The sequence below is a fragment of the Podarcis pityusensis genome (assembly GCF_964106645.2).
Source record: "Podarcis pityusensis genome assembly, chromosome: 13".
Lineage (NCBI taxonomy): Eukaryota > Metazoa > Chordata > Lepidosauria > Squamata > Lacertidae > Podarcis > Podarcis pityusensis.
The window spans coordinates 1550427-1676304 of record NC_138038.1 but is presented as its reverse complement, the minus strand read 5'-3'; the positions used below and the strand labels follow the sequence as shown (position 1 = coordinate 1676304).

The 125878-nt window shown below is 50.6% G+C and overlaps 1 protein-coding gene across 1 annotated transcript; it reads right to left on the bottom strand.

The window, feature by feature from the left end:
- Positions 1-16122: 16122 nt before the first annotated feature.
- Positions 16123-105446, bottom strand: FAM222A (family with sequence similarity 222 member A). Its single transcript, XM_080979223.1, has 3 exons — positions 105299-105446; positions 57603-57730; positions 16123-19357 (listed from the first exon to the last, which is right to left on the bottom strand). Exons 2-3 carry the CDS (start codon positions 57682-57684, stop codon positions 18066-18068), a joined length of 1374 nt encoding a protein of 457 aa, XP_080835349.1. The 5' UTR covers positions 57685-57730; positions 105299-105446; the 3' UTR covers positions 16123-18065.
- Positions 105447-125878: the final 20432 nt, after the last annotated feature.

Here is a 125878-nt window from a genome sequence, read left to right as displayed (position 1 = left end):
TGCACCGCCCTGGTCCAGCTGATGGGGTGGTGGGGCTCAGCTGCCTGCTGCCATTCCCAGAATCAGAATACTAGAATCAGATAATGGTGGTGTTAGAAGGGCCCCAGGGGTCATCTAGTCCAACTCCCTGCAATACAGGACATCACAGCTAAAGAATCCCTGACAGACAGCCATCAAACATCTGCTTAAAAACCTCCAAGGAAGGAGAGTCCTCCACCTTCCCAGGGAGTCTGTTCCACTCTTGAACAGCTCTTACTCTCCTTAATGCTTAGTCAGAATCTCCTTTCTTGTAAGTGGATTCCATTGGTTTGGATCCTCCCCTCCAGAGCAGGGGAAAACAAGCTTGCACCCCCTTCCATGTGGCAGCTATGCAGATGGTTGAAGGTGGCCCCCTTCTCCAGGCTGAACATGCCCGACTCCCTCAACCGTTGGCAAAATTATTTGGCAAAACTGTAGTTTTAGTTTTGTCACAGGATTTGCAGGCGGAGGTGTCTCTCCTAGGTTCAGCCTGCATAGCAGCTTTAGTTAAAGGGCAACAAATGGGCAGGAAAAAATAACCCCACATCCAAGTGGGGGGGCAGTCTGGCATCCGTGGTGTACAGTGAAGTTTTAAAATCACATCTAGGGCAGAAGAAGACATTACCCTTAGCAGCTCACAGCAAAGCCTCTGCATTGCTGTGGAGCGGGGGGGGGGGGGTTGCTGCCTATTAGAATGGTTAATAAATGTTGCTTAATAATATATTAACCGTTGAAATAAATACTTGAGTAATAGCTCACAGCCTTGGACAGGAGCACACAGTGTCAGCCTGCAACTGTAACTCTGAGCCACAAGGGGGCAGTGCAGCCCCGGGTACAGTCTCTGCTGGGATCCATTTAAAGAGAGAGCAGTTCTGCTGGTGCTTCCTCAGCTTGTGGCAGGCGGGCATCCAACAGGTATGGCATTCCCATGACTGCTTGGAGCTGACACCTGTTAAAGCAGGGCTAGGGAGTCAAGGCTTTGGACTGCCTCTCCCATTGCCCCCTCCGCGCTGGCCAAGCTGTCTGGGGCTTCAGTCCCAACAACATTTGGAGGGACCACGGGTTCCCCACCCCTGCCAGGGAAGAGAGATGGTCCCTCTGAGCATGTGCAGAGTGCCTTTCCCAACCAGCAAGCAGCTTTCTTTGAGAGTTGCTCTAGGGCATCACTGGGGGCATTTCCATCACAAGCACAGAAGTGCCATTCTGCAGAAAGGAATCCCACCACAGCTCCCCCATAAGCCCCCCCGCCCCCCCTGGGTTTGAGTCCTGATGGTTTGGCAATGGGGGAGGAAGAGGCGTGAGACGGACGTGGGGATCCAAGGGCTGAGGAGGCAGCATCTTAAGCCAACGAAAGTCAATTACTGCTGGGGGTCACAATGGCACTTTGTCACGTTGAAGCATGACAGGCGCCTGGCCGATGACGGAGCGCAGCATAAATCGCCCGCGTCAGGGGAGTCTGCCGGCAATGGACTAAGCAAGTGATGTGAAATTGCAGAGTAAATATTCCAAGGAAGGCTCCCTCCCTCTCTCTCTCCTCGGTAAGCAGTTGACTAGCCCAAAGCGCAGTAGAGGAAAACTCCGAATTGCATCTTTACAGCTCCAGCGTTAATCTCATTTTTGACACTGATGAGGATTTTCTCAGTTGCTCTCTTAAAGGAGACCTGGGAAGAGGCTGACAGCCTGCTTCTAACAAGGCTCGGGGTTGATGTGTGGGAACACGTGTTGATTTCTGAAGGGAGCGCTGGCTCTTGGAAGAGTTCTAAAACAGAGATCTATCTGGGGCTTAACAGCTTGGCCCGCTGAACAATGCAGTGAGACGCAAAAGGCTGCACATTATTCCGCCAGCCAAACTGCTGCAATAAAAATAAATACATAGGTGATGCATTAGTACAGTATTGGACACATTTGACTCTGGTCAGAGCAACACCCCCCACCCCAGCAGCTGAGCAGCCACTTTTACCACCCTGCACTCAGAATCCTGAAAATGTAAAATAAAACTGCTTCAGGGGGTACCTGAGATTAGAATCCTAGAATTGGAAGGGACCTCAGATTCCATTGGTTTGGATCCTCTCCTCCAGAGCAGGGGAAAACAAGCTTGCACCCCCTTCCATGTGGCAGCCATGCAGATGGTTGAAGATGGCCACCTTCTCCAGGCTGAACATGCCCAACTCCCTCAACCGTTGGCAAATTTATTTGGCAAAACTGTAGTTTTAGTTTTTAGTTTCAGTCCATTCTGCTGCAACGCAGGAACAGATTGTAGGGGATTCATTAACAAGCCTGATTGCCTCTCCTGGAATTTGATGGCCTCTGCAGCTACTGCTTCTGCTGCCCAAACAAGTTGTCTCCAGTTTGGTTATGCGTGGCCTAATTGCCCAGTAACTGAGAACACCGGGGCTTCCAGAGGACGTGAAGCAGGTCTTTCTTCGTCCCCCAACCCAGGCAGGCCTCAGCCCAACAATCACTTGGGGGAAAGAGCAAGACATGGGGAAACGATGTATTTGATTTCTAGGATAGAGAGAAAGATGCCAGGGAGATTTATTGCCCGCAGTCACAAGTGCCCAGAGCGCAACAGGTCCCTCCTGCTAATGAAGGCCACGGACCAGATCATTTTGCAAGAGAAGCTTTTCTCCCTCATCACACTAGACCTTGAGGACGTCCAACGAAAGCGAATGTTGGAAGACTGAGGACAGATGAAAGAAAGGACTTCTTCATGTTCCACATAGAGAACGGCACTCGCTGCCGCAGCAGAAGAGGACTGGACCAGTTCCGAGAGGAGAGGGCTATCGATGACTCTGGGCTCTGCCTCCCCCAGGGCCTCTTGCGCTCTCCTTGAGGCACCTGGGGGGCCACTGCGGGGACCGGAGGCTGGACCACATGCCCCCCCGCCTCATCCAGCAGCCTCTTCTTGTAAAAGTTGAGAGAAAGGGGGGTGGGGACAGCGGTGAAGAGAGCAGGGAGCAGCTTGGTTTCTGAAGCTGCTTTTCATTTTTCAAGAAATGGATTCTCCAGCATTCATTGCAAGACAATAAAAACAGCTGACAATAAGCGCTGCAGTAATGAACGCTTCAGGAGCGGAGGTAATTGTTCAATTAAGATTAACACATTACCAAAGACCCATATTCTCTCCCCGCCCCCCCCCCAGCTCTTTATTCTCCTATTGTAATTTAAGAACGCCAAGAAGGGATTTAAAAGCCCCTCGTGTCAATGCAACACACAATCGTTTTTATTAACATCGGATCCCTCCCATTTCCCCTCCCCTGGCATAACAAAGCGAGACAGACTGATGGGGGGAGGCAGGAACATCAGAGGGAAGAAAGGGGTGCTTAATGCAGGAGCCAAAGACAGAGGGAGAGAAGGGGGGGGCAGAGAAGTTGCTGCCGTCCACATTCTCACTTCTGCAAAACTCTGAAGGGGAAGGGAGGGGGTCCTCCCCTGATTTTGCTTCCCCAACTTAAATTAGGGCTGCCGTGTTAAATTGGTTCATTGGCTCCACTGATGCACACAACTTTTTGACAAAAAGCCCCCCCCCCATAAAATGGTCAGATTTGTTTCTTTGTTTTTAAGTGTTTTTTTATAAGAATCATCTCTCTCTTAGGCTTAAAACCAGCTCAAAACACAACTAGGTCGTTCTTTTTCTCAATCAAAGCCAGTTTTGGGGAAAAGGCATTGAAATGCAGCTATTTCATAGGCAACAAAAGGATGGACAACAGATAGATATGAATCGGGGCCAACATTGTGTGTCCACTCCTTTCCAAGCCAGCGGATGCGGAGTAAACGGGAGTGTGTTCATATAGAGTAAAATCCAAAAAAGTACTTTTTTGCTTCAGAACTGTTGACTTACTCATGCGTAGATTTACGCAGATGTAGATTAGTCAGTCAACTGAAACTCCTAATTAAGGGACTTGGGGCCCACCTGCAACCTCTGTTTAACGCAGTATCATACCACTTTAATCAGAAACAAGGAATCCCAGGCACTGTAGTTTGTTCAGGGGGCTGAGTTGTGAGGCGGCACCCCCCCTCCCCTCGCCCCTCCCAGAGCTACAATTCCCAGAGTTCTCTAGGGGAAGATGGCATGTTCAACCAATTTGAAAATTGTAACTCTGAAAGGGGAATAAGCTACTGTGACTGCTTTAAAGGTGTGGGGCAGATGGGGCCCAAGTCCCTTAATTAGGAGTTTCAGTTGACTTGGGGGGGGGGCAAGATTTATTTACTGGAGCAACAGCCTTAACCCTTGCAATGCTTTTGCACTGGGGAGCCCACGGGGTGTGTGTGTGTGAAGAGCACCCGCTGTGTCAGGTTGTGAGATAAAGCCTTCATGGGACACAAGTCTGAGCCTCTAAGAGCCTGTGAAAACAGGTCTGGGGGCTCAATGTAGTGAACCCTGATGCCTAGGAAACACCACAAAGCTTCTGGGACTGCAGTGGGGGTTTATTTTGGCCAGTTCTGGCCAGTTCCTGGGATTTGTGGGCAGCACCACACCTGGCAGGTGAAAGGTGTTGCCCTGGGGATGTTTCCTGGGCCTCAGGCCTGGCTCCCCTCCCCCTTGGCCTGGGCCAAGCGCGGCTCCCAGGAGGAGGTCACGAAGCACATTCCAGGCCACAATCAATATGATGTCTACTGCCCCAAAGCCACAAAAATGGCGGTGCATTAACAGTCCTGGGTAATAAACAAGTATCGACATCTTCTATAGTCAATGCAGGAGTGAACTGACCTTTGCAGCCCATGCTAAATTGACACACAGCAAAAGCCAACACAACCCCCCCACCCCCCAGCAGCAGAGAGAGCAAGGGGACGGGAGACTTTAACGGGAATATAGAAGAGTGGTTTTTTTAATGCAGACTCTGCTTGTTATGAGAAAGTACTTGAATACTGAATGATGACATCACCCCATGGATTGAAAGCACTGCGATGACACTTTAAATGTCACGGCTTCCGTCAAGGAATTCTGGGAGGTGAGAATTATTAGGGGGCACCTGTTTTCCTCCCAGAGTTACAATTCCCAGGGTGGTCTAACACTCAATTCCTCTTCCAAGGGAACGCTGGGAATTGTAGCTCTTTGAAGGTAACAGGCACCTCCGAACGGCTCTCAGCACCCTTAACAAACTACAGCTCCCAGGTTTCTTTGGGCGAAGTCGTGCCTGTCTAAAATAGTATCATAGCGCTTCAGATACATGGCCTAATGCACAAGATCACACGATGTTGCCTTAAACCAAGTCAACCCATCTTCCCCCACCTGGCACACCACCCATGTTTTGGATTACAACTCCGCCCCCCCCGAAACCCCCAGTTCAAAAGACCTGCAGCCGCCAGCCAGCCCTGACAGACCTGCTCACCCCAAACAAAGGAGGAGTCAGAGACAGCGTGCAGTTGAGCAAATGCCAAGCACAGCGGCAAATTTATTTTTAGATAAATTTGAAGGTTAATTTTGGAAACGAACATTCAGTCAAAGTGAGAGATGAACGGAGGCTCCCCCCTCCCCGTTTAAATTATTTTCTGAGCTGTGCAGTTTTACAGTAGCTGCCTCCTGAGACCTGCTTTATCAGATGCTTCCCTTGAAATTATTTTTATCCTCCTGACTGTATTTTGATCAGGCCAGGTCTGCAGGGGGAAAATGCTGCTATCCCCTGGCACGTTATAAAGCCTCGCAACTCTTGGCTTGGCAAGAGAGAGTTGGATGCTTGGGAGGTAAATGAGAAATGTCCCCGAGATACATCAGCCTTCTGGGCTACTTCCTGCCGAGCGTATTTTGGAGCCTCGATGCAGCTTCCGCCTGCCTTGACACCATCAACACTTCTGCTTATTTTGCTAAGTTTCTAAACCTCTGGAGGTTTCTAAACAGAGGCTGGGTGGCCACCTGCCAGGGATTCTTTAGCATTGTGATTCCTGCATTGCAGGGGGCTGGACTAGATGACCCTTGGTAGTCCCTTCCAACTTTACGGTTCTGTTAATCCTCTCTGGGAGGGAATGTGGGTGTTTTGTCCCTCAGTGGCACTGAGTGTTGTGCCCCTCACCAATGCCCCTCCGCTGGCCCTTGCAGCTTGCGACCCCCTCCCCTTAGATCTCCTCCCAGTCTCCCTGGTGGAGAAGCTGCCATGGTGTGGCTATGCTCCTTGTCAGCGCAGGAGGCAGCCTGGCCTGCTTGGCGTTGGTGCCAGCAAAGGCGGGCAGCGGGTGGCAGAGCTCAGGGGCCAGTGTGGGGGAAAGCGAGATGTGCCTTCCATTTTCCAAAGGAGGGAACTTTTTAAACACAGCCAGCAAACTCACATGCATTTTCCAGAGCTGTGCCATATGTGGGAGCTGCTCTGAGGATTCTCATTGGTTGCTCCCCACTTCAAAGGGGCAGATTAATGGAGGAAGAGACTCTGAGATGAAACAGTCAGCTGGGGCTGGAGACTGGGGAGAGATCAAAGAGAATTGACATTAGACACACGGGCAGGGGGAGTCAAGTCAGCCCAAGCTCAGGGGCTCCTCCGGCACCCAACTCCTTCCAGGCACCCTGGCTGCAATATCTGGTCCTACCTTTCAGGCCAGGGATGCATTTGAATGGGGCTGCTGTGTAGAAAGCGCTTGTAGCCCTGACCTGGCAGGAACCAGGCTGCCCTTCCCACTGCCAGCCAGCCTGGAATGGTGCACATGGCAGAGCCCTGGGAAGTCACCTGCTGACTTTCCACCTGTTACTGCAAAGATAAGGCCAAACGATTTTGATTTTTGGTCAAAATAAATATACATAATAGGAGTCTCAGGAGCTGACCCACTGGCCCATCTATCTCAATATTGTCCACACTGAGTGGAGCAGCTTTCCAGGGCTCCCAGTCGCTCCCAGCCCTCCCTGGAGATGCCAGCGGGCCCTTCTGCATGCCAAGCAGGTGCTCTGCTGCTGAGCTACAGCCCTCCCCAATAAAGCTATAACCTGCAAACCAGGGAACAGCAGCCGTGTTCCTGATGCAGAGCCTCAGACGCGGCCAGTGGGGGCACAATCCTCACCCCGCCCCCACCAGAGCGGCTCTGAGATATAGGCCAGCAGCTCTGCAAAGTTCAAAGGAGTCTGTAAAGCCAGCTTGCTTACGGCTTTCCTGCCAGTAACTCTCCTAATGCAGGTAATGAGATTTCTGCGTATGCAATGCAGCCTAAAGGCCGCAGCTCTGGCAGGGGAGTCGAGTCCCATCTGTGGGGCCAAGGGCAAGGAGGGAGGGCAGCCACCCCACCCGCTGCCTTTGCCCCTGGGTGTGCCAGAGGAGAGCACCAGCTTCTCACGAGTGCCAGGGAACGTCATGCCAGCACAGACACACCAGACACACTTCTCCACTGGCAACGGACAAGCATTTGCCTTGGGTTGGCTGGCTGGCAAGCGGAAGAGGTAGGGCGAGTTTCAGGGCTTGGGCTGAAATGCCCCCTGAGCACCAGGCACCTAAGCGGGGTGACGTTAGTTTAACAGGATTTGCAGCATAATGTGCTTAGGAAGGAGGGCAAGTGTGCGCAGCTCGGGGGAATAAATAACCCATTTTGACGGCTGTCGAATGTCATCAGAAAGCTGCCTGGAAAGGTGGGGAAGGAGGCCATGGCAGCAGGGGTGGGAGAGGCAGAAAGCAGAGGGCATCTCACCCACTCTGCCGAAAGACCAGCTTCATCCAGGCCCGGAACTGCCTCCATAACAAGTCCACAAGCAGGACCCAAGCACAACGGGGCACACAGGTATCCAGAGGACGACAGCATGTTTTGCATCATCAAAACATTGGGGGTGGGTGGTTTTAGAACATGTGAATTTGCGTAAAATTTGCATATGGCAATTTACATGCCTCCTTTTCTCCAGGGTTCATTATTGGGCTGGACAGCCCTTCAAATGCAGGGCTGCCCTCTGATGGCCTTTCAAAAAGAGGAGCGTCCCCTGCAGAGGAGGCCCCAGCAGCCACTGTGCGGCTGGACAAGGCAAGGGGGAGTGAATGTTGGGGTGCCTCTTGGGATGAGTGCCAAAGCGGAACCCAGCCCACAATAACACGCCTTCCAACATTCCTCAGGTAAAAATAGGGACATTGCTCACTCCCCCGCAACCGACCCTCCTCGAACCCCCATTTTCGCCCCCCCGGCATTTCCTATCAGAAGAAGGGCGAGTGTCCCCACCACGACACCAATGGGACACAGCACACCTGCTCTCCACCATCCTGAGAAAACACCTTAATTCTGATTTTATGTTATCCTTTGGTAGATTAGCAAAAATAAAAACACTCCAATAAATGCATTTTATAAAGGGATAAGATTAGATGTGGATGCACAAAGCTTTTTTCTGTTTTAAAAACCAAGCCTCCTTGCTCTCCGCTGTTCTTCCCGTCCAGGGCAGCTCTGCCCTCTGCCTGCACCTCACATCCTGCAGGGCTGGGCTTGGCAGCGGCAGCCTCCTCCTCCTCCTCGCTTGCTCTCCATTGGCCGCTATCAGCTGCCCAAGGAAGGCGGCTGGCCAGGGCGACCGTGGAGAGGCACCAGGGTGCACTGCTGAAGACCAGCTCACCCTCCACAGCACTGGCAGGGGAAACAGGGACATTCCAGGATCAATTCAGAATCTGGGATGGCTTCTGTAATTGCTGGACTGTCCCTGGGAAATAGGGACACTTGGAGGGTATGCCATCAAGTTGGTTAAGGTGCCACAGCAGGACTCTGCTGCTTCTGCTGCACGGGAACAATGCTGTCCCCTTCTGGAAGTTGTTAGCATGCAAACAAGTTGCTCAGCCTGTTCCTTTGATTGCTAGCCCTGTGCATGACCAGCGCAATTCAAAAAGATACCCAAAGGTTGGGTTTTTGTTTGATTATTTTTATTTTATTTTATTGCATTTACACCCTACCTTTTCCTCCAAGGAGCTCAAGGTGGCACATGTGGCTCCCCCCCCCCCCATCTCATTTAATCCCCACAACAACCCTGTGCAGCAAGTCAGGGCGATAGGCAGTGAGTGGCACGCAAGGTCACCCAGGGAGCTTCATGGCCAAGGGAGGATTTGAACCCTTGCCAGGGTCCCTGCCAGGTTCTAGCCTGACACTACTAACCGCTACACTGCACTGGCTCATGTGTTTGCAGACTGTGGTGAGGAGGCAGGGGAGCAGGAAAGAGAGGCTGATCTGTGCGGGGGGGGGGGGGGAACTCTGCTCTTGTAGATTAATTAACGTAAAAGCCCAAGGCTAAGACCTTGTACATGCAGCATTAACCTGGATCCAGACAGGCCTGCTCACCTTCCTTCCTTCCCTCCCTCCCTCCCTCCTTCATTCTTTAGTTTTTCTTGCCAGAAGGCTGAAACGCAGTGCCTGGCAGAATTTACAGGGTCAGAGGACAGCTTCATCATACCTGGTTGCCTCTTCTAGGAGATTCATTACAGGCGTGTTCTCCCGTCCCCAGGGCCCCCTCCAGAAGGGAGACCCAAGGCAGCAAAGGAACTGACCCAGCTCAGAGGCTGATCCCACAGTAAATCAGATGTCATTCTGCAAATGTAACTGGAGAAAAGTGTTCTCCGTCTTCTTTTCTGTAGGATCAGAAAAGCCCAGTCTTTCCATTGCAGGGACAGACCTGCTTTCCTGCTTGAGAAAGAGAAAAAGCCTTTCATTCGCAGAGCTGGGCTGGCTGAACCCTTAAGAGCCCAGAGCCTTAGAGACTTGCTGCTGCTTCCCCCTGTCTCAGAACCAGATAAACATCACCTGTTTCTATCAGCCACAGAAGGAAGGGCCCCTTGCAAAATCCTTTTTCTCTTAGTGTGACAGGTGGGTGTACTGAGCCTGTTCCTTTCTTGGTTTGCACCATGCAGCTTCACCGAAGAGAGCATTTTCTTGCACCCTGTGGAGTCAATAGGGGATAGTGCTTTGCTAGCACCCTGCTGACTGGAGGAACGGTGTAATTCTGCTGCCTGTATGAGGCAAAATTGGAAGCCCATCCTCTGCACTTGGCCATCTGTTGGGAATCTGTGGGAAGAAGCATTTAGCAAGATGGGGCGGGGGGGGAGCACATTGCTAGCACCAGATATTGTTCAGAAATGTATGTATAAGGATACAAGTTATTTTTCAACAAATTAAATAATGAAACAGCCACCCAGAGTGGCTGGGGTAACCCAGTCAGATAGGTGGAGTACAAGTAATAAATTAATATATTGTTGTTGCTGTTGTTGTTGTTAAACAGCCTCAAAAGAAAAATGAAAAGCCGTTTTCATTTGCTGAATCCGCAGAGGAGATAGTGCTTTGCTTGCACCTGTTGCTTGAGTGTTCTATGACGCTACAGGGCATCAGGAGTTTGGGAGCAACGTGACGCCAGGATGCTGATGTTGAGGCACAGCTTTGCTTGTCCAGAACATCTGAATCAGGAGAGGCTGTAAAACTTTCCTATTCCTCCGATGCAGACTGTTAAGAATACATTCCCCACAAGGTCTACTGAAGTTTGCTTTTAACTTCTTTTGGTTTTCAACTTCTTTTTAACTTTTTGCGATTTATTGTTTGGTTTTATGCTTTTATACTGTTGCAAATCGCTCTGATATACTTTTATGATAGAGGTATATAAATATTTCCATTTAAAAAATGAAATTGGGAAGTTCATAGAACAGAATTGTAGAGTTGGAAGGGATCTCAAGGGTCATCTAGTCCAACCTCCTGCAATGCACCCTGGTCCGTGTGGCTCAGTATTGCCTACACTGACTGGTAGCGGCTCTCCAGGACTGCAGACGGGGGTCAACCCGGGGACCTTCTGCATGCCAAGCAGCTGCTCCCCAAAAGGAGTTGCCTTATTCCGGTGCAGCTCTGCAGTGTCTTCACGGACTGGCAGCGGCTCTCCAGGACTGCAGACAAAGAGCCTTTCCCAGCCCTGCTTGGAGACACCTGGGGCTGAAGGGGGTGGAGGGCTCTTTGCATGCCCAGCAGCTGCTCCCAGTGGCGTAGCGTGGGTTGTCAGCACCCGGGGCAAGGCAAGTAATTTGCGCCCCCTAACCCGTGGATTTTAGCAGGGGGCAGAGAGCTGCGAGTGCCAGCGCCCCCCCCCCAGATGTTGCGCCCGGTGCGGCCGACCCCCCCTGCACCCCCCACGCTACGCCACTGGCTGCTCCCCCCCCAGCTGTTCTTACTGCCCAGCTTGGGCCAAGCGAGCGCGGCTTTGGCTCACAGCGCTTGATGTGGCAACACTGAACCGAGTGGCTGTCTCTGGCCGTGAGAAACTCCTCCAGCCTCCATTTCCCCCGTTTCCTCCGCAGAATGCAGCACCTCCAGTGTCTTTTATTCGCCTCTCTCCCCCGACATTTTTTTAAAAAAAAAAGATCTAAGCAAATATTTTTCCTGAAGACAATTTAATTTGAACATGCCACAAGGCAGTCAGATCTCTTGCGCTGATTTCTCTCCCCCAGCCCCCCCCCCGTAGCATGAGCCTCAGTGAAATTCCCCCCTTTGTGCCAATCCTTCTTTGTTCCCTTGATTGGCTGTCATGGTGGCTACAGTGCCACTGAGCGAGCGCTTCCTTCCCAGCTTGCCATAAATATCCAGAGAAACACCGGGAGCCGGAGTTACAGGAGGCGCGCGGGGGGAGGCCACAATCCCTCTGTCTCCTGCGTCCTCCAGAAGGGCTAGCCTGGGTCCCACACCTCCTCCTCTCCTCACCTGGGGAACATTCCCTCCTGCTGGGTCTCCTGAACACGGAGCAGAGCAGAGACATTCAAAGTAGAGCTGGAAGGAACCTCAAGGGTCATCTGGTCCAGCCCCCTGCAAGGCAGGAATCACAGCGAATAAGAAAGTAAAAGAAGCTGGGGAATTGAATGCAGAGATGTGGGAAAGTCATGTGCAAATTCTCCACTTCCCCACAAGCAAAGTCAGAGCACGCGTGATATCAGCATGTTGCATGGCGTGTGCACATGGCATGCCCACGTCGCCTGGCAGCGCCCCCCACAATTGCGGGGGCAAGCTGGTGTGCTTGCTTCATTGGATGTCCTTTGCTGGATGTCCATGGTGCTTCTCAACTCAGCCACCACAGCAGGAACAAACCTTTTCGTGGCACAACTCTTGGCCTGGCATCCAAGTGCAGCAGTTAAAGGGCTGCCCTTTCTTCCATGTTTAGGCTGCAAGAGTGGGACTGGAAGGGGTCCTGTGTCTTCCTAGTGTGAGGGAGGAAGCCTTTGGCCCCTCTATGGGCTGCATGAAAAGCAACTGCTGAAATGAGAGACTTCCCCATTGCACCCCTGCTGGTGAGATCCGCAGGCCCTCCAAGGCTTGGCCATTTCCCCCCAGCTGCCCTTGAAATGTTCCTGCTTGGTAAGGCGGAGGAGGAAGTGGGTTGCTTGATGCATCTGGGAGGAACAAGGGTAGGAAGAGAATCAGATTTCCCTGCTGAGAGATTGTCCTTGGAGGGGACCTCTTCTAGAGGATAAGAAGTCTGCCCAAATTGCAGCCATGGGATCCAGGGACATTTCCCATAGTGGAGGCAAGGGTTAATCACGGCAATGGAAACCCTTCCCTTGACCCTGGGATCAGAGGTGGATTTAGCAGAGTTCAGTCCGCTGGGCACAGAGCCTCGGGGGTTCTGCAAGGGGTGACGCAGCCAGGATGTAAAGGCAAGAGGCGGTGGAATTTGAGACCCTAAGGTCTGCCACTGCTGGGATGGTGTGCATGTGGACTGTACTGAATGAAGACAAAGCACTCTGCATGCACCTAAGAGCAAGTGTCACATCAGGCTTCTGGCATGCATTGTGTGTGTTCTACATGCCCAAACCACACAGAGAGGGTAAGACAAATTCACGGAGGGTAGGCTACCAATGACAATGAGCCGTGATGGCTCTATATACATCAGCCTCTGAATGCCTGTCACTGGACATCATGATAAGACTACTGCCCTTCTGTCCTGCTTCTCGACAGAGACCATTAAGCGAACAAAACCTCTCTGCGCTTTACATAAAAAAATATAAAATATACATAAAAAACAGATATAAGATTTATCAAAATAGAGTTGAAAAATCTGGTTGGCCACTGTGAAAAAGATCACGTGGGACGATCAGCCTGTCTCAACCTTGGGTCGCCAGATGTTCTCGAACTACAGCTCGCATCATCCCTGGCCAATGGCTATGCCGGGTAAGAAGGATGGGAGCTGTAGTCCAACCACGTCTGGCGAAGGTTGCGAAAGGCTGAACTAGATAGAGCTTTGGCCTGAACCACTGCTAACTGGTACTTTCAGCACCCATCCTTTGTATAGTTGGCAAGGGCCACACGGCTCAGTGGGTACATCATCTGCTCTGCATGCAGAAGGTCCGTCTCCACCCCCTGCAGCATCTCCAGGCAGGGCTTCCTAAAACCAGGTTCCACAGAGCCAGGGTCCGACTTGGTGCAAGGCACCTTCCTGTGTTCCTCCTGCCGTTACCTCTGCCATCTCCAGTGGGGAAGTTGGCAATGGCCAAGGCAGATTATCCTGGTGGGAGAGACATGCCGTCCTGTGTGACTGTTGAAATGGACATCTCTCTGCTGCTTGATCCCCCCCCCCTCATCTTTTACATTTATAGCCCACCTTCCTTCTGTCATGGAACCCGAAGCAGTTCCCACCCAGGCACTGACCAGACCCAGACACAAGTACACATGATGCTCTTACAGCATCTAACTAGATGCCTTTGAAAAGCTGCCTTGCCAGCTCCGACTGCAGCCAAGTGGTGGCCATACGCATGTGCTGTTTTCCTGGGCCATGCTCTGACCCTCTTTCCAAGAAGTCTGAAGCCGTTTTCTGCCAGCAGAGGGACACCCAGACTCTACGTTTCTCAGGATTCCTGGCTCATCTGCCTTCCCCTCTCCATGCAGAGCATGAAATTTGAAGACAGGTTGTTATGTGTGCAAGGAAAGACAAATGGAGGCAATTTTGAGGAGCATCCCACAGGCGCAGCCGTTGCCCAGATATAGAATAACCTTTGTGTGAGCAGTCAAACCGACAGCAGCACCACCCCTCTTCCAAGAAAGGGGAGCGCTTGGGAATTGGGAGGCTCATGTGGGGAGAGGAGAAGACATCACACAAAGCCTACTTCTCCTGGTAGCAAGCACATATTTTCATCCATGCCAGTCTCTCCCCTTCAAGGCCACGGCATAAAAACAAGTAAACAGAAATGAAGAGAGCGCACCAGACTCCCTCCTCTCAGGATCAGCCACGGAAGCCCCGATTCAACAAAATTACCTCTGGGGCTTTTGCGCATCATTTCAGCCAAGGGCCCATTTTTCAGCTTAAAAGCCCATGAAGCGCCCCCCCCCAGGTGCTGCCACATTTCCATCTGAGGTCTTTATTTGGAAGAGGTGCCGCTTTCTTCCTCTGGACGAAAAAGCGAGAGGCAGTATGGGAAAGTCTCGCCCTCAAAGCGAGAGTCCTGCCTGCCTCCCAAGCGCAAAAGCTTTTCTGCGAGGCCAGAGGCCCACATAATGGCGCACCATATGCCACATCAGGGGGAAGACAAGGGCGTGAGTGATAGCAGCCCTGCGCCGAAACCTCTTTGGCATTTAATACTATTGTCCCCAATGCAAGGAGCTCATTGTTTGGGGCAGTAATCTGCCCCCTCGCCCACAGCGGATGGGGTCATGGCAGGGAGAAGGCGCTGTTTCAGCTGCCTGGGAACCCCAGAGGACAGACCCTGCAGGGAGCGAGAAGGAAGGAGCCTGCTGGCCAATCCCCCCCCCCCCAAGACAAAAAAATAACATTCCTCCATCACAGCTTTTCCTGACAGGAGATAAATTCACCTCAGAGAGAAAGTGTCTTGGGGTGTGGGGAGGATGCTTGTGGTCTTAAGAAAAGGAGCACAAGGGTTTTTTTAAGAGGACGACATGGCTGTGTGTCTTGGGGGGGGGGGGCATATCCAGACCACCAGCTGGATCTGAAAACCCACTTCCAAGAGCCAGCATAGAGAGTCCTGCTGTTTGGCAAAAAGCTCCACTTCTTATGCATCATATAAATTATCTATTGACCTTTGCGGTTGCCAAGGAAATGCCCTGGACTCTTAATCCTTTCAGAAGATAAATAAAAGCCGCCCTATGTCCCAAAGTCAACGGAAAAAGGGGTTTGGGGGATCATTTTCTACAGGGAAATAACACCACAAGGCGGGAGAGAAAACTGTTTTGTAATGATTCACCATTACAAAATTTTCCTTGGTGTGGTAAAACTGTGGTAGACGGACCTCTATCATTGAAGAATTCGCCATCTATTTTCTGTTTTTTCATCAAAACAATGAACAGGGGTGGCAGCACTAGCAGAGGTAGCTCAGCATTCAGTGTTGACACTTTCCTCTAATTTACACATTATTCTGAGGAGTACAATGCAAGCTTATCTGGAGCAAAACATGAGGGAAATCAGTGTTTTAATTATGGGGTCAATGCTGAATCAAGCAAGGCACAGCTAAGAGAAGCAAAATCTCACAAAGAAAGAGAAGGGGATTAGGAAATGTTGAAGAAAACATGGCTTCCAAATTGTGTGGTAATATTTTGCATGACTAGAGAGAGGGAGCACATGAGGGGAACAGCAAAACTAAAAAATGAGGGGTGACGTCTTATGCCATACGAATCTTCAGAATGTCAATAAATCAAGTTATAGAAAAACCCTCCCTGCAAAAGTTCAACACTTCCTTATGAAGACTCATTTCCAAATAAAATGACACACTGGGGGAAATCTGACACACCAGAAGTTTGACAGAGGATCCATCCTCAGCCCCCTTCCTTGGGGTGATCTGGCTCTCCCCTGCGGTAAGGGCAGAAGCGGTCTGCTCCCCATCTGGGGACCCACATGTGCTTTGGTGAGGCTGTGGGGCTCCCCAATGCTTCCCTCAAGCCCCAAGTGCGTCTAGGAAGACCCAGGCAGGCCTGCTTCTTCTGCTGAAATGGGTGGGAAACTTCCTTTGTGGACAGAGGAACTCCATGTGGCCAAGGGCGCTCCCACCAGGGGGGCCAAGGGGGTCCCCCCCCTCCGTGTGACTTGCCCTGCTTCCTCCCCCCACCCACTGAAGAACAGGAAGGGAGAGCAAAAGGTATACAAGCAAATTCCAGAACCAGACAGCCAGTGAAAGCCCAGGTTTAATTTTCTTTTTGGTGGTGGTGGGGGTGGTGGGTAGGGGGGGGGTAGAGAAAAAAGAAAGACAACATCCAGAGACATCGTTTGCTGTTTTTTTTTCCAACTTTTTGTTTTCTCTCATTTTTAAAACAATATAGTGCACAATGCACTTCTCACAGTAGAATATAATGGTCACTTTTTCATATAAAAACACATTCTCAGAGATTTGTAAATGCACTTAGTGCTGGAACAGGTGGTTAAGGACACAGTACCTCTATATTCAGAGCACAACCCCTTTTGGGCCACTCTTATTTTTTCCTTCTTTTAAACAGTGGGGAGGGGAGGGAGGAAACTCCTCTGTGATTCCCGCAAAGCAGGTCCCTTGAATAAAACTTATTAAAACATAAATTACATGGGTTGAATGACAAGAGCAGAAGGAATATTTTTGGAGAATTCTTTTTTTTAAAAAAGGAAATTAAAGTAAGCAAATTATAATATGCTGGAAAGAAAAACTAAACACAACACACTGGATGCATTCAATGGGATTAGTCCTACTCCTCTCAGCTGCAACCTGCCTCTCTAACAGTAGACACTGCCAACAACGAAACCGCATGTGTTGCCTGAGAACCCATAAGGCTCCTGCAACTTGATCAGAGCAGGTGGAGGCGAGGAATTGTTGTGTAATGGACACGACACTGGCTGGGCTGAGGAGAAATCTACGCTCACCTCCAATTCTTCTGAAATCATTTACGAACCCCACTTGTCCCGCCGCCCAGCCACGTTTCTGACCTGATTTAGACCTGGGTCCAGCCTAATGCAAAAACCACGCGCCACAAGCCAAGCTGCAGGGGGACCTATTGCATGACGTCACATGGGCCCTTGTGGGTCCGATTCCATTAACTTTTTGGGAGAAACAAAAATGGAGCAAGTCTTCTGCTTGTGACATTTCAGAGGTAAATTAGTTTCTTTCCCGCACTCTGCCCTTTCAAATTGTGCATCCGCAGGCAGGTGCAACACAGGTGGGCTTGAAAGAGACAGAAATCGTCAAAATGAACGGCCAACGAGGGGGGGGGCTGGGGGGGACAATCCTTCCAATATGGCCTCTCATTCTTTCTAGCACAACTTCCTGGCTGAATAGGCTGGCTTCCCAGACAAAAACAGGCAATGCAATATTGCCGTTAAAAATAATATTAATATTAATAACAATAACAATAAAATGTAAGGTTTTAATTTTAAAAAATCACCTAGGGCTATGCTGACATAGGGCAGAGGGACTCCGTTGTGTAGCAGCCAAACGCAGAAATGTACAGTAGATTCCACTAAAACAAAACAAAAAAGTCTCTTCAAGTTTTTTTCAAGTGTTTTCTTCTTCCTTCCTTAAATAGGCTTCACACCTTTCCCCAATTATTAGCTTTAAATCGAAACAGTGCAAGTTACAGACTTCAACTAGAAAGTAGGCAAAGCTACACAACTAAGCCACCTGGATGCCTAGGAGCAGGCTGGGGAAGGGGCTCGATCCACTCCCGCCCATCCCCACGTAAAGCTCCCACTTGAACTCAGCACAGGACAGAAACTTCTTTCTGGGAAAGGGACCCCTCCACATGCAAATCCAACTGGTCACAGACTCATACTCACACGCCCCTTCTCTCTCTCTCTCTCTCTCTCTCTCTCTCTCTCTCTCTCTCTCTCTCACACACACACACACACACACACACACACAGAGCGAAGCCTTCTCTCCCTGGATTAGCAGCAAAATTGGACAGCATCTCCCTGTTCACATTCTGAAGAAATAGAAACAAAAACTTCTGAGCTATATAGACAAGCAATTTCCTCCATCCCAGGGCAGCCGGTTGCACAACTGAAGCTCTGTGATCCCAGCGAGTCTCTGGATGCTGCTGCCTGCCTCTGCCTGCGTTCCTCGGGGCCCCTGCTTGCCGCGGCCGTCTGGGCCCTGGCGGTGCTGGGGAGGGCAAAGCAGGGGGAAAGGGGGGTCCGTAGCTGAAGCGGTTTGCCCTCCGGGTTCAGAGCAGAGTGCCGGCGGCTCCTATCTGTAGACAGGCAGGCGGATGTGGGCGTGCTGGTGGTCCAGGAGCCGCGGCACGGAGACCGTCTCGTAGCCCTTGCCCAGCATCTGCTCCTTGATGCACGGAGGGTGGATGTCGTTGATGAGATACTCCAGCGACTGCAGGCTGCTGCTGAGGACAGAGGTATTGCAGAGCGTCTTGCTGGGCAAGCTGGGCAGCCCGTCCGAGGGCTGGACGCCCAGCTCGCGGTGCCCATTGGCCAGCTCCGGGGGGTTGTAGCAGTCGCTGTTGGGAGTGACCAGGATGCTGTTCCAGGGGGGAGCAAAGTACTGCCCCACTGAGAAGTTCCCGTGCATGCCCACGCAGTTCAACGGGGACGAGCTCACCTTGTCGGCCGTGCCCGTCATGGGATAGGCACGCAGGACCCCGGCGCACACCTCAGGGGACTTGCTGACGGCGCCCCCACCCCCGCTGCCCGCACTGTACATGCGTAGCTGCTGCTGCTGCGGCTTCTGCTGCTGCCAGAGCAGGTAGTCCATGCCGTCGGGGTAGAGGCTGGCCTTGGCACCAAGGTGCCCACCACCCGGGTGGGAGCCTGCCACCAGCTCAGCCCCCTTGCGGCAGTCAGGCAGCACGGCACCCGCATACGCCACGGCTGCACCCACCGTCGCCATGGTGGCAAATCCAGCGGCGGTGGCGGCGCCGTGCTTGGCGGGGCTGGGGTTGGCTACCACTACCCCTTGGCACAGCGGCTGGCTGGCCTGCGCCTGGCATTGCTGATTGATCTGGAAAATGATGTTCTGGATGGAGGGCAGGTTGGACTGGGGCAGCGCCAGGCTCCTGCCAGCGTGCGGGATCGTTGAGGTGGCTACCGTGACGTTGGGGGCCGCGGGGGCCTCCATCTGCTTCTGGCTGCTGTGGTAGCCCAGCTGCGCTGCGCAGGAGGGGCCTGGGGCTAAAGTGCTCGTCACAGGGTAGGGGGCAACGGCCACGTGGGCAGGGGACATCTTAGTCCGCTTGCCTTCCGTGCTCTTCACCACGCCTTTGCTGGAGGAGGAGGAGGAGGAGGAGGAAGCCTTCACGATGGCCAGCAGTCCCTGGTAGCCGCTGGCGTGCACAGGGTAGGGGCTGTAGCGCTGCCCCGTCGTGTCGTACCCGTTCACTGTCCGGTTAAGGTGCTTGTGCTGTGGGACCCTGATGTTGGCGGGGAAGATCTTGATGGTGAGGGGGCTGTTGGCCACTTTCTGCGCGTAGGCGTCCAGTTCAGCTGGGCTGGGGTATCGCGGGGAATGCAGGGGAGCCATGACTTCACCTAGGACACAAAAAGGCAGGCAGCAGCGTTAAGTGGGCATTCACCTATTTATTTCGCGAATAAACTGCTTTTTAAAAAAACACCTTCAAAATTGGTTTATTCTCTCCGTAAACCAACTATTGCTTGTCAAAAATTAATGTTGCCAAATATTTTCGGATGATACCAATGTCAACATATTGTCAGAAGAATCAGTTCAAACAGTTATTGCAACTCAGCTGGAAACAGCCCAAAATCTTACGCTGGATGCTTGGTGCCCCTCACTCTGGGATAATGGAGAAGATTGTGCCTAATTTGTGACTTCAGGAAGGACTGAAACCTCCAGATACTTTTAATGTGCTTTGCCCTTTTTGTATTACATATACGGCAGATCCGTCCTTCTGAAGACCACGCCAGCCCCCGTCAGCCTGGCCGGTGGTCCAGGGGGTGGAGGAGATGACCCTCCAGGGTCCCTTCCAATTCCACATTTCTATGAGTAGCTGGCTCACTCTTCTGAAATGGACCACAGCAACCAAAAGAAACACACGACCCGCCCCCCCCCCCATTCTCCAAGCAGCCTAAATAAACTTGGTGTGGGGAGAGGAAACATCTCCTTAGCCAAGGAGGGGGGAGGGAGGGAATCTCTCTTGGAGATTGGATTTAAACTACATTATACAAGCAATTTCATGGGTGCTTTACGCTACTATGAGAGCTCCACACACACACAAAAGGGAGGGGGATTCCATTTACCAGCTATAAATCAGCACTTCTTATAATGAGCACAAAAATGTCACTTTTATGCAATTTTACAGATGAACAAAACTGGCGAAATTAACTGTGGTAACCTACTGCAGTCAGCAAAAGGCAGCGCCAAGAAGGGGCGGGGGGGGGGCGGAAGGAGAAATTATATATATTTTGCTCCTCTCAAACTCCCTTCTTGAGCAAGTTTCTGCTATTTCTGGTGCAAAAACTCATTTGTCGTTCCCATTATACTTTCATTTGGAGTTTATCTTGAGTATCCAATGAGCCACCAACTGTGAAAATGATTAAATCTACAAAATCTATCTAATAGATGGAATAAATTAGGTGTTTGAAAAGGCTGCCTCTGAGAGAGGGCGGAAAAAAGGGGAGAGCTGCTACCAAGTCATTTAAAAACAACATGCCAAGTCTTTCTCGGGCACCGTCTCCTGCTCGCCAAGGGAGGCAGGCAGACCTGAGGGACACACCGGCCTCGGCTCCCGGCTCCCTCCCGCGGGCACAAGAGGCCGGAGGGTTTTAAAAGCAGGCTTGTATTCCATGATCCATGTGTTCAAATCCTTGCTTGGCCTCTTCGCCTAACCAGCCTCGCAGGGTTTTTATGGGGATGGAGGAGGGGAGTGCTATGCCGGCCACCCTGAGCTCCTTGGGGAAAAAGGTGCGATATATATGCAATATATAACAGTAATAATAATAATGAAAATGAAAAGTTGGTTCCCAGGAATGGAGAGGCATATCTCCAAAGACGGATGTGAGACACGACACAAGAAAGAAAGAAAGAAAGAAAGAAAGAAAGAAAGAAAGAAAGGAAGGAAGCAGAGGAGCAGAAAGAAACTACAATGGCCGGCTGCTCCTTATACCATGGCAGGAAACCAAAAATACCTCTAGCCCCCTCCCCCCAATCTCTCCCAGTGGCTACATTAAATCCAGCTCAAAGGACTGGGTTTTAATTGACTTAATAGACTCGTTAATAACAATGTCTATTTAAGACACCTGTAAAAAGCCCATAACATTAATGTAATGGGGAAATGGCCAGTGAACCCATTCGCCTCGCTTCTCAAACGACCTGCTGCGGTGGGTTTTAATGGAAGCCTGCGATTAATGGACTGGGGGAGGGGCAGCTGCTCAAGTGAAGCGCACGTGGACAAGCACACATTTTGCACGCAGGGTGATGCCACGTCCTGCTGTTGTTCTGAGGATGGCAGATCCGCCCTAGCTGTGTCCTGCTGCCACAGCCAGGAAAACCAGGAAGCCCAAATAGGTGGGGGGGGGGTCCAAATGCTCACCCATTTTAACCTGGAGAGCTAAGAATGAGCTAGATCCACGGCTGCATTTGAACCAGGGGTTCCCTTCCCCCCCAGCCCCCCCCCGTGCTTCTGGTTCCATAAACTCCTCCCCAGCAGCCCCTATCCTACAAAAAGCCCCTGTTCAGAACAGTGGCCTGCACAACCCGCTAAGGATTTGCTGAAAATCCAATGGAAACTAAATCAAGAAAACTGATGAACTTGATCCAGTGATGGCAACTTTTCCAAGCCTGACAGCCATTTACACCTCCAGTGCCCCCTGCCCCCCTCTTGCCTCTTAGCACCCCCCCCCCCCCCGGTAATCCCATCACCCTCTTTGGGTACCACTGATCTACACAGCCAACTGTCCCAGGATCCTTTGGGAAGGATCAGCCTTCTTGGTCTCTCAAGAGCTATGAGTTGTGATAACGAAGGATAAAGCCTTCTGCTTCCGAGGCAGCCTACCTCAGAAAAACCAGGTGCCAGGGATATCAAAGCAGGGGAAAGCTGCTGCCTTCAAGCTCTGGCTGGCAACATCTCAGAAGCATGGACTTTAAGTGGCTTTCTCAAATGCCACGCCTCGAAGATGGTTTGCACCAACATCTCCTCAGCCCCAGTCAGCAGGGAAGTGTTGACAGGAGACAAACATATCTGTAAAGCACCAGGGAGGGGGGAAGCTGCTCTAAAGCATGACGTAAATTCCTGGTGTCCCTGGAAAAGGGGGGCAGCTGAGTGCTCTGCACATCCGTTTTGCATCCCCTGAGTATCAAAGGCCCCTGCATAAAACCCTGGGGAACCTTCTGTACTAAGAAACCCATCTCTGGCCCTGGACCCAGGATGAACTGCCCTGGCCACTGAAAGTAACTGAAACAGGAGAGGGCCTTCTCGGTGGTGGCTGCTCCCTGACTTTGGCGCTCCCTCCTTGGAGAGGTTTGACTGGCTCCCTCCTTGTGGAATAAGACTTTCTTATTTCAACGGACTTTCAGGATTAGGCTGTTTTTAAGGAAAGGATTGGTGCTGCAATGTTTCTATTGTTATGATTTGTAGTGTTTTAATAGATCGTGTGTATATAGTTTTAATTCTATTCCTGTGTGGTTTTTTCCAGCTGTTTTGATTTTATCTATAAGCCGCCTTGAGTCCGTTGGGAACAAGGCAGGATATAAATAAATAAAATAAGATAACAATAATACCCCATCCTTGTTCGCAAGAAGCTGCTAGGGCTGCACTGCCATGCGCAGAAGCCTCCACCGGGGGGGGGGGGGGGTTGAATTGAGAGGAGGTGGAATACTGCCTTGTCTGAGCATGCAACAAAGACAAGGAGGATTTTAAGAGGTTACTCTTAAACAAGGCCCTCTTGACGTTGTAGGGTTGACGTTCCTGTACTTTGTAGGTAAAAGGAAGGTGCTGCACAGGCCCCCAACAACACCCACCTCTATGGGGCACCTGAGACTCGGATTTCCAAAATTACGGCTATTTTCACCATTGTTTATTAAATTTGTAAAACACAAATTTAGGACACAGGTCCAGGACCCTCCAGAAGAGCCCCAGACTGTCAACTGTGGTGTCAATACGAGTAGCCAATTCAAGGTGCTATGGTGGGTTTGCTTGTTTTTAATGTTCTGTTTATGATTTTAATTATTACATTTATTAAATTTCCACACCACCCCTTCATCCGTAGATCTCAGAGCAGTTCACAACATAAAATTATCTATCAATCTCCTTTATTGGCATAGAAAAATTGCACTGTATACATGGATTAGAACACAACAGAGTTAACAAAACATATAAGGAGATACGTTAGGATAAAACTGTCCGGCCATAAAGTTACAAGATAAAAAACCCACAAAATACGTAATATAAATAAGAACAACAACAACAACAACCCAATAACCCCCGCTCCCATAACACATTTAAAAGGGCATCGGGTGCCAATCAGCCAAAGGCCTGGTTAAAGAGGAATGTTTTTGCCTGGCGCCTAAAGGTGTATAATGAAGGCGCCAGAGTCTCCCTGGGGAGAGCATTCCACAGACGGGGAGCCACTGCAGAAAAGGTCCCGTTCTCGTGTTGCCACCCTCCGGACCTCTTGAGGAAGAGGAAGATCTCAGGGCCCAGGTCAGTTATATGGAGAGAGACGGTCCTTGAGGTCTTGCAGTCCTGAGCCGCTCAAGGCTTTATAGGTCAAAACCAGCACTTTGAATTGGACCCGGAAACTAATTGGTAGCCAGTGCAGTTGGACCAGGATTGGTGTAATGTGCTCAAACCGTCTTGCTCTGGTGAGCAACCTGGCCACCAAATTTATGCACCATCTGAAGTTTCCGAACCATCTTCAGAGGAAGCCCTACTTATAACACATATCAGTAATCTAACCTTGAGGTTACCAGAACATAGACAACAGTAGTTAGGCTGTCCCCATCCAGATAGGGGCGTAGCTGGGCCACCAGCCAAAGCTGATGGAAGGCACTCTGGGCCACTGAGGCCACCTGAGCCTCGAGGATCCAGGAGGACCCCCAAGCTACGAACCTGTTCCTTCAGAGTAAGTGTAACCCCATCAAGAGCAAGCGATCTCCCACCCATCTGGTCTAGGGAACCACCCACTAACAGTGCCTCTGTCTTATCTGGATTGAGCTTCACTTTGTTGGCTCTCATCCAGTCCACGACTGGAGGCAAGACATTGGGTCCAGCACTTCCACTGCCTCACCTGAAGAAGTAAAGGAGAAATGGAGCTGAGTGTCATCAGCATATTGCTGACAACGTACTCCAATCCTCCAGATAACCCCACCCAGCGGTTTCATGTAGAAGTTAAACAACATGGGGGATAGGATTGAGCCCTGCGGAACCCCTCATTGAAGGTTCCACGGGGCTGAAAAGCATTCCCCAAGTCACACCCTCTGGGAACGACCACCCAAGTAGGACTGGAACCACCGCAAAGCGATGCCAGCCACCCCTAGTTTGGAGAGCTGCTCCAGAAGGATGCGTTGGTTGACTGTACTGAAAACCGCTTGGAGGTTGAAGAGAATTAACAGGGACACATTTCCACTGTCTTTCTCTCAGCAAATGTCATCATGCAGGGCAGCCCAATGTCCCTTAGCAGAATCTATTTTATTATGACGTCTGCACAAGTGTCCTGAACCTTCTGTTCATTTTATTCCAACTTCAATAATGTGCTCCACACAGTCCTTGTCCTCTGCTTCTTTGTTATTGTTTGTTGCCATGAAAAAAATCAATAAACATATATTAGAAGAAGAATAAACACCCAATACAACACAACAGAACAACTGAGGGTCTGACTCAGAACCAGCAACTTCCTCTGTCTCTTGGCAGCTCTTAGCATGGAATGACAAGCTAAATCCGGTCTGTGTACAACACCTGCACTCAGAGCACTGCACTGGTTGCCAATGTGCCCCTGGGCCCAGTGCAAGGGGCTACTGTTAAAATGTGAAGCCCTTAACAACTGGGGATCAGTTTACCTGCAAGATTGCCTTACCCCGAATATGCCCACTTTGATCTGAGGTGCCACATAACACACGTTCCCAATTTGTTAGAAATCAATCTTCTAGTGTGGCAGCAGCCACACACTTTGGAACTCCCTGCCTTCGCTGAGCTCTTTTCGGAGCCTGCTAAATAACATCCTTGTTTAGATAAACCCACCCAGACGTGTAGAATGCTGATGTATCTTTTAATCTATTTTTAGTTTATTGCTGATTCTATCTTTCAAATGTTTAGTTTTTACTGCTAATTTTCTTGTTTTATTCTCTTTGGAAATGGCTTTAAGTGCATTAATCTTCCGAAATAGATAGATAAATAAGAGCACCAGGTTCTGGGAGGCAATAGCAAGGAATGTTTGATGACCCTACGACTTGCTTGTGAGCAGAGGCATCCAGTGGCCCCTCTCAAAAGAGGAGAGGCAGACCTCTTTCTTGGAGGAGGGGTCTGTTATTAACCGTGATAAGTGAACACGTCGCCCATATTCAGAGACGGCCTTCCTCATTATCAGTGCCTTATGCTCAAGACAAATAGTTGGAGCAGATGACTGGTGGGGTCTCTTCCAACTCCACCGGTCTATGATTATATGATTTTGTGGGAGAGCCGCTTGCAGCACCTGGACAGCTGCTGAGGGGCCCACCTTGCAGGGCTGGCGCCAAGGGCTGGCATGGCCAGGCATCTGCTGCAGAGGAGGCTGAGCATTTTGCTCAAGGGCCCCTCCAAAGCCGGGAGCCGACGCCTGCCCCTTGGCCTGCCCAGCAGCACCTGCCTTTGGGGACGGAGCCAGTGACCCTCAGAGCCTCTGGAGGCCTCCAAGGCAAGACACGTCTTGGTGTCTTCACCCTGACCGCTCTCTGTGAGGATTACGGCCGCATCACGAGCCAGCAAGACAAATATAGCCCAGGACATCCAGCTGCCACTTGATCCTTGGCTGCCAATATCTCGTCAATAGTCTACCCCAAAGGCCCAGCTAAGTCTATCACTTAGGGAGGAAAATAACCTGTCTGTCTGTCTGTCTGTCTGTCTGTCTAGGCTGGGCAGGTTCTGCGGCTGCAGACACAACACAGGCCGATGGGGAAGGGAGGCCTCCCAGAGGAGCCCCACAGAGGCAGGCCAAAGAAATACTTGCTTCTTAATTGCTTCCAAGAAGCTCAGGGTGCTCTAGGTACATGGTCCCCCCCCCTATTTTATCTGCACAACAGATGGGTGGGAGCATGGTCAGATTGGCTGGGGCCGACATCTGGGGGGGGGCACCTGGCTGGAGAAGGTTGCCATCTTGCATCCCTTATTTGCAAATAATCTTCAGCATGCACCACTGCGCTGAACTCGAACCCTCCTCCTGACCTCGTCTCCTCCCATCTCTCGACTGCGTTTCCAATGTCAAAATCCAAACACAGTAACCTCCTTGAGATCTTCTTGTCACAATGCACATTAAGGGTACAAAGATAATTACAAGCAACAATTAGCAGTAGCAGGATGCCGCTGCCGCCATCCCATGGGAGGAGGAACGCATGGCAGTGAAGTCCCACCCCTTGACTGCTGCCCCCCTTCCTTCTCAGCAGGCATTGCCCACAGGCATCCAAGCAAACCTTCCCAACCCCTAAAAGGGCAAGAACTGTGTTGTCTTCAGGTAAGGCAAGTGGAGATTCTCAGGCAATTGCATTATGCACTTTCCCGACATGCACTCGGTGCTTGTTTGGATTCTGGGCTACTGGCCACAATGGCTATGTTCTGCCTCCATCGTCAGAGGCAGCAGTGCCGGAGGGGAGAGCGCTCTTGTGCCCGGGTCCTCTTTGCAGGCTTCCCTCAGGCACCTGTGAGAACAGGATGCTGGAGTTGGTGGGCCCCTGGCCTGAACATCAGAAGAGCACCTGCTGGATGAGGCCAGCAGCCCATCCTCTATGGGAATCCTGCAAGCAGGAGCAACACTCTCGCCTCCCATGGCTTCCAGCAACTGCCTCGGACCCTGGAAGCAAACCATGACCACCCTGGCTAATAGCCTTCCAGAGCCCTCTCCTCCTCCGTGATTTTTGCCTAATCCTCTTTCAAAGCCAACCAAGTTGGTGGCCATCCCCACTTCCTGTGGGAGGGAGTTCCATAGTCTAATGATGTGCCGTGTGAAGAAGCTGTTATGCCTCAGTATCCCTGCTCTGTTGGGCAGAGCAAACAACACAAAAGAGACATTGCCTAGAGCCCCAGGAGCCCTAAACCTCTTCCAGAGGAGCCAAGCTCTCAGTATGATCTCTCCCAAGAGCTCACCCTGCAGGAATGCCCTGCCACCCTGTGGACTACCCAAGGGCAGTGCTCGGATGGGGGTCTGCCCTGTGGTCTGGCTGCTGCCGGGACCCAGGGCTAGAGGAGGACAAGGTCGGCTGCCACCCCAACCACCCTCCGGACGACACATCTGCATTCCCCTCCATGCTAGCGCGGCTGTCCTTGGAGGAGGAAGCATGGCAAATACTCAATTAACATGACGCTAATTAACTGGTGACACTCGCAGAATCCCTAATGAAAATGGCTCCCAGTGAGAGGGCTGGCGGGAAAGGTTCCCGTCTGGAGGTGGGGGCAGCGGGGTGAGTGCCCGCAAGGTCAAGCTCCGTGGTGCCCTGCAGGATCCAGCTGTGCTGTTCCAGCGCTTCTGAGCCCCACAGCCAGAGGAGGGCAGGTACCCCTCCCCAGCACGGAGGAGGAGAGACCGGCTGCGGCCACTGCGACCTGCCCATTGCAGAGGCAGGAATTGCACAAACCGCTCTCCTGCTCTGTGTCACAATGCTGGTGAGCAACAGCCGCAGAGCCACACCTGAACAACGGAGGTGCCTGGCCTCCCCAAACAAGCAGCTTGGGTTCATTTGCTCTGCAGGCATCATTCACTGGGGTGCCTGGCTCCCTGTTTGGGGCCTGGATTGTGAAGATTATTCTGTGTCTGTTTCAGATCAGACTAGATGGTCCGTCCCCCCCCTTCCAGCTCTTAGGAATCTGTGAACGATGCAAACTCTTCTGTGCACTTATTCCCTCTTTTCAAATCCCCGTTGACTTCAATGGGATTTCAAGCTGGGGTCGTGAGTCGCCCAGGCTAAAAGCTATTAACATTCTACTCCCAGGCTATCCAAATCCTGGGCCAAAAAGAGCTGAACCCTATGACCCTGAATAAATTATGTCTTTAATTCCTCTGATTTTGCATAATTTATTCCATAGTTCTTTACTGACTTGCATAATTTAGCTTGCTTTTCCCTAGCCTTCAGGAGGGAGGGATACAGTACTGAGAAGGGCACTGAAGGGCTGCCCCTCTGACCGTCAGTTGCTCCCGAGGGGCCACCAAAGCTCTCCCCACACATGCACAAGGGGCTCCACCTGCTCCTGATTCCTTAAACTACAGGCACAGATTCCCATGAAGCTCCTCTCCTGCACCCAATGCAGCAACTGATGCCCTTTTGTGCATGGGCTGCAGTGCCCACCTGCCCTGGCACAAGCCAGACTGGGTGCCAGCCTTCTGCCACCGCGAGTCAAGCACAGGAAACGCACCAAGCAGCCCCTGGAAGATCACTCCCAGATCAAGGGAGAGAGGCTGTGTCACTGCCTGAACACCAGTTGGGCTCGCTGTGACAAGCTGCAAATTCCATGTGTTGTCACATCTCAGGGTGACGCAGCGAACCCCCACTGGGAAAATTACAGAGCTACCAATTTCCGAGAGGGTTCCTGGCGCACTCCTGCACTCCGCTGGCAAGCGCCTCTCCCTCCCTGCAGTAATTACTGCTTTCTAACGGGCCGTAATTACTCTCCCCAATCACCCCGTCACCCGTCATGCAAAGGCAGCCTCGCCTTGACACGCAGCCGCGGTTGCCAGCACCAACGGCCTGCCCTTTCCCTCACCCCTTCTCCTCTTGCAAGCGGAGCTGTCAGCGGCTGCACAGCCAAGCCCTTCTCTGGCCCAGGCACCAGGTGCTCCTCTGAGGAGGCTGCTGCCATCTGCTCCGGCTGAGCGCTGACTAAAGCCAAGGCCGGGGCACGGTGCGTCCGGGCAGAGGGGCTTCAGAAACGCCATGGCAGGGGGTGGGCTAGATGACTCTGGGGTCCCTTCCAACTCTACAGTCTTATGGCCTGGAAAACGCTGGACCCCGGGGGGAGAAATCTGGATTGGGCAGGTCAGGGCTGAGCCCACTTCTCTCTTGCCAGATCCCAAAACCTCCTGATCACAGACCAGTGAGAAGGAAAGAAAAGGCTGCCTCTGAGCAAAGGGTTTGCAACACTGGAACTGAACTGAGATCGGAGCCCTTTCATACAAAAACCTGCACCTGGTTTGCCTTCTTCGTTTCAGCAGCCAAATTTAGGCAGAAAAGTCTTTTTGCTGGTGCCATTTGTTAAACAGTCACTGAACTTCTCTTCTGAAGCCACCCAAGGCTGTGCTCCCCCAGCCGTTTACTGGGCACCCGCTGCGTTTCCAGGGCAGGGCTCTTAATCTGAGTTCAAACGACTTTGTCCGACATGCACGCAAATCCTGTTCTTTTTTTTATAAAACTCAGGTGCTGGACAGGGTCACCAGCCAAGTTGCAAAGACCTTTGTGAAAACCTTCTGAGGGGCTGTGTGCTTCTACCTGAGTGTGTGCATAATGGGAGCCCCCCCCCCCCTCTTGCAGCCCTTCTTTCAGGGAACTTGGCCTCGTCTCTGCCTTGAGCCACTCAACAACCTCACACTCCTCCCAGCCTGGAAGTAGGAGGCATCGAGAGACCTCTTGGGTGTTTGGGGAGAGGCGAAGGTGCATTTGGGCATCATGTGTTTCTGATGGCGACAAGCAGGCCTGGGGCAGAGTCAGCCCTGGCCTGTCAATGCCTCCTGGTGTGGTGAATCTGACACCAATGAAGCCCTGCTGATGTGAGGAAAAGTGGGGGAGCACTGTGAAATGGCCCCCAAGCCACATACAACTTCACTGTGAACACACCCAACACTAACAGCCACCACAACGTGTGGCTGCAGCTTTATTCAGCAAGACATTTATATTCCGTCTTTTCTTCCAAGGAGCTCAAGGTGGCATACCTGGGTCTTTTCCTTCCTTATTTTATTCTCAAAACAATCCTGTGAGGTGAGTTAATCGGAGAGGCAGTGACCGGCCCAAGGTGGCTCAGGGAGTTCCATGGCTGAGTGGGGGGCTCCCTGGCCCAGCATCCTCAGCTGCTGCACCCCACGGGTCCTATGTTTTGTAGAGTTGGAACTGGAGAGTCAGAAGGGACCCAAAGGGTCGTCTAGACCAACCCCCTGCAATGTTATGTGAGCCCCACAAAGGAGTCCTTCCTGTCGTCTGTCCTGAGCCAGGGCCAATCAGTTTCACTGGGTGGCTCTGAATTCTAACGTTCTGCAGGTGGGCAAAACTTCTCTCACTACCCACTGGCACTGGTTTGAGAGCCAGGGGTGGCGTGATTGTCAGACTAGGGCTCTGAAGCTCACTGGGCGAACCTGGCCAGTCACTACCTCTCTCAGCCCAACCTACCTCACAGGGTTGTTGTGGGGATTAAATGGGAGGAAGAGAACCATGCACGCACCTCGAGCTCCTCGGAGAAAAAGGTGGGCAGAAATGCAGTGAATGAATGAATGAATCTATGGATAAAGGAAACTGGGTTTAGAGGCCTGCAGCTCTTGTGCACTGAAACTCTCATCAGCCGCAGACAGCACAACCGACGGGAGATGTAGTGCCAAAGAGTAGAAGGGTGCCATTGTTGGGGAAAGCTGTTCTTTTGTTTCTCCAGAAGAGGTTAAAGCCTCAAAATGCTTTGACCTTTCCTTGCAGAAAAGCCAATGGCACACCTTTGTGGCCTCTGCCCCAGCCTCCCATGATGCTCACCTCTCACGACTGGCTGCTGGCTCCCTGGCGTGACCTTGCTTTTTATTTGGCACAGAAGACACTGCCCAGGACAACAAACCCCAAACCAGCAGTCCTCCCTCCCGTCTCCCAACCCCACAACCTGTTCCCTATTCCCCATCTTTGCATTCAATAACAGCTAAATAATTGAATCATCTCAGCTGCTGAAGATTTGCTTTGAATTTTATTAGAATTTTAAATTGTTTTGTTTCCTCAGTATTTTATTACTGTAAATGGAAAACCTATCGCCTGCAGTAATAATCCGATGGCTTTTTATATTACTCTGCGAATCTATACTGGAGGGAGAGCGGTTTGCAGGCAGGCAGGAGAAGCCATTAGGATGGCAGCAGAGGCTTATGAGATTATGCCTGCAGCAAGGCGAGTGTTTTGCTCCCTGCAAATTGGCCAACAGGCTGGCTCGGAGGCAGATTTAGGCCCAGATCTGGGAATATTGCAATGGGAAATAAATCTTAGGACTTGATTGGGGTGTGTGAAGGAAGTTCTGGGGGTGGGAAGAGCTGATGGATGCCAAGCCAGCCCATGGACCGTCAACGTCTAATTTGGTACATCTAGTCTGAACTACACACGGCATGGACTGTGAGTTTATTTGATGTCATCGAGTGCAACCATCATTTGGCACCCTGGGCTGTAGGAAGGGTGGCAAAGTCAAGGTTAAATGCGGGGGAAGGCCAAGCCCCATGCACACACCCAAAGTGCACCAAGGCCAACTTTACATTCACACAAGTGTGTGACTGCATCTCACACCATTCTGGTAACTCTAGGAAATGGAGACCCAGCAATGGGAGAGGCCTGTGGCTGTCACAGCCCCCTCATCTGGCTGGCTCTCCGTGGAGGCCAAATGCTGGTCTGTACACTAGATCTCTCTTTGGATCCAGCCAAGCAACTCTACATTCTTTGGAATGGAGGGGCAAAATATAAAAAGCAAGGCCCCTGCCCCACAAAATCTGGAACACTCTCACATTGTACAGCACAAGTAGCAACGCAGCAGCAATACGGAGAACATGAGAAGAGTCTGGTGGATGAGGCCCAAGGGGGCCCATCTTGCCCAGCACCCTCTTCTCACAATGGCCACAATGGTTTCTTCTGTGGGAAACCCACAAGCAAGACCTGGGCACAAGAGCCGTCTCCTCCATTATGGGTTCCGTCAACTGGCATTCAAAAGCATTGCTGCGCCCCCAGGACTCCTGTTGAGGACTGTGGCCCAACCATCACAAGTGAAGTCGGCCACAGATTGCACAGACAACTTGCAATGTATCCTGGACAGGTTGACGAGCACATGCACTGTCACAGAAGAGAGATGCCCACAGCAGCCTCCTTCCCCTGGGGTGAATGCTCAGGCGCCAGAGGGATGCTTGGGAGCTCCCTTGCAAAGACCCAGCCCAGGAGGTTTGCAGCAATAACAAGGGCTGAGCTAACAAGGACTCACTACTTTCCAGGAATGTTTTCAGCAATGTCGAAAAGTATTCTCCCAACCAAAAAACGTTTCAGGGATTGCTTTGGAAGTGATTCAGAAAGTGTCGCTGAGTTGACTACATCTGTCCTCAGTGACGTGGACAAATACGGCCAGCTATTTATCGTTATGACTGTCTGGTGGGCTTCACCCATGTGAAGGAGAAAAGGAGCTCCATTCAGGGGAAAAGCAGCTGCTGCTGTGGGAGATGATGGCATTGAGTGGAACTGAGGGGAAACAAAATTCTTGCAGGGAAAGCATCTATCAGGAGCGACCATTTACGCAGAGAAAGCACTTGGCCCAAAACAGAAAGAGGAGTATATTTGGGCTACGTAATAAAAGGTTAACACTACACAGACCAGCAGCCAAGACGCACATTACTTGGACTCAAGATGCAAAATGCAGAGGCTCCCCGCACCCTCCTCCAAAACCCTCCATCTCTGCGCCTCCCCCCAGAGCCCTTGCCTCTGAGTAACATTCTGCAGCCAGGAAACCTTCGCCCACAGCACTGAACATGCCGTGACATCACAGGAGTCAGGACTAATGAGGACGGCTCCCAGGAGACGCACCAATTTCAGCCCATTGTATATATCAGATTAACCGGCAGAGGGCTGGAGGGAAGGCATCCCACAGGGGCTCAACAGAAGCATTCTTACTGTGGGGAGAGGAGGGGGAAGCCCCTAATTGGGAGGCTGGCTAGGTCTGCGTGAGGCGGCAGTCGGCCTGCCCAAACTCACAACAGTTACCAATTAAAGCAGACTACGCTGTGAAACCAGTTCCGGTTAAATTCAGGCACACAATGGCCTCCGCCAAGGCCCAGCTGCCAGGGCGCCTAATTAACCCTGGTTTTTAACCGTATACTTTTTTTTAAAAAATGTGCCAAAAATCAGTTACAAAGTGGAGAACAAGGCAGGGTTAATTGTGGAGCCCCTTCGATTGCAGAGGCCCTTGTGGAGGGGGAGGGAAGGGGTCTGTTCCCCCCACTGCTCAGCTGTCAGCCTGTCTTGCGATTTGGCTCCCAAGGAGCTCAAGCTACAGCGAAGGAGCAAGGAGCAAGGGCTCATCCGGATGCTGACAGCTAAGAGCTGCTAGGCTCACGGCAAACTGAGGGAGGTGGCAATCACCCTCCCTCCCTGCCTCCTCCTCGCAGGACCAGAGCGGGTGCCAGAGCCACAAGCTGGCAGGGGGGCCTCCAAAGAAGGGCTGCTGCTTCACTCTCACACACACAACTTCCCAAGCTCCTGAGAACACACCAAGGGGCAAGGAAGCCCTGCCCACGGCTCCATCTCAGCCCAGCCTCACACTGACAACCTTGCTTTGACAGAAATTAAAACTCTGGGAGAATCTGCGTGCTCAACGACCAGAGCAATTGGGCTACTGCCAGAGTAAAGAGAGAAGCATCTTGCCCATTGGGGCTCCAGGGGTGAAAGGAGTCGGGTGTTGTTAGAAGCAGGGGGCTTGTTCTCATGAGATGGTGGCAAGAGAGGAGCTCCCTTCATTCTCTGGGCACCAGTTTCTGTTCCTTGACTGCTCCTCACATACCTGGCTGCTGAGCTGGCACCCCTGGCTGACTGGAGCAGTGGGAAAGGGGCTGCCTTTTGGATTATCTGTTCAATCTGTTCCCTGTCCTTCCTTGGTTAGGGTCTCAGGGCAGCTTACAAAACGACAGTTAATAAATTCCAAAAAGTCATTGTCTTCTTCTTTTTCTTCATTGTTGTTATATTAAATTTGTATTACACCTTTATCCAAAGATCCCAGGGCAGTTCACAACAGAAAAAACACAAAATGAGAACAGATAAAACATAGTAAAACAAAACCAAAACCACACCAACAACTCCCCCTCCCACAAAAACATTTTAAAAAACCATAGAATGTTAATCAGTTGAATGTCTAAAATAATGCCTGTGTAGGGAAGGCACCAGGCGAACTTCCCTGGGGAGAGCATCCCACCAATGGGGAGCCACTGCAGAAAAGGCCCGTTCTCATGTTGCCACCCTTCGGACCTTTCATGGAGGCGGCACACAAAGAAGGGCCTCAGATGATGGTTGCAGAGCCCGGGTTGGTTTCTATGGGGAGAGACGGTCCTTGAGCTTTTGCGGTCCTGAGGCTTTATAGGTCAAAACCAGCACTTTGAACTCACTCTGAAACTCACCTACAGGTGGTACCTAATACCAAGAAAACTAGTGCTAATACACCCAGAAACCTCACCAAAATGCTGGAGAGGGTGCACCTCCACAGGCACATACCTCCACATGTGGTGGGAGTGCCCCAAAACACAACTATTCTGGACAACAACCATACGAGAAATAAGTAAAATAACCAAACAAGTATTAGAAATCACCCCAGAATTGGCCTTACTAAACATCTTCCAAGACAATAATGCCCACTTGCACCACAAAGAACTCATAACCCACCTACTCTCAGCAGCCAGAAGCATCATAACCAGACACTGGAGAGACCTGTCAGGAGTAAGCATGGACCAATTGTACCAAATAGTATGGGAAACAGCCCTACTAGAAAAATTAACCAATAAACTTAAACTGACATGGAGACAAATAGAAAAAGACACCTTCACCCCGGTATGGCTCCCCTTTATCACATACACAGCCCAACAAGACAATGACAAAAATCCACCAACGGCATACAAATCAATATGGCTAACCTGATCCAAAACACCCACCCACCCCACTCACACATGAAAACAAAGACCACCACAGCCAACCACAAATGAACAACCACACCCTAGGCCAACCCCAACCTCTCACCACCAAAGGAACACAAGTGAACAGCAAAGAACCTGCAAGAGCAACGCTGACACCAAACCCTACATATAGTAAGTAAAATAGAAACATCGCCACCCGACCCCACCCATCTCCCCCTTTTCTTCCCAGTGTCTCAACAAATGAAACTGATTTGTAAAAGTGTTACATGGGGGAAAAATATACGAGAGAGAGACATTGCACACACTTTTGTAAATCAAGGAAATCTTTAATAAAAAAACAAAAAACCAGCACTTTGAATTGGGCCCGAAAACTAATTGGTAGCCAGTGCAGTTGGACCAGGATCAGTGTAAGATGCTCAAACCATCTTGCTCTGGTGAGCAACCTGGCCACCAAATTTATGCACCATCTGAAGTTTCCGAACCATCTTCAGAGGAAGCCCTACTTATAACGCATTTCAGTAATCTAACCTAGAGGTTACCAGAACATAGACAACAGTAGTTAGGCTGTCCCTGTCCAGATAGGGGCGTAGCTGGGCCACCAGCCAAAGCTGATGGAAGGCACACCGGGCCACTGAGGCCACCTGAGTCTCAAGGATCCAGGAGGACCCCCAAGCTATGAACCTGCTCCTTCAGAGTAAGTGTAACCCCATCAAGAGCAAGCGATCTCCCACCCATCTGGTCTAGGGAACCACCCACTAACAGTGCCTCTGTCTTATCTGGATTGAGCTTCACTTTGTTGGCTCTCATCCAGTCCATGACTGGAGGCAAGACATTGGGTCCAGCACTTCCACTGCCTCACCTGAAGAAGTAAAGGAGAAATGGAGCTGAGTGTCATCAGCATACTGCTGACAACATACTCCAAAACTCAGCGGTTTCATGTAGATGTCAAACAGCATGGGGGATAAAATCAAACGCTGATCTTTGATTGATGTTTTAAAATAATAATCCATCCAACACCTTCACGGAGGCCAAAAACAGCAGCGATGCCTCTGACGCAGAAGGCCTGTGTGTGGAGAAGTATCTTATGGCCTCACACTGAACAAGGGGAAGCACAAGGCTCGCTGTTGCTTTAAAGCACTATTGACACCCCTTTAAAGAGCCTCGGTGTCCCCTGAAGAATCCTGGGAAGTGGCTCAGGGGGTTGGGAGCTTTTGGGAGGCATCCTCTTCCTCTCACAGATCTGCAATTCCCAGAGTTCCGTATGCAGAGGGACCGACGGTTAAACCTCTCCGGGGTGTGGAGCTGGGCATGGAAGTCTGGGAGAGTGCAGACGGAGGCCCAAGGGGCTGCATCCAGTTCCGGTTGTGGGTGGTCAGCTTTAGCCCTCAGGCTGGCCAGCTGCTGCTGACCCCTAACCCATACAAGCTGCACAGCCCCTGTAATCGCAAAGGTGTACTTGCAGCGTAAAGCTCAGCAGGGCAGAGTGCACAGGAGACCCCCCCCCCAGGTGGAGCAGAATGCTCCCTCCACATTTTTCTGATGACTTTGTGCGTTGCTCGCCTGAAACAGAACACAGGTCCTGGTGATAAATGCCAGGGGGAGGGGGAGAGAGCAGAGGTTCCAATTAAGTCAACTGGAGCTGGTCAGGCCACTGGGCCTTTGGGTGAGGCTGCCTGCTGAAATGCAATCGATGCTCCCTGCATTCTCCCCCAGGCTGGAAATATTACAAATTAAGGCAAACAGAGCTTCAAGGTCCAATCTCTCAGCATGGGAAACTGCCTCAGCAGGGGAGAGGAAGAGTGTGTGTGTAGCCAGAATGATGATGGCAAAGGGTGATGCCGGATGGGCACTGAAGCAGCAGGAGAGGGGGGGCACCAGGGCCAAGTACAAACCGGCTGGCTCTCCCCACTGCCCCACCCCAGAAGGCAGCAGCAGGGCAGGCCTGGGGACTATTCTTGCTGGTCTGCAGCAAAGAGATGCCAAGTGCACAGCCAGCTGACTGCGCTGCCAGGGTCCTTCCACAAGGGTCTCATCACTGCTCACTTCCAAAAGCAGCAGCAGCTACAGCAACAAAGACAAAAACACAACTTGCCTTGGTGAAAGAGGAAAGTGCTCAGGATGCAGGCTGAGAAATCATTTGCAACGGCAGCTTATGCTGAAGTTACGGGGGTGGGGTGGGGGGCTTAAGGCCCATCTTATCCACTGTGCTCTAATGGGTGGGGCCACAGCTCTATAGCCGAGGAAGTGATTGTCACAAAGGAAGTTTCAGGTTTGTTCGATGGCTGACCAATATTGCCTTAAAAAACCAAAACAAACCCAGATCTTAAGACTAGGAAAGTCTTTCCCTTTCCCTGAATTTCTGGAGAGCTGCTGTTGACCAGAACATACAACAGTGGGTTAAGACAGAGCAAAGATCTGACTTTGCATAAGCCTCCTTGGCGCACAGCAGCTGATCCCCTGCTGGTTCCAGATTCAGTCCCCAGTGGCATCTCCAAGCAAGGCTAGGGAAGATGCCCTGCCAAACCCCAGAGAGCCACTGCTGCTTCTTCCTGTGGGGCAGACTGAGACCGAGGAGCTACAGGACGGACCCCGGGTAAGGAAGCGCCCATGCTGGGACGGCTGAAAGGACAAAGCGCTCCTTGCGGACAGAAGACCTTGGAAGGTGGTGGGCTCTCCTTCCTGGGCGCTTGTTGAGCAGAGGTCCGGTGGCCATCCATCAGGGGTTATTTAGCTGGGGCTCCTGCACTGCAAAGGGTTAGGCTAGATGTCCCTTCCAATTATGTGATTCTATGATTCTAAGTGCCCCCCCTCTTCTCTAGCCAAGAGATCCCAGAAGCTTTCTCAGGATTGTCCTCCCAATTTTCTCCAAATCTGAGGGAGCCTTGCAGAGCCCAGAAAACAAGGCCCTGCTGCTACACCCTCCCAACTTTCCTGCGTAACGAGACACAAGGGAACAGATGAGGCGACTCCACTGCTGCCACCCCAACCAGCCCATCTGTTAACAGAGAGGCTTTTCAAGACGCCATTGCCAGATCTGTTCACCTCAGGGCAAGCTCTTTATTATCTGCCGCCAAAGTGTCACCGCAGATACTGCTACACACGTGTGTCATGTTGAATTTGTCTCCTCGTGAGGAATTGGTGCTGTTGATGCCACACACTGTGCCACTTAGGCTCAGCGCGAAAACAAACTCTGTGTGTTTGTGTGTCTGGGGGGTTCAGAATAAGAGAGACAGGAGTGTTTTCCTCCTGGGCAGCCTTGTCGCCTTAAAACAACCTCCAGCTGGGTGTCTCCATCAGGTCTTGAAAGATGTTGGGGGGGGGGGGCTTCCTGGAGTAGGGATGGAGGGAACCCTCTTGGGCTCAGTAATCTAGCAGGGCACAGATTGGCAGGCCCCATTAGGACAAAATCAGGCAACTGCAAGCCCAGAGGCTGTAAACTGGAGCAAACCAGCATAGATTAAGAGTTGTCTGCACCAGTTTATTCTGCATAACCTCTGGGAACCTAAATCTCAGGGGAAGAGCGAAACCAGCCCCAAGAAGCTGCAACTCAGCTTCTCCTGGAGGATCGCTTGAGCTCAGGAGCTGGAGGGTGCTGTGCCAGCCACAAACAGATCACCGCCCTGGCTGCACCAGCTGGTCTTGTCAATAGCTCCTTATGTGGCTCCTGCGTGTGTGTGTGTGTGTGTGTGTGTGTGCGCGCGCCCACAAACAGGGAGGGAAGAATTTCTCTGAGTCCCACCTGGCAGGAGAGCAGGATGCAAGGAACTGACCCCTCCATAGCAATGGAGACACTGGCTATATTCTCTGGGCTGCTCTTGGGAGGCAGGTTGTTCAGGCAGGTTGCAAGTGGGTTGTTGACAACTTACTGGGTCCCCCATCCCCCAAAGGTAAATCTGGATTAAACACTGGGAGGGGGGAGCTGGACATATGGGCTGGACATCTATGCCTAGATCCTCTGAAGATCCTGCAACAAACAGCCCTCTGGAAGTGCCCTGCCTCTTCAGTTAGCTTAAGAGTTGAAGGGTTGAACTGGGGAGAAGAAGCTGGGTGGGTGGGGGCCGAAAACGTTGGAAGCTGCCTTATGCCACCATTGGTCCATCTAGCTCAGTCTCGTCTACACTGACTGGCAGCAGCTCTCTAAGGTTTCAGGCAAGAGCCTCTGCCAGCCCTTTCTGGAGATGCCACAGGGGATCCTGCTTGCAAGAGAGAGATGCCCTTCCCCAAGCCCTGGCACGGGGGCTGCAGCGACTGCAGGCTATCTGAGGACATCTCTCCACAGACTTTGCATGGGACAAAAGTTACTTTGGACCTTCAGTCCTCTGCTTTAAAGACCAGCACTTGTGCATGAAATCCCTCTAAATCTATAAAAGGAAGAAGCAAATCTCTGTATGCAAAAGAGATGCAAACACGTTGATTGTTACTCCATTCTTTCTAGCAGTCCTGTGAGGCCGCCCAGCAGTCTGTGGTTCAGCTAAGGCACTGCGACAGAGAGAGAGACACCCGCCCAAGCGCCTTGCAGTCCGTGGCAGAGGTGCAACCTGAGAACCCAGGAAGAGCCTGGATGCTGCATCAGCCCAATGGGGGCCCATCTATCCCACCAACCAGAGGCCTCTTTTGGAAAACCCACAAACAGGATCCTTGCACCAGAGCAACTCTTCCCTCCTGTGGTTTCCACCAACTGGTACTCAGAAGCACTGCTGCCTCTGTGAGATCTGAACCAGGGAGTCTCTGGAAATGCCCTTCCTCCCAGGTCATGCTGCTCTACGTGAGGCAGAAATCAAAATCCCCACAGAACTTTGCACAAAGAGGCAGCTCTTTTGTGGAAGGGCTTAGGGATCTGAGGAGGGAGGCACCTGCAGCTGCAGAAGCAGCAACGCTTTGCCTTCGTGAAACTGCTGGCCTTCTCTGCCACCCAGTCGGGGGAAGCGGGGAAGGAAGCAGCAGGCGCAGAGATGAGGGGCGGGCAGATGTCAGGACGACAGGAGAGGCTGCGCAGAGGACGCGCATAAACGCAACTGAAGGGCCCTGCAGGATGCCGGAGGCACTTCCCAGCCTCTCTGTTCTGCCATTTAAGCAACATCCTCCTTGAATGGCTGCAGATTAATATTTGATTCGCGGGAAGGGAAGGGGCCTCCTTTGCGCTGACGGACCCCACTGGTCAGGCGCGGCGGAGGGAACTCTCGGAAGACGCTCGACACTCCGGCACAAAGGGCTGCAGCAGCGGCGCCTGAAGCTTTTAACTGGAGGCTCCTTTCACTGGCAAGGGGCCGTACCAAGAGTGCAAAATGTGCACTCCAGTGCAAAAATGTTCTCACTGCATTTAGACTCCCCCCTCTTTCTCCAAAGAGCTCAGGGGTGGCAAACAGGGTTCTCCCCCTCCTCACTTAATCCCCACAACAACCCCACGAGGTAGGTCAGGCTGAGAGAGGGTGACTGGCCCAAGGTCAGCTCGTGAAACTAAGGGGGAGAGAAAGGGGGGCAGGGAAATTCAACATGTTTTATGGACAAGGATGGGACGTAGGTGGCGCTTTGGGTTAAACCACAGAGCCTAGGACTTGCCGATCAGAAGGTCGGCGGTTCAAATCCCCACGACGGGGTGAGCTCCTGTTGCTTGGTCCCTGCTCCTGCCAACCTAGCAGTTCAAAAGCACGTCAAAGTGCAAGTAGATAAATAGGTACCACTCCGGCGGGAAGGCAAACAGCGTTTCCGTGCGCTGCTCTGGTTCGTCAGAAGCGGATTAGTTATGCTGGCCACATGACCAAGCTGTACGCCAGCTCCCTCGGCCATTAAAGCGAGAAGAGCGTCGCAACCCCAGAGTCGGCCACAACTGGACCTAATGGTCAGGGGTCCCTTTACCTTTTATGGCCAGGGATATGGGCATATAAAACAGGGCAGCAAAAGAGGGCAGGCACATTGCAAAACAGACCAGTAAAAATGCACAGTCTTGTTTTTTACAAGCTTACTCCCCCCCCCCCCCCGCTTGTGGCTTTGGCTGCGAGTGCAGTGGGTACTGCCCCCTCCCCCAGCCCGCCCCCCACTAAGCTTGGTAAAATGGAGAATAAGGAAACCCAAAAACAGCATCTCTGTCACTACCTGCCATGCAATAGTGGAGAAGGTCCATCTACCCACCTGTTCCCAGCATGTGCAACACAACTACTACAGGGCTGCAAGCAGAGAGAAAGGGGCCAGAATTTGCAAGCCAAAGCAAGCCAAGCTGCAGGAAAGGGAGATTAGGAAGAGAGAGGGCGAGAATGACCTATGCATTTGTTTATTTGATTTGCATCAATTACGAATTTCAAAATCTAAAGCAAAGGAAATGCTTTTAAATAAAAATTAAAATAAAATGAATTGAGATTGTAGGTTGGTTCACAACAATAAACCAGATCAACAACAATCATCAAAATGCCTATATATTTTTAATCGTTTTTTATTGAAAGTTTCCAACATAAAATACAACAAAAGCCGAACTAACCTAAGAGAGAGAAAATGCCTAAATAAATCAAACCCCAGACAATGCATGAGTCTTTATATTAGTGAGGAAGCAGATAGAACAACACATACAACCGCACAAACACCAGCTTATCTGAAAAGCCAGGGTGGATAAAGCTGATGGTCAAAACTCAAGTATGAGGATGGCGGCTGCACCTCCAAAGGCGCAAGGAGTTCCACAAGTGGGGTGCCACCACAGACAAAGCCCCGTCCCTCTCGCTGAAAAACAGCAATGCCCATCAGAGAGGACCACGATAAGACTAAGGTGCAGGCTGACAAGCATTTGGGCCATAAATTAAGATTATGCAAACCAACAATAAAATGCACTTAAGAGGAATGAATACAATACTGGGAAACTGTTCTATGCAGAGTTGGTGAGTGGTTCTCCAGTGTTTCAGCCAAGGGACATTCTCAGTCCTACCTGGAGCTACCAGGGACCAATGACACCCCATGCAATGATAACCAAGAAAGAACATGGAGACTCCAAACGCTTTCTGCTGAGTCAAAACCTGGGGGTCAGCCAGCAAAGTCCTGGCAAGATGGAAGAGTACTGGGGGTCAGCTCCAGGCCACCCAACTTTCTGTCTTCAACTACGGCAGAGAATTTATTTCCATGGTCCTAACATAGGAGCAGCTGCCAGGGACACCTGGGAATGCAGCTGAACAGGGCAGAGTCGAGGGAGGGTTTGGGAATCTTGTCTCGGCTCCTGTGTAAACCCATGTGGAAATTAAGGTGATATTTTGTGGGTGCGCACAAGAGAAAAACTTTCCTCCTGCAACTTTGTCAAAATACCATGGGTATTAGTATAATGTATTATTTATAGATGCTGAGAAGGCCTTTAATAATATTTCTTGGGAATTTATAATAAAAAATTGGAATTACAGTGGTACCTCGGGTTACATTCGCTTCAGGTTACAGACTCCGTTAACCCATAAGTATTGTTTCAGGTTAAGAACTTTGCTTCAGGATGAGAACAGAAAAAGCTAGATTGCCAGACAAGGTTGCCCATTACCGCCATTATTATTTATAACAGTCCTGAAAGTCCTTCTAAGAAATATGAGAAAAACTGACAAGATTAAAGGAATTGGTGTCGGTCGAAAAGAATATAAATAGAAAGCCTTTGCAGACGATTTAGTTATAACAGTAGAGGACCCATCAACCAGTGCAATGGAAGCACTGGAAAGAATTGAACAATGTGGACAGGTAGCAGGTTTTAAATTAAATAAAAAGAAAACAAAAATGCTTGTTAAAAATATGGATCAATATGATGTTATGTAAGGAAGTATATGTAAAAACCAATAAAAATTATTATAATAAAAAATTAGTATAATATATTAATTAGGAAGCTATTAAAAGAGGTGGTGTTGTTGTTGTTTAAAAAATGCAGATGCAATTAAAACAGTTTTTATCACTCAACAGAGGGAATTTCCACAAGTGCAACGCCCTCACGCTGCCTCCGCAGATGGACCATAAAAGCCAGGCTCCACTGCTATGCAACAAACTTAAGACTGTTTCCTAGAAAGAGAGATTAAGAATCCACAGCTGCCTGCAATTTTATGCAGAAAGAAACATTACAGAGTTTCTAAAAAGGGTGAGAGGACCTGGCTGGTCTGCTACAGGTGGACAATTTGGGGCAAAATCAGATGCAAAAGGCATGGAGGTGAACTTGACATGGATTTGGTAAACAGGCTTGCATGTGTAAAATCACATGCGAAGGTAGCACAGAAAATGCAATGCTGCAAATTCCACAGGCTGCCTCATGAACTTTGCCCCAAGACGAAATGGGCTTGAAGGAGAATTAATTGCCTATTAGGGGATTGGAGGGAAGCCCCCCTCAAGCAATTGTTGGGAGAGGCCTAGTGGGCACAACATTTTCCAGCCAAGGGGATCTCCTTGCCCCCCCCCCCGCCATGGATCCCCTGGGAGACACAGGACTGCACTACCTTTTGTAAAAGCACCATTTTGCAGGTCACGATGGGAGAGAGAGAGAGCACTTGCTTTAGAATGTGGGGTTCTGCAGAGCCTGTGTCTCTGAGGTACAGCAGGCACATTCCCAGATTCGCTGGGTGTTTTGTATCACACCTGGAAGCAGAGTGGAAAACAACAGAGCTCTTGAAGGGTGGGGAGGTGGGAGTTTATCATCTTATTTTCCACCTCTGGCACAGCGGAGCTTTAAACAAAAGCCAACAGAAAGAATTGAAAATATCCTACAATCTAACAACAGGGCAGGATTCTTTGCATGCAGCTGTTAAAATCCAGAGGGCCAAGGCAGCTTCACCATAGAATCACAGAGGGGAACCCTGGCCAACCCCCTGCAATCCAGCCTCCTCCAACTTGCCTAGGGGTGGGGGTCCTCAGGCTGAGGTCCCCATTCTCCATCCATCTGGCCCGCCAGACTCTGCCCAGGTTCCCTCCCCCTGCTCCAAGCAAATGCCACTGAGTTGTGCCCATTCCACTTTCTCGGCTAGAGGGTGGACAGATGGGGGGGGGGCATGGAGAAACTTCTGCTCTTTTGCACAGCTGTACAAGAGTAAGAACAGAACTGGTGGCTCCGCTTACTTTGTTCCTTTGGCTCCTGCCCACCAAGGGCATGTGGGCCGGGGGCATTTCTGGCTGAGCCCAAGAATTGGCCAGGCAAACTTTTCTGGCGGGGTGTGCCACAGGGAAATAGACCACACCAAGCAGCAGCCCCCCACTGCCCCGTATCCACAACACACACAAAAAGGTTTCTGCAGATTAGGCTAACAGTATCGTTGACATGCAATAGCCCAGATTTTTGTACAGAAACCTGATTTGTTGATTTTGTTCCCTTTTTATTTTTAACACAACTATCTATGATTAATGAATACCTGAACCTCCCTCTCTCTTTTTGCCCTGCAAAGGAGGGGACTCTTGGGAAGGGAACATGGGAGACCGGCGAGTGCAGTGCTTGCCACATTTAGGAAAATATTCCTATTTCTGGTTGGGCACGAAATCCAATCATGCTCAAAAGCAGTGTTTTCACTGCAAGAGGTGGCATTTGAAGCGCAGCGTCAAAGCCCTTTTGTTCATTGGCAGGCTCTGGTAAACAAGCAGCTCTTGTTATCTCCCCTTTCAGAGACACACCTGCGATGGGAGGAAACACCAGGGCAGCAGCGCACTGGAAGCACACAAAGAAAGCAAGAGGTTTGCTGCCACCAGAGGCACCAGGAAAGAGTTTGTGAAGATACGAGGACTTGCCACATCTAACAGGCCACAACTGGCCCACCAAGGCACTGCCTCCTCTTCCGGACCTTTTTAGCAGCCCCTAGATACTTCCTTTGTTGCTCTAATGCAGTGGCTCCCAGCTGGTGGTCCACGGAACCCAGGGGGTCCACGTGATCCACCCAGGGGATCTGTGGCACCATTCGCATAACAAAACCTACCATGGAGATATCAACATTTTCCAAAGTAGAGGGTCCATGGTTTGGCTTTGGAAAAATAAGGTCTGCAGTACCTAGCTAACTGGGAACCCCTGCTCTAATTAATTTGACTTGTTAGCTCCCCCTCCCCCTAAGAGCAGCCAGTATGGCATGAATGATAACTGAAAATAAATAGAGGTAAACTCCTGAATCTTCCAACACCTGGCTTCACTCGATGTCCACAAGTTCCAGGGTTATGAGAGAGCAAGAAAAACTTTTCTCTTTCCTCTTTCTCCAGGCCCCACCTAATTTTATACATTTGGCAGGATTCTGAGTTTTTCTGCATAGGATTTAAGCGAAGGGGGTGCAAGTTAGCAGAGGTTCCTGCATTGCAGGGGGCTGGACTAGAGGACCCTTTCAGTCCCTTCCAACTCTACGATTCTACGATCCTATCCTGCCACCTCTTACTTGACTTTTCACTGAACTGAAAAGTCTCCGGCACTTTGAGATTGAGATTGGTCTCAGTCACATGACATGGTTCAACCGAGGCGACATTTGCACAATGGCGTTCTGTAAGAAGTCTCTTGGACCCCCTTATGCCCAAGGAAGCTTTGTGTGTGCCCTGGGGAAGAATGCAGAACACACCCCCAATTCAGAAAAGGGCGCCTTCATGCATGCGCAACGCATTAGTGTGCCTCTGAATGCCCATAAGAGCTTTCGTTGGTCTTTGGCGCATACAGGCAGGGGCACTTAAGTTCTAGACTTTGAAAGCAGGATCTCAAAGTACCCAAAGGCTATCCCACTCAGAGTCGGCAGCAGCAGCAGCAGCAGCAGATGCCTCAAAAGCATCCCTGAACCTCCCACTTGAGCATTTCAGAGGCTGAAAACCTTTGGCAGATAAGCTGCCAAAATACTTTCAGGGAACACAAAAGGACACTGTGTAATGGGGCCTTGGAAGAGGACTTCTGAAAAGTCTTGTCAACGCTCACGCTACTTTTCTTTCCCTCTTGTCTTTCTTTTTCTCCTCCTCCTCCTCCTCCACCTCCTTTCATCCTTCTCTGCATCCATGGGGGAGAAGGCAGGCCAGGATCAGCCTCCATCCAAGGGGGCGGGCAAAGAGACGGAAACAGAGAAGACTGCGCAAGATAACACTCTCTGATTCTATTTGGGGGGCTGGGGGTGACCCAACATCTGTGTTGGGGGTTGCAGATTTCCCATCCCGGGCATCTGGTTGGCCCCTGTGAGAACAGGGTGCTGGACTAGATGGGCCACTGGCCTGATCCAGGAGGCTCCTTTTGTGTTCTTACTAATTAAGGGGAGGGGACAGCAACACACGGCAGGAATGAGTCCCGTCAAGCCCCCCCCCCCGCCCACTAGTATGGCTGGGAAGGCATAAAACTCTTAGAAGGTTTTAACAATGTATTTGGATGGCGTGCATATCTGTGGTACGATAAGGTCAAAGCACATAAAGCATTTAAAAACCATATTGTCAGGAAAGCATTGTTTAATGTCTGGATAAGATATAAAGACCTACTGGAAAATAAAACTCCAAGGTGGCTGTCACCGATGGAAGCGAAAGCTCTGAAAAAGCTCAATATGGAGGCCAAATGGCCGAAATATTGGGAAATTTTGGAACAAGATGGAGATAGATTGAAACTGCAGAGTTTTGAAAAACTAAAAAACAAAGTGCGAGACTGGCTTCATTATTATCAGATAATGGAGGCATACAATTTGGACAAGAAAATCGGCTTCCAGATGCAAAAATCAAAATTAGAAACAGAATTGTTAGAACCCAAAACTAAGATTTTGTCAAAGATGTATAACTTGCTGTTGAAATGGAACACTCAGGATGAAACGGTGAAATCTGCTATGATTAAATGGGCACAAGACGTTGGACATAACATTATGTTTGCTGACTGGGAACAGTTGTGGACCACAGGTATGAAATTTACGGCATGTAATGTCTTAAGAGAAAATATTATGAAAATGATATACAGGTGGTACATAACCCCAGTCAAGCTTGCAAAAATCTATCATGTGCCTGATAATAAATGTTGGAAATGTAAAGAAACTGAAGGTACATTTTTTCACCTTTGGTGGACATGCCCAAGGATTAAGGCTTTCTGGGAGATGATTTATAATGAACTAAAAAAGGTATTTAAATATACCTTCTTGAAGAAACCAGAGGCCTTTCTCCTGGGCATAGTTGGCCAATCGGTGTTAAAAAAGGACAGAACTTTCTTTATGTATGCTACAACAGCAGCAAGAATACTTAATGCAAAGCATTGGAAGACACAAGACTTACCCACACTGGAGGAATGGCAGATGAAATTGATGGACTATATGGAATTGGCGGAAATGACTGGCAGAATCCGTGACCAGGGAGAAGAGTCGGTGGAAGAAGATTGGAAGAAATTTAAAGACTATTTACAGAAATATTGCAAATTTAATGAATGTTAGAATGATGTTGGATTGAAATTAAGTGGTTTCTAGCGGTATAGGTACAAAAGAATATGGTAAAATTGGTTTTTAATATGTTAAAATTTAATGTTATAATATATCAAGATTAAAGATTAGGATTAAAAAGGAGGGAAAGGAATTGCTGGATTAACAAATTGAATTGGAATACAAAAGAGGGAGGTATGAGGAGGTCCGGGAAACAAGTAAACGTAAAAGAAGTGAAGAAAAGATGGAATTGTTTTTAACTGTTTTTTTTCTTTTTTCTACTTTGTATTTTTCCTTTTTATTGTTAATTTTTTTATTAATGTGATTTTTCTTCTTTTGAAACTTTAATAAATATTATTAAAAAAAAGGGGGGAAGGCATAAAACTGAAAGTGCTGAGGTGCAGATGAAGGTGCACCAATGGACCCATGGGACCAGCAAGCCGCCCACAAACACATAAGCCGTACTGCAGGCCCAGTCTAGACCCATTCCCCACCCCATGGGGCTTCATTTCCCCCCAGGAGAGAGACAGTCACCCAGCACCCCAAAGCTACTGTGGACACCCCCAGCCTTCTCCAGTGGGATGTTTTGGGGGGGTTGTTGAAAAACAGGGTCTGACTGAGATGGACCTTTGGTTAGATCCAGCAAGTCTCTTCTGATACCTGCAAAAATGATCCACCACTTAAGGGCTGGGAATCTGATCAGCCAAAAAGGGATCTGGTCAACAAATCCATGAGGCACTGTCAAGGAACACGGAAGCATCTTCAAAGCCTTAATGTTGTGGGAGCAAAAAAGGTTTGAAAAACATAGTAATTATGGGGTGTGGGGGGATTATTAGCTCCTATCATCAAGGGAAAAGGATATTAAATAAAATATTGAAATCTGCACAGTGGTATTCTTGGAATACCCAGCAGCATTTGTACACAGCTGATGATTGTTGTATTAAAACTGTTGCTGTTATTATTATTGACAAGTAGATTTTTATCTTCCGGAAGGAGCTCACCAGGGTGACCAACAGCAGGGAGTCCCTGATAGGAAGCCAACGGATCACATCTGGTGGATCACTTGAGCAGCACAGCCAGCTCCGCAAGCGCATGCTCATTTTTAAAAGTCTGGTGGCCTAAACCCCCTCTTCCCTCCACCTCTCATGAGCCTAGGCTGCGTCTGAGTGCCAGGACCTCTCCTTTGCATGCAGAAGCTCCCAGGTTTAAAACCTGGCATCTCCAGGTAGGGCTAGGAAGGTCTCCCGGCTGCAGCTCAGAAGAGCTTCCAACGTTCAGTGTAGGCCATACTGAGCTAGATGGACCAACGGGACAAGAAAGCTTCCTGGGCTCCTGCCATTTGCTGCAAAGCCCAGCACAACTGCCGGGGGCCGACCCTGCCAGCCTCCCCCGGCTCTGGAGCGGGCCATCTCTGAAACTAATAACCCCTAAAGATGGTGCGTTGGAGGGGGCAACTTTGGCCAGAAGGGCAACAAGGGCCACCAACTTTGTTCCACAGTTTCGTTCCAAGAAAAAGGAAAGTTGAGCCCTGCCAAAGAAGGGAGCAGGGGGCCTCGTCCAAGAGTGGTGCCGGCCGGGGTGCCTGACGTTTTGTGAGCAGTGGAAGGCAGAGATCGCAAGCTCAAGGAGAGGCACCAGGACCTGGGACAGGAGATGCATGTCCCAGACTCAAGATGCCCCACTGATCGGCTCCATTGAGACCCCTCCAAGAGGTATTTTTTAATTGCTCGTGGAAGAAGACACCAGCCAGCTCAGGAGAAGAATATTGATCTCCAGCCGTTACAGCGGCAGCACAGACTTCCTGCGTTTGTAGTAGAAACAGCAGCCGGGGTTCCAGGAGCAGATACAGGCACAGACAAAGTGCAAAGGCAGAGGCATGCGGAAAGTGACATTTAATTAAAATATGAGCCAGGGCTCTGCAGCTGCAGGGAGACAGCAGAGGAGTGAGAGGACAGCTGAGCAGAGGAGGGGGTGTTTGATTTAGAATCATAGAATCATAGAGTTGGAAGAGACCACAAGGGCCATCGAGTCCAACCCCCTGCCAAGCAGGAAACACCATCAGAGCACTCCTGACATATGGTTGTCAAGCCTCTGCTTAAAGACCTCCAAAGAAGGAGACTCCACCACACTCCTTGGCAGCAAATTCCACTGTCGAACAGCTCTTACTGTCAGGAAGTTATTCCTAATGTTTAGGTGGAATCTTCGTTCTTGTAGTTTGGATCCATTGCTCCATGTCCGCTTCTCTGGAGCAGCAGAAAACAACATTTCTCCCTCCTCTATGTGACATCCTTTTTATATATTTGAACGTGGCTATCATATCACCCCTTAACCTCCTCTTCTCCAGGCTAAACATGCCCAGCTCCCTTAGCCGTTCCTCATAAGGCATCGTTTCCAGGCCTTGGACCATTTTGGTTGCCATCCTCTGGACACGTTCCAGTTTGTCAGTGTCCTTCTTGAACTGTGGTGCCCAGAACTGGACACAGTACTCCAGGTGAGGTCTGACCAGAGCAGAATACAGTGGCACTATTACTTCCCTTGATCTAGATGCTATACTCCTATTGATGAGGCCCAGAATTGCATTGGCTTTTTTAGCTGCCGCGTCACACTGTTGGCTCATGTCAAGTTTGTGATCAACCAAGACTCCTAGATCCTTTTCACATGTACTGCTCTCAAGCCAGGTGTCCCCCATCTTGTATTTGTGCCTCTCATTTTTTTTGCCCAAGTGCAATACTTTACATTTCTCCCTGTTAAAATTCATCTTGTTTGTTTTGGCCCAGTTCTCTAATCTGTCAAGGTCGTTTTGAAGTGTGATCCTGTCCTCTGGGGTGTTAGCCACCCCTCCCAGTTTGGTGTCATCTGCAAATTTGATCAGGATGCCCTTGAGTCCATCATCCAAGTCGTTGATAAAGATGTTGAATAAGACCGGGCCCAAGACAGAACCCTGTGGCACCCCACTAGTCACTCTTCTCCAGGATGAAGAGGAACCATTGATGAGCACCCTTTGGGTTCGGTCAGTCAGCCAGTTACAGTGGTGCCTCGCAAGACGAAATTAATTCGTTCCGCAAGTCTCTTCGTCTTGCGAGTTTTTCGTCTTGCGATGCACGGTTTCCCATAGGAATGCATTGAAAATCAATCAATGCGTTCCTAGGGAAACCGCCTTCAGACCAGGTCCGGGGACAGTCTGTCCCCAGACCTCTTCTGAAGGCTGGGGGGGGGGGACAACAAGGGCTTTTCTTCCCACCCCCAGCATTTTAAAAAACCCCAGGACAGCGGAGGACTTCTCCGCTGTCCGGGCGATCTTAAAATGCTGGCGGGCGGCATTTTAAAATCGCCCCGGACAGCGGAGGACTTCTCCGCTGTCCGGGGCGATTTAAAAGCCCCTGGGAAGGCAGGCAGGGGGGACAAAGACTTTCGCCCCCCGCCCGCCTTCAGAAGGTGTTCCCGCCCCCCGCCCCGCTTCGGAGCAGCGTTCCGAAGTGGGGCGGCTGGGGCAGGTGTTCCCGCCCCCCCCCGCCCCGCTTCGGAACAGCGTTCCGAAGTGGGGCGGCTGGGGCAGGTGTTCCCGGCCCCCCGCCCCGCTTCGGAACAGCGTTCCGAAGTGGGGCGGCTGGGGCAGGTGTTCCCGGCCCCCCGCCCCGCTTCGGAACAGCGTTCCGAAGTGGGGCGGCTGGGGCAGGTGTTCCCGCCCCCCCCGCCCCGCTTCGGAACAGCGTTTTAAAATGCTGGGGGTTGGGAGCGAACGCTTCGCTCCCGACCCCCAGCATTTTAAAATCTCCCCGGGACAGCAGAGACTTCTCTGCTGTCCCGGGGAGATTTTAAAATGCTGGGGGTCGGCAGTGAACGCTTCGCTCCCGACCCCCAGCATTTTAAAATCTCCCCGGGACAGGGGGAGATTTTAAAATGCTGGAGGTCGGCAGCGAACGCTCCCGACCCCCAGCATTTTAAAATCTCCCCGGGACAGCAGAGACTTCTCTGCTGTCCCGGGGAGATTTTAAAATGCTGGGGGTCAGCAGTGAACGCTTCGCTCCCGACCCCCAGCATTTTAAAATCTCCCCGGGACAGCAGAGACTTCTCTGCTGTCCCGGGGAGATTTTAAAATGCTGGGGGTCGGCAGCGAACGCTTCGCTCCCGCCCGCCAGCATTTTAAGATCGCCCGGGGCAGGCGGGGGGAAGGCAGGCGGGGGGGGAGCAAAGACTTTTGCCCCCCCCCCGCCGGCCTTCAGAAGAGGTCCTCTTCTGAAGGCCGGCTGTGGGCGAAAGTCTTTGCTCCCGACCGCCAGCATTTCCCTATGGGCTTTCGTCTTGCGATGCAAGCCCATAGGGAAATTCGTCTTGCGAAGCGCCTCCAAAACAGAAAACCCTTTCATCTTGCGGGTTTTCCGTCTTGCGAGGCATTCGTCTTGCGGGGCACCACTGTACAAATCTACTGAGTGGTAGCATAGTCAAGACCGCATTTTACCAGCTTCTTTACAAGAATATCATGGGGCACCTTGTCAAATGCCTTGCTGAAATCAAGGTAGGCTACATCCACTGCGTTCCCTTCATCTACCAGGCTTGTAATTCTGTCAAAAAACGAGCTCAGGTTAGTCTGACATGACTTATTTTTCAGAAATCCATGCTGACTATTGGTGATCACAGCATTCCTTTCTAGGTGCTCACAGACTGTTTGCTTAATGATCTGCTCCAGAATCTTCCCTGGTATTGATGTCAGACTGACTGGGCGGTAATTATTTGGGTCCTCTCTTTTCCCCTTTTTGAAAATAGGGACAACATTTGCCCTCCTCCAGTCTGCCGGGACTTCGCCTGTTCTCCAGGAATTCTCAAAGATGACTGCCAGTGGTTCTGAGATCACATCTGCCAGTTCTTTTAATACTCTTGGATGCAGTTCATCTGGCCCTGGAGACTTGAATGCATCTAAACTAGCCAAGTATTCTTGTACTATCTCCTTAGTTATTCTGGGCTGTGTTTCCTCTGCTGAATCATTTGCTCCAAATTCTTCAGGTCGGGCATTGTTTTCTTTATCGGAGAAGACTGAGGCAAAGAAGGCATTGAGGAGTTCAGCTCTTTCTGTGTCCCCTGTTTGCATTTCACCATCTTCTCCTCTGAGTGACCCCACTGTTTCTTTGTTCTTCCTTTTGCTACGGACATACCCATAAAAGCCTTTTTTGTTGCTTTTAACCTCTCTAGCAAGCCTGAGTTCATTCTGTGCTTTAGCTTTTCTGACTTTGTGTCTACACGTGCTGGCTATTTGTTTGAATTCCTCTTTGGTGGTTTCCCCCCTTTTCCATTTTTTGTACACATCCTTTTTTAATCTTAACTCAGTTAAAAGTTCTTTAGATAGCCACCCTGGCTTCTTTAGGCACCTTCCATGTTTCCGTCTCATTGGTATTGCCTGACTTTGTGCTTTTACTATCTCCCTCTTAACAAACTCCCAGCCATCATGAACTCCCTTTCCTTTTAGTATTACTGTCCATGGGATCTCACCCAGCACTTCCCTAAGTTTTATGAAGTCGGCTTTCTTAAAGTCAAGAAATTGAGTCCTAGTATGCTTGGCTGCTCCTTTCCGCTGTATAGTAAACTTCAGAAGAGCATGATCACTCGCACCTAATGATCCTTCCATTTCTACCCCACTAACCAGGTCATCAACATTGGTTAGGACCAGATCTAAAATGGCTGTTCCTCTTGTTGCTTCTCCCACTTTCTGGACAATGAAGTTGTCTGCAAGGCCAGTGAGGAATCTGTTTGACCTTATGCTCTTGGCTGAGTTTGACATCCAACAAATATCCGGGTAATTGAAGTCCCCCATTACTACTATCTCCCTTCCTTTTGCATGCTTGGCCATCTGTTCCAGGAAGGCATCATCTATGTCCTCCGTTTGGCTTGGGGATCTATAGTAAACTCCCACAATGAGGTCACTGTTATTCTTCTCTCCCTTAATTTTGACCCAAATGCTCTCACTTTGGCTTTGAGGTTCTAAATCTTGGATCTCTTCACAGGTATACACATCCCTGACATATAACGCCACTCCTCCCCCTCCTTTCTTGTCTGGTCTGTTTCTCTGAAATAGATTGTATCCCCCCATTATTACATTCCAATCGTGGGACTTATCCCACCAGGTTTCAGTGATGCCTATTATGTCATATTTAGTTTGCTGTACCAAGAGCTCAAGCTCATCTTGTTTATTTCCCATGCTTTGCGCATTAGTGTACAGACATTGAAGTCCATTAATCATTCCCCCGTGCCTCTTATTTAAGGATTTTTTCCTCCCACCACTAGGTCTGCGTGCCGTTTGCTCCATTTGGTCTATGACATTTGGATGATCATCTTCATCAATTGATAGACTCCTACCTTCAGGAGCACTGTCTCCGTCCCCCACATTAGTCAGTTTATAATTTAAAGTAAAGCCCCATGCTCCTATAAACACAGAAGGGGGGGGGGAGAAATTGAAGATAAAAAGACCATCACCTGACACAGCTAAAGAGAGGGCACAGATTCAGTCTGGTCACGACCCCTTTTGTGGTCCACCTTGCTTTGCTGACAGACAGTGGCAAGGCAGGCTGGGCCGAGTTACTCTGTTTCAAGAGAACATTCCCATGCTATAAATCCAGGCTGTGTCAAACAAGGCTGGGCAGCTGGCAGCCAAAGTGGTACAGAAGTCAGAGTGTCAGACTAGGACCTGGGAGAGACCAGGGTTCAAATCCCCACTCCGCCATGGAGTTCACTGGGTGACCTTGAGCCAGTCCCTGCCTCTCTGCCTAACTCACCTCACAGGGTTGTTGTGGAGATTAAAGGAGGAGGCAGAGAACCACATACGCCGCCTTGAGCTCCTTAGAGAAAAAGGTGGGATATAACTTGTTGGCATCCATCTGTCTTGAGAGACAATGGAGTGCACGTCTGGGGGTGAAGTCAAGCCATTGTGTCAGCAGCACTGAAATGAACCCCCCTCCCCTGGGCACAAGCCTAGGCAGTGTGTACAGAGGTCCTGGGCAGCCCAAACACAAGACCCGCTCTCAGCCACGCTGTTGCGGTCCAAAAGAAAGCAGAGCCAGACGTTTGGCACCAGCTTGGCTGCAGGAGTTGCTATAAGGAGGCGGACAAGGCGCCATCCAACTGTCTCCGCTCTGGATTTGTGGAGGGCTTCCTCTTGAGCCTTTTCTTCTCCTGAAGATATCCTGCCAGGCAGTGGAGGTTTAGGATCAGAGTTTTCCTTCTCCTAGATGGGCTCCTTTCCCAGGCGGACGAGCCCCATCTGCCCCTCACTTCCCTCTATGGCATGGGCAGAAACCGCTTTCTTGACCGTTGGACTCACCCACTATTGGTTTCCCTTTACTCCTTTTAAAGGGAGATATATAAAAACTTCCTTTTGCAGGACCAGCTAGTCCCCAAATCAGAGTTGGAAATAATGCTCCACATGCTCCATAGCTCAGGGATATTGATTGCTTCTAAAACTCCACTGCTTTGCACACTAATGCTGCCTGGTATGAAAAATATATAAAATCATATATTAAAGGGGAAGGGAGAAATCCATTACTAAATTAATCAGCAAGAGAGAGAGAAGCGCTTTCCCCCCAGAGATGGAAAGGGCAGGCTGATTTCTGCCCCGATTTTTAGCGGCACAGCACTCAGGGGGTGCCTAGCTGAAGAAGAAAGGCGGCCCCAAGGCTTGTCCTCCTGCAGGTGGGAGAAGAGAGAGGAGGATCCAGCTCCATGGAGGATGCATCCATGGGGGGGGGGGGACAGGGGGAGGAGAGACGGGTGCAAGGTCAGTTACCTCTTTAAAAATAAACCAGGAGTCTGCAGCTGGAGAATTGGCTCTGACATCATCATTGTTGTTATTAGAATTTATATATTGCTCTATACCCACAAGTCTCAAATGGACAACTGAGGCTCACAACCAGCCCTGACTCCTTGGCCCTCACTACCTCCTTGAGGCTGCCCCCTCGCCCTGTGGCAGGGACCACAGAAGCCACAACAGTGAGCAGGACCTCACTGCCAAGCTTCCAGACCCACCAGGGGCATAGCACTGGTTGCATTGGGGCACATGTGGGGCACAGACAGGAGACCCTCTGAAGAGATCTACAGGTGAAGGATGCTGTACAAATTTAATAAACAATAACGATAACTTATGGAGGGCAACAAGCTCACCGTTCCTGCTGCAATGCACCACTATGTGAGACGAAGGAAGCCCAGGAGAAACGGGAGAAGGAAAACTGGGAAGAGAGAGGGGTGCTTGTTGACAGCCCCCCAGGGCAGCCCCCCAGGGCAGCCAGCCAGCCAGCGTGTCCACAGCAGGAGGAGAAAGGCAGAGGAAGAGCCTCAGAAATGCCAACATCCCCTGTGCCTTCCAGCACAGGCGGGAGGCCAACATTAACAGGCTCACCTTTGATGTGAAATTAATACAAAAATTATTCAGCAGCACAGGCAGGATAATAGGATTCTGTGGTGGTGGCAGGCCAGCCGCTGCCACGCTGCGAGGTGGGCTCATTTAATATCGACGGAAACGACGCCAGAGGACAAGAAATAAGGCCCATAAAGATAATTGCCGAGATACTCAGGAGCAAATTAAGTAATCAGAGTCGCTTCTAAATCGTGCCTAGTTCTAAGAAGAGCCATCTTTTCCGATTACCCCAACAACCGTTCATCAGAGGACGGGGAGGAAGGACTGCAAGTCCAGTTCCTCAAATGCTGTGCAGGCCACCATTCGATCACCTTCTCTGCAAGAATATCCTGGGGGACTTTGTCAAAAGCCTTAGTGAAGTCAAGATACATGACGTCACATCATTCCCCTGATCCACCAAGGTTGTAACTCTGTCAAAAAAAGAAATGAGATTTGTCTGGCATGATTTGTTTTTGAGAAACCCATGCTGGGTCTCAGTGATCAAAGCAGCAGAAATGTTCATCTCCAGGCCTGGAACACGGCAAACACTTGAAGGGAGAAGAGGAGAGAGGGCTCCTGATGCAAGACAGGGGAGGGGGGGAACCCCCAACCCCCAGCCCTCCGGTTTAAAAATACACATTCATCACTTGAGACTCTTAATGCGCCTTTGCAGCCAGAGAGGTCACCGCAGCCTGCCTCAGCCGGGCTCATTAAATAGACATTTAATCACAGCTTTGGATGGAGAGACAAAGACCGCAAGGAACAGGTGCTTTGATGAGTGACCTTTCGGAACCTATTTTAATGTAACTAGTTTACGGCTTATCTGAAAGGCCAACTCATCAGGAGCCGCAGAATCACAGCAAAACCCAGAGAAATAATTACAGGGGCCTGAGAAGGAAATAAAAAGGAAGGGGAGGCAGGAAGCAATTCCTTCGGGGCGTTGGCTGCATGGGGCCCTGGCTGGCGAGCACCCAAGTCGCAGCACGGCAGCAAAGGGTGCTCCCCACCCCAGCCACGGGGCACTGCCCAGCCATGGGAACCCACTTCCCCCACCCATCCAAGCCCAGCTCCCGTCTCCACTTCCCACCTGCCCTTCCTCTTCTTCTTATTTGCTAAATAAATATACTTTTCAATATGGCCAGACAGCATCAAGGGGAAGCAGGAAGGGCCAGCCGTTCTCCCTGCTCAGAGAAAGCACAGGCGCTCGCTCTCTCGCTCTCTCTCCTTCTGACTGCCACCCTCGCATTTGCTCTCAGCCCAGGGATCCTTCTCCACGCCAAACCCTGGTCAAGCTCACTCAGGGGGCAGTGTTTCTCCATGTGACATGACTCAGAAGAGCGCGACCCCCACCCCACCCACTCCAGTCAAACGGCTCCCTGCTCCCAGCCCCCACCAACCAGCAAAGGGATGCTGAGCCAAAATAGCAACAGCCCAGAACCCTCGTGGGATGGAGAGAGCGCCACTCCCATGCCCCCAATGGCTGCACTTTTGCTGGGGGAGGAAACTAGGCTGATTGTCATGGCCCCCAGACTGCAGGCTACCCCTGAGCACCCACCCACTTTCCACTCTCTCCTCCGCTCTAGGGACCTAGATCTCCCCCTTTATCCCTGGCCATTCCTTGGCCACACGGGCTGAGCTCCCTTCAAACCATACATCTGAAACATTACAACGCCACTTTAAGCTTCCCCCAAAGAATTCTGGAAGGTGTAGTTTGTTAAGGGTGCTGGGAGTTGTTAGGGGATAACTGTCCCAGCAATTTCCCTCCCAGAACTACAATTCCCAGGGTGGCTTCACAATCAATCTCTGTTAAGTGTGTGTGTGGGGGGGGTGCGCATTCCCAACAACTCTTGGCACCCCCAACACACCGCAGCTCCAAAACTCTTGGGGGGAAGCTGCAGCTATTTGAAATGGTTCCATAGCGATTTAACCCACATGGTGCAGATGTGGCCACAGAGGCACACCTTGGAAAGTGTCCCACAATGGGAATCGTTACGACTAACACCAGCTTTGGTTTGTGTGAAGGCAGTTGTGAGTCGAGTCCGCAGAAGAACCAGCGAGGGGGTCTACTCACACTTGCGTGGCTCCAGGGCCTTGTTTGGGCAGGTGAGGTGCTGGCTGGGCGGGTTCTGTGTCCTCTGCAGGCAGGCCAACATGACTGGTGGCAGGGAAAAGGCTCCAGTGGCGTCAATCCAGAGTGCGCTGCGGGGGACCCAAAAAGACGGAAGAGCGTCAGTCAGCAAAACTGGAGGGAGTCATAGCATCATGGAATTATCTAGTCCAACCCCCTTGCCATGCGGGAATCTCAACTAAAGCATCCCTGACAGATGGCCATCCAACCTCCAAGGAAGGAGAGGCCACCCCCCCCCCCGAGGAAGCCCATTCCACTGTTGAACGGCTCCTACCCTCAGAAAGTTTTTCCTGATGTTGATTCTGAATCTCCTTTCTTGTAACTTGAAGTCATTGGTTCTGGTCCTGCCCTCCAGAGAAGGAGAAAACAAGCTTGCTCCATCTTCCATGGGACAACCCTTTAGACATCTCCCCTGTCTTTCCAGGCTAAACATACCCAGCTCCCACAACCATTCTTCCTAAGGCTTGGTTTCCAGACCCTTGATCATTCTGGTTGCCCTCCTCTGCACACGTTCCAGCTTGTCAACATCCTTCTTAAATTGTGACATCCAGAATTGGACAACGTATTCCAGGTGTGCTTTGACCAAGGCAGAAGAGAGTGGGACTATTACTTCCCTTGATCCGGACACTAGACTTTTGTTGATGCAGGCTAGAATAGTATTAGCTTTTTTTGCTGCTGCATCACACTGTTGCCTCATGTTCAGATTGTGGTCTACTAAGACCCCTAGAACCTCACTAGTCAGTAATAACAGACATCACAGACAGCCTAGGAAAAATGCAGATTGCATCCACACAACAGTTTATTTCCACTTTCATGTTTCCCTAGCTATTACCTTTCACGAGATATTTGAGCTTCCAAACAATGTAAAAGCTACTTTCAGAAATGTAGCGTAATATAGTGAAAGTTTAGCACTCATTCCCATGTAATTTGTTTCCAGTAAAAAAATCTGTTGGAAATAACACTGAAATGAGCACTAAACTTGCACTATATTCTGCTAAATTTATGGAAGTGGCTTTTAAGTTGCATGAAAGTTCAAATATAATGCAGAAATTAAGAGGGAAATATTGTGGAATAAACTGCTGTGTGAATGCAGACTAAGTTGTGTGATTCTCCCACTTCAGAGAACCTTGCAAACTGAGTCAATAAGAAGATTGCTAAACAGAACAGCTCAGAGTGCAGCACCAGGCAGCTGAATTCAAGACAAACGAAGGACATAGGCCTTATGGTGGTGGAGATGTGCTTGAAAGGACGAGGGAGATACTGCCAGAAGCCTCAAAACAACAGAAGTTGCTGAATGATATTTCTAGGGAATTTCTGAGGCCCTACCCATGACTAACAAAGCCAGAATAATGTATGCAGAATGGCGGAGAGGAAAATAAATTACACCAAATAAGACATATTGTGCATAGTTGCCTAATTTGCATAATGCACACAGTTTGCTGAATCCAGCTTTATTATTGTTTTTCTTGGTGCAGAATCTGGACAGTCTTGGCAACATTATTTAAATTACTTATGCTTAATCACCCCGCCCCCACCCCACTGCCTTCTGTCCTAGCCCTGAGTGACTTCCAGAATGGTCTGAGCATTACAATTTAAATGTGTGCACCATGGAGGACTCAGCAGGCTGATCCAAGGACACGACAGAAAGTCAACTATGGAAGTTTTCCAAAAGTGGTTTTCTATCACTTCCTTCTGGGTGGGTAGGAACACCAAGCCCCCCCCCCAATAACCCCAGAAGCATCAATAAAAGCTGAAGTGGCACAAAGGTGGGCTCTTTTCCCAGCAGATGACAGAATCCTAAAACTGTCTACTTGGAAGGGACCCCAGAGTCCAACCCCTTGCAATGCAGAAATCACAACCAAAGAATCCTTGTATTTGTTTGAGAGGACAGTCCTCCCAACAGGGCAACTTTTACCAGCAACACCTGATGGGAACAAACAAAACACAAAACTTTCCCCAAGTTTTAGAAAACACTCAACTCGCACTGGATGTCCCCCCTCCACCCGAAAAGTAGCACATGCTTCCCCCAGCATGCAGCCTTCGCTCCACCCTCCCTCTGGCAAAAGGGGAATGCGGGCTCAGGAGCTTTCAGCTGCCCCATCTCAGGCTGCCCTCGAAATCCCGATGATCAAAGTCAAGGCGAGGGGAAAGAGGCCAAAGCCACCGATTTGCTCCTTTGGAGCTCAGCACACAGCACTATCCTTTGGGAAGTGCAGCGCATGGCATAAATTATGCTTCGTTCCTCTCCACCCTGAGTGACGTCTGGAATGGCCTTGCCACTGCAACCAGGCGCAGGGAAAAGGTCGGCTGGCAATGTACAAGGAGCAGACAGTGTCCTTCCGAGAGGAGGTTTCTGTTCCATTATGCTTCCATGCTGAAATCCACTGACAGCTGCTTGTCAGGATGCATATATCACATCACACACAGATCTCTGGCTGCTGGAGGAAAGACTGGCCTACCCAGGGAGCAACAAGCAAATGTGGGGAGGAGAAAGAAGGGGAGGTCGGCTTAAACCATCAGGCAGCTTGCAAGAACTCAGCATATGCCTGGAAGGACAGGTTCTCTGGTCAGGAAGGCTGCTTCTTGGTCTCAGGAGTGCCGGAGCCTGGCTGTCCCTAAGGAAAGGCACAAGTCTCCCTCTTTCCCTACTGCCTCCACTTGTTTCCAGGTGGACTGACTTAAAATTAGCCTTCCAACATCCGGATTCATGCAAATCACCCAAGAGGCGTGCATACTTGTTGCCTGATGCAAGAATTAAGATGTCTGGTTTGTTGCTCCAGAAAGCCTCACTGGAACCCTGGAGCAGCCAGAGCCGGATTTCCCATGGCCCAGAAAGTAAACACCTCGGGGGCTAAATTAGGGGTGAGAAACCTGTGACTTTCTAGACGCTGCTGGATGCACCTCCCACCATTTCTGACCATTTGGCATGTCGGCTCAGGGGGGTGGGAGATGGGGGGGTGTCACAGGTTCCCCCATCTTGGTCTAAATATTAACCAGTGCAACAAACATACGAAATATTGATGTACAGTTAACCTCAAAAGGTCACACTACTTCTTTTAAATGGAAAAACGGACTTTTATCTAGATATCTTAGATAAAAATTCATGGATTTTATTTTAAGATATTATGACTGAAAATGTTTGGACTGTATCATATTCAGATTGCATTTTTAAAAGTTGTTCCTAAGGGATACTTCATAGGATGGGCATTTTTGAAATATGAGGTTTTGTTTTTTTAATTGGCCTTTGATCTAGATAGATAGCTATGTGATCTTCCCTAACATATTCCTGGTCTAAGCCCAGGCATCATAAATAGGTTTGGAGCAGATTTCCCTCTCTTTAGAACAACTGTGCACTATTTCTTGGAACTTTACTACCATGATTGTAGGTGGGGAATTGCATGTTTAGATTCCCTCTCATTTTTTTTAACAATAAAATAATCCTTACACTTAGAAAATTAGCGGGTAATGGTTAAAGTTGGAGCTATAGCCTTCCTCCCTTAGATGCTCATTTCTAAATGCAGGGATGCTGTCTCTCTCCGTGTATGTTTTCTTTAACCACCAAGAACACAAGACAGCTCAAAACATTTTAGTGCCCAAGGTAAAAAGACAAAATAAATGGTGCCCCCCATACACACACAGATAACTAAATGGTTGCTGCTCTTTGCCCTTTAATGTTAACCCCCTAGTTCAGGTGTCAGCAACCTTTTTCAGCCTGGGTCGGTCCACCATCCCTCAGACCATGTGGTGGGCCAGACTATATATATATATATATATATATATATATATATATATATATATATTGGGGGGGGGGGGGAATGAACGAATTCCTATTCCCCACAAATAACCCAGAGATGCATTTTAAATAAAAGCACACGTTCTACTCATGTAAAAACACCAGGCAGGCCCCACAAATAACCCAGAGAGGCATTTTAAATAAAATGACACATTCTACTCATGTAAAAACATGCTGATTCCTGGACCGTCCGTGGGCTGGATTGAGAAGGCGACTGGGCTGCATCCGGCCCCCGGGCCTTAGGTTGCCTACCCCTGCCCTAGTTGTACCACCTTCCCCAAAGGGGGCCATTTTTTAAAAAATGCAGCCTGTTAATCTGCAAGCAGTGAAGTCCCAAATATCAGGGTCCTACGTGACTGCTGTCCATGTAAAGATCAGCTCTTTGTCCTGGGCTCAGATTAAACCCTGCAGCGGATCTCCACCCCTTTCTTCCTGATCCTTCAGTCCCGATTCCCAGCCTTGCGGCTTTCTAGCTCCCTCAGCATGGCAGGCGCAGGAGCAGCTAGTGTGAAAATCCCTTTTCCTCACCATCAATTCTGACTGCAGAGGGAACTGGAATAAAACAGTGTCCTGCTCTGCTCCGGGTGACTTTCAAACAATTCATGGTAACCTTTTGGGGCTGCTAATTAGAAGCAACCTCCTGAGAAATGCTGGAGGGATGGGCGGAGCGGAACAGGGACGAAGCCCGAAGAACAGGTGCAAGACCTGCAGCTACTCCTTTCCCTCTGCCCCGCACCAAATCTCCTCCTTCGGATATGCCAAATGGAAGCAGGCACCATTTCCCCAAGGCTGCGAGCAAAATGTCCCCAGGAGAAATTACACAGGTGGAACTAAGGCAGGCCCTTAAAATCTCAGAGTGGTGGTAAGGAAAACAAAAAGAAAACCTAAATTGCGTGGGATGTAACATCACAGAAGGCAGTCAAATACAACATTTCCTGTTTGTCCAGAGTAGACCCACAGGGGGATGTTACTCCAGCCAGGAGGACTTTCTGTCACACCTGTCTGGAGCATCCTCCTCCTACATGTGACCAAGTAGATGGGCGTGACCCTGGGAGACCCCATAAAAAGGCTGGTCACACATCCATCTTCCCTTCTTCTTCTTCGCTTTATTCCATCCTGATACCCTTTGCTGACTGCTGGCTCTCAGCCAGCAGCACATGGGCTCAATCCCCATATGGGATGAACCCACTCTCTCTTCTGTAACTACAAGCTAAAGCCTGCCTTCAGGGAACCTACTGTGAACTGAATGTAAGTAAACTTCTGGTTACTTTTAAAAGAAGATTGTTGTGCAGACAAAATTTCAAATTAACAAAGCTGAGGGAAAGCAGTTGCAATCCCATGCTGCGCCAACTCCATTTGCATGGAAAGCAAACAAAACCGCCAGCGGTCCTCAAGGAAAGTGCCTGGCCAAAATGGGGCGGCTGCTGGCTGGCCGGCCAGGCTCAAGGTCACCGCTCCTGGGATGTTTCTGTGGGTGGGAGCCCAGAAGGGGCCACGGCCGGCCCTCGTCCCGCCCAGAAGCGCAAGGAAGGGTGCTGGGGAAAGGCAGGGAAGTTCCCTCCTGCTCTGGCGTTTTGCCCCTGGCACAATTCCCCCCCGGGGGACATTTCCTCATCACGGCCCATGAAGTGGGAGACTGCACACCGTCCGTCCCCTCTGACTGGAGTGAACTGGTTAATGGTTATGTCAGCACGATTTAGCCCAACGTCCTTCCCCCTGAACGCAGCCGACAGGCGTGAGCGGAAATGGCTGGCCGTCTCCTCTCCAGGCTGATAAATTAGCATGGACAGCAAGGAATTGCTCGCTCTCAGCCTCCCTGCGGATCGTCCTCCTCCCTTCCAAACAGACTTGTGTCCTTTGCTGCCTCGTGACTCGTCCCCCAAGAGAGAAAAGGCAACCTCAGGAGGGAACTCTGGCCTTCAAACAGGGGGCAGGCAGGCAGGGCAGCCATGAGCCAGAGAGGCTGCCTACCCCAAGAGACACCTTCCCTTAACAAGGGCTGCTATCACACAGTAAATTTATGGGCCACCTTTTCTTACCAATGGCAACTCAAGGCATTGCAGGGGGTTGGACTGAGTGACCCTCAGGGCCCCTTCCACCTCTACAGTTCTAAGGCAACTTGCAAGCAAGCAAGCAAGCAAAAAACCAGACGGGTACATTTAAAACCAAGGAAGGAAGAAAAATACATTTTCAAAGCACCCCACCCACCCAGATCTCACAATGGAATGAAACAACAACTGAAGGGGTTTCTGCACACATGTTCAGAGGCAGCACTTCGTGTCTCTGGCTTGCTGCTGTGGCCAGCTCAGCAGAGGCTTGGGCTCAAACAGGTTTTTATGCTGCCTGCAACCTTTGCTGCTTCTTGCTGTTTATTCTGCCCTTTGTCCCTCCCGCATTCCTCTATGGGAGGTCCAGAGCTAGAAACACGAGAATGGGGCCTTCTCCGTGATGGCTCCCGACTTGCGGAATGCTCTCCCTAGAGAGGCCCTCCTGGCGCCATCATTACGCATCTTTTGGCACCAGGCAAAAACGTTTCATTTTCACCAGAGCTTTGGTATTTTAACTACCTGTGGCCCCTTGGATGGGAAGGATATTTTGATCCTGCCTTTTAAAACCATGAATGTGTTTTCTATTTTTCTACGCTTTTGTTTTGTGATGGTTTTAATGTATGTTATCTACATTTTGTTGCGAGCTGCTTTGGATTGCAATGGCAAAAAAGGTAGCTAGTGAGTTTAAAAATAATAAGAATGATAAAAGTTTTTATTTTTAAATGACTGTATATATGCAGGCTTTAAAATAGTTTTTTAAAACTCAGTTGCTGCACAGCAGTACGCACTTAGACACTTTGCGGTTTATTATAAGAACAACAGAGGCAATCTTTTGTTTCTCAACACAAATCCTGCTTGTGGGTTCTTGTCCTGTGGGGAGGGAGGTTCAAGTCCCTGCATCAAAACCAGGTCACACTGGTGCCACTTATAAATGTGTGCATATTATATCAGATTTCATTGAAAAAGTAAAAAAGAATGAGTAGCTAAAAACTGAGCTAGTGGAGAAACAGCAGGATGTAGAAAACCAAATTTAAAAATATTGAAAAGCAAAACACTCACAAAAAGGAGAAATCAAACCAGTTCCAAAATGTACATTTTTTTTATTCCTAAACAGTTTTTACAAGTATACATTCCCCCCCCCCTCTGCCCGTTCTTGTAAGCAATCAAGGCACACAGCACATGTGGTGTGCCAAAGTTTGAACAACTCTTCCTTGTGCGTAGGGAAACCTGACTTGATTTCTGGTATTTTTCAAAAACCACAGAAGTGTTTGCACCTTTCTGAAGCCATTCCCACAGGGCCAGTTGGGCTGAAGAGGCTGCTTCCGCTGTCCCTATCCGGACCACCTCAAAGGATCCATTTCTCCTTCAAAAAGTTCGGCAAAAACATGCTACACTTGCGAGGGAAAGGTGCGCCGAGAGAAAAGTTATTTAATCCTGAACAGGTGCCTGGAGTTGCCAAATTGGTCCACTTTCCTCCGAGTAATGAAGTATTCATGAATAAAAGCCTTTTTCACTATTTTTCTTAAGATGCTAATTTCACAACAAGAGTTCGTTACCATGTAATTATCCCAATCTTGTATTTCCCCATCTGTAGCAGACTCTCTCTAAAAGCAGAAGACAATCACACAACCACCTTTCATCACTGACTATTTTACTTTCTGCAAAGGTACCTTGAAAGAAGTGATTTTCCTCTGAAAGGGACTTTTATTCTGTTTCAAAACCAATTTTCTCCTATTACTGTCTTTAAGAAAAGGAGCGAGACACAGAGAAAGGAGCATTCGTTATATGTCCCTCGTTAATGCAGCTCGTGGTAAAAAGCAGCGATATCCATTTCCCGGCTTTGATTTCTGGTAATTTTAAAATATGATATCACAATCAGTCAGAAATTATGTAGTTGGAGAGAAGAAAATACATATATGCGCACACATCCGAGAACAGAGCAGGGCTTATTTGGGAATTGAATACACTTGACTGATAAGCCAGCCAGCTGCTCACCTCCACAATGCCAGGATTACAACCTTGGCCTGGTCATACAGGGAGCTAGCAAGCCGCTAGAGCGCTGGGAAGCAGCTAAACTCCACAACAACAAAAGCCACAAGGAAGGCAGGAGGCGGGGTTTTTAGGGCGCAATCAGATGCAATTCATGCAAGGTGCAAAAAACCAGCCAGAGGGATGCATGTGCTGCAGATTTTGCAGGAAGGGACCTATGTTCCTCTCACTTAAGGTATCCTGACACTCCCAGTTTGCACGTCACACTAGGCCCACAAGTGAGTTCCCAGAGAGAAGACCGAGGCCACACAAGGCTCCTTGTGGCTCCTGCTGCCACTCCCCAGGCATGGCTGAGCCACAGTGGGGCTGTGCCATGGGGCTGTACCTGGACTAGGTCCACAGTTTCCAATTCTCGGGTGGTTCCTGTGTCCTGAACACAGCCAGCCCCTCCCAGCAGAATGAGAAGCCAGTGCTCCACCAAAGCATTTCCAAGGTCCTAGGCTCAATCCCTGGTCGCTCCCAAAGGGTGGGGAGGCCAATGCGCTCTATGTGGGCTACCCCTGCAGACAACTCAGAAACTTTCATGGGTCCAAAATGCAGCTGTCAGATTACCAGCCGGTGTTGTTTAGATCCACATAACACCTGATTTAAACGAGCTGCACTGGTTGCCAGTTCATTTCTGGGCCCAATTCAAGGTGCTCACGTTAACGTCCAAAGCCCTAAACAACTCAGGCCTCCAATATCTGAAAGACCCCCTCCTTCCCTACAGACCCACTTGGGTGCTGCCATCAGCAGAGGGGGACCTCCTAGTACTTCCTCCACCCTGAGAAGTGGCAGGGAGTGGTGGCCTGCGAGTGGAGGGCCTTCTCTGCGGTGGCCCCTCAGCTGAAGAACTTCTGCCCCCAGAGGTGCATTGTCATTATGCAGTTCCTGGCAAATGCAGAAGATGTGCCTCTTTACCCTGGCATTGGACATTTGGAGATACATATTTTCACAATCCACCCTATTTCTGTGACTGTAAGCAGCTTTAAACTTGCTTTTATTACTGTCTTTTAAGGTTGCACCCAGCCCGGGGACCATAGGGGGGAGGGAAAGTGACCATAATAATAATTTTAAGTATCAAGACTGGGTCAGGCCACTGCTGCTTTGTCCAATTGTTCTGGTGTGTGTGTGTGTAAAAATAAAACATTTTAAAATTATTGTTGTAATTGCTTTTTAAAATTATTATCCTTTCTATGTTTTTAGCTTTCCCAGTTTTCTCTCCATTTTTGCATTTTTATCCATAAGCTGCCTGGAGTCCCGGTCTGGGGAAAAGGCAGAATGTAAATAAATAGCAATAACAATAGCCCTGGAGTAGACAGATACAGCGTTCTTTATTTGCAGAGCTGAGATGCTCCCTGAAATAAAGGCGTCCGCCCGTCCCCTTTCCGCAGCGCTTCTCCTGCACAGCCATGGCGCTGCTCCAATCCCTCGCCCGCCCTCCTTGTCCTAAGCCTCATCCCACCTGCCGTCTCCTCCAGCTCTTGATGACCAGCCAACAGGTACTCGCCATCTGGGTCTCTGGCAAGAGGGTGCTGCTGCTGGCCCTCCCTGCCCGCCTGGCGCTTTGTGTTAATCCTCCTGGCAAATCCACAGGCAGCCCTCCTCTCCCCGGAGACCAGCGCTGCCACCTGGAGAAGCCGGAGCAAAGGCGGCTGGGGAAGAAACTCTGGGAAGCGAAAACTCTTAGAACTGCAGCTTCCTATTTTCCTCATCACACAAAGAGTGACGTACATTATGACAGACCACAAACCTGAGAGGTGACCCACTCCTGGAACTGAAGACAGGGCGCAGGTTAACGCAAAACCAGTTGCCTCTTATATCCGTATGGTAACAAGGTCAAGCTGGTTTGCACGGGGGCCTGTCAGGCTCCCCATCGGATTGGCTCATCTGCTGTGATGTCATGGAGCGTGCACAGACAGACCCAAAACTGCTCAGCAACCATGCGAGTGCAAGGAAGCATCAGGGTCTCTTTCCATGCAGTTCTGCCTGGAGGGACCCTATTGCAGACCAAGGGCACGTATGGGCAGCCTTCCAGGAGCCCCATGCCAGAGAAAAGGGGGGGCAAAGCAACAAATGCAAATTTTAGCTTTGCACGGCAGCAACGCTTCTGAATGCCAGTTGCTGGATGCCCAAGGAGGCCAGAGGCTCTTCCCCACAACAGGGACCTGGCTGGCCACCGTGAGAACAGGAGGCTGTGCTGAAGGGGACCCTGCTGTCCCGAGCCAGAGGGGCTCTTCTGGTGGTCTAGGTCATGAAGGTCTGGCTTGGTATGAGGCAGAGGATGAAATGCCTGAGGGAGCTTTGGAGGCTGTGGACCAGAGAATGGTGGGAGACCAACTAGCCAGGCTGATCTACCACATCTTTAACGGGGCACCTTGTGCATTTGGTTTACTCCATCTGCTATGTTCCCCCCACCCCTGCCAGGGGTCCACTGCAGCTTCTGCGGCATGAGCTCAAGGTACACTGCCAGACATGAGCTGCCATGAAACCTATGGAAGGAGCAAACCTACTAGGAACAGGCTAAGCTTTGTACAGAGTCAGGCCATTGGTCTATTCAGCTCAGTACTGTCAACCCTGACTGGCAGCAAATGCTCTCACTTTCAGACCTACCCTACTGCCTCAAAATTGAAAAGCTGCTTGGATTTTGCAGGAAAATGCACTGGGCCAACCGTGGGGGTTGTGTGTCTCAAAATGGGGCAGAGATGGGATCTCCCAACATGGAGTTTAAGCTGCAGGTGAGTTATTATTAGAACATTTATTTATACTCCATGTTTCCCCCCCAACCAGGACTCAAGGTTGCTTACATCAGTTAAAGCAACACAGACAAAATCCAGAAATCTAAAAACACATCTTCAAATATCTGAAGGGCTGTGTTTTCTGCCACTCTGGAGGGGAAGACGCGAAGCAATGGAGACAAGTTACAAGAAAGGCGATTCCAGCTAAACACCAGGAAGAACTTTCCGAGGGTAAGAAGTGTTTGGCAGTGGAATGGACTCCCTCAGAAGGCGGTGGATTTTTAAGCAGAGGTTGAACAGCCACCTGTCACCTGTGCTTTAGCTGAGATTCCTCCTTTTCTGGAGGTAGGACAAGATGTCCCTTGGGGACCCTTCTAGGATCCCACCCCAAATGCACAAACAGTAATCCTGCAAAACTGTAACCTTCTGCATCCCTAATTCCTACAGGAGATCCAGCATGAGAAACACCCCCCCAACGTCAACCTATCGTGGTCTGCACATGGGAGGGCTGAGATGGGGCACAGAAGCCAGCTGTCCTGATTGACTGTCATCTGAGGAGGACTGTTCGAAAGGGAAGGGGGCACCGTGCAAGGCCCTGAATCAGCTAATGAGACTTTGAGGCTGATCTGTTCAAATGCTTAACATTAGCTTAGTTAGCTTCATCTGCATTTGAACTAATTCCCAACCACCCCAGATTGAGTTCCAAGCTGGCTCTGGCCAGAGACAAAGCAAGAGACCATGCTCAGCACACAGTTCTCTTCCTGCGCACTTTAGCCAGAGTTTGCTGTCTGGGCTTTATAATATGGACACTGAAATTGGAGATGGAGGCTGGAGACCCATTTGCAGCCCCTCCAGCTGCTGCTGACTCCACTTCCCACCAGTTCCCTCATCCAGCAGGCCACTGGGACGCAAAACAGCCCAAGAGAGCGAAAGGCTGGAGGATTTGGAACAGAAAAAAAGACTTATTTACCCGGCACATAGTTAAACTATGGAACTCCCTGCAGCAGGAGGCTGGGATGGCCACAAAGTGTGGATGGATTAAGAAGAGGACTGAACAGATTTTTAAAGAATAAGGCTACTGATGGCCACTAGCCACAAGGGGAATGCTCTGGAGCCCCCCCCCCCAGCTCCCACAACTCTTTGCACCAGGCTCCAGTTGCGTCTATTTGGGGTATTCGGCTCAGATGGAAAAGGACTGCTGGCCTTCTGTTTCACCTGAAATAAAGAACTGCACAACAGCAGAGGGTCACCCTTGCAATGGATAGGAAGGAAGAGAGCCTGCAGGACAAGGCTGACAAGACTCCAGCACCCTGTTCTCACCATGGTCAGCCACATGCTCATTATGGGAAAACTGCAAGCAGGACCCCAGCAGAAGAGCAACTCTCCTTCCCTGCAGTTCCTGCAATGGCTACTCAGAAGCATTTACTGCCTCTGATGAAACTCTGAAAGCAGAGATGCAGCGAATGTGATGGAGGTGCTCTCTATGTGCAGAAATACGGCCTGCGTCCTCGCAGCAGCCTGGGGATCCTCATGATCCCACAAGGCCAGGTCTTCCAGGGAGGGAGGGAGGGAGGCTTCTCTCCAAGGACCCACAAATTACGGCTGCATTGGGAAGCCACTGTATGCTTTCACTAGTCAGAAAAAGAGACGGCCTTTTTGAGCTTTCTGCTCCACACAGGCAAAGTTTAAGTGCACCAGGTGTTTTTCAAAAGCGTCCAACCTACATGACGCTGATCCTAGCACAAGACACTGCCTTTCTGAGAGTCTTCCCAGCAGGTTTTCCAGAACAAAATTAAATTTCTAGCCATCACCGTTTGTTAGCAACTGTATTTGTGGATCCCCATTTCCTTCTCTGGGTCACTAAACTCACGTGGCAAGGCAAAGAGGCAAAGGGTGCCGCGGGCGCCAACATCCTTCTCATGCCCCCCCCCCATAAGTTCCGCTGACAGGTTCTCCTAGAAAAGGTCACATCACTCTTAATTAGCCACAAAACCTCAAACCACCTGAACCTGGAGAGATGCTTTGGTCCCCTTGTCTCCTAGAGTATCTTCTGCCCACCTCAAGAAGAGGCAGTTCTACAGGTACAAGATCTCCGTTGCACCTGGCCAGCACCCTGGTGAGGCCAGAGCCACCACTGGGCCACATTAAGGCACGCTGCCCGTCAGCACCAATGCCCACAGCTCCTTCTGGTTTTGTTTTACAGAGGGAGACAGAAGGGGGGAGGCAGGCATATTGAGAAATGGGGGGCCCTCTGTCCTGCAAGCTGCAGCTCAGAAAAGGCTGAGGAGGACCCCTCTTGCAATGAACCAGCAGCCATGGCTCAGGAACAAATAATGCAGTTTTGACATCAATTGTTAAAATCCATATTGTTTTCAAAGGTTCAGCCTTGATTCAAAATGGTGTCCAATCTTATCCGAGCACAAATTAAAACCTGCCCCTTGATCTCAGGAACCACCATGCCAAATTTGTTTATGGTATCTTAAGAGCTGTCCAAATGCACAGAGAACAGGCAAACAAACAGCTTCCTGAAATATATCAGAAGTGCTGAATCTGGGCTGAATATAGCAGGTCACCTACAGAAATGGGTTGGGGAGAGAAAGACTCCCTCCCAGGACTCAAGGGCAAGGAAAACTGTGCATTGCAGGAGGGCTGGATCAGGCCAGGTCCTGCCCCCTTCCGCAGTCATCAGCTAAGTGCCCCTACGGGAAACAGGCCACACGGGAAACAGGGCTCCTCTGTGGTTCATCCCCAGGAGCTCATACTCACAGGCACACCGATTCTGAACATGGAGGTTCCACGAAAGGACGCTAGACCAAAGGCCCTGCTGGGCCCCTTTCTAGGCCCTCGCCCTCCATGGCCGTTGCCACCACTTGCTCAGCCCCCCCCCCCCCCCAGGTAGGGAGGCAGCAGCCTGACTGATTTCCAGGGCGAGTCTCTCTCTATGTCCTCCCCACACGCCCTCCCTATTATGCAATTTCACTTATGTGGGCAGGGGCCCAGAATGCAACCCCCACATAAGGGGGGGGGACGACACTTGTACATGGCAAGTCCCTGAGGACAGACATTTCCCCCTCCTCTTCCAGAGATCTGTGTGCTTTACAGCTCTCTGGGCAAGTGGCTGTCACCAAGCAGCTTGTGGCACTGCATTCCATAAACTTATTATGGGATGTGGGCAAGGGGCCAAGGATCCAAGGAGGCAGAAAGGGAGGGAGGGGGAGTTCCACCCCAGGTTCTCTGGACAAGAAGAGGCATTTCATAGAATCATAGAGTTGGAAGAGACCACAAGGGCCATCGAGTCCAACCCCCTGCCAAGCAGGAAACACCATCAGAGCACTCCTGACATATGGTTGTCAAGCCTCTGCTTAAAGACCTCCAAAGAAGGAGACTCCACCACACTCCTTGGCAGCAAATTCCACTGTCGAACAGCTCTTACTGTCAGGAAGTTCTTCCTAATGTTTAGGTGGAATCTTCTTTCTTGTAGTTTGGATCCATTGCTCCGTGTCCGCTTCTCTGGAGCAGCAGAAAACAACCTTTCTCCCTCCTCTATGTGACATCCTTTTATATATTTGAACATGGCTATCATATCACTTTATGGACCATAAAGAAGGCTGATCGCCGAAGAATGGATGCTTTTGAATTATGGTGCTGGAGGAGACTCTTGAGAGTCCCATGGACTGCAAGAAGATCAAACGCATCCATTCTTAAGGAAATCAGCCCTGAGTGCTCACTGGAAGGACAGATCGTGAAGCTGAGGCTCCAATACTTTGGCCACCTCATGAGAAGAGAAGACTCCCTGGAAAAGACCCTGATGTTGGGAAAGATGGAGGGCACAAGAAGGGGACGACAGAGGATGAGATGGTTGGACAGTGTTCTCAAAGCTACAAACATGAGTCTGACCAAACTGAGGGAGACAGTGGAAGACAGAGGTGCCTGGCGTGCTCTGGTCCATGGGGTCACGAAGAGTCGGACACGACTATACGACTAAACAACAACAACAACATCATATCACCCCTTAACCTCCTCTTCTCCAGGCTAAACATGCCCAGCTCCCTTAGCCGTTCCTCATAAGGAATCATTTCCAGGCCTTTGACCATTTTGGTTGCCATCCTCTGGACACGTTCCAGTTTGTCAGTGTCCTTCTTGAACTGTGGTGCCCAGAACTGGACACAGTACTCCAGGTGAGGTCTGACCAGAGCAGAATACAGTGGCACTATTACTTCCCTTGATCTAGATGCTATACTCCTATTGATGCAGCCCAGAATTGCATTGGCTTTTTTAGCTGCCGCGTCACACTGTTGGCTCATGTCAAGTTTGTGGTCAACCAAGACTCCTAGATCCTTTTCACATGTACTGCTCTCAAGCCAGGTGTCCCCCATCTTGTATTTGTGCCTCTCATTTTTTTTGCCCAAGTGCAATACTTTACATTTCTCCCTGTTAAAATTCATCTTGTTTGTTTTGGCCCAGTTCTCTAATCTGTCAAGGTCGTTTTGAAGTGTGATCCTGTCCTCTGGGGTGTTAGCCACCCCTCCCAGTTTGGTGTCATCTGCAAATTTGATCAGGATGCCCTTGAGTCCATCATCCAAGTCGTTGATAAAGATGTTGAATAAGACATCAGGGTCTGAATCGCACCTGCCAACTCAAAACAGATCAGCTGCACTTTTTTGCCTTTAGGCTTCCCGTAAAGCAACGGTAGAACACAATGCATTCAATATCCGCCACTCTCCGGTTTTTAAAAATAGCTGCCTTTCTAAAAGTTACCCTATGGCAACCAACTGTTTTTTTCAGCTCTCATTTCACAGCCTTTTCTCTTAACGCCTGCTAATTTTGAAAGCCTATCGTTAAAATTGAGGCTATTTATAAGTCCAAGGTCTTTGTGACTTTTTTAATAAAAGAAAAAAACCCAGCCGACATCTAATGCGCCAATGATAGAACTCTTTGGCACTTTTTCTGACATCCGCAGGCGATAAGATGGGCCTTATCTCCAGCGCTGAAGGTCCCCGTGGCAAGATAAGGCGCCGCACAGCTGTCGATGCCCTTCTCTCCCCCCTTGCCCGGCAAGGCTGAGATAAAAGGGAAAGGGGGTGGAGGCCAGAGCGGAGGAGAGAGACACATTCAGATCCAGAGAGGCTGCTGGAGAAACGCTAACCAACCCAAAGACGATTTCTGAAGATTTGGGAACTGCCACAATCTCAACAGGCCAAACAGGTGGCTCCGTGGCACAATGGATAGTGAGCACACTGGACTTCTAGGGATGAAGGGCTGCGGAAGGAGACGCGTTCAGGACACCCACGGGCCCCTGGGCAAGTGAGCAGGGCTATCCGCCTGCCAGTCACACGAGGACAGGTGGTTTAAGACTTCAAAGGAAAAAGGCAGGGCTCCCAATTCATCTTCTCAATCCAAGATGTGCATCATGGGCAAATCTTCCAAATTTGGTGCCCTCCCCCTACCGATATGCTCAGGAGTTCCCCAAACCCCATCAAAAGCAGAGGTGCCCAATAGCAAGGTGCCCAATTCAGACAGCACCAAGTTTCACTCAGGGCTACAACAGAACTTGGCAAACGAAAAGGAAAACGGTAGTACCAGAGCATTCACTGACACGGGAGCCAAATCCCCTCTTTGGGATGTTCTCCTGCACAACCTTCCGCACTTCTATCCCCTTGCACATCTCCTGGCAGGGCTGGCGCAGGAGAAAATCCCAAAAGGTTCTCCCAGCAGGTCAAACGCTAGGCATCCTGCTCTGGCACAATCCATGGCAGCCTCAAAGCCATGCCATTCTGGCTGCCTCTGTTTACCTGACAGGAAGGCAGCTATCTTGTCTCCAAGCTCTGTCCCTTTTTGGAATGATGCCTTCTCCCTCCGCAGGACCTTCTTCATTACCAAAATCGGTCCTCAGAGCATTCAAACATCTCCACCGATACACAACATTTCCCCTGCCTGGTTTTTTATTTTTATTCTTAGTCATAATTTTAAATCCATCTGGCAGAAGGTCCATAAACTTCCACGGAATCACATAATTGTAGAGCTGGAAGGGACTGCAAAGGGTCATCCAGTCCAACCCCCTGCAATGCAGAAATCACAGCTGAAGCATACCCGACAGATGGCCATCTAAGTTCTATTTATAAACCTCCAAAGAATGAGAGTCCACCACCACCCGAGGGAGTCTGTCCCACTGTCACAAATTTCTTCCTAATGTTTAGTCATAATCTCTTTCTTGCTATTTCAATCCACTGGTTTGGGTCCTGGAGCTTGTTCCATCTTTCATGTGACAACCCTTCAGGTATTTGAAGATGGTGATCCTGTCACCGTTCAGTCTTCTCTCCTCTGGGCTAAATATCTCCAACTCCCTCAACCGTTCCTCGTAAGGCTCAGTTTCCAGATAACTGATCCCCCTGGTTGCCTTCCTCTGCACACCTTCCAGCTGGTCCACATCCTTCTTCCAAGTGTGGAGCCCAGAAGTGGACACAGGAATCCAGGAGGGCTCTGACCGAGGCAGAAGAGAGAAGGACAATTACCTCCCCTGACCTGGACCCAAAGTTCCCTTGTCTGTACAGCACTAGCACAGTGTTGGTGCACAGACAGGTCATTACATATAGCAGCCAGGAACATTAATACCATTTCCCACAATGGTTATTTCACAAATTCATGTTAGTCCCCAGCAACCCTGTGAGGCAGACTGGCTCCACGTCCCCTGGTAAGCTGAACGGTCAAGGGCTGAATCTGGACCCCAGACAAGAGCCAGTGTGGTGTCGCAATCTGGAGTAGGGCAGGGAACTCCTGGGTTCAAATCTCCGCTCCACCACGGAGCTTGCTGGGGGACAGCCCCCCCCCCATCAGAGCTTATCTTACCCAGCAGGGTTCTTGTGAGGATGTTATTTGGAGGGTAAAACCTCAACACAGAAAATAGTTCTGGTCTGTTTTAAGCCTCATCAGATCTAGCTTTTACCATCAGCCAAGTGTTAAAGCTTCACATTCGGTGGAATCCCATCTGGCAGGCTCAGCAACTCACCAAACTCGACATGACCCGAATTCTAGGGATCTGCCCCGTCTTCTCAAAATGTTCTTTTTGGCTTGATCAGGAAAAGTGCTCAAGAGCCATTTGCAAGGAAACAAATGCCAGCACAAAAAAGTAGTTTGGAGGCTCCTCACCCAATTGTTAAACCCAACCTGTAACAACTTTCCTAAGCCAGGCTGTTCTGGCCTTCCTAAGCAGGGTGTTGGATTAGATGACCGCTGGGGTCCCTTACAGCTCTACATTTTGATGATCCTAAGGGCACCAACTGTTCAGCTCCTCACGTCCTCTTCAAAAACCCCAACAACGTCCCAAGAGGCTCGAGGATTCAAGACCACATGGGGCAACTCCACCCGAGCCCACTCCAAGCTGCAACACTGGGAAAGGATAGCAATGCACTCTGCACATGTTCAGAAGGACCCTCTGTTCCTTCCTCACATGTTCCAAGGCTAGTCACTGCTGAATTACTGTGCGTGTTTGTGTGTGTGTCCCTCCCTCCTCCCCCCAGGTTGCTACGCTGGAAACTGCGGTGTAATTTATGCTCAACCTTGAAAAGGAAAATGAGTGGCGACTCAATTAGCAAAGCTGACAGTTTGGGTGGTGGAATGAGTTAATCTGGGGAAAGGTCACCCCTCTGTAAATTATGGGAAATATAAAATAAAAAACCCAAAAGGGAAAGTTCACTAGCACCTTGCCAACGGCTTGCAATAAAGCAAGGGGGGGGGCCTGTCGGAGGCATGGCTGACCTTCCTCCCTGCCACCCTCCTTCCCCCCCCACCTTCACTTGAAAATGTCTCCATCAGACCCGCCTAATATATTTGGCAAGGGGGGGGGGGAGCAGCATGCTAGCTGAGAGAGAGAGAGAGAGAGAGAGAGAGAGAGAGACCTGTTAATAATTAAATGTTAATCTAAAAAGCAATTTTAGCTGCCGTTCTGAAGATGTGGTTCAAGATTATATTAGCATGTTAAGAGTCAAGGGTAATTTTCCTCTAACCCCTTGTGTGATCTTTAAAAGCCTGGTGATCTTAAAGAGACACAGACACTGCTGATTAAAAGAGGGGGCTTCTCCACAGATAATACGGGGGGGGGCGTCCTCTCCCCCCTCCCCCGCTCTGCTAAGTCTGTTAATTTAAAGCTCGGTTGTCTCCTTCACAACAACATTGGGCGGCGGCAGCAGGGGGAATCACTCAACCCCTACCCTGCCAAAATGGATGTTCCTTGAGTTTTCCTCCCCTGTGCCCCAGCTACAACTGTGGGGCAGCCCTCCATCTGCTACTGGGAGGGAGACCAGCTCCCATCATCTTCCTAGGAGGTTTTTAAGCAGAGTTTGGGGGGCCATTTGCCAGTGATTCCTGCATTGCATGGGGTTGGACTAGATGACTCCTGGGTGTCCCTTTCAACTCTACCATTCTATGGTCCCGACTTTCCTTCATGTATACAATATGGGAGGTCTCCCCCATTTCCTTCCTGCTCCAACAGTGGATTTTCATAATACTCCCTTCTTCTGCCTCATTTGCATTAAAAATGCTGCCTCAGGAGCTCTTCTCTGCCGAAGGTGGGCTGTGACTATTGTAAAGCTCAGCCCATGACAAGTGAGAGAGAGGGAGGGAGAGAGGGACAAAGTGGATCTGCAAAGGCATTAAAAGCTGCCATCCCATGTGCTTGTCCTAGGGACCTCAATGGGACTTACGTCCGAGTAGACATGCCTAAGATTGCTCTGCAAGTATGAGCCCCTATGCCTTTATTTATATAGGAGAGAGTGGTAGATGTTACGTCTGAATCTTTACATTTCAAGATTAAAAAGAAAAGCCACACAAGAGGATCAGAAGGCAAAGCAAAGGCACATAATTGGCTGGCAAAATGAAGGAAGACCAGGCTTTGGACTGGAGACGTCGCAGGGCGAGAGTGGGAAGGGCCTGGCACCAGGGCCAGCAGCTGTAGATTCCTTACACCAGCATTTTCCCCAAGCAAGGCATGGAATTCGACCTTACGGTAATTTCTCTCTCTCTCTTAAAGGAAGTTCCTAGTTCTCATGGATTATGGGGAAAACTTGAGAAAAATGTGTGGTCTGGAGAGTTCATGAAACCAAGAGTTCTCATTTTGAAGCCCTGCAGCATATCTAACCAGCTGCATATCCTCTTCCAGAAGGCTATCCCAGCTATCGTCAAGGCTGCATCTTTATTTGTGTGAGGAAGTATCTAACATTCTCTGCCAAGCTCTGGCTTCTAGGATTCTGCAAGCTGAGTAAATCATGTCACCTGCGCAGATCTGCTAATTCTGCATGGCTGCATCTGCTCCTCCAAGGAGGGGAAGGAGGTGAACGGTGAGGTGCAAAGCCCAAAAGACATACTCTGAAGAGAGAACTGCTTAGCCCCCCCCCCCCCACTTCTAGGATTTCACTTTGCATTTAGGAGAGCCAGCAACGTTTCGTTTTCTAATTATCTATCCACCTATCTGTCTGTAAGGCAGTCAACATGCAGTCCCCGTTGGAGGAACTGATCTGCCTCATCCCAGCGTCACAGTCCTGGATTTGCATGAGGAGAAGGCAGCTTTGACTAAAGCAGGGATGGAGGGGCACAGAGGAGCTGTGAGGCTAGGGGGTCTGGGTGAGGTGTAAAGAGAAGGCTGTGGGTTGGCAAGGGGAGTGTGGGGCTGGTGGGGTTTGCGAGAAAGCCACATGAGCAGCAACAGAAGCTTCTGGTGTGCATACCCACAACACAATCGTAGGCACTCAAGATTCTGAATCTGCCCATATGAACATGGAACAAAGACAGCCAAGCTAATCCCTCCATGTACTTTAGGCTCCCAACCGCTCTTATCTCTTCCATCCACAGAGCACACTTTCCCCTCCATCCCCCAGCAAAAGTAAAGGGGAAAAACCACAGTTTAAAAAACCCCCCGAAAGTCTCTAAAGAGCAAAACTAAGCAAAGTAAATTATTATCTGCAAATTGATTTAGTTTGCATACATTTAGCCCAGGCAGGCCTCCCATTCAAACCTGATCTTTATCAGCAAAGGAAAGTCTAAAGCAGCAGAGGCACAAAAGCTGAAGGAAGCTGCAGCTGGCCTGTGCAGGATGTGACCCAAGCAAGGTAAACAACACCCACTGGCCTCATCCTGCAGCCTGCCAGAGAACAGATAAAAATCCCACTTCAAGCATGCTTTATTTTCATTTTTCAAATATACTAAATGCCCCTTTAAACCTGGTTTAAAGTAAAACATAAATTCAACACGAATGCCAGCAAGCTGGAACTCTGCACTTACCCCCTAAAAACTGAATTATGACCTACCCAACTGACTGGCCCAGGGCAGCCAAAATGCAAACCAGAGCTTGGAGCAGCAAGAACAAACCTTAAGAAGCCTTCAGTTTCCACATGCATGAGCTAATGCTCTCTGGTTTACTGTGTGCAACAACTCTCTCTTTGTAGAACTGTAGAGTTGAAAAGGACTCCAAGGGTCATCTAGCCCAACCCCTGGAAATGGAGGCATCTCAGCTGAAGAATCCTGTTGCGTCTAGCTTGAAGCAAAGCCAAGGCTGAACTCACACAGCAGTTTGCTCCATTCCCCTGATGTTTCCCGACTGTTAATTTCTGCACAATACTTGAGTTTTCACCTAACATAAAAGCCATTCTGGAAAACTAGTGGAACAGAGGCCACGTTTAGTGCTCACATCCATGTTGTTTGATTCCAGCAAAGATCCACTTAAAATCTCTTTAACCTGGAAGATGCACCCCTTGGGGGGCTCTCTCTGCAACAAAAGCATGCCTGTGTGGAAGGCAGGGAGGTTGTTGTTGTGCCACACCACACCCACTGGGGGGAAAGGTATTTATTGTCACATTCCAGCACATCACTCAAAAAGTCACAGTTCCATCACACAAGAGGTAGAAAACGGGGAAGAAGAAGTGCTGGCGTTATGATCAGGAAAGCTCAGTGTTTCCTGCGTCTGAATGAACCCACTGCCATTTGCCCGTTTTGTCCACGTGGGCAAATCACACTTTGAATGGGAAACCTAGCGATGGTTTGCTTCAAAAAAAGAAAAAGCAGGCAGAAGAACCCCGAAGCGCTTGGGACCCAGGTGTGACTATGAGACTCGCTGCAAAAGAGGAATGAGGAGGCGATGGCGATGGACGGCTTCTAGCCTGGATGGCTGTGCTCTGCCTCCACCGTCAGAGGCACAGATGCTTCCGAATGTCAGCTGCTGGAGATTGCAGGAGGGGAGACTGGCTCTCACACTCAGGTCCTGCTTACTGGTTTCCCACAAGCATCTCATGGTGGACTCATGGGCACCGGATGCCACTGGCCTGATCTGGCAGGCTCTGCTCATGTTCTTCTACATCAGGGGTAGTCAACCTTTTTATGCCTGCCGCCCACCAATGCATCTTTCTTGATGGTCAAATTTCCTTACCGCCCACCAGCGCTTGTCCCGGAGAGCCCCCTACCACCCACCTAGAATCCTGAGACGCCCACTAGTGGGCAGCAAGGACCAGGTTGACAGCCCCTGTTCTACACCCGACCATCTTCCAAAGAGGCTCTTTGTCGGCCAAGCGTGGCAGGAACCGGATTTTACAATGGTTTCAACCCTGGTCAAAACATATCTGCTTGTCCAAGTGTTTTAAATTTGGCTGTTTTACTATTTTCAAATACAGCTTGTTTTTATATGCTGCCCTTCTCCCGTGGGAGCCCCAGGAAGTGAATGATGTCCACAGAATGCAGTCTGCATAGAGACAAATAAATACACTGTACGTCAATCTGCAATGGGGGGGGGGGGGGAGAGAAGGTGGACTGGGATCTACTGGCAGATCTCAGGGTGGCTTACAGGTGATCATCAAGGATCTCTAAATCCCCACCATACCATATAAAAGTAGAAGGGGCAAAAATCCCACCCCCCTTTCCAAATTACACTGCTGAAGAAGAGGAGGAGGAGTTTGGATTTGATACCCCTCTATATCACTACTCGAAGGAGTCTCAAAGCGGCTAACATTCTCCTTTCCCTTCCTCCCCCACAACAAACCCTCTGTGAGGTGAGTGGGGCTGAGAGACTTCAAAGAAGTGTGACGAGCCCAGGGTCACCCAGCAGCTGCATGTGGAGGAGTGGGGAAGCGAACCCGGTTCCCCAGATTACGAGTCCACTGCTCTTAACCACTACACCATGCTGGCTAAGAAGAGTTTGGATTTGATATCCTGCTTTATCACTACCTGAAGGAGTCTCAAAGCAGCTGACATTCTCCTTTCCCTTCCTCCCCCACAACAAACACTCTGTGAGGTGAGTGGGGCTGAGAGACTTCAGAGAAGCGTGACTGGCCCAAGGTCACCCAGCAGCTGCAGGTGGAGGAGCGGAGACGCGAACCCAGTTCACCAGCTTATGAGTCCACCGCTCTTAACCACTACACCACACTGAAATATAGAAAGCTGTGGATAACAAAGTACTATGTACTAGGTTCAGTTCTGGTACTCAAAAACAATTTCCTGAGCTCAGAATACTTTTATTCCAAGTTTTGCCTTTTGGATCAGGCTCCAATTAATGGATCTTCCAATTGGGGAGGGGGCAACATTGAGTAGACCCTGCAAGTCTGAAGTCTGCCCCCACCCCAGCTCCCAGGCTCTGTTCTGTAGGGTCACAGAAGCTCAACCAATCAGAGGCAGAGGCTTCACTGCCCGAAGCTCAACATCATGTCAAGTTCAGTGATCTGCAAGATTGCAGAATTCTGTTCTTTATGGGGATAAAGACTGTGGGTCCTCCAGGGCTGGGTGTGGGCTTTTCTAAGGCACATAGTGCATACCATTCTGGTTATAAATCAGCATTTGGGACCAGGGGAAAGTGTGTTCACCCTGATGGCGACAGACGCCAGAGATCCATCTAAGCTACAGGGGGGAAAGTCACCCCACACTGCTGGAACAGAGCCAGTTGGGTAAAGTTGCACAGATCTATGTTGACTCACAAGGAACCGAGACAGATGTCTGATGGAAAATTACAAATGGAATTACAAATTATGCCACTGTCAGCAGCCTATTGATTGGGCACAGTCACTTTCAGAGGCACTCTTGATTTTTTTTTAATTAAGAAAAGCAGAATTAGCACTATATATAATCTAATCAGGGCAATTTCTAGCAAAGAGACCCAAGATCTACTTTAGACAAATAAAAAGGTCATTTGCATCCAGCCACTTCTGGAAGAAAAAAGGAGGCAAATCCCCCTACTGAGAACTCCTGCAAGGGACAGGAGGAAATGACGGCAAGCTTTGCTGACCTGGTGCCCTCCAGGTGTTCTGCACGACAATGCTTCTTAGTCCCAGGCAGCACAAACTGGTGGGAGCTGTATTGGACTACCTGGTTGGAACGTCTGGAGAACAGCTGAAAGGGCTGAGCGACGCACTGATCTCATGGGTAGGCAACCTAAGGCCCGGGGACCGGATGCGGCCCAGTCGCCTTCTCAATCCAGCCCGTGGGTGGTCTGGGAATCAGCATGCTTTTACATGAGTAGAACATGCCCTTTTATTTAAAATGCACCTCTGGATTATTTGTGGGGCATAGGAATTCGTTCACCCCCCCCCCCCAAATATAGTCCAGCCCTCCACAAGGTCTGAGGGACAACGAACTGGCCCCCTGCTGAAAAGGTTTGCTGACCCCTGGATCAGGTCATAGCGGAGGACGTGTCCTGACCTCCTGCGACAGAGACGGGCGCCTTGGAAGTCTGCACCTATGTGCTGCAGCAGAAGCCTGTTGTGTGCCACAGTGCGCAATTTCAGCCTCAGTCCCTTGCCTGGGGCAAGATGGGCAGCTGCCTGATAATCAGGTCAGACCAGTGGCCCATTTCACCTAGTACTTACTCTGACGGACAGCAACTTTCAACAATCTCAGGCAGAGAAGAGTCCTGCCCAGCCTTGCTACCTAAAATCCTTGTGTGGCACCACCAGGGGCTGCCTGGTTGGTGCTGGCCTGTGACAGGGCCTTTTCAGTGGTGGCTCCCCGGGTGTGAAGTACCCTTCCTGGTGAACTGCACCGGTCTCGTCATCATTATTCACTTTCAGCAGGGAACTGGAGGGAGGGGGGGAACCACAGGCCAATCTGGTCCAGCATTCTCAGAGGCTGCCCGGGGCAGTGAGCTCCGCTTCTGATTCTCAGGAATGTGGCTCATGCGGCCATGATGCACGAAGGGGCATTCCTGGCGGGCGCACAGTTCAGTGGCAGGGGGTGAAACTCCATGTAAGTGGAGAGGGCACCTCGTATCCCGTCTGCCTGGAAACCAGTGCGGTTCCTCCTGGCCCTCCTTCCCACTGGCTGCATCTCTTCCCGTCGCCTTCATGCTCGGCTTCCTTGCCTCGCCTTTGTGCCAGCAGCCCGACTTCCTGACCTTTCGCCCCCGGAGCCACCTGCAAAAAGGAGCTGTCGTGGCTGAATGGAAGGGCCATTTTTCACTCACTCCCACTGTCTGGGGCGTCTGGGACTCGCCCCATCTCCCTCGTGCAGGGCAAACGCACACAATAGGGTCTCTGCAGCGCACCCACCACTCGTTCTCTCCCCTCCTGGGACGGGCCTTCAGGAAGCATCCAACTCTTGCTTGGGAGGAGGGGGGCTCCTTTGAAGGCGGCCCCCATTATCAGAGGCACGCAGCAGGAGCAGAGAAAGGCTTTACCAGTCGACAGATGGGGTTTCCATTCAGGGGCTCCTGGGGAAGAATGTCCTCAAGCACCATTGGCTCCCAACCTCTGCTGTGGCCCTCCCCTGCCTAATCGGGTTACGGTTTGATGGGACGTCCATCACCCCCAACACTGTTTTGCAACACAAAGCTCTAAGACAGCCAGACCCCTAACCCTTCTACAATGGATGCAATTCTTTAAATGAGACAGTTCAGCTGGGTGGATGGGGGGGAGAAAGAGAGCGAGAGAGAGAGAGAGAGAGAGAGAGAGAGAGAAGAGAGAAGAGACAGGTTTAGGAGGTTGCTGTAGGGTTTTCTGGAGCAAATAAAATTATAACTTTTGCCAGGAACAATGAAATATTAAAAAACACTGGAATAGAGAGAGCCATGTTGAACTCTTTGTTTGGACTTTAAATGGGAACCCTACTTGCAAGCTTGGTGTGGTTCGTTTCTGTCGGGAAAATATTCAAACATTAAATCATTACTTGCTGCAAAAGAAAGACCAAAAGATGCCAAGAAATGAACTTGTAGGACAGGTTCACTGGACACCAACATAAAGTCATCGTCCAAGGCAACCACTGCAGTCATTTGGCACTTTGGACTTGTGTGTTTGCCAGGTTAGAAAGAGGAGCCGGGGGGGGGGGGGACTGCAAGGAGGTTAGAATATCAGTTTGCAGAAAAACAAGAAAGGGGAATTCCCCCCACCCCGTCTCTCACAATACTAGAACTCAGGGGTCACCCAATGGAAATCTGAAGGCAGCAGATGCAGAGCAGACAATATAACCTGATCATTCACACAACAGCTCACGTGCCACAAGATGGAGCGATGGCCAACAGCTTCCAACGGCAATCGAGCTGAGGGGGTGAGGGGGTGCACTTCAAGACCCCTTGAGGGACCTGGGTTTTCTTCCCTTACTCTAGATCCCTGAGGCCCACCGACGACTATTGCAAACAAAGCAGGATTCAGAAATCCTTAGTAATCTACTGAAAGTCCTGATCTACCTTCCGCTCACCTATTAGGGCTGGGCAATATCAGCTTTTCAACATTGTGGTGTATCGCCAGCCAAACATATATACTGCGATGTTGTAAAAACAAGCTGCATTGGCCTCTGCCTGTGAGGCACCAGGTGAAACTGCCCTGCTCTCACCTGGGGAACTGAGGCGGTTTCACCCAGGCGCTCACTGGCTTGTTTGCGCAGCTCAGCTGGAGAGCGGGAAGGGACAGCCCCCGCCCGCTCCTGCTGCTCGTGGGCAGGGCGCGGGGCTCCCTTAACTGCTCAGTGGATGCAGAGGGAGGGACAGAGTGCCTGAGCCCCTCGCCAAGACAGCCGGCTTCTCCCTCTCCGCTGCCATATGAGGGCTGAGTGGGATGGCGCTTTCACCCAGAGATATACCGCTGAGCGAAGCTGACATCACCGTCTGCTCCTCATACCGGCCCTGAGCGATATATCAGTACTGCTTGAGAGAATCTATTTTTGGTGTCCCTTTAACATATTTCCTCACTTTTTTAAAAAAAAGACCAATCAAAATTGCTAGAATGAAGTGAGCTTAAATTTTAGGGTGCTTTTGTTAGGACTGTGAAGTTTGACAATTCTTTGGTCAGATCAAGCCACTTTCGCTGGCTGCCAAGCTGGCAGGCTGGTGCTGAAACGGGTCAATCTGGGAGGTGGGGAGGGGTCTATGATAAGGCGACCAGACATCCCCGTTTCCCAGGGATAGTCCCCGGATTTACAAATCAGTCCCCCAGTACAAAATCCATTGAAGTTGAAAAGTGTCCCCGGACTAATTGATAAAAATCTGGTAACCTTAGTCTATGAGCCCCTTCTAGATAAAGGGAGGGGCAGCCTGTGTCCAAATCCCATGGGGCTGGCTATGAAGAGGGACTGAGGGTTGCTGTAGGAAAACAGGACACACAGGATAGCCAGTGTGGTGTAGTGGTTAAGAGCAGTGGACTCGTAATCTGGGGAACCGGGTTCGCATCTCCGCTCCTCCACCTGCAGCTGCTGGGTGACCTTGGGCCAGTCACACTTCTCTGAAGTCTCTCAGCCCCACTCACCTCACAGAGTGTTTGTTGTGGGGGAGGAAGGGAAAGGAGAATGTCAGCCACTTTGAGACTCCTTTGGGTAGTGATCAAGCGGGATATCAAATCCAAACTCTTCTTCTTCCTACAGCGCTGCCCCAGATTTTGCTGGAGGAAAAGCTGCGTGGAATCCAGGACTCCAAGACCAGGGAGCACCCAGCACAGAAGGGGCCCCCAAGGGTCACCCAACCCCTGCCGTGCAAGACTCACAGCGCACTGTCCAGGAGTGTGGCTGGTTTGCAAAGTGACATCAAGACAAGCCTGGGCCAACCTGGTGCCCTCCAGGTATCCTGGGCTCCATCCCCCATTAGCCTCAGCACCCTGGGCTGATGCCAGCTGTGCCCCAAACACCTGGAGGCCCCAGGTTAGTGAAGGTGGGTCGTGGGGGCAGGGCTAGCCAGGTGCCTCCTGAGAAGCCCCTTCCTTCACCTGTGTGGCAGCTGCACTGACCCAACGCTTAAACAGGTCCAATCAACCAAATAATTAAAAAAGTCCACTTTTCCTTTTGCTTACCTCATGCAATTTATTATTATTTTTAAGTTAACAGAGCAGTGCTGCAAACCCCGTCAAACCATCTCTGTTTTTGCACTTCTCTCCTCACACATAAACAACTTCCTTTAAAACATTAAAAGAAAAAAGATGCAGACTGAGCCCCCAACCCCCCCACAAGCCTTAGTAAAACATCTGCTACATTCAGAGCAAAGCGAGCGGCTCGTTGCGGAAAAGAGGAATTTAAACAGGCCTTTCCTATTTAGCTGCAGATAATCTCGCACAGCCACCGGATCAGAAAATGAGGCATCTATCAAGATCTATGTATTTGTTTTACAAAGGCCCACTTTCTTCTCCCCACTCGAGGCTGCCTGCGAGGACCAGATGACAGGCAGAGAAATACAAAATGATTAAAATGAACATACAGAACAATGGTGAATGCTCACTTGGAAGGGGGGGTGGAGAAGAGAGAGAATGAGGCACTCCCCCCCCAGCTCCCCTTCTATGTTTATAGCAATTGTATGAAAATGTACAACACAGAACGGCAACAGCTGACAAATGAGATCAAACAGACGCGATTTCAAGTTGGCTCCTTCCTGGCTCCTGATTGGCATTAATTGTGAGCGTTTGCAAAGCAGAACAGAGAGAGGCTGACATTAGCTTCAAGCGAACATTTCCCTTCTAATAGTTTTAATGATTACAACGGGAGCCCATGATCAGCGTCGTGCATTAATAACCCAGGAACAGCTGGGCGGGCAAGCAAGCGGGCAGGCCTGTGGTGGGGAGCAGGGGCCCCCTCCACCGGGGGTGGGGGGTGCATGCATGTGCAAGGGGGTGCGCATTTTACATATTTACACACACACACACACACACACACACACACACACAGAGAGACAGACAGAGAGAGAGAGAAGGTAAATCAGCTGCACTGAGTCCACCTCCTGCTGGACAGAGGCCCTTTCTGTTCCTTTTTTTTTTCTTCTTTTTTTTTTTGCAAACCCAGAGAATTTGGGCAGCGTGGACCTCACCCATGCCCCCATTTTTTAAAAAAAAGTTATACTGATATTTATAGTCTACCTCTGTTTCACAATTAGCACACATAATTGAGGGGGCTGTCTGGGACGGCATCTTGCTTTCTCATCGCATTATCTCCCACTTTTCCTCCAAGGAGCTCAAGGCAGGAGGCAGCGTTCTCCTCCCCCTCCTCATCTGAGCCCCACAACAGCCCTCTGAGGGCCGTGACACCCAGCCTGCCAGCCTCACACCAAGTGGGGATTTGAACCCTGGTCTCCCAGGTCCTAGTCTGACACTGACCACTGTGCCACTGGCTCTCAAGCAATAGAAGAGTCATTCACCGAAGAACCAATGACTTGTCTCCCTGTTGCATTAAAAGAGGGACAGAAAGCCCTTTCCATCTGAAGGGCCACATTTCCAGCAGCCATGTGGCACGGGTGGCACCAGGGCACTAAATGTGCCCCTTCCTTTTGCAAAGACTTCACTCCAGAAAGCTACATTCCAGTTACATAAAAAGTCAGAGGCTTGCGCATCCCCCCCCCCCGCACCTCTCCATCCTCCAAGGGCATCACTGCTGCCCAAGGACACCTCCCAGCAGGCAAAAATACTCCATGGAGGCACAGAACAGGGCTGGTGCGGGGGGCGGGGTGGGTGGGAAGAGTCCTGGGGGCCTGATAAGGTGGCCCCCAGACCGCCACACCCACACACAGCAGTAGGGCTGCATGATCCAGGTCTCAAACTTCAAAGAACACCCCTTTTCCCTGCTACCTACTTAGGGAAGAGGAAGAGGAAGAGAAAGAGAAAGAGAAAGGGAGGGAGGTGGCATATGCTCTTGTGACGGCTGCCAGAGGAAAAAACTGGGAGAGCCAAGAAAAGGGTGCCAGCCAACCCAGTGAGTTTTCTGCCAAGAAACCAGGCAGAGACTCCCACTGCTTGTGGGAAGGGAACAAAACCAGCAGGAACAAGACCCCCCCCCCAATCTTACAAGCAACAGATCTTGCCACCGGAAAGAAGTGCCAGAGACTTGCAGGAAAAGGCATCTCTCCCCCAGCCCAGGCTCCTGAAACCCCAGAGAGCACTGCACACAGGCACTTTCCAAGCACGCCTTCACAGTCAGGAGGACTAGAGACTTGGCCTTTTTTGATAAGTAAAATGGCAAACAAAAAAGCGGGAGGTTCTTAGGTAGCAGAAGTCGGCAGCTGACAGCCTAATTTTCTACGTTCCCTTGGACTCCTGGCGCATGTTGGTTTGAGCTGGTGTGTGTGTGTGTGTGTGTGTGTGTGTGTGAGAGAGAGAGAGAGAGAGAGAGAGAGAGAGAGAGATTAGTCTTCTCTGGGAGCAGCTGATGTTTTGAGTGCAAAGCTGATTCCAACTACACCTGAAGAGTAAAGGACAGAAGAGTGGGAGGAAGAAAACTGGAACACACACAAAATAAAGAGTTACTGAATAAGCTGCATAAATCCAGCAAAGAGGCAATTAAACCAAGATTTCGTACAATCTAAAGCTTCAACAGGGAACTTTTAGTACGCAGTTTATATCCCTGACATCCTTTAACAACCTCTTGGCTTTATTGCAGTAACAAATTTTGGAGCAGGAACAGGACGAGGGTCAGTGCCTCTCTAAAAGCAGCAACGACGGACATTGTAAGGGGGGGGGATGAGGCAGGAGGTGGATATATGTTCAGCCAGGAGGGGAAAGAGGAAAGAGTCCAGAAAGAAAGAAAACTAAAGACACATTTTCACGTAGCACCCTCGTGTTGCCTTGAGTGGCTCTGATTTTCAGAGAAGGATCAATTGACCATCGATCAGAGATTTTAAGTGGGAGCTGAAACGCTGTCAGATTGGCAGCCAGCCAGCTCCGCTCATAATGGCGTAAGAAGAGGCTGCTGGATCAGGCCAACGGCCCGTCTAATCTAGGATCCTCTTCTTCCAGTGGCCAGCCAGGTGCCCCAATCCCAACTGAGAAGCCCGCAAGCAGGACCTGAGCACAAGCGTCGCCCCCCCCCCGGCACCTTCCAGCACTGCTGCCTTGACTGGGGAGGCAGGCAGAGCCATCCTGGCTAGGATCCAGCAAGAGGCTTGGCTTTTATGAGCCAGAGTGGGCAAGGGTCAAGAAGACAGAGGGTCTGTTTCACTAGGCCAGGCAGCCTGTCCACATCCTCAAAGGTAACAGGTTGAAACTGACCCTATACAACGTGACTAGACAGAGCTCTGGGAATCTCCTGCCTGGCCCTGCTCTCATGGTGGAGTCTATCTCCCTCCAAATTCGAGTCACTTTACCCGCAAAAAACTTGTTGCAGGAGATCTTGGAGTTCTTATTGGACCCCGATGGCAAAGGTGTTTCTATCACCCTACGCATCACCTGAAAGAGTCTCCTGCAACTGTTTTCTGCAGATGCAATAGAGGCGGCGAAGAACATCTTCGCCATCACCACTTGGTCGGCTCAATGTTGAGCTCTAACCCATGTTTAGCCCAATTTGGAATGAGTTTTTTGGCCACTGATGTTCTAGCTATTTCAACACCCTCAGCCCCAGGGAAAACCATGGGGCCATCTGAGCTCCATGCAATCGGAGAGGGCACTTCAGAGCCAGGTTAACTCCGCATTCCAGCGGACCACCAGGGAATCAGCTGAGAGGCCATCAACATAGGATAAGACATCCCCTACCACTCTCTGTAAACCATTTGGATCCATTAAGTGGTGGGGGTGGACCACCCGAATCAGTCCCACCTCCCTGCAGAGGGGAAGGGTTGCAGAGAAGTCCAGTTGCACCAAGAAGTTATTTGACCATGGCACTTCTTTTGTTCCACTGGAACTTAGTGTCGGAACACCAACGTTCACAGAGGCAAAACACCAGATCTAAGGCATGACTCCCTGCCAGAAGATATGGTGTGGGAAACCGACTGAGACAGCTTTAACAGAGATCAAACCCCTTCTTTGACTATCCATGTCCACCCTTACAGCTCAACAATATAACAATAACAATAATAATAATAATATAATATAATAATAATAATAATAATGAAGCAGCAGCACTCTGGCCAGTGAATGTCCCTTACCAAAGTCTAGTTTGCTGGAGAACCACAGCAGGAAAGGGCTACTGTCCTCATTTCCTGCTTGTGGGCCCTCCCCAAAGGCCATCTAGTTTGTCATGTTGGGAAGCCGGGCTGAACTAGATGTGCTTTTGGTCTGATCCAACGGGGAGATTCTAGCGCACACTAAAATGTAGGTTGTTTAACAATACACAACACACAAAAACCAACATTTGAAAAACTATAAAAGTATTGTTATTTTTCAATATTTTTCGTGTTGCTGTTGTTGTGTGGAAAATACTAATAAAATGTATTTAATTTAAAAAATGTAGGGTTTTTTAAAGGGGTAAACAAATTCAGGGAGCTCATACTAGGCGAGAACAGAATAAACATGTTCTGGGGCACTTTCTCTCTCCCTCTCCAAATGCCAATCTGATGGGTTGTGCTAAAGGGGAGACCTACTATTGCTTTCTTATCCTGCCTGTGGACGTCCTGGAGGCATCTGCTTTGGATTCAGGAAGCTGGACCAGATGGAGCTTCAGGCAGCTCTAGCAACTCCCTTTTAAATATCCTCTCCAAAACACGGAGCGTTGGCGATCCATCATCTCTGTCTTCTCAGCCATTTGATCTGTTGCCGGCTTTATTTGCCCAGCCTCAACTTCACCAGGGGTTGAGTGAGATCTTGGCTGGGGGAGGGAAAACAATATCATTTCATTGTCTCCCCCACCCCCATGGACTATAGGAAGCTGCCTTATACCATTCCTACAACATCAGATGCAGTATTATCCCCGGAGAGTCTTTCAACTGGTAGCCATCGCAGACTCAACCTGCGGCCTTGTGCCACGCTCTGCCACTGAGCGCCTTCAGAACAGGACCCACGGCGTGCACAAATCCAGGAGACACATGCGAGGGAGCCAAGCCACAAAACTGCCTCCAAACAAGAGAGGAAAGTAGGGAGGGATCAGAATTCAAAAAACAGGTATGAGTGCATCTAAGCCCCCCCCTGGAGCTTCAGGATCTATTTCACGCTTTTGGAATTGACGCAGGACATTACAAAGGGGATGCACACAGAAGGACTGGGCTGCACCACTTGTCCCAGCGCCCTGCCAACCCCAGCCCACTCACGACATATGTTGAAAGCGCTATGATGCCACGTCAGACAATCCTGGCTTTGTCCAGAGAACCTTGGGAGCTGTTGTTTGCAAAGGGTGCTGGCAGCTGCAGGGAGACCCCTGCTCCCCTCCCGGAGTGGTTTGATAAGCCCCCATCCCTGGGGACTGTAGCTCGGGGCACCATTGCAACGTTTTGGGATGCCAAGCAGGAGAAAAGAAGAGCCTGGTGGTTCCGGCCAGTGGCCCATCTAGCCAGGTGCCTGTGGAAAACCTGCAAATTCGGACCCGAGCACCAGAATCCTCTCCCCTCCTGCGGTTTCCAGCAGCTGATAGGTGGAAGCATTACTGGAGGCAGAGCCTAACGGTTGTGGCTAGTAGTCCTTGTGGCAAGTAGCACCGATAGCTCCCTCTTCCATGAATTTGTCCAATCCTCTTTTAAAGCCATCCAAGGTGGTGGCCCTCCCTGGGCCAGGCCAAATTTGTCCCCTGAAACTGACCTTCCCTGATACAGAAAGAGGTGCTATCTTTAGAGACACTCTGGTTCAGAGCTGGGGGAGGCTGGCAGGGGCTGACCCATCTACTGCCTCCGGTGGGAGGGAGTTTCATAGTTTAACTATGTACTACATAATGTCATGCACTGCCACCATGTTTCCCCTTGAGAGAGGTGTGAAACGTGGTATGGTTGTGCTGTGAGGATAGACAAAGGCAGGTCCAGCACCAACGGCAAAAAGAGCTTCTTTGGGCAGCAAATCCATTCGCAGGGGCAACATGTACCAATGGCTGCCAACTTCATGGGCCTTCAATAGGGTTTGTACAAACTCATGGAGGATGGGGTCATCAATGGCTCCTAGCTCCACTGTCAGAGGCAGGATGGTTGGGATCACAAGAAATCGTAGAGTTGAAAGACCCTGAGGGTCATCTAGTCCAGCCCCCTGCATTGCAGACATTGCAGCTGAAGTATCCCTGCCAAGACGGCCACCCAACCTCTGCCTGGAAGCCTCCAATGAAGGAGCACCTGCCATCTTCCAAGGGAATCCGTTCCCCGGTCTTCCCCTTGGCTTGGGTCCCACCCTCAGGGAGAGGAGGGCGCTGCTTCTGCACTCAGCTTCCACTGCTGGAAGAGGGTGAACAAGGCAGGCTGGAGTCTGACCCAGCAGCAGCACTGGGATGCTGAACCCAAGGCACCAGGGGCGGCTCACCTGCTTCCTTGCTGGGGGTTTCCCAAAAACAACTGGCCATTCAGGATGGCAAGCAAACCTTCCAGTCCAAGCCAGGAGGGCCCTCAGTGGTCTGGGGTGACTCCCTGAGGTCAGAAGCAGTTTTACTGGTTTTACAATTTGTTAACTTTTCAGCTAACAAATTTTATCTTGTTTATAGGAAACCACACAGATCTCTCCAACTCTGAGGAATAAAGACCCCCAAACAATTCCTCTCTTTCCTCTCCCACTCTTTTATCCCCCCCCCCCCCGATTTCTGGACCAGAGAAACAGCCTCTTATCTGCTGGGATGTACCCACTAATTGGGTCGAGCAGCCTTGTCTTGTTCAGCTCGAGGAAGCTAAATCAAGGAAGTGCAGTGGCTGCAAACTAATTATATCTCCGGACTGCAGACTCCGTCTTGTCTTGCCAGTTATTGAGTTAGAAAAATGGTCCCCAGCCTCAATCTTCTCTATCCCCCTCTCCCCGCACCCAACTGCCCAGGCAACTGGAGGTGCAGAAAGCCAGCAGCTTCTGCCCGCCCCCCTGGAGCTGGGGCTGGGGCACACCCATCAGGGTGCCGAGGGCACAGTTAGGAAGGGGTCCATGCAAGAATCCAGCAAAGCAACCAGCTCACCCCACCACCCCCAGCTGATGACTCCAGCCACATTTCACAGAACTGGAAGGGGCCCCCCGAGGGTCCTCTAGTCCAACCCCCTGCAATGACAAACATCAGGCTGCAGCCTAAACGCACAACTAGTTCCACCGAATCTGTGCTTTTCTGCCCCAGTTCCATGGGGGATCCTTGAGTCACGATGAACAGGCAAACTGATCTATCATTTGTTGCAGGAAGAGCTGCTTTGTAACATATACACGGCCATTCAACCCAATCCAGCCAGGAGCACCAGGCATCAAAAGCTACAGGCCTCTCTCACCTCCTTGTTATTCTCAACATGTGAATGGAGTTTAGCTACAGTCGCTGCAAATTTAATTCTTTCTAAGCCACTGATTTGTTAGCGTCATTCAGCAAGAGGCTTTGCTGGTTGCCCGGCTATTCCACTCACTGCACCCTGGGACTGGGGGCAGGCTTTATACCTGCGGCAGAAGAACCAATAGCTCCTTCTTTGTGATGGAACTCTTCCGCCGTGGACAGAACTCTCCGTTTTGCATACCATCGGCAGGACCTCAATATTTAAAATGATCCAGATTCTTAATCAACATTCCGTGTCCAAGAGAACGCATGAAAATTAACTGTCAATGCATATTTCTGCTTTCTTCACCTATTTTATTCTTGCAGTGGTGGAACAGGGCAAAGACTGCCTGGAGCACACACACACCATCCCAACATTTCTCAGATACCTGATATTTCACCTGCAATTGCCTAAATCTCTGGTCCCATGTGGTCTAGAAGCATGCTTTTGTTTAATTGGTCTTCTAAAACATAAAGTCGCTCTCGAATGACTAACTGCACACTCAATAACCTGCCTGGGGTCATAGATTAAAGCAGGGCACTAACACAGCTGGCAAATTATGGCATATGAGTAGGAGGGCCACTTCTTGCTCGTCCTCGCAGGTCCTGGGTATCCTGCAAGTTGCAACAGAGCCTGGCTGTGTGGGACAGATGAAGCCCCTGAAGTGTAAGGTTTTACTGCTCTATTAGGGCTTGCTTACCAACCACAAAGGCAGCTTTGCTCCCAGCTCCCCACCCCCACCCCACCCCCCGCACCCCATGGCATTCTCCTTCTGCTGCTAAAAAAAATGGCCTACAGAAGTTAGGCAGGTGAAACAAAAGGCTTCTTTTTTAAAAGGAGAAGCAGCTGGAAGGCAGAGCAGCGCAAGGATGGAAGGCCTTTCCCAGGCAACACCCAGAGGGGCAGGGATATCTTATGGACAGTTTTTATCCTCACATACTTCACTGTGACTGACGCCATGAGAAAGACATCTTCAGATATTTCAAGGGCTGTTGCATGGAGGATGGAGCCAGCTTGTTTCTTCTGCTCTGGAGAGTAGAACCCAAACCAATGGATTCAAGTTGCAAGAAAGGAGATTCCAATTAAGTATCAGGAAGAACTTTCTGATGGTAAAAGCTGTTTGACAGAAGAACAGACTCCATCCTTGGAGGCTTCTAAGCAGAGACTGGATGGCCCTCTGTCATGGCTGCATTGCAAGGGGGTTGGACTAAATGACCCTCATTTAGTCCAACTCTACCATTCTATGATACTATGAATCCACAAGACAGTTACGGGCTAGTAGGAATGGATCAGACCCATTTTCACCCCCAGTAACATATACACACAATGGGACAGTGAACTGCCACCAAGAGACATTGGGCAAGTTTAAGAACACAAGAAGAGCCCTGTGCTGCGCTGGATCAGGCTGGGGGGGGGGGCATCTACCCCAGCATCCTGGTCCCAGCTGCCCGTAGGAAACTGGCAAGCAGAACCCAGCCTCACTCGCTCCTGTCACTTGGGATCCCTTCCAACTCTACCATTCTATTACTCTATGAACCTGTGTTAAAAAAACTCCACGGAAGGTCCAGCACCTTCTTCCAAAGGTGGAGTCCGTTCCATCGTCAAACAGCTCTTACTGCCAGGAAATTCCTCCTGATACTTAGTCAGAATCTCCTTTCTTGTAGCTTGAAGCCACTGGTTTGAGTCCCACCCTCCAGAGCAGGAGAAAACACGCTTGCTCCATCTTCTGTGTAACTCCGGCTCCTCAGTTGCCCTTTTCTGCAACTTTTATTGAACTAAATGCCCAAGGAAGGTCGGAATCAGTTAAAGCACTTGAGGTGGCCCCTGCAGAGATCACCAGAAATCACCTGGCCTTTCTGCGGGGGTGGGAGGAGGCTGGGGCGCCGCCTCATTGGCAAGAGGAGTCTCCAGGGCAATAAAAAATCCCCAGCAGGCTCTTGTCGGTTTCAGGTCATTAACTTGTTTTTATTGGAAGCTTGTTTACAGCCAGCCATAAAGAGATGCGTTTGTGCGCCTCTCCAGGAAAAAGCCACCACGAGACCCTGAAATGGAGGGAGGGAGGAAGGACGAAAGAAGCGGGCGGAGGGGGAACAGGATGGGACTGAGCTGCTGCATTCATGGCTTCCGGCCCAGGGCAGAGCTGCGTTTTCCCCTCCAGACACCCCACAAGCCCTGGTTTTGCATTTGCAATAAACGCAAAGGGAAGCAAAGGCACCTTGTTTGGCCTGTGACTGGTTGCCCATTGAAGATACGGCAGAAGAAGAGGGTTAAATAAAAGCCCCAGTTGGGGGCACTTCTGCTCCCCAGAGACCAAGCTAGCTCCTTGCAAAAGGAGCCGGGGAGCACCCAGGGGACAGTCAGAATCGCCTCCAGGTGACAAAGAGGGACAGGTATTTACAAGGCGTTGTTTTAAGGACCCCCATCAGCTCACAGAAATGGAATTGTGCTGCAATCCTCCCACAGCATTTACTGCAAGGTGGCGGGGGGGTGGGGCAATAACTGGATGCTCAATTTCTAAAATAGTAAGTGCTGGGCCTCAAAACCTCTAGGAGCTGTAATTTCCATTACAGCTACAAAATCAATGCAATGCACAAAACAGCAAGAAAACCACAGCTCTAGAATCAGGGAAGGACAACAGCACATGTACAGAGACACCCTTTTAACCTTCCCATGTGTCCCACCACAGCCCTCTAGGAGAGCCGTAACGGGAGGAGATAATGGAAGCCACCAAGCTAAGAGGATGGACAAAAGCTGGGCTAATGTGCCCCTGGCTTAATTCCAACAGCCGATGAGGACCAAGGACTTTCAAACTGGGGCTCCTGATGCTCATTATTTGGCTGCTTCTTACCAAGGAGCAAAACAACTTTTCCAGAAATGGCCCCCAGGCAGTTCAGTGGCCCCTGGGGCTCTGCATCCTTCCCCCACAGAAGCCAGACACCCTTTGGGCTGTAGGCTTCCCCCTTTTAACCAGAGACAGCATCCATCATCTGCCATTCAGGAAAGATCTGTCTTGAGCAAGGAATCTGCACACCTTTCCGTCTTTAGTAGCTCACAGCCCTGGGGGGCACATCCGGCTGTGTGCATCTTCAAGAGGTCATCCTAACCCCCCCCCCCGTCAGCTTATTAGCTAAGTGAGGTAACGTTCAGCCCAACTCTAAGTGCGTCCACAGCCTCTGGCCAAGAGAGAATTTCATGTGCCCCGGTGGAAGGGTGCACTCGGGGTCACCAAGAGACCCATAACAGGCTTAAACAAACATCTCCCCCCCCCCCCGGCTTTTAATGCCATGTCACAAGGAAAGGGAATCCAATTTGGCCTCCCAACCAGAGGCGTCTGCAAACTTCTGGCAGCTGGAGGAAGCTTTCATACTAGATCCAAAGTAGAAACCTGTAATTCGCTCTCAAGGACAGAGGCTGCTGCACCTGCCTCCCAGCGCCTTCCTTGGACCCTTAAAAGGAGGAGCTGCTACTTTACGTCCTCCCTGTGGCTCTCTCTTTCTTTTCATGTTTTTGTGGGGGACAATCTGCTGTCTTTGGGGAAGGAAAATGAATGCCCTCAAATACTCTGGAAATGTTACTCTTCTGTCTCATTCTCACCGCATTTATATTGCTACGTGTTTATCTGCACTTGCATTGTTTGTGAGCCGCCTCGGGGTCTCCTCTGGGCAGAAAGACGGCATATCAATAAATCATAACTTGCTATGGTGTATCAGAAAAAGGGAAAGAAAAGGTAGCCCTTCTGGGTTGTGGGGGCTCCCTGCACATGGAGGAGTTGAAACCCACCCACCCCCATTTTTGAGTCTCCTTGGGGGCAGTAAGGTGGCTGGCTGGGAGTGTCTGAGTGGCTCCATGGCATCCCGTGAGGAGGCACAAGGCAGGATTTTCCACCTGCTTTGGGAGGAGGCGAGGCCATTCACTCAGACAGGGTCACAACAGGCACCCACCCTGGGTGGAGCCTTCAAAATTATTCAAGTCCCCACAGTACTGAAAGTCCGGAGACACACCCAGGAAGGTAAACAGGGTTCAGTTACGCCTTTGAGTCTTGATGACTCAATCCATTTTGAAGGATACTTGGGGATCCCAATCCGTTTTAGACCTGGTGAGGTCCGTGCAAGAAAAGACCAGCCGCTCAGGATTCCAGAATCTAAGAAAAGGAGACACAATCTCACTGGGCCCTGACCTCCACAACACGGGGAAAAGGGACTTGGGCCAACTTGACAATGGGATCAAGCAAAGATCAATTCAGTGACAGCATTTTGCTTCATTTCAAAAGAAAGGCATTTGAATGCAACTGAATGCAACCCGCCCCCCAGTTATTAACAGTGGGGGTAGGGCTACCCCAATACACCTGTCGCATGCACTTTCACCCTTTACCTGCAGACTCCTGGGATGTGTGAATCAAAAAGACCACCGGCTCCTTCATACTTTCTTTTTAAAGTGCTGTCCAAGAACTTAAGACACTCCTGCTCCGAACGGACTTGGCAAATAATAATAATAATATTTTATTTAGTTTTTTGAATTTTTATTTATGCACTTTCAAAGACCTATAATACACATCTTACATTTTCATTCTCTAATTTCTTATCAAAAGACTTCCACCTCCATGGTTCTTTTTCCCCCTGCATATATTTTATACCACCCAATTCATTTATACATTTAGTAATTTTTTTATTTATACCCTATCCATTTGACTGGGTTTCCCCAGCTGGGCTAATGATCTGGGAAAGGGCATAACTCACTCAGTGGTAGAGCAGTTGCCTTGCATGCAGAAGGACGGACTCAGGTTCCATCCCCAGCATCTAAGAGAGACCCATTTGAAACTCTGGGGAGCTGCTGCCAGTCAGTGTAGGCAATACTGAACTAGAAGAACCATTGGTCTGTGTCAGATACTACAAAACCGGGGGGAGGGAGGGAGACTTAGATGCAGATAGGGGTGCAGCCTTCAGCAGCCTTGGTAGCCTCTAGCTGCAGGCTAAAACATTTAGGGGCACTAGGTGAGCAAAGGTTGCACAACCAAAGTAGAAATAGCATCCCTGCCGCAAACACTACAAAAACTCAAAGAGGTGCGCTTTTTAGGAGACATGATTAGGCAGCAGGCTGATAATCATGGCGGACCCCTCCTTGGGGGTTGAGCAATCACAGGAGACGCAAGCAAGTGGTGCTGCCCCCCCCCCCAGTGCCAGGCACTGACCAGCCAGCCATTTCTCCTCCTCTTCTCCCTTCCCTTGCCCTTTTCTTTGCAGTGCCAAGCAAACACAAACAGAGATACTGAGCGGCACAATAGCTCTTGACACACAAATAGGTTAACATAATAAAGCCAGCTTTAGCCAGCTCACTCGAGGGAGAAAAGCAATTCTCGAGCAAGCAGGAGATAATAAAAGCAGGGGCTTTTGTAAGCCTGCCTCGCTACCGCATTTGCAGACAGGAATCGTTGTTTGATTGAATTACCTTGCAGGAATATTAGCTTTTTCCAAAGAATGCACCAGGCAAGAGAAAAAGGAGAGAAATGTCCTTCCTCTCTCGCTCCTTCGCTTGCCTGGAAAGTCCTGAATGCAATTTCTCATTTATATTTGGCATAGCAGCTTGTCCAGAGAGTCACATATTTTCTCAAGGCATTAGCAACAGGCCAGCTCTTTCCTCCTTTACAGGCTTGCAAGGGATTAAAGCAGAGTTTTTGACCCCATCAGGATATGCCCCTTAAGTACTAGTTGCCACAGAGAAAGAGGACCAACTGTGGTTGTTCAGGAACAAGAAGGCACTCTGCGTGTGGGCAGGAGGACAGGGGGGAGGGGGAGAGCCTCATGCACCATACAAAGGACTCAGGAAAGTCTCTGGTGCAACTGAAAGAACCCCTTATAAAGAATCCCTGTTTACTCAGACCTCCGCTTTCCCCCTTTCTCCATTTTAGACTGTTAAGTATCATCCTGTACTCTGAAGTGCTGTAATAAGCTCAAGATCATTATTTTCAAATAAAAAACAAACCAACCCATATATGCAACCTGGAGAAGGATGCAAAATGGGCTGCAATTGGGTAACACATTTTAAATTATTCTTAAAATGACATTAGCTGTGTTTTCTTTTCAGTACAGAAAAAAGTTAAGCATGTTTTCACGGTGGATGGCAAAAATCTAGCTTCTCCGCTTACTCGGAGGCTTAGTAAGGGCAGCTGGCAAGGCAGGCAGACCAGGGCAGCCATTAATGGCCCCCACACCTGCAGCCTTTACACACAGCAAAGGCACATTCAGCCACTTGACAAGACTCTCTTGCAAGCAGGAGCAGCGGGAACTGTGAAATGCCCCTCCACTGCCTCTCCTCCCTCTCGACTCCAGGGAGGAGTAGCAGGTTTGCTGCACATAAGAGTTCAGAGCAGGGGGCCCCACACTTTCCCCAGCCACTGCCCCCCTTGGCTCCATGAATTCACCCCAAGTGCCCCCTCCCCTGCCCTATAAGAAGCATGATTCAGAATAGTGGTCTGCAGGACCCATCAAGGAAGATAATAACACAATAAAATTCAAAACTGCAACAATGCATTACACCTTTACTGCAAAATCTAATTAAAACTACTTAGTCTAATTAATACAATGAAACTGATGGATGTGATCCGGTGATACCAGCTTTTCAGAGTCTGATAGCCATTTACGCCGTCAGCACCCCCCTCCCCCAAGGGCCAGAAGTAGTCACTTTGGCAGCCACTGTCTTAGCAACTGGGTTGCAGGATCAGGACTCTTCCAAAGTGAAAGGCCATCAAATTCCCAACAAGTTCTGAGCGCCACTCTCAACAGAAATCCGTTTTGTAAAGAAATATTTCCTTATCCTCACACATGGAAAGAGGAGGTGGTCTGAGGGAACAAGGAAGGTGGGCCACTGAAGTCCCATTTCACTACTCAAGCACACGGCCAACGTCTTTAAAAAAAAAAAAAAATTAAAGATTTCTTGGTTTACAAAGGTATGTGCAATGTCTCTTTTTTCAAGTTACATTTTCTACAGATCAGTTTCATTTGCTGAGACATTAGTGTTACCTTAGGAAGAAAAGGGGGGAAGGGTGAGTTTTGCCTTCCTGCAGCCCCGGATGGCTCAGAGCCTTGCATTTTTAATGGCCCTCCCTCTTCAGGCTTGAAATATCTTGCAGCATGAAACTGAGAGGTGGGACTTGGAAGCGGAGATTTATCGACCTGTTAAAACCGGAGATGGATCTTTATGCAGGGAAAAGAAAGTGGCAGGTGCCACGGGGGAGACAGACCCACCAAATTCTTGGAGCCTTTCAAAAGGTGTATAAAGTTGAAGGAAGCCAAGGGTTTTATTTGGTTCCAAATGATCAGATCTATAATCTGCAGGCACCGTCATTATCAAGAGGTTCCAGCACAGGAGGAGGAAATGAGCTGAGATTTCGCTACAAATCCAAATAAACTCTCTCCCTCTTTCCAGTTCCCCGACTATTTCAAGGTTTTTATACATGCAACTCCACCACTGCCCAAGGAGCTTACAACCTTAGAAGCTACCATTTACCTTAGTTTCTCCCCCCACCCTTTTTGGTTTGTTTTATCATTTCATATACATTAACTCAGTCAGCAGAGCACAAAAGTCTTAATCTGAGGGTCCTGGGTTTGACTCTCACGGTCCCTTCCAACTCTGCCATTCTATGGCAATCTTGTTTCAGCCTCACAACAGCCCTGTGAGGTATGCTGGGGGGGGGGAGCTAAGGCCATCATAGAGCGTTATGGCTGAGAGGCCAAATCCATGCAAAACCCTTACAAGGCAGCACCCTCTAAATCAGGGAAGCGGGACTGCAGCCCTGGGGGGCCAAGTCCAGCCCCCCCTTCTTGCTTGCTTGGATGGATGCAGCACAGAGAGAAAAAGCAGCCTTGTAGTAAAAAGGCAAAACGCACATTTGTTGCTGTGCCCACTTTTGCACGTGGCCCTGGAAGGCCACCCAGCCCGGAATGTGGCCCTCAGACCACAGGTTCCTCACCCCACAGCTACCATCTTTCACTCAAGTGACTTAAGTCGGGTTAAAATGTACGCAGGCTTTAAAAGTTCACAAGGGCTGGGCTATTTGGAAAGCAGGTTTTTCCTTGCGAAAATGTATTCAGCCACTAAGCCAACCTGTTCCATCTGCGCCAGAAATGTTGCTCCCTTCACATTTCACCTAGCAAAGCACCTACAAAGCCTGAAAGCTTACATACTTTTGCTCCAACCTAAGTTTCTAAAAAATGAATAATAACTACTTTACATATGGTTTTTATCTGCCAACTAAGGTCTGCAATTAGCCCATGGTGGAAAACTCCAGACACCAGCTTAAAAAAATAAAATTTTAAATCTGGCTTTGGCACCCAAGAACCATGGACGCTGATAGAACATGAAGGTGGTCTTTCCCATCCCTCAATTTAGCTAGTCTTAAACTACAAAGCAAGGGACGCGCGTGGCGCTGTGGGTTAAACCACAGAGCTTAGGACTTGCCGATCAGAAGGTCGGCGTTTCGAATCCCCACGAGAGCTCCTGTTGCTCGGTCCCTGCTCCTGCCAACCTAGCAGTTCGAAAGCACGTCAAAGTGCAAGTAGATAAATAGGTACCGCTCTGGCGGGAAGGTAAACGGCATTTCCGTGCGCTGCTCTGGTTCGCCAGAAGCGGCTTAGTCATGCTGTACGCCGGCTCCCTCGGCCAATAAAGCGAGATGAGCACCGCAACCCAGAGTCGGCCACGACTGAACCTAATGAACCCTTTACCTTTTAAGCTACAAAGCAAGGAGCATAGGTCTGCTCAAAGGCCAGAATATTTACATATCAGCTCCTAACACTGAGTTATAAACCACAGCTTCCTACTCTGCTGCCACACCACATCCATGTGGATCAACAGCATGGGAGTACATTGCAGAAAATGATTGTGGCAGGAGGACGTTTAATCCAGGCTTCGCCAACCTGGTGCCCTCCAGACGTTTTGAAGTGCAGCTCCCAACCAGCCCAGAAAAGCACCCTGGCCTTGTGTAGCAGGCATAAGTCCATCTCCTAGAACCTGCAGGTCAAAACACCCAATGCAACTGGGCAGGGGCTTCTCCCTGTGAGCTCCAAAGTTCCTCGCTGCAACAGACACCATCTCAAGACCAGCTGGGGAATGCAGGAAGCTGCCTTGGCCCACCTGGCTCAGGGCTCCAGGGTTTCAGGCAGGGTTGCTCTCTTGCTGAGCCACGGGGAGAGGAGGAGGCTGCGGTTCTTAAGTCCAGAGGGTCAGTTTGCCACTGTGGGAACCAGCAGCCAGGAACGCTACTCTCCAGTTAAAACCACTTTACTGACATCTGATCTGATCCCAGGCACAATTCAAAGTGCTGCTGATGACCAGTAAATCTATGGCCTGAACCTGCCCGGGTGCAAAGATCCTCAGGGGAGCACCTTCTCTCAGTCCCCTCAGCACCAGGTGCTGGTGGGGATGCGAGAGCAAGCCTTTTCTACAGCTGCTCCCAGAAGGCGGGATTCTCTCCCAAGAGAGGCCAGACGGGCTCCCTCTTTTGTGTCTTCCTGGAACAGGCCTCTGGAAAGGGAGGTGCAGGCAGCGCTGACCACTGGGCAGCTGTCAGGGCAAACTGTTGGCTCTAAACGGGGTCTGGTGTATTACAACTGTTGGTTTTTTAAACTAGCTTTTTTCACTACTTTATATTTTATAACATTAAGAATGTACTGGCCACGGGCCAATAACGTTGCTGACATTGCGTGGGTAATTAGACCCTTGGAAGGCCCCTGTTCTATGGAAAAGCTTCCCTGCCCGCTGACACCTCCTGGAAATGTTCTGACAGGCTTCCCCAGCTGAGTAAAGGGGTCTTCACCACTTGTCAGGGCACCAGTCTTGTTTTTAAAGGTACTGGTTGTTTTTATGCTTTTTATCGTATGGGTAAATCGCCTTGAGACAATGGCATAGAAGGTGATTAATAAATGCCACTAATAATAAATAATAACAATGGTGCTGTTTTTAAACATTGGAAGCCACCTTGAATGGCAATTTGGGGGAAAGGAAGGGATATAAATAAATTAAATACAAAGACCAGTCGCATCTGACACAGCTCCCCTTATCTCCATTCACAGGCACGCCTCTCTTCCCCACCTAAGAGACGGGCAGCTTCGGCCCCTTTAAGACCCCTCGCCTAAGTTTCTGCCCTTAATTCGCCAGATGCCTCCGACCTCGGATTAGGAGATGCTCTTTGGCTGAACAGCTTCTTTGTAAGAGACACTAAAGGGAGCTCTTCTGCTCCTGCTCAGCCAGAGAGAAGGAGGTTAGTGCGCTCATCCATCCCTGGTCATGTGAAAGGAACGAGATCAGCTTAAAAGGGGGGGGGGGGGGCAGAGACACACACAGCCTCACTGCAATTTAACTCTTGCACCGCCTCTGCCTCTTCAGACCCAGAATTACTGTGTGCAGCCCAACCTATCAGGCACTATGCAGAGACTGCACTTTAAAAAAAAGGGGGGGTGGGGGAATAAACACATTTACTGTAAGCTCCTTTCATGGAAAGATAAGGGCCAGCTGGAAGGTGAGCTGTATTGCAAGAGGATGGGGAGATAATGTTTGCTGCATTTGTCTGTGCCTCTTACAACACAGCCAAGCAAACTCCTACTTCTCAGAGCTTGTTCTTTCTTAAAAGATTCCGGATTCAAGGATGGGCATGATCTTAGCAGGAAATTAGCCCCTGATGTGGGCACAACAAACAAAAATGCAGGTTCTGGAAAGCCTCCACCTCCTCCAGCAAAATGGGATTTCTCTTAATCTACAGACTAAATGAGTAAACTGAGGGACATCAAGAAGATCATCTCCCTGCTGGGTCAAACCCACTGAGTCCAACACTGAGTCCTGTTCGCAGGACTTGCCAGCCAGGTGCCCCCAAGCTCTGCCTCTACCTCCCCGCCCCCTCCCCGCCATCATGGCAGACTGCCCCTGCACATGGAGGTTTGCTTCTCAGCAGCCAGGGAACTGCCCCCCCCCCCCCGCATTTTATCTAAGGTTCCAAAGACAGAATTGCTTTGGTGGACCAGACCAGCAACCAGCTGCAAGCCAGGCAAAAGCCTTTTCCCCACCCACCCCCTCTGCTCACAAGAGGCTCAGGTAGTTCCACAGCAGGGGTGGCAAACGTGTGGCCCTCCAGAGGCTGCTGAAGCATCATCTAGAGCCAATGTGCCCAAGTTAGGGGCAATGGGCATTCAGGAGCACAGCAGCATGCAAGTTTGTGAAGCGTTCAATAATTTAATTTTAAAAAGGGGGGTCCAGCTACATCTGCAGCCCCCCCCCGTTACACATCTCTGCGAAGGAGGCCAACAGTCTACTTGTCAACCCTCCACTCCGTTCAAAAAAATATTGTATTATTCAAGACAGCAGATTTCCTCTCGCTACCAAAAACCCCTCCATTTACATGTAATGCCAAGAATCCCTAACAGTAGCCTAAAAAGAAAATCAATGTACTGCTGAGGTGGGTTGGTTGAGATCTCCCTTGCTCTCCATCCCACTGCTGCCATGAGGATGTGTCAGCAACATTTACCCTTTTCATTAAAAGCACCCCTGCGCTCCTTTAGAAATTGAAAACCACAGGTACATGCCCACCTCCTGCTCCTGCCCCAAGGAGGACCAAGGGGGGTGAGGCACGTGGGCAGACCAACCTCTCCACACAGATCACAGACTTGCTGAGTTGGAAGGTACATCCAATCCCCCCCCCCCGCCACACACGTTCCCAGGGTGGGGGGCAGGTGATTTCCAACACACACAAGGCTTGCCAGGTAATCAAAGAAAACACCACTCTCTTGTCAGTTCTGAGAAAGCTTCACTACACTTTCACCGGCCTAAGCAGAAGCAATTCTGCCACTCATTCCAATTTTATGGGGGAGGGGAGCAGATTAATCATCCAAAGGAAAGATTTCCAGCCCGTTACCCCAAAGTGAGAGATAGCATGCAATAAGAGGCCACCTGGGTAGTCTCAGGAAAAATAAGTAGCCAAATTGCAGAGCCTCTTCTCTCCCCCCCCCCCCCCGAAAAAGGCTCTTCCAGGCAGGCAAGGAGATTCCCACTGCACCTGGGCCAAAGCACCCTTTTCCGGCGCCCCCAGAGGCACCTGCAGCTCAGCCAGCAAGTTCACCCCCCTGCTAGCAGGAGCAGCATGGGCGCAGCAGAATGTGTGTCCCCCCCCCGGCTGCCCCCCATGAAGCAAGGCAGATGGGACGGCAGTGAGGGGTTCTTGTGGGGCCGGGGGGCCACAGGCGCCCTTTGGCTGGGGTGACCTTGGGGCAGGCACTGCACATTTCTTAGCTCGACCCACCTGGCAGGGCTGTCGCGAGCACCGAAAAGATGCATGTCAACTAATAGGCAGCTTGGTGGCAAAAAGAGAACACGACAAAACGCTCAGAGTGGCTCACAAAAGGCGCGAGGGAAAAGCCCGAGGACGAGAGGAGGGGGCGAGGCGCCCCTGCCCGCCCCGGCAGCCTCCGCTCTCCCGCCCCGAGGCCCGAGCCCCGTCGCCCCGCGGCCCTTACCCGGCAAGCGCCGCCGCCGCGCTCCTCCTCTTCAGGCCGGCCCCGGCGGGAGCAGCCGGCGCGTCCGGGGAGCCATGGAGCCGCGGCGGGGAGAGAAGGAGGTCCTGGCCGGAGAGCGCGCGATGCGGAGGTCCAGCGCGGCCGAGTCGGCGCGGGGTCAGGCGACGCGCAGCAGCCGCCGCCGCCGCGGGCCGGGCCGCCGCCCCCGGGCATGGGCCGCCGCCTCACGGGCAGCGAGGGCCGCGCCGCGGCAAGGCGGGCCGGGGGAGCCAGCCGCCCGCCGCGCTCCTCTCCCGCCGGGGCCGCGCGCCGCCCGGCCGAGGCGACATGGAGGGCGGGCGGCGGCAGCGGCGGGGGACGCCGCCGGGCGGCTGCTCCCTTTGTGTGCGCCCCGACCCTCGCCGGCCGCCGGGGCGCAGGAAGGGCGCCGCGCCCCAACAGGCGGCCAAGGGCGCTCCGGGCGACGCCGGCAGAAGAAGGCTGCTCCGACTCCGGCGCCCAGGAAGGCGAGCGGCGCGGACCAAACCGAGGACGAGGCGGCGGCGGCGGCGGCGGCTTGGCGTTCCCGGGCAGCGGCGAGGGCGCGGCTGCAAAGCCCAAATCCGGTTTTCGGCGAGGCTAGGCGGCAGCCGGGTCCTGGCGGCTCGGCATCCCCGGAGGCGGCTCCACGGGCGGGCTCCGGCCTCCGGCTGGCTGCCCGGCTGGCGGCGGCGGCGCGGCGGCTGCTTCCTGGCCCGCTCCGTCCGCGGCGGCGGCTCCGGCGACACTGAGCGCAGGCGAGCCGGGCGCAGGCGGCCAGGCGCGGCGGGGCGCGCGCGCTCCTCCCCGGCGCAAGGCGCACGCGGCTCGGCCCCGCCCCCGTCTCCCCGGCAGCCGTTGCCCCGGCGACGCCACGAAGCGTCTCTCGCGCTCGGCCCCGCCCCCGCCGGCAAGGCACGTGGCCTCTTTCGCGGGGAAATTCGAGCGCTTGATTGACGTTTGTTAAAAAAAAGAACCCTCAAAAAAAGATAAAGCAAGGAGAGGCTTTGGAATGTTAAAACAGCAACTGCAAACTAAAAACTCACATCTTCCTTCTAAACACTATGTGTGTGTGTGTGTGTGTGTGTGTGTGTGTGTAAGTGTGTAATTTTCTGTTTTATAATTTAGAATACTCATTTAAGGAACCTTAAAATATCAATGACTTCTTCTCTTTCCATGGTTCATTTTGCATATTATAAATCTCTGCATATTTTACATAAACTAAACCATTCAGCATTCCATTATTACATCCATCAAGACTTATTTACACTGTTGAATTTATCTTAATACTGGCAACGTTTTCAAGTGTACACAATTTCCCTCCATATAAGCAATAAACATTTTCCAATCTCCTTTAAACGTATGTTGTTCTTGTTCCCTTATACTATATGTTAGGTCCACAAGCTGCACATATTCCATCAGTTTAAGTTGCCATTCTTCTTTAGTTGGGACCTCGCTCATTTTCCATTTTTGTGCTAACAAAACACGGGCTGCAGTAGTCACATACATAAATAACCTTTTTTGACATCTGGGAATTTCCATCTGAATTATACCCAACAAAAAGGACTCAGGTGTGTGGGGTTTTTTTGAAAAGTACTTTAAAACATTTTTTCAATTCATTATGAATTATTTCCCAATACTCTTTTACCCTCTTAAGGTCCAACACATATGAAAGAATGTTCCCTCAACCTCATTGCATCTCCAGCACTTATCTGATTCAGTCTTATACATCTTAGCAAGCCTATTCAGAGTTAAATACCATCTGTAAATCATTTTCAAGTAGTTCTTCAAAGAATAACATGCTGTAAACTGCAGATCACTCTTCCAAAGTTTTCCCCAGAGATTAAAATCTATATTATGTCCTATATCTATTGCCCAAACTGTCATAGAGGCTTTGACAAGCTCGTCTTTTGATTTATTTATTTAATTTCTATAACGCTTTATATTTTTAAGAAAAATCTCAAAGCTGTTTACAGCATATTAAATCAATAAAACATAAATAAAACAATCTGAAGAAAGTCAAATATATATACAGTCAAAGCGACATAACAGAAGAAAACATTACAGTGGAACCTTGAGTTGCGGACGTAATCTGTCCCAGAGGCACGTCCACAACTCAAAGCGTTTGCATCCAGAAAAGTGGCGTCTGCGCACGCGGCGCAATTTAGTGCTTCTGCACATGTGCGTGCGGCAAAACCCAGAAGTAACCGTTCCGGTATTTCCGGGTTGCCGCAGGACGCAACTTGAAAAGATGTAACCTGAAGCGGACGCAACATGAGGTATGACTGTATCTTAAAGATTTCAAAATAATACATTACAAAGGAGGTCAACTACAGAATACATATTTAACATAGAAGGCTGGGTGAGTCTGGGCCCCACCCCCTAGGCCAGGTGGAAAGGGCCTTGCAGGAAGCATTTTAGATTGTACGTTTTAGATAAAAGATTTTCCTTTGTTTTGTAGAAGTTCTTTTTCAAATTGTGAGCTTTGGTCTGAAAAACTATTTTTCCTGTCTATTTTAAACATTTCATGCAACATGATATTGTAACCAGTCTGTAACATGGCTCCTTACACTGTCCATTGATTTCAGTTTAGGTTCCCTCAGTGCAGCAATTCCCTGTCTATCCATATTGACTCTCTTAATTGTAATAGGAGATAGCCATAAAGGTGTTTTCCTTTCCAGCAGATTTTTATATTTCTCCCAAACTCTATACAAATTCTTCCTTAGAATATGATTCATAAAACTTTTATAAATTTTCACCTTCCCATTCCAGAGATATGCATGCCAGCTGAATTTTAAAAAATGACCTTCTAAGTCTGCATTATCCAATGTAATCCATGCTTTTAACCAACACAGGCAGGCTGCATCATAGTACGTTTGCAGGTCTGGCAGGGCAAAGCCTCCTCTTTCTTTTATATCTATCATAATTTTATGTTTAATTCTTGGCTTTCCCCCCTGCCAGATGAATTTAGAAATATCCTCCTTCCATTCTTTGAAGTAGCCTGAATTATTTACAATTTAAATTGATTGGAATGAAAACAGCATCCTGGGTAGTAGATTCATTTTGATAGCTGAGATTCTGCCAAACAGGGAAGAGCTTCACTCTCTCCCAAATCTAAAATCTAAATCTAATTGGAGATCTAAACACCTTTTTAACACCATTGCTTTTAATTGAGCCTGACATGTCATTAGGGATGGCTGCAATGCAGAAGACTGGGCAGATTTGCAGATGAGAAGGCTGCCCGTCTGCAGCTCTTAGCCACCTGCTCTGTCTCTGTGGCCTGAGGCAGCAATGCTTCTGAGTTCCAGCTCCTGCCAGTCACAAGTGAGGAGAATCCATGTTGCGCTCAGGTTCTGCTTGTAGGCTCCGCAGGCATCTGGTTGACCACTGTTAGAAGAGGATGCTGGAATCTTTTTCAGAGTGGTTCTTTCTGACTGAATGATTCTTATTTTGGCTGCATTGTGAATTTCATCCAGTTTCACATGTGCTCAATCACAAGTCCATTTTTTGTAGATTAAAAAAAAAAAAAAACCTCGTAAATTCCACACACATTTTTTTCATTTTGAAAAATTAATCCCTAAAAATCTGCATTTTGTATGCAGAAAAATACTACATTTCCCAATAAAATACATATATTTTGCACACAATCTAGAAATTAAAACTGCATCACAAAATTCTCATTCAATCGTTTGCTGCCCTTCAATCTGCATGTAAATCTGGGACCAGTGAATGAGGCTGAGTTACTTTAAAATGTGGATGGAACAAATTTCACTTTCATCCCTAGGAAGCAAATATGTATATTTACTTTATTGTAGGTATGGGATCACAGGAAGCTGCTGTATACGAGTCAGATGATGTGTCTTTGTACATGTTATGTACTGAGTTGAATAGGATCCAAACTGTAGCAGTCTGATTGGTCCTAGAACAATAGGATCCAAAAGGCAGCAGTCTGATTGGTCCTAGAACAATAGGATTCAGAATGCAGCAGTCTGATTGGTCCTAGAACAATGCAGCAGTATGATTGGTTGGCAGGAACCACCCAATCCTGCTCCAGATAGAAGTGAATCCACAACCTGATTGGCTTACAGTAGAATTCCAGAATTAGCCAATCATGTGCAGCCCATTGTGTAAATAATGTATATAAAGCAGATACTGTGAGGGGACATTTATTCATTCCTCCTCACCACTATGAGCTGAATAAAGAGCATGAAATCACTTTGCGACTCTGAGTATATTTCACTGGCGACGAGGGTGGGATCCCGCTGAGCTGACTGCCACACACAGCACCGCAGCACCGCCAACTGCCGCACCGCTGCCTCGCACCGTGTATCCAGGCTTCAGCTCCGGGGCACAAGGAACTCAGAATGGCAGCCAACAGCAGCTTCTCGCCATTCAACCCAGCATCTGGAGACTGGGAAGCGTACGCCTCCCGTTTCACCTTCCTCCTAGAAGCCAAAGGGGTCACCGACGAAGAAGACGCCAAGAAGAGGGCGATATTCTTCAGCGTCTGCGGAGAGGAGACGTTTGAAATCGCCCGGGCTCTCCTTGCGCCTGAAGACGTCGCTACTGTTCCATACAAAACAATAATGGAACAGCTGAAGGGGCACTTTTCGCCGCAGCCCTCAGTGGTGGCTCGTCGAAATGCCTTCTACGCAAAGCGGCAAGCCCCTGGGGAAACCATAACTGGGTTTGTGACCTCTCTCCGCCAAGCCGCCCGGTTCTGCAACTTCTCAGAGCTGGAGAACATGCTTCGTGACCGCCTCGTCGGTGGCCTGAAGGATGAGAAGCTGCAACGGCGCCTCTACGCTAAGAAGGACCTAACGTTCCAGGTCGCTCTGGAGGAGGCCCTGGCAACAGAAGCTGCCGAGAGGTCGACCCAAGAGGCACGGCCGAGCCTGCCATCCCAACCGAGGGTCCACCATGAAGACCTCACCGACGACTCAGGATCCGACAGGGAGGAGGTGCACCGAGTACAGCAGCGCACTCAAGCAGCGCACAGACCACAGCTGCCTCGACGAGAAGGAGGGAACTGCGCAAGCTGCGGGGAGAGTCACGAGAGGAGGACCTGCCGTTTCCGCAACGCAGAGTGCAGGCAGTGCAGAAAATCGGGACACATCGCCCGGGTGTGTCGGGCTCGGCCCACCCGACACCAGGCATCAGATGACCAATCCAAGAGCCCCAGGTCCCGGGGCCCAACGCACCAAGGCAACTCGACGGAGCTCACGGACTTCCAGGTATACCAGTTGCCCCACCCCAACGTAGAGAAAATTTATGTAGAGGTACAGATAGAGGGGGCCCCATGCCGCATGGAGCTTGACACGGGTTCAACTCTATCCATAATCTCGGCAAGGACCTTAAGGAAACTGTGTCCCACTGGGGGTCCCAAACTCAGGCCGGCCCCATTCACCCTCCGGGACTTCCAGAAACGTAAGGTCCCCACAATGGGGGTGGGGACCTTCAGGGTGCAATACCGAGGGCGGACGCGGCAACTGGACTTGCTTGTGGTCAAGGGCCCCTACATTAGCTTACTGGGATTGGCATGGTTTGGACCACTGGGGCTAGCTGTCACCGGGGTGAACCACACTAGCTTACAAGTGGACGTGGACGCCATATGCAAGGAATTTCCAGGGGTTTTCGATGGGAAATTGGGACAGTATACGGGCCCCCCCATTGCGCTACAGCTTGACCCCGCAGTACGACCGGTCAGGCTCAAGGCCCGCCGGGTCCCGTTCGCCTTGAAACCCCGTATAGACGAGGAATTGGACCGACTCGTAGAGCAAGGAGTGCTGGAGCCGGTGCCTAATGCTCCCTGGGAAACCCCAATCGTCACACCCGTCAAGCCTAATGGTTCGGTCCGCATCTGCGCAGACTACAAATGTACCATAAACAAGGCCCTCACGGCCCACGCATACCCAGTGCCAGTGGTCAGCCATGTCCTTGCCACCCTGGCTGGGTCGAAAATTTTTGGCAAGCTGGACTTGGCCCAAGCATATCAACAGCTGCCAGTAGATGAGGCCACAGCAGAGGCACAGACGATTGTGACGCACAGAGGAGCGTTCAGGGTAAAGCGGCTGCAATTCGGTGTCAGCGTGGCACCAGGCATATTCCAGAATATAATGGACTCTCTCCTTAAAGGGATTCCTGGCGTCACCCCCTTCTTCGATGATGTGTTGATTGCCGGCCCCACACCAGAGGAGTTTGAGGACCGCCTCCGCACCGTTCTGCACCGTTTCCAGACGGCGGGTCTCAAGGTGAAGCGGGAAAAATGTCTACTAGGAGTGCCTCAGGTGGACTTTCTGGGATTTATGGTGGACGCAGAAGGGGTCCACCCGACTGGGGACAAGGTACGGGCCATTTGTGATGCCCCAGCGCCCAAGAGCAAGACTGAACTTCAGGCCTTCTTGGGACTATTGAACTTTTACCATTCCTTCCTTCCCCACAAGGCGGCGGTAGCGGAGCCCCTACACAGACTCCTGGACAAGCGGGCCCCTTGGGTGTGGGGCCAGCGCCAGGAGGCCGCATTCCAGGCAGTCAAGGACTTGCTTGTCTCAAACTCGGTCTTGGCACACTTCGACGAGAGGCTGCCGGTGGTGCTAGCATGCGACGCCTCACCCTATGGCATTGGAGCTGTCCTGGGGCACCAACTCCCGGATGGAAGAGAGGTACCGGTGGCGTACTTTTCCCAGACACTCAACACAACCGAGCGGAACTACTCGCAAATCGACAAGGAGGGTCTGGCAATCGTAAAGGGAGTAAAAAAATTCCATGATTTCTTGTACGGGCGGCCCTTCACCGTGGTGACTGACCACAAGCCGTTGCTTGGCTTGTTTGCCCCCGAAAAGCAGACCCCCCAAGTGCTGTCTCCTCGCGTCCTCAGGTGGTCAATTTTCCTTGCCAGCTACCAGTATGCACTGATTCACCGACCTGGGAAGGCGATGGGCCATGCGGACGCCCTCAGCAGGCTACCACTACCGGAAACAGGCCCTGACCCAGCACCTGCACAAGAGGTTATGAGCCTGGAGCTGCTTCCCGACCGCCCCATTCAGGCACAAGAAGTTGCACACCATTCCAAGAAAGATAGGGTCATCTCCCGGGTCCTGGACTGGGTGTGGAGGGGATGGCCCAGCAGCAGCCCCGGGCCAGAATTCGCCGGCTACACAACCCGCAAACATGAACTGTCGGCCCACAAGGGGTGCCTGTTATGGGGAAGCAGAGTCGTTGTTCCCCAGCCCCTCTGCAAAAGGGTCCTCACAGCCCTACACGAGACACATCCAGGGGTAGTAAGAATGAAGGCCCTTGCCAGGAGTTATGTGTGGTGGCCGGGGATCGATGGAGAGATAGAGGCCTGGGTCAAACACTGCCAGGCCTGCCAAGAATCCCGCCCAGATCCCCCAAGGGCCCCAGTCCAGTCCTGGGAGTCCGCCCGAGCACCATGGTCACGCCTGCATGTGGATTTCGCTGGCCCCTTTCAGGGGAAAACATTCTTCATAGTGGTGGACTCCTACACCAAATGGCTGGAAGTCGCACTGGTACCGTCCACTTCCACGTCCGCAGCCATCCGGGTACTACGCAGGCTGTTTGCAACCCACGGGCTCCCTGACACTCTCGTCTCAGACAACGGGACTGCATTTACGTCAGGAGAATTCCAAACCTTCACAGCGCAGAACGCCATCCGCCACATCCGTTCGGCGCCGTTCCACCCTGCCACCAATGGCCAAGCAGAACGCATGGTGCGGACCACCAAGGACACCCTTCGCCGCATGACGCAAGGGGACTGGGAGTACCGCCTTGCCACATTCCTTCTAGCACAGCACAGCACCCCCAGCTCAACGACTGGCCGGAGCCCCGCTGAACTACTAATGGGTCGGCGCCTTGCAATCAGATTGGACCGCCTTCACCCCGATAGAGCTCAGGATGAGGTAGTGGTGGGGGAAGGCAGGAACCCCCGGACCTTCGAGGCCCAGGACCCAGTGTACGCAAAGAATTTTGGGGCAGGCCCAGCATGGGTACCCGCCACAATCACCAGGGTCACTGGCCCCGTGTCGTACGAGGTGCTAACGGATGGGGGGCAATGCTGGCGCCGCCACTGCGACCAGATACGGCGACGATTCCCGGGAGAAAACCAGGAGGAGGACAGGTCAGAGGAGTCCCAAGGGAACAGCGGGGCAGTGAGGCCCATAGAGCAGGAGGGGCCAGCAGGAGAGGCAGAATCAGTAAATACAGAGAGGACCCGTGAGGCCGAAAGGACACCGGAACCAGAACCACGACTGAGCGAGCCGGTTGCACCAGACCAAACAGCCGCATCACAGCCAGCATCCTTGGAACACGAGCCAGAACCCGGAGCCCGGACCAGGGAACACCCCAGGCCACAACGCACACGTAGGCCGCCGGCATACCTTGAGGACTATGAATGCGACCTCCCGGGCAGGACTGGAACTTAGAGGGGAGGGGTGTTATGTACTGAGTTGAATAGGATCCAAACTGTAGCAGTCTGATTGGTCCTAGAACAATAGGATCCAAAAGGCAGCAGTCTGATTGGTCCTAGAACAATAGGATTCAGAATGCAGCAGTCTGATTGGTCCTAGAACAATGCAGCAGTATGATTGGTTGGCAGGAACCACCCAATCCTGCTCCAGATAGAAGTGAATCCACAACCTGATTGGCTTACAGTAGAATTCCAGAATTAGCCAATCATGTGCAGCCCATTGTGTAAATAATGTATATAAAGCAGATACTGTGAGGGGACATTTATTCATTCCTCCTCACCACTATGAGCTGAATAAAGAGCATGAAATCACTTTGCGACTCTGAGTATATTTCAGTACAGTAGTTCAGTATTGGCTACACTGATTGGCAGCCGCTCTCCAGATTTTCAGACAGGCCATCATTTCCAAACCCTACATAGAGAAAATGTTGCAGGCTAGATTTGGAACCTTCTGCATGCCATGCTGGTGCTCTTTCCGTCCCCACCATCCATGCACAAATCTTCCTTGCACAGAGTCAGACCGTTGATCCATCTAGCCAAATGGTGTCTGCTCTGACTGGCAGCACCGCTTTAAAGTGCCAGGCAGAGGTCTTATGCATCACACAGCTTACATGAACTTTCAAAAAGTTTCAACAAAGTACCTCACCTAAGACTCCTAAGTAAGCTTAGGTAAAGGGACCCCTGACCGTTAGGTCCAGTCACAAACGACTCTGGGGTTGTGGCACTCATCTCGCTCTATAGGCCAAGGGAGCAGGCATTTGTCCACAGACAGCTTCCAGGTCATGTGGCCAGCATGACTAAGCCGCTTCTGGCGAACCAGAGCAGCGCATGGAAACGCCGTTTTACCTTCCTGCCGGAGCGGTACCTATTTATCTACTTGCACTTTGATGTGCTTTCCAACTGCTAGGTTGGCAGGAGCAGGGACCGAGCAAAGGGAGCTCACCCCGTCACGGGGATTCAAACCACCCAACCTTCTGATCAGCAAGCCCTAGGCTCTGTGGTTTAGACCACAGCGCCACCCGCGTCCCTTATTATAAGTAAGCTTAGCAGTCAATAAATAAGAGAAGAGGTCCTCTTGTGGATCAGGAATTGGCTAAACATCAGGGAACAGGAAGTAGGAATAAATGAACAGCTCTCTGAAAGGGGAGAAATAGAAAGTGGAGTCTCCCAAGGACTGGCATCTATTGAATCATAAAACTGTAGAGTTGGAAGGGATCCCGAGGGTCATCTAGTCCAACTCTCTGCAATTCATGAGTCACAGCTGAACAATCCCTGACAGATGGCCATCCAGCCCCTGTTTGAAAACCTGCAAGGAAGGAGAGTCCATCACCTTCCAAAGGAGTCCGTTCCACTGTTAAACAGCTCTTACCACCAGAAAGTTCTTCCTGATACTTAGTCAGAATCTCCTTTCTAATCCTGTGAATCCATTGGCTCAGATCTTACCTTCTGGAGCAGCAGAAAGCTGTCTCCATCTTCCATGTGGCAGACCTTTAGATATTGGAAGATGTTAACTTGTCCATAAATGATCTAGAGTTAGGAGTGAGTAGTGAGGTGGCCACGTTTGCTGAAGATAGTCGATTGTTCAGGGTTGTTAAAATAAAAAGGGATTGTTAAGAGTTCCAAAGGCACAATTCAGAGATAAAATTGCAAGTCCAATTCAAAGGAAACATCTGTAAAATGACACATGATGAGACCCTGAGACCTCAGAGTATAGGAAGGTATATAAATTCAATAAATGATGATGATGATGATGATGATGATGTGGGGGACAAAAAATTTTCTTAATTTCTTATACTCAAGGGGTCTGAACTGCCGGTGATGGACAAGGAGAGATACCTTAGGGTCATAGCAGAGAGCTCAGTGAAGATGATGAACCAGTGCGCAGCAGCCAGGAATAATAATAATAATAATAATAAATTTATACCCCGCCCATCTGGCTGAGTTTCCCCAGCCACTCTGGGCGGCTCCCAATCAAGTGTTAAAAACAATACAGCATTAAAAGGAAGGGGGCAAATGGCAGGTTAGGAATCTCTAGGAAAGGAACAGAAAACAAAGCTGCCGGTATCCTAATGCTATTATGCAAATCCATGGTGCGACTGCATTTGCAATACAACATGAATATTGTCGAGCAGGAAAGGGGCAACCAAGCTGGCTGAGGAGGATGCAGCAGCTGACTTATGATTTATTGCCCAAAACCGCTGGAGGGGAGGGCTTTTTAAGCTCAGGCCCTGCTTGTGGGTGGCCCCTGTGAGAACAAGATGCTGCACTGGGGAGGTGGGAACTGGCCTGATCCAGCAGGCTCTTCTTATTCTCTTATCCCCGGATAGCCTGGAATTGACTCTGTGACCTTCTGCACACCAAGCATGTGATCTGCCCCATAGCTATAGAGGACAGTTACTTACTTATAGACCATTTCTATACCACTTAATATAGAAAATATCTCTAAGACGTGGGCAGCAAATTAAAACAACAACATAAATATAAAAAACCCAACACTAAAAGTATCAAGGCAAAGACAAATCAATACAATCCTAATAAATAGATACTGCTAGCGGTCCCATCCCTGAGTACTGATGGCAGTCCCACCCCCCTTCTAATGCACTTTCTCGCGCAGCCCCCATCAGCCTCCTGGCTCCCACCCAGGGCCAGGCTAATTCACGGGTGGTCCCCAAATCTCCCACAATCTGATCACCTCACCCTCATGTCTCCCTTTCCACTCCCTCTGGGTCCCCTGCCAGTCCCTCAGACTGTTCACGGGACAGTCACAGGCAAGCACAACCTGTTCCCTCCGGCCGGGGCCCTCTTTGCTTTTGGCAAAGGCTTGCCCTCTAGGCTTCTGTCAATCCTCCCCCCCCCCCCCTGATGCAGTTGGAAAAGGGAGAGTGGCGGCCTCTTCCTCAAATGCCCCACCCCACACATCTGCCTCCATCACTCTCCAGCTTTACTGCCTTTCTTTACCAAGCAGGAAAGATATAAAATAAAATAAACCCCCGCATCCTTTGTGGATGCAAAAACAGGCCACTTCTTGGCGTTCAAAATGTCAGCCTTTTTTCATTTCAAATGGCTTTCAGCGGTCTGCAGGACGGAGCGATTTCCTGGGAATTAAAAATGGGGGGGGGGGGGAAGGTTTCAATGCATTCAAAGCCCTATCAGCTTCTGCTCCCTTTTGTACAAAGTTATTGACTTATCAAGGTTAAAATACATTCAGTGCAGTCCAAGGAAAGAAGGAGAACTCGGCATTACGCTGTCATCCAGAGATCTGTTTTCATGGCAACAGGCCTCCTTTTCTGCACATAAAACGGTTGAGTTGTGCAAAGTTCAGACATTACATAAACAGAGAGGTACCAACAACAACAAAAATCAATGGGTGCCTACGCATGGAACTGGGAGATAGCATTGATTTGCTCGGCCATCAATACGTGGGGATCATTGCTTCTTACCCTCTGCAAAACCCTCCCCATATTGGCAGAGAAGACAATAGGCTGAAGGACGTGCCAAGAGGAACCACATCCCTGCATCGCAACCTGCCCTTCCAGCACTCAGGTTTTAATTAATAGCAGTTCCTCACCCAGAACAGCAGCTGGGAAGGATTCAGCAGCCTCATGATATTTTAACCATTTCACCCACAACCCCAGCCATCTCCATGCTTACAAGCTAAAGAAGCACAAAAAGAAAGGGAGAGGAGTGGGTGGCTTGCTCTTTATAAAGCCTTAAAGACTACAAAACCCATGGTGCAATGCAGTGACCTACAAATGTTAAAGAACACCATAGGCCTTGCACTGAAACGAGAACTATCAGTACTGACAAAATAAAGGCAATACAAAACGAAAATAGTTAGCCCCAGATTTGGAAAGGCAGCCAAATTTTCTGGAAAAATCTACCGAAATTCTGGTTACAGTCTGTGCAGCTCTGGACGCTGTCAAAATTTGTTCAGGGCAGAGAACCTTTGCTTGCATCGCCCTCTAAAATGCTGTGTACACTGAGCCTGCTAGTTCTTGCCTAAGGAAGAGTGACCAGGTGACAGTTCTTGCAGAATAAAGTGCACCGCAGGATAAATGTGTAGGCCACATGCAGTTGCAGTATTTTTACATCAGTGCTGAATTTAGGATCAGTTCCCACATGCAGGGATGTCAAGGTCAAGAGGTCAGCTGCTTATTTGCTGTGTTGATCCCCCCCCCCTGCAATCTATTTAATAGTCTCCAAGAGTTATTCAGCCACAACAAATCTCTTACATTCAAATCCTGGCATAGGAGACAGTCTGTGCTTTCTGTATAGCTGCCTCTAGTCCACAGGAAGTCATTCAGGGATGTGGGGTTTGGGGGGATGGACAGCTGAGGTTGCAGGAGACGGGTTCACCAGTAAGGCTTTGGATGAGGACTTTGGTCATCTAGTCCAACCCTCTGCAATGCAAAAAAAAATGGATGTGCCGTGCCATATTAGAAGCAAAAAAAACTTGTTTTGATGAATTGGAAGAGCCGCAAAAAGATCCCATTGAGCACATGGATTGACAATATGGACAGACTAGTTACATACGAACGAATTGCATATTGACGCAAATTAAGAATGGATAAATATGAAGAAATTTGGAAGGAAGACTTAAGCGATAAGGCGGAAAGTGGTGGGAAGTAGGGGGAGAAGAGGTGGGGAAATATTGTTAAAAGGGTATAGTTATAGGTATATCAGTACTCAAATCTGAATTGTTAAATTGTATTATTAGTGTTATTGTGGTTTTTGTTGTATGTGTTTTTTGTGGTTGATGTCTGTATTGAAAAAACGATTAAATGAATTAAAAAAAAAACAAGCCCTCTGCAATGCAGGAATCACCAGGAATCACAGCAGGTGGCCACCTAACCTCTGCTTAAAAGCCTCCAGCGAAGAAGGGTCTACCACCTCCCAACAAAGTCTGTTACCCTGTCAAACTGCACCCAGTTCTGATCCCAATCCTCCCAGTAGTCCCACCGCAGCATCTCTCTCTTCTCTTCATTTCCCTTCCGCACATTAGGAGGCTAAAAGCAGCCTGCTGGAAGTGCCTTTATTCTGGTTTTATTCCTCCGTGAACAACACTTAGGAAGAGGGGGGTGGAAGCCTAGAAAAGAGAGGAGGCGAAAGAGCCCGGCGTCAATCCAAGCTGGCTGTGGCTCTTGGCTGTGGCTCGTCACGCGCCTTTTGATGCCACCAGAGATACAGGATGACTGACGGGCGATGGCGGCTTATCTCGCTGGCATGCATTTCATATCCTGTGTAGGCCCTGTCATAAGGGGCTCTTTGTTATTGCCAGGTCTCTCCTGAGCAAGATGCAATGCCAGAGGAAGGAGGCAAGGAAGGCAGAGCAAGGGGCCGCCAGGGCGGAGGGAGGAGGCCTGCTGCCGCCCTGCCTGCAAGATGGAGCTCAGAGACGGCAAAGGGGGGACTGGGTGGGTGGCCCATGTGGGTGTGGGGGGGAGAGGGGGGGGGAGTCTCTGCAGAAAGTGTGGGCAGCCCAGCCCAGAGGCTTTTATTTCTCTTTGACAGTTGAGCAGCTCTGGAGTGGTGAATCATGGAATGCTTGAGTTTGAAGATATACCCAAAGCCATCTGATCCAACCCCCTGCAATGCAGGGACGGCCTCCCATCAGATGTCAAGGAGATAAAGAACTACAGTTGTACCTCGGAAGTCAAACAGAATCCGTTCCAGAAGTCCGTTCAACTTCCGAAACGTTCGACTTCCAAAGCACGTCTTCGGATTGGCTGCAGGAAGCCAATCTGAAGATGCGGAGCCCCATCGGATGTTCAGCTTCCAAAAGAACATTCAAAACCCAGAACACTCACTTCCAGTTTTTGATCATTCGGGAGCCGGAATGTTTGACTCCCAAGGTGTTCGGGAGCCAAGGTACAACTATACGCAGCTTTCAGAAGACACCTGAAGGCAGCCCTATATCAGGAGTTTTTAATATTTGGTGTTTTATTATGTTTTTATACATGCTAGGAGCTGCTCAGAGTGGCTGGGGAAGCCCAGTCAGATGGGCGGGGTGTAAATAATAAAATTACTGTTGTTGTTGTTATTATTATTGTCAGGGGTTCAGGAGCAGAGGCAAGGGCAAGGGAGGAAACAGAGAGCGAGGGGGAGGAGGCAGAAGAAAAGATGAGTGATGACGACGACCCGAGATCTCCGAGTCTTTCCAGTGAATCAGAAGATTCACAGAAAGGAGCACCAGTGGCCAGGGCAAGGGGGGAGCCTAGGGGGACACCCCAGGAAGATAGAGCCAGAGGGGACTCAGAGGGGAGCAGTTGGAAATCGGGACCAGCGTCACCGCCAGAGAGCAGGGAAGAGGAAGGGCGCCAGGGATCAAGCGCTGGCAGCTCACAACAGGGGGGAGGGCACGAGTCAGGAGTGGCCACACCTCCATCGGGGAGCGAAGAAACGGTCAGACGGAAGGTGGAAGGTTGGGCGCGCGCGACAAGTTCAAATGCACAGGAAGGTGGCGCAGTAGGCAGCCCGGAAAGGGAGCCAGGTCCTAAAGCCCGCCGAAAGGAGGGAGAAGAGTCAGGGGGGTCAGCGTCAGCGTCAGAGGAATCCCGGAAGGAAGAGACCCCGGGGGGCAGAGGGACCCAGAGAAGAACAGTCAGGCGGAAAAGGTGGAGCAAGGCTAGGATATTAAGTTGGTGTACAAGGGGCGGAGACTCAGATGGAGCTTCGCCGATCTAACCATTAGACGTAGGGTTGCACGCAGCAGCTTGAGAATGGAAACTGTAACTCAATAAAGACTTTTATTTAATGATCGCTGGCTAGCGTGATCCTCTGTGAGCTAGGATCTGGAAGCAACTCTGACAGTAAGCTCCATCCCTTAAATTGTGGGCATCTACAGCCTCGCGGAGAGGAGAGAAAGCGGGTGCCTACTAGCGAGCTCACGAACGGCAGACAACATGACGGCCGAACAGCAGATAGTGGAACTCAGAGAAGCAGTGTCGCGCCTGAATGCCGAGGCTCTTGCATCCAGGAAGAGAGAGGAGGACGCAGCTGCCGCCTACAGGGATCTCCAGGTCAGGTTGGAAGTGCTTACGAAGCAAGGGCAACTGACACCCAAACCGGAGGGGATTGGGTTGGGGAGACGAACAGGCGGTTTGGTCTCTCACTTCGATGGGAATTTGCAACAGTACCCCAACTTTAGAGCAGATGTAATGTGTGCACTGCAACTGCTGAACAAAGACTTTAGAGATGAGCAAGAGAAGGTGGGATTCATCATGTCCCATTTGCATGGAGATGCTAAAGCATGGCTGCGCAATTTGTGGAGAGATAAGGATCCGGCGCTCCAAAATGCGGATGCCTTTATTAAAGCGATGGATGGGTGCTTTTTGTCAAGCATTGACGTGGATCTTGCTCGGCAGCAGATACATGGACTGAAGCAAGGGAGGGCCAGCGTAAGGCAGTACCATGCCCGCTTTTTCGCTTTGGTCAGTGCTCTGGAATGGGACAGAGATTCGGCTCCTGTAAGAGACCTGTTTTGGGAGGGATTGCACGGCTCGGTTAAAGATGAAATTGCGAGGGGGGAGAGACCCCGGACCACGCAGGAGATCGTTCAGAGGGCGCTGGCGGTGGGGGTGCGGCTGGAAGGACGTCCGTGGAGCAGTGGCGAAGGGCGTGGAGGGCGCGAACCAGCCAGGGGCTCCTCCTTCCTTCCCAGAGAAGCAGCGCGTGCGCAATCCACGCCTCCGCCAGGAGGAGGAGCGGAACCTATGGAGGTTGGAGGTGCAAGGGCTCAGTCAGCAGCCAGAGCCCTAGCACCGGCAGCAGTGAAAGCGAAGCCTCCTAGAGGGAACAGGAAGTGTTACATCTGCGATGATCCACAGCATATGGCGAAAGAGTGTCCCCAGAGGCTCCACAAGCACACTGCAGCCTCAGCAATGGTAACTGCAGCAACGCAGCAAGGACAACCACAGCAGGGAAACGACGGAGTCTGGTTGGAGGAAGAGGCACTGGGGCCCAGCCAGACGTGTCAGTGAAGCAGTCCCCAGAGATTTTACAGCCCATGGACCCCCTCCCGCCCAAACCGGTAGTGAGGCTCACCGCGTCGCTCCAGCTGCCCAATGGAATCACCATGGACGTGCCAATCACCATTGACTCCGGAAGCAATGCGGACTTTATAGGGCAGGACTTTGTCGACCGGCACGCTATACAGTTGCTGCCTGCCACGCTGCCCCTGCAGGTTGTCACGGTGGATGGCAGGGAGCTGCTAGGGGGGCAAGTGGTGAAGCAGACGCCACCAATGGTGATGCGACTTGGGAATCACAGGGAAATCATCAGCTTCAATGTCACTCAACTATCGGACACGCCCATTGTATTGGGCATGAGTTGGCTGGACAAGCACAGCCCGACGCTGGCTTGGTACCAGAGGCAGCTGACCTTCGGCTCTTCCTTTTGCGCTGAACACTGCATCGTGCCCAGGCAGGAAGGAGGGGAAGAGGAGTCACAGCTGCAGCTAGGCACGCTGCAAGCGGTTCCCCACAAGTACGCGGAATTTTTGGAGGTTTTCTGCGAGAAGGAGGCAGACAGGCTACCCCCCCACAGACCATATGACTGCAAAATTGACCTGCTGCCGGGGGCGGCGCTGCCCAAAGGGAAGCTGTATTCCATGTCTGAGGACGAACTGCAGGAACTCAAAGAGTTCATAGATCATAATTTGGAGCGCGGTTTCATCCGAGAGTCCAAGGCAGCGGGGGGCAGTCCGGTATTCTTTGTTAAGAAGCGGGACACGCCCCAAAAAAGACTTGTAGTGGACTTTCGCATCTTGAACAGTGTGACCAAGCCATCGGACTTCCCCATGCCCCGAATCGACGACCTCCTCGCAAAGGTACGGAAGGGCAGAGTGTTCACCAAGTTGGACCTGCGAGGGGCATACAACCTCATTCGCATGCGGGAAGGAGATGAGTGGAAGACAGCCATGTTCACGCCCCTGGGCACCTACGAATATAGAGTTATGCCTTTTGGATTGCAAAATGGCTCCCACGTTTTTCAAGCTTTCATGCATCACGTGTTGGCGGGGCTCCTCTACAAGACGTGCGTCTGTTTCTTGGATGACATCCTGATCTTTTCGGAATCGCAGCAGGAGCATGACAGACACGTCAAGGAAGTGCTGAGCAGGCTACAGCAACATAGGCTTTACGCCAAGCTGGAGAAGTGCCAATTCGACGTGACCGAGGTGGATTTCCTGGGCTACAAGTTGTCTGATAAAGGGCTCGCCATGGACAGCGCCAAGGTCCGAGCAGTGTTGGATTGGAAAAGCCCACGCAACCGGAAGGAGGTCCAACGGTTTGTCGGCTTCGCGAACTTCTATCGCAAGTTTATCAAAGGCTTTGCGATGCAGACAGCGGCCATCACGGACACGCTCAGCTCCAAGAAAAAGAAGTTCATCTGGACAGAGCAGGCGGAGCAGTCCTTTCAGGCACTCAAGCGTCTCTTCGCATCGGAAGAGCAGCTGCTTCATGTCAACCCCAGCAGGCCGATGAGGGTGGAGACAGACGCTTCGGACAGAGCCGTGGGAGCAGTCCTGCTGCAGAAAGACCCGCAGGGGGTTTGGAGGCCGGGAGCGTTTTATTCAAGGAAGCTCAGCAAGTCCGAACAGAACTACACCATCTGGGACAGGGAGTTGCTGGCCATTCATGCAGCGTTCAAAGCGTGGAGGCACTTCCTGATCGGCGCCAAGCACACGGTGCAGGTCTGCACGGACCACAAGAATCTAGAGCACTGGCGCACGGCACAGTTCCTGAACCAGAGGCAGATACGTTGGGCTGAGTTCTTTGCGAATTTCGACTTCCGAATAGAATATGTCCCGGGGGACACCAACATCATGGCGGATGCTCTCTCCCGTAAGCCACAGTATCTGGAGGAGGCAACGCCAGCGGCCGCCATGCACATCTTCGCACCGACAGTGTGGGCGTGCGCGGCGGCAACAGTTGACCTGGATGCGGTGCGACGAGCGTTGCAGGATGACTCCTTCGCGCAAGCAAAGATGGCAGAGGTGCACAGGGGCACGGCAGCGACCGACGAGTTCCAGCTGCGAGATGGTTTGCTCATCCGTAAAGGGGCCATCTACGTGCCGGGAGACGAACTTCGCGCCAAGGTACTGCAGCAGCTGCACGACGCGCCCACTGCCGGGCACTTTGGCAAGGAGAAGACGGTGGAATTAGTAGCCAGAGACTTCTGGTGGCCCGGAATGAGAGGGGAGGTCGCGGACTACGTGGCGAGGTGTGACACCTGCCAGAGGGCCAAACCAGTGCACAGACCGCCGGCCGGACTGCTGGAACTGCTGCAAACTCCGTTCGAACCATGGGAGAGAGTGGCCCTGGACTTTGTCACGGATCTGCCCAGCTCGAGGGGCAAGACGGCTGTGCTGGTGGTGGTGGACTTGTTCTCCAAGATGGCACATTTCATTCCGTGTGCGAAGGTGGCCACGGCGGAACAAACCGCCAAACTGTTCATAGACCACGTGTTCAAGGTTCACGGTCTGCCGCGGTCTATTCTGTCCGACCGAGGGCGACAGTTCATCTCAAACTTCTGGCAGAGGCTGATGGGCTTCCTGAACGTCAAGATCAACCTGGCGTCGGCTAGACACCCGCAGACCAACGGGCAAGCGGAGCGGGTCAATGCCATCATGCAGCAGTACCTGAGATGTTATGCGAATCAACAGCCTGCGACGTGGGTGGATTACCTGCCTCTCGCCGAGTTCGCCTACAACAACACGAAGCACGTGTCCACGGGGGTCACGCCGTTCTTCGCCAACAACGGGAGGCACCCCAGAACCTTCCCGGGACTGGAAAGAATGGGGGAGGGGGAGCCGCAGACAGCAGATGCGTTCGCGTCGGAGTTGCAGGAGGTCCACGATCAGCTGCGGCGGCACCTGGAGCTGGCTAAACACGCATACAAGGTACAAGCGGACAAACACAGAAGGGTTGGCGAAGAGATCCATGTGGGAGACTGGGTCTGGTTAGCAGCCCACGCAGTGCCGGCCAGGTCGTTGGCGAAGAAGAAACTAGGGCATAAACAACTGGGGCCCTACCAAGTCGAAGAACAGGTCAACCCGGTGGCTTTCAGGCTGGCTCTTCCGGAGGGTTCCAGAATGCATCCGGTGTTCCACAGATCGGTGCTCACTCCCTACAAGGCACCTCACAGGTTTCAGGAACCAGGAACGGCACCGGGTCCGCTCCGAGAGAGAACCGGGCAAGGGGGAGTGGCACAGGAGGAGCGCATCAACGAAGTCACGGAGATTTTGGACTCCAGATGGGGGGAAGAGGGGGTAGAATACCTTCTCGCCAAGGAGGGCACCCCGGCCAGTGCCAACAGCTGGGTGCCGGGCTACGCTTTAGACGAACCTCTGCTCAAAGAAGAGTTTCATGCCCTCTTCCCACATAGGCCAATGCCAGCAGACTTTTTCGACGACTGGCTTTTCACGCCCACGCTTTCAGCCAGCACGTTCCGGGGGTTCGACTCGGACGAGGAACCGACACGAGACGCCCGTTCCCCGGAGGGGTCACCCTCGGGATCTGCTTCAGAACCCTCGTATTGGTGGGATGATCGACCAGAGGAGCAGTTCCGCAGAAGGTGGCTGGAGGGTCCAGGACGAGCAACGTCTCCAGAAGGCAACGAGGGAGAGACGGACATGGACGTTTTCGGGGACGACCCGGGTTTCGAGCACGGCGGCACAGAGATGGAAGCGGAGGTGACCGTCGTCAACGAGAGCAGGGAGGAAGAACCGGAAGACTTCGGATGGCGGCCCGCCACGGGAAGCGAACTGTATCCGACATTCGTCCCCCTGACACAGCAGCACCCAGATCCCGCACCGGAAGGAGGGGAGGGGGGAAGAGGGGGCTTCGAGGGGGGGATGGATGTCAGGGGTTCAGGAGCAGAGGCAAGGGCAAGGGAGGAAACAGAGAGCGAGGGGGAGGAGGCAGAAGAAAAGATGAGTGATGACGACGACCCGAGATCTCCGAGTCTTTCCAGTGAATCAGAAGATTCACAGAAAGGAGCACCAGTGGCCAGGGCAAGGGGGGAGCCTAGGGGGACACCCCAGGAAGATAGAGCCAGAGGGGACTCAGAGGGGAGCA

What these genes read in the sequence shown, in the direction of transcription:
- FAM222A (XM_080979223.1), bottom strand. Translation starts at nt 57,684, where the DNA reads ATGTTGGCCTGCCTGCAGAGGACACAGAACCCGCCCAGCCAGCACCTC. An exon ending in GGCCCTGGAGCCACGCAAGT is followed by an intron (nt 19,358 to 57,602) that starts GTGAGTAGACCC and finishes TTTGTGTCCTAG; the next exon opens with GTGAAGTCATGGCTCCCCTG.